This window comes from Jatropha curcas, chromosome 1 (genome assembly GCF_041381405.1).
Source record: "Jatropha curcas cultivar XTBG-Jc1 chromosome 1, XTBG_Jcur_1.0, whole genome shotgun sequence".
NCBI lineage: Eukaryota > Viridiplantae > Streptophyta > Magnoliopsida > Malpighiales > Euphorbiaceae > Jatropha > Jatropha curcas.
In genome coordinates this window covers 26,171,573-26,290,083 of record NC_143151.1, presented here as the reverse complement: position 1 = coordinate 26,290,083, position 118,511 = coordinate 26,171,573, and the positions used below count along the sequence as shown (strand labels likewise).

The 118,511-nt window shown below is 32.0% G+C and overlaps 9 protein-coding genes and 1 non-coding gene across 27 annotated transcripts in view; 5 read left to right on the top strand and 5 right to left on the bottom strand.

Moving 5' to 3' along the window:
* Positions 1-2,194: 2,194 nt before the first annotated feature.
* LOC119369927 (small nucleolar RNA R71) lies at positions 2,195-2,301 on the bottom strand. The gene has a single exon (XR_005177480.2). It is a non-coding gene; the product is annotated as a small nucleolar RNA R71 (small nucleolar RNA).
* An 11,726-nt stretch (positions 2,302-14,027) lies between these two features.
* On the top strand, positions 14,028-18,484 carry LOC105641787 (protein kinase STUNTED). 2 transcript variants are annotated; one of them, XM_037636709.2, is made up of 11 exons: positions 14,028-14,424; positions 14,752-15,053; positions 15,162-15,235; positions 15,489-15,607; positions 15,680-15,795; positions 15,894-16,421; positions 16,512-16,760; positions 16,847-17,013; positions 17,126-17,353; positions 17,668-17,817; positions 17,938-18,484. In XM_037636709.2, the coding sequence occupies exons 2-11, from the start codon at positions 14,897-14,899 to the stop codon at positions 18,181-18,183; spliced, it is 2,034 nt and encodes a 677-aa protein (XP_037492637.1). In that variant the 5' UTR covers positions 14,028-14,424; positions 14,752-14,896; the 3' UTR covers positions 18,184-18,484. The 2 variants fall into 2 exon arrangements, with proteins under 2 accessions (XP_037492637.1, XP_020538000.1); XM_020682341.3 differs by having other exon boundaries at positions 14,028-14,502.
* Positions 18,485-20,245: 1,761 nt separating this feature from the next.
* LOC105641786 (zinc finger protein ZAT3) lies at positions 20,246-21,774 on the top strand. Its single transcript, XM_012226384.4, has one exon. The coding sequence runs from the start codon at positions 20,552-20,554 to the stop codon at positions 21,539-21,541; it is 990 nt and encodes a 329-aa protein (XP_012081774.2). The 5' UTR covers positions 20,246-20,551; the 3' UTR covers positions 21,542-21,774.
* Positions 21,775-31,279: 9,505 nt separating this feature from the next.
* LOC105641788 (basic leucine zipper 23) lies at positions 31,280-35,076 on the top strand. Of its 5 annotated transcripts, none has more exons than XR_016322507.1 (4): positions 31,280-31,414; positions 31,906-32,820; positions 34,133-34,260; positions 34,715-35,076. XR_016322507.1 is itself a non-coding variant. In XM_012226387.4 (3 exons), the coding sequence occupies exons 2-3, from the start codon at positions 32,022-32,024 to the stop codon at positions 34,768-34,770; spliced, it is 855 nt and encodes a 284-aa protein (XP_012081777.1). In that variant the 5' UTR covers positions 31,280-31,414; positions 31,906-32,021; the 3' UTR covers positions 34,771-35,076. The 5 variants fall into 5 exon arrangements, 3 of the variants coding, with proteins under 3 accessions (XP_012081777.1, XP_020538023.1, XP_020538022.1); XR_016322506.1 differs by having other exon boundaries at positions 34,133-34,265; XM_012226387.4 differs by lacking the exon at positions 34,133-34,260.
* Positions 35,077-36,200: 1,124 nt separating this feature from the next.
* Positions 36,201-41,202, bottom strand: LOC105641789 (WD-40 repeat-containing protein MSI3). Its single transcript, XM_012226389.4, has 6 exons — positions 40,672-41,202; positions 39,211-39,534; positions 38,963-39,106; positions 38,214-38,338; positions 37,276-37,371; positions 36,201-36,597 (listed from the first exon to the last, which is right to left on the bottom strand). The coding sequence occupies exons 1-6, from the start codon at positions 40,990-40,992 to the stop codon at positions 36,381-36,383; spliced, it is 1,227 nt and encodes a 408-aa protein (XP_012081779.1). The 5' UTR covers positions 40,993-41,202; the 3' UTR covers positions 36,201-36,380.
* A 4,306-nt stretch (positions 41,203-45,508) lies between these two features.
* Positions 45,509-47,292, bottom strand: LOC105641790 (heavy metal-associated isoprenylated plant protein 26). The gene is made up of 2 exons (XM_012226391.4): positions 47,031-47,292; positions 45,509-46,082 (listed from the first exon to the last, which is right to left on the bottom strand). The coding sequence occupies exons 1-2, from the start codon at positions 47,109-47,111 to the stop codon at positions 45,699-45,701; spliced, it is 465 nt and encodes a 154-aa protein (XP_012081781.1). The 5' UTR covers positions 47,112-47,292; the 3' UTR covers positions 45,509-45,698.
* A 19,648-nt stretch (positions 47,293-66,940) lies between these two features.
* Positions 66,941-68,760, top strand: LOC105641791 (SBP (S-ribonuclease binding protein) family protein). Its single transcript, XM_012226392.4, has 2 exons — positions 66,941-67,592; positions 67,770-68,760. Exons 1-2 carry the CDS (start codon positions 67,242-67,244, stop codon positions 68,343-68,345), a joined length of 927 nt encoding a protein of 308 aa, XP_012081782.1. The 5' UTR covers positions 66,941-67,241; the 3' UTR covers positions 68,346-68,760.
* A 6,742-nt stretch (positions 68,761-75,502) lies between these two features.
* Positions 75,503-83,845, bottom strand: LOC105641814 (beta-amyrin 16-alpha-hydroxylase CYP87D16). Its single transcript, XM_089726579.1, is given in 9 exon segments — positions 75,503-75,701; positions 75,805-75,932; positions 77,650-77,756; positions 77,854-77,932; positions 82,330-82,578; positions 82,779-82,833; positions 82,835-82,926; positions 83,017-83,350; positions 83,426-83,845. Coding segments are annotated over 9 exon segments (1,335 nt in total). The 5' UTR covers positions 83,626-83,845; the 3' UTR covers positions 75,503-75,610.
* A 15,421-nt stretch (positions 83,846-99,266) lies between these two features.
* LOC105641792 (cucurbitadienol 11-hydroxylase) lies at positions 99,267-101,782 on the bottom strand. The gene is made up of 9 exons (XM_012226393.2): positions 101,516-101,782; positions 101,106-101,439; positions 100,874-101,023; positions 100,446-100,694; positions 100,264-100,359; positions 100,098-100,176; positions 99,878-99,984; positions 99,574-99,701; positions 99,267-99,446 (listed from the first exon to the last, which is right to left on the bottom strand). Exons 1-9 carry the CDS (start codon positions 101,776-101,778, stop codon positions 99,356-99,358), a joined length of 1,497 nt encoding a protein of 498 aa, XP_012081783.2. The 5' UTR covers positions 101,779-101,782; the 3' UTR covers positions 99,267-99,355.
* A 14,020-nt stretch (positions 101,783-115,802) lies between these two features.
* LOC105641794 (putative CDP-diacylglycerol--inositol 3-phosphatidyltransferase 2) overlaps positions 115,803-118,511 on the top strand; it is a 3,988-nt gene continuing 1,279 nt past the window's right edge. The window contains exons 1-10 of one of the 13 annotated variants that reach the window (XM_037637593.2): positions 115,803-115,983; positions 116,152-116,192; positions 116,535-116,619; positions 116,731-116,820; positions 117,011-117,095; positions 117,200-117,249; positions 117,987-118,026; positions 118,129-118,173; positions 118,266-118,331; positions 118,473-118,511. The exon at positions 118,473-118,511 is cut by the window's right edge and continues 76 nt beyond it. In XM_037637593.2, coding sequence (XP_037493521.1) covers positions 116,754-116,820; positions 117,011-117,095; positions 117,200-117,249; positions 117,987-118,026; positions 118,129-118,173; positions 118,266-118,331; positions 118,473-118,511 — 392 coding nt within the window. In that variant the 5' untranslated portion in view covers positions 115,803-115,983; positions 116,152-116,192; positions 116,535-116,619; positions 116,731-116,753. Of the gene's footprint in view, positions 115,984-116,078; positions 116,193-116,446; positions 116,633-116,730; positions 116,821-117,010; positions 117,096-117,199; positions 117,250-117,986; positions 118,027-118,128; positions 118,174-118,265; positions 118,332-118,472 lie in introns of all 13 variants that reach the window. The other 12 variants (XM_037637590.2, XM_020682370.3, XM_012226395.4 and 9 more) reach the window with 12 other exon arrangements.

Here is a 118,511-nt window from a genome sequence, read left to right as displayed (position 1 = left end):
CATTATAAAGCAAAACACTTAGGCTCTAGCACGCTCAGCCCATGCACCTTAGCACGCCCGTGCTAAACTTAAGGGAAATCAAGTTGAGACTCAGACTCTAGCACGGCTAGCCCGTGCTATCTGGCACACCCATGCCTAAAAGGACCTTAGGGCGTGCTTGCCTAGCACGCCCGTGATGCAATTTATCTTGGAAAGTCAGAGCCTAGCACGCCCGGCCCGTGCTATGGCTCATGCTCGTGCCACAAGTACTCCTCTGAGCGTGTTGCAGAGCACTGCTCGTGCTGAATCATTCATAGACTCAGACTCTAGCATGCCCAAGCCGTGCTATCTGGCACGCCCGTGCTACGAAGGCAAAGCTGTCTTGAATAAAAACGCAAGCTAGTCTTTTTAACTCACATGGGCCCACCTTAGATATTTTCCTAAACGTGCAAAACAAGATCTAAGCCTATTTAGGAAGAGAGAAGAGTCCTAACTAAGAAGAAATCCAAAGGCTAAACAGTTTATGATCTCCAAAGAAGATTTCATACTGAATAAGGATTTTATTTCCTAAACGGAGTCAGATTTTCTCCCAGGAGGTCTATATAAAGAGAGGAACCATTCATTGTAGAGGCATCTCGAGTTCTACTATTTTTCTACATAGTTCTCTCTCTCTCAAAGATTTCAAGAATCTAAGATTTGTGCCAAGATTCAAGAAAGCCATCCACGTATTTATTGTCTAGTTTTTATTTCTAAACTCTTAATCTCATTTTTTTCTTTTCATTATTCACTATTGATTATGAAGTTTTATTCAGATATTATTGAGTTTCATTTAATTACTATGTCGAACTAAAACTCTCATACTAGGGATTTGATGTAGCTTAATTTGATTCCAATTTATAATATTAGATTTGCTTTTCCTTGTTCATGATATAATTTATTATTGAACTTAATGCTTCCAGGCAGAGTTTCTCCCCTGAATTGATTTATTTCATTAATCACTATCAGGAGAAGGGTTTTTCATATGAAAAAGGTAATAAATTATATGAGAATAATAACTTGATGCGGAAGCTATATGGTTTGACTTATGGGGGGTTTTCATAAGTTAATGACCTTAGGGTATGAATTCACAAAACAAACCATAAAACTTAATCATTTAATTCATATTTGATTGCGCTATTGGAAGATATATGATTAGACCAGATTAGAATAGCTAACAATACATCGGGAGATCTTGTTAGTAATTTTAGGGTTGTTTCCCCTACTTGAACAATTAAAATTGATTAACAAATTAACAAAATAAATTGGATAGAATTAAGTGAAATCAAAATCCCTAGTAGCTTAAATCCTTGATTTCTTTTCTTCAAATACTGTTGCTTGATCTCTTTTTGTTCTCTTTTATTTGTTTAATTTAATTTCTTAAAATAATTCCCCTTATTGTCGTTTAAATAATAATAGGTTAACATAATTTTGGTACTTGATATACAATCCCTGTGGATACGATACTTTTTCACTGTATATTACTTGTTGCGATTTCGTACACTTATGAAAATCACTGTCAAGTTTTTGGCGCCGTTGCCGGGGATTGGCATTATCAATATCAATACTAATTACCCTATTATTAATTTAGACATTCCTTTTGTTTTATTTAATTCTTCTTTTAAGAATTATTTCAGGTGTTTATGCAAAGAAGATCAGGTAGGACTGAACCCCTAATCTTTGATCCAGAAATTGAAAGAACTTGTCGCAGGAACAACGCCGTAACAAGAACACGTGAAAGCAAACCTGAACAGCAAGCAGACATGGTCAACGAAGACAAAATAGAAAACGGACCTCCACCTCAACATCCGGTCCACACCTTGCGAGACTACACAACACCTAATCTTAATGGGACAACCTCAAGTATTACAAGACCTCGAGTGGAAGCTAATAATTATGAAATTAAACCTGCAATTATCCAAATACTTTCCACCTCAATTCAATATGGAGGTTTACCTAGTGAAGATCCTAACGCTCATATCACAAATTTCCTGGAATTTGCGATACTTTCAAACAGAATGATGTTTCCGAAGATGCCATAAAATTGAGATTATTCCCTTTCACTCTTAGGGACAAAGCATGATCTTGGCTACAATCGTGCCCTGCTGGAAGTTTCACAACATGGGAAGAATTAGCCCAAAAGTTTTTAGCAAAATTCTTTCCATCTTCAAAAATCACAAAACTGCACAATGAGATAATGACATTTGCCCACGATGATCAAGCAAGTTTGTACGAAGCTTAGGAAAGATTCAAGGATTTATTAAGAAAGTGCCCACATCACAGTTTGCCTAAATGATTACAGGTACAAACTTTCTATAATGCATTATCTCCTAACATTAAAATTACTCTAGATGTAGCTGTAGGTAGATCTTTCGAGAGGAAAGGGATTGATGAGGCATATGAATTGATAGAGGAGATGGCAAGCAATAGCCATTATCAAAACAACTCTGAAAGGAAGAAGACTGCAGGAGTCTATGAAATAGATGCCATTACAGCACTCAATGCCAAAGTAGATAATATGGTAAGAAAATTGGACTTATTGACTACTAATTATGTAAATTCTATTATGCAAGTTTGTGATAAGTGTAATGAGCAACATGGAATTGGAGAATGCATGATAGACTCCTTGAATCCACAAACCTTGGAACAAGTAAACTATGTGATGAATCAAGGAAGAAAGAATTACCCATACTCCAACTCATATGATAACAGATTGAGGAATCATCCTAATCTGTCATATGGGAATCCTAATAATGCTTTGAACGCACCACTAGGCTTTATTCCTCAAGAGAAGAAATCTAATGATGATCTCCTTACTGCCCTTTCTAAATCGCACATGGATTTCATGAACGAAACCAGAGAAAACCACAAAATCCAGCAAGCTGCAATAAGAAATTTGGAGATTCAGCTAGGATAATTCGCAAACATGATGGAATCCCAACCTCAAGGTACGTTACCTAGCAATACTAAAAAAAATCCTAAAGAACAGGTACAAGCTATCACCTTGAGAAGTGGCAAACAATTAGAAGAACCACCAAAGAAAGAAAAGAAAACGGAGGAGCAGAAAAAAGTTCCCATCATTGACCTAGAAGAGCAAGAAGAAGTGAAACCTTATCTTCCACCTGTTCCCTTCCCACAAAGGTTAAAAAAGGCACGAGATGACAAAAGCTTCCTCAAATTTCTTGATGTATTCAAAAAGCTTCAAATTAACATTCCTTTTGCTGAAGCTCTTACTCAAATGCCTAGTTATGCGAAATTTCTAAAAGATATCCTGAGCAAGAAACGACAAATTGATGATCAAGGAACAGTAATGTTAACTGAGGAGTGTAGTGCAATTATTCAAAATAAATTGCCTCCAAAGTTGAAAGATCCATGAAGTTTTTCTATCCCTTGCAATATTGGTAATCTTGATTTTGAAAAAGCTTTAGCAGATTTAGGTGCTACCATTAACCTTATGTCTTATGAAGTCTTTAAGATGCTAGGTATGGGAGAGCTAAAGCCAACAAGGATGTCTCTACAATTAGCGGATCGATCAATCAAATATCCAAGAGGAATTATAGAAGACGTGCTTGTAAAGGTAGGAACATTCATCTTCCCTTTTGTTATTCTTGATATTGATGAAGATAGGGAAGGATCCTTAATCCTTGGAAGACCTTTTCTTGCAACTGCAAGAGCATTAATTGATGTATATGAAAGCAAATTAACTTTAAGAGTTGGACAGGAAGAAATTATTTTTGATGTTCTTAAATCTTGTAAACTTCCTATGGACTATAGTGATCGCGTTCGAATTGATGTTGTTGATGAATGTGTGGAAAAACACTTTGCATATTAAAGATGACATTAATGAATCAAGCATCATGAATGAGAAAGAAAGTGAACCACCAAAGCAAGAACTGAAACAACTTCCATCTCATTTAAAACATGCATTCTTAGGTGAGAATCATTCTTTTCCTGTTATTATTTCTTCTCACTTAACACTTGATCAAGAGGAAAGGTTGTTGCAGGTTCTTCGAAAACATAAGAAAGCACTAGGGTGGTCGATTTCAGACTTACAGGGGATATGCTCGAGTGTATGCATGCATAAGATCCTGATGGAAGAAGACTATAAACCTTCAATCGAGCATCAAAGGCGATTGAACCCGAATATAAAGGAGGTAGTCAAGGTTGAAATCATAAAACTTTTGGATGCTGGCATTATTTATCCAATTTTCGATAGTAGTTGAGTAAGTCCCGTTCAAATCGTTCCAAAGAAGGGAGGTATGACTGTTATCTCTAACAAAAATAATGAATTAATCCCACTCGAACAGTCACAAGTTGGCGTGTGTGCATTGATTATAGGAAGTTGAACAAGGCAACATGCAAAGACCACTTTCCCCTACCCTTTATTGATCAAATGCTTGAAAGACTTGCAGGTTATCCCTATTATTGTTTTTTGGATGGTTATTCAGGATATTTTCAAATACCTATTGCTCCAGAAGATCAAGAGAAAACCACTTTCACTTGCCCTTGTGGCACTTTTGCCTATAGGAGAATGCCTTTTGGACTATGCAATGCTCCTGCAACCTTTTAAAGATGCATGATGTCCATATTTTCTGACATGGTAGAGAAATTTATTGAAATATTCATGGATGATTTTTCTGTATTTGGTTCCTCTTTTGATGCATGTGTTTATTACTTATCCTTAGTAATGCAACGATGCGAGGACACTAACCTTGTTTTGAATTGGGAAAAGTGTCACTTTATGGTTAGTGAAGGTATTGTCCTAGGACATAAAATCTCACAAAAAGGAATTGAAGTAGACAAAGCCAAAATCGAGGTAATTGAAAAGCTACCTCCTCCTAATTCAGTAAAAGGAATAAGGAGCTTCCTTGGCCATGCAGGATTCTACAGGGGATTTATTAAGGATTTCTCTAAAATCACAAAACCTCTTTGTAATTTATTGGTTAAAGATATTCCTTTTAATTTTGACAAAGAGTGTTTAAATGCTTTTAACAGGTTGAAGAAGGAGCTGATCTCTGCCCCTATCATTGCTACACCAGATTAGACTCTTCCCTTTAAGCTTATATATGACGCTAGTGATCATGCTGTTGGAGCTGTTCTTAGGCAAAGAAAGGAAAAGAAGTTACACATCATTTATTATGCTAGTCGCACATGAAATGATGTGCAATTAAATTATGCCACTACTGAAAAAGAACTGCTAGCTATTTTTTTTGCTTTTGACAAGTTTAAGGCTTATTTAATTGGAGCCAAAACAATAGTTTACACTGATCACTCTGCTATTAAGTATTTGTTAGAAAAGAAAGATGCAAAGCCAAGATTAATCCGTTGGGTTCTTTTGTTGCAGGAATTTGATCTAAAAATTCGCGATAAGAAAGGAACTGAAAACCTCGTGGCCGATCACCTTTCCAGGCTAGAATTGGGGGAAGAAGATGCAACAAAATTACAAATCAATGAAAACTTTCCCCATGAACATCTTCTCCTATTGGTAAACACACAAGCTCCATGGTATGCCAATATAGTTAACTACCTTGTTTGCAAAATCACTCCTCCCAATCTTTCTTATCAACAAAAGAAAAAGTTTTTCCATAATATCAAATATTACTATTGGGAGGAGTCCTTTTTGTTCAAATATTGTAGTGATCAGCTATTTCGGCGATGTATACGGGAAGGAGAAATGGAAAGTATCCTTAGATTCTGCCATTCAATGGAATGTGGGGGACACTTTGGAGCAAGCAAGACAGCAATGCAAATCTTGGAAAGCGGTTTGTATTGGCCAAATTTATTCAAAAGATGCTTTTAACTTTGTTCGTCTTTGTGATCGCTATCAAAGGTTAGGTAATATCTCGAAGCGACATAAGATGCCCTTAAATAACATCCTTGAAGTCGAGATCTTTGATGTTTGGGGTTTGGATTTCATGAGACCTTTTCCATCATCTTACTCTAACCAATACATTTTAGTGGCAGTGGACTATGTCTCAAAATGGGCAGAAGTTATTGCCCTTCTAAATAATGATGCCAAAAGTGTAATAAATTTTATCAAGAAGTATATTTTCACACATCATGGCACCCCTAGGGCAATAATCACAGACGGAGGTAAGCATTTTTGCAACAAATATTTAGATTCCCTTCTTGTAAAATATGGTGTTACTCATTGTGTAGGTACTCCATATCATCCTCAAACAAGTGGACAAGTAGAAGTCACCAATAGGGAGATCAAGAAGATTCTGGAGACCACTGTTGCACAATCTAGGAAGGACTGGTCCAAGAAACTCGATGATGCTCTATGGGCTTACAGAACCGCATTCAAAACACCAATCGGTATGTCTCCATATCGCATGGTCTACGGTAAGGCTTGTCACCTTCCTGTTGAGTTGGAACACAAAGCATATTGGGCAATTCAATTTCTTAACTTTAATACTTAGGAAGTTGGTCAAAAATGGTTGCTTCAATTGAATATGATGATGAAATGCGCCTCTATGCTTATGAGAATGCCAAAATATATAAGGACCGCACTAAACAATGGCATGATAAGCATATTATCCTGAGGAATCTAAAGGTAGGACAACATGTTTTGCTCTATAATTCTAGACTCCGTCTCTTCCCTGGTAAGTTGCGCTCCAGATGGTCCGGTCCATTCACGATCAAAGAAATTTTTCCATATGGGGCCATCGAAATAGTGGATGGTAATCGAAGTTTCAAAGTTAATGCTTAACGTTTGAAAGTTTATCAAAATGACAACTTTGATCCAGTCAAAAATACCATCAGTCTTGTTTGACCTGAACTTGGTTAAGTGCTTCGAGCTTAAACGACGTTAAACAAAAGCGCTTGTGGGGGACAACCCATGTTATTTTTTCTCCAATTTTTTTTTGTTTCCATTTATTTTTATTATTTCTGTTACAAATTTTCCCAAATTTTCTCCATAATTGTTCCTTTGTTTTAATCAAAAATTCTTTCAGGATCAAGTTAAAATCCACAGGATGGCACGCCCAGGCCGTGCTCAGCAACACGGCCGTGTTTCATAAGATAAATCAACTCTTGAAGGCCAAAGGCTAGCACGCCCTGACCGTGCTATGAAGCACGCCCGTGCCAAGACATGACAAAGGATTACAAATAGCACGCCCAGACCGTGCCCCAGGACACGCCCATGTGACCATAAAGGAGAAAGTCACTTTGAGAGTCAGAGGCTAGCACGCCCTGACCGTGCTATGAAGCACGCCCGTGCCAGGTACGATTAGTTTTTTCTTTACAGGTCCCAGCCGTGCCGTCCAGCACGCCCGTGCTCGCAAACCGCCTCAAAGCATAACTAGCGCGCATGGTCAGGCCGTGCCAGGAAGCATGCCCATGCCACGACCAGACCTGCGCATTAAAACGCGCCCTTTTTAAAGAGCACACCGTAACCCTCCCTCATTCTCCTAAGCACGCCCTAGCCGCCACACCCCTTCCTCTCCTTTTTTCTCTCTTTTTCTCCGTTTTCTCTCAAACCAAACACACTACACACCAAATTTCTTCACCATTCTCCTTCACCATGCCTCCCTGATACAAGTGCAGTAGACTCGCCTCCTCGGTTGCTGCTAGACAACGACCAATTGCGCGGTCCTCAACTGCTCCTCCTCCACCAGTTCCACCTCCTTCCACGCCTGCTCCTCCTCCATTTGAGATTGCTTCCCCAGAACAGCAAAAGAGGTATAATAAACTATCCCTTCGACCTATTTTACCAAATAGATTTATTGATGAGAATGCTTTAGCACAAGTAGGGCTTAGGGATGTTGTTCTAGAACCCCTTAGGCGTATTGGGTGGGAACAATTTATCAATATGAAAGACCTTGTTTATGCACCTCTCATATTAGAGTTTTTGAGTTCTTATTCCTCCCTTATTCGCTTATTTGATTTTCCTAGCAAAATTGGATTTCGGTTATTTGGTAGAAACTATGAACTTTTTGTAAATAAGGTCAGTCATATATTTGGTTTCCCCACTGAAAATGCTCATAATCGGATACCGACTGATTTTATGGATCACACTATATGGACCAAACTCACTGGCGGTGATAACTATACTCCTATGTTTTCAAAAGCCTCAAAATTAAGGAACCCCGCCCTGAGATATATTCACAAATTTTTAGCTAGCACTATTTTTGGGCGAAGCGAGAGTGATGGGGGTACTGAGCCGAAATGAATTATACTTCTTATGGGCTATTGATCAGGGAATCTTGTTGCATGTCGGTTATTAGTTGTGTTTGAGATGGGCAAGGGTTGCACGAGCAGATAAGGGGGCTATTATGATGGGGTGTTTTGTAACCCGGATTGCAGCGTACATGAGAGTATGGAACCCGGCTAGGCCAGTTTATGATAGTGTAGGAGGAGGGCGCGACACTAGACTAGACTTAGATGTCATGATCCACATGAGGCTGATTGAGAAGGTAGGAGATTCATATCGGGTAGTGGGTACTCGAGATGACAGTTCTAAGGATGAGGAAGCTGAGGACGCAGGTGATGCTAACATGGAGGAGGGTACTCTAACTCCTTTTATTCCTTCTTCTGGTACAGGTACCTCTGGCGCTGGTCCATCCTTTGAAGGAACGTTAAGCATGTCCAACGACAAAGTCTTTGCACGGATGATGTCCCGAATGGACATGTTTCACATGCCTTAACGGGATGGAATCCATGGTTGCAGACAGATTCCAATCCATCGAGATTATGCACGGGAGCCTTGACTCTCGCATGGATACCTTGCAAGGCCAACTCCACACTGTAATTCAGTTATTGCAGCCACACCCGCCTCCACCACCGGAATCTTGATAGATTTTGACTTCTTTTTGTTTGTTTTTCTATTTCGATTTTTGTTCTCATACACTAAATGTTATGTTTTGAATTTTTGTTTCTTTTTGTTGATGTTTCCCTTTCTTTGAATATTATATATTCTCGTAGTTTTTCTTTTTAATGTTTTTTCATGATCTTCTAGCTATGCTACATTCCAACACCTAGCTCTATTGTATTTTTCAATACAATTATGGTAATGCTTGCTACACTCTTTCATTATTTTCTTTTGCTAATGTGATAAGTTTGGGGAAGTAGGCTTATTTTGAACACATTGAGGACAATGTGCTCGATTAAATTAGAGGAAGGAAAAATTTTAGTTAAAATTTTATTTTTATTATTTTAGCTTAACATGGTTGGAATAATTATGGGCAAACTTGAAAGTTATCATAATTTAGTAACTTGTGATAAATTTAGTTGATTTTCTAATCTAGTATGTTTGAGCCTTAATTTTAATTTTTGACTCAACATGATTCTTTGGTTTAACTATTTGTTTCTAAGATTATAAACACTAATTTCTGTGAATTTTATGATATATAGATATGTTTTAATCAAAATTTATTTAACCTTGGCATTCCTAGAACAAATTAGAATCCCCTTTGAGACAAAATTTTTAAATGCTTACAGTTAGAAATAGATGATTTAGGCATTCTTTGTTGAACCCCTTATTTAGCCTAGGCCAACCAAATTAAAATATGACTTTTGCAACCAATTTGAAGCCTATATCCAAATTTTATTGTTCACCCTTATTAAGCCTAGCCATTAAACCAATTTAAATTCTTACCTTAAGTGCAATAATGTATAATTAAAGGATTTGATTTTTATTAAAACATAGCAATAAAAAGGGAGAAAATTTCATTAAAACTAGCAAGTGAACCAAAATAGAAAACTCAAAGAGAAACACCCCATAAAAGAGGCAATCAATCACAAGAATTCAAGTTTGGGGAATTTTAAGCAAGGAAGAAGTTATCAAAGTATTATGAAAAGACCTTGCCAAAATATCTCTAATCGTAAGCTAGTGAAGAACTTCAAGAATCTCCCTTTACAAATTGTTTTGGTATAATGAAAATCTTGATATTATACATTCTTTTGTGCTCTTTGTCTATCTTTTTATCCTTTTCTTTGATTAGCTAAATTTATACCTCGAAAATCTCATTACAACCTAAATAAAGACATTTTGATCTTTTAAATTGTATGTATTTAAGTTATGGAGAAGGGATGACTAATTTTGCATATGGGAATGTTAAACTTAAAAAGGATTAAATAATTTTTGAAATTTCATATTCTACTTATCATAGGTTGAATAAATTTTGGTGTTGAAAAATCTTTTTAATTTATGTTTAAATCAAGGAATGTGCTTTATCAAAAATTGAATTCTCGCTTAAATATAAATTAGTATGGAAAACACTTGATTTATTCGCATATTAATAATTTTGATATCTTTTGGAACTTGTGAATAATTATCTCCAACAATAGTAAGTTAGTTTTGGCAGTTTATTTTGTTCTTTTGATTTTAGTTTTGTTGCTTGAGGACAAGCAATGGTTTAAGTTTGAAGAATTTTGATAGGTGTCATTTTTACAGTATTTCTAATATAGTTTTTATTTAGAATTTTAGTAAATTTTATCACTTTAATTAATTTTTACTTCGTTTTAATTATAGTTTTGTTCAAAACTTCCTTGAATCATAATCCACTTGATCTTAAAGAAATTTGCAGGATTTTGGCATAAAAAAGAGCCTTATAAAGCAAAACACTCAGGCTCTAGCACGCCCAACCCGTACACCTTAGCACGCCCGTGCTAAACTTAAGGGAAATCAAGTAGAGACTCAGACTCTATCATGGCTAGCCCGTACTATCTGGCACGCCCGTGCCTAAAAGGACCTCAAGGCGTGCTTGCCTAGCACGCCCGTGATGCAATTTATCTTAGAAAGTCAGAGCCTAGCACGCCCGGCCCGTGCTATGGCGCACACCCGTGCCACAAGTACTCCTCTGAGCGTGTTGCAGAGCACGGCCTGTGCTGAATCATTCACAGAGGGAGGTTTGGGCTTTCAAGATTTAGAATGTCTTAATTTGGCTCTCTTTGGGAAGCAATGTTGGAGAATCCTTAAATTTCCAGAATCGTTGCTCTCTCGAGTTTTAAAAGGAAAATATTTTCCTTTTTCATCTTTTCTTGAAGCAGGCCATAGGCGTAATCAATCTTGGGGATGGCAGAGTATTTTAAAAGGAAAAGAATTGCTTAAGCAAGGTCTTTGATGGGAAATCAGAAATGGAAAATCTATTATTATGATGATCCTTGGGTACCAACAAAATTTCCCTTCAAGCCACGCCTTCCTAATGATGATCACAGCAGAATATATTGGGTTTCGCAACTTATTGATTCCATCACTGGTACTTGGAACTCTAATCTTGTGCGAACTAATTTTGTTGATGCAGATGCCAAAGTAATCTTATCTCTTCCTATTAGCATCACTACAGCTCAAGACACCTTAGTGTGGCACTATACCAAAAATGGAGAGTACTCAATTCATTCAGGCTATCATACAGCTTGCAAGCAAAAAGAGTTATGTTCTTCTCAGCATCAAACGAATTCAAGCAATGGAGCAGGTCAGCAACAATTATGGAACAATGTATGGTCTTTGAATGTTCCAAATAAAATTCGCATCTTTTTATGGAGAGTTTACACAATAGCATTCCTGTGGGGGATCTCTTAGCCAAAAGGTTCCCTACAAAAACGAATCTTTGTAAGTTGTGCTCTGATGTAGCAACCTCATTGCATCTGTTTTTTTTTTGTGCCACAAGGCTGCTGCTATTTGGATCCATTCCTCCCTGTAATTACGATCCGCGAATTTCAATGGAATGGATTTCAAGGAATGCTGGCAAATTATTTATCAAAACCTTTCCAATTCTGAAAATCATGATATGGTAGCTCTTGCTGTTTTTATTTTATGGCAGATTTGGAAGGTAAGGAATGCCCTCATTTTCACGATCAAGATTGGAACTGGAAAAAATTCTTAGAGAAAGCTTTTTTTCACAGTCAAGAGTTCAAAGATGCTTGCAGGCTTTTGAATTATCCAAATGATCAACCATCTTCATCCCTTGAAGAATCTATAGGTCCCTGGACTCCTCCACCTCCAAATATTGTGAAGGTCAATTTTGATGCAGCTATGAATAACAAGATGAATTATGGTTGCATTGCCATTATAGCACATTCTCATTTGAACAGGGTTATAACATAGTCAGTGAAGCAAATCCCTTTTCAAAATAATCCCATTATTTTGTAAGCAATGACTCTTAAATAAGTTGTGGAAATGGCTTTACAACATCATTTTCACAATGCTAGTTTTGAGGGAGACTCAAAAATAGTCATGGATGCAGCTTCAAAGGCGTCTTCTCCTTTGGTTTATATTCAAGGCTTAATACATGATGTTTCCTATCTAGCTACTCAGTTTTCTTTAGTTTCTTTTTAGTTTATTAGAAGGCATTCTAATAGTGATGCCAATAATCTAGCTAGGAAAGGTTTGGATCTATCCTTTTGTACTAATATCTCATGCCAAGTTTTATGGATCAGGAAGAGATACTGGTTGTAGAAATTTATTTCCACTTTTTCAATGAATTTCTATTTGGTTAAAAAAAAAAAAAAATCATTCATAATAAGTCTCATCAATTATCCAAAATTTTGCTCATATGGCCTAACTTTATCGCTTTCGGCTGCAAAAAGATGCATATGCAGTCACTCTAAATAGTATATTGATATGATAAGAAAAAGGAGGAAAACATTCACATTCAATTTAATTATGAAAAATGTGTATGCTCTATTGCCCCTAATTTTAATATTATTATCTTTTTCTTCATCTAAAAACATAACCTTGATATGCCACGTCTCCAATATATACACACTCAAAAGTAAGATAGAATACTTTTCCATCATCATATTTGCAGAAAGTGTCTTTGTTAAAATATGATATGAGTACATAAATTCGATCCCGTACTTAGATAAAATCATAATTGAAAAGGAGATACCAGTCTTAATTTCTATTTTTAGAATCAGAGATAATCGAAAATGGTTGAAACCAATTATAATTAGTTCATTTCAATAAGAAAAAAAAAATCTATACTATAAAAGTAATGATGGGAATGAGAAGATGGTTTTCTGTTCAACCACTAATCAAATGATTTGGTAAAATTAGCAGCCGTCTCATTATCTAGATTAGGATATGTTTGAAATCTTTAATCTCCTTTCAATCAAAATTTAGATAAGAAATGGCCAATGGTCCACGTAAGTTATACCAGCACTTCCAAAAGTTGATTATCACAATTAAGCACTTTTTTATTGAAGATCTTTTTTATTCACGGATAAGGTAAATCTTCCTTTTACTCTTATAATCCAAAAATTTTCAACTCGAGAAATTTTACTTGTCATTTAGATAAAAATATTAATTAAACAATACTTGATTGATCTTAAATGCGTCCATTTAATATCAAGATTATAGATTTTTATATTTTTAAGTACAGAAGATAATCAGTACGGTTGATTTCTTTTATAGATCAACTGATATGTATTGACTCACATTTGTTGAAGTTAATTACTTTTTATATTTTGAGTTTATTTTAAATTAATTACTAGTAAAATAAATTTTAAAATAAAAGCATGTACAATAATATACTTTCTTCATTATTAATCAAAAGTTTTTACATAATAACTTTTGTTCTTATAGCTTTTTTTAAGGAATTGATATTAAGGTTAATTACACAAACAAACAAAAAAAATTCCTTTTCAAATGAATTCTCTATTTAAGGCCTAAATAATTTACTTTTATTAAACTTTATAAAAAATAGTATAAAAAAGGATTAAATGAGAATTTCCATACACTAATCATAATTAATTAAACACACCTCATTTAAATGTATTTAGTTCACCAATTAAATTTTTTTTTTTTTTCTCATTTCTTATAAAGTGGAAGATCTCACATCGCTGTAAAAATGTTATTCAAATCGGGTATTTCGATCCATCGGCCCTACTTTAAATATCTCTATAGAAATAAACAACATTACTTCCTATAATTTCCAAAAAGTTAATTAATTAATTAAGTTTTTTTTTAAAAAAAATAACTTCCTTCTACGTCTGTTTACTCAAATATAAGAACAATCCAGTTGCTCTTCCTGCGGAAATATCCGGTGGATTAGACTTTATTAGCGCTTGATAGCAGGGATTTCCCGCGAAATTTTCTGCTCCTCTGAACAAACTTAACGGAAACTATTTTGTTTAAAAAAAAGAAAATTAATTTGTTAAGAAACAAAAAAACCCCTCCTTCTCCGCTCTTGGCTTTGTGAAAAAAAAAGGGAAAAAGAAAAATTTGACCACCTTTTCAAGGAATTATCTTTCTCGCCGACACTTTCTTCTTCAAAGAACATCTGTTTGAATTCTTTATTCCCTTTTAGTTTCCAATTTTATTCCTTTTCAAATAAACCGATTAGTTTAAGCAATCGTCATCATCACCAAAACCACTAATGCCTTTAATTTATTCATAATTAATAATTCCTTCATCTCTTTTAGCTTTTAATATTTTTTTTATGGTCTAGAAATCAGTTGCATTAGGTGAGGTGATGATACTTGGCGGCAATTTCATTTTAAATTTTTTTCTGGGTTTGAATGGCAAATGGTTACAAAATTTAGGTACTATCTTTATTGTTTGTCTTGTTCTATCTCCTGCATCATTCACTATCATTTTTTAATATATTTCCTCAAACTCTTCTGGGTATTTATTTTTAATCGTTTTTCTCATTTGGGTGAGAATTCCTTTGACATATTGTTTGAATTTATTGAGTTTTGGACTGTTCAATGGGAATCTGTTAATGGGTAGCATTTATAATCTTAATTAGTGATAGCTTAATCAGTGTAATCATGTTAACCCTTTCATTGCAGGGATTCAAATGATTATGACAAGCAGTGGAGGGGAGGGGAATAAATTTGCAGAATTTATGCAAATTCAAGGAAAAATAGAATACATAGATGCTTTGGATTGAATTTATCAATCAAGGCATAAAATAATAATTTAAGGGAAAAGAAAATGCCAGCCGAGGAGGATAATCAAGTTTTTGAAAGAAGGAATGTGTTAGTTGGGATAAAAATTAATAGCCGAAGTAGAGAACTACTAAATTGGGCTCTTGTTAAGGTTGCAGAACCTGGAGATTGTGTTATTGCTGTTCATGTTTGTCGAAGTTCGAGTAATGATTCCTTGTCTTTCCTTTTCTTTTCTTTTCATTTTTTGATATGGATTCTTAATTATATTCTCTTATATTTTTGAATTGTAATTTTTTATCGCTGATATGCAGGAGGAGCCTCAAAAGACAAGCCCCGGTTGGATAGTTATTTAGAAGTATATAAAGGTTTATGTTCCCTAACGAAGGTTAGTGATTATTTATTTTTTGCAATTCCAATACCTCCTGTTTGCTCTAATTAATTTGAAAGTATAGAATTCAGATGACAGAAATGAGTTTAATTCTATTGAATTTTACTATTTAATTTTTATAAGTTAAATGAATGTTTTCATTTATACCAGAAATATTGAGATTTGAAATACAATCCATAAAATTTTATAGATTTATTAATTTTTACCCATCAGGGCCTTCAACACCCAATTTCTTGTGCTTGGTTTTCAGGTTGATCTTATAGGTGAGGTCTGCTCGGGAATTTCAATCCAGAGGACTTTGGTTAAAGAGGCAAAGAACCATAATGCTGTAGCCGTGGTTCTGGGGATCAGCACCCAAACTACATTAGGGTATGTGTAAGATTTTTGCACTTGCCTTTCTCTGTTTGTTTTCTGATTAGTCTAAGCAGATATAATTTGCAGGGCAAGGACTTCTACTGCTACATATTGTGCTAAACGACTACCTCCAACCACCAACGTTTTTGCTATCCATAATGGGAAAATTATGTTTGGAAGGTGCAACAATAATCAACTACCAGGTTTGGTACTTGTTATTTTAGTATTTGAGTACTCAGAGCAAAGTCCATTTAGTTGAGTTCATATAAAGCATAATAGTAATAACAAAGTATTATGTCAGGCCCTTTTGGAGATCCAAAACCAAGTCTAAATCTACTTGAAAGTCCTTTACCTGATGAAGTTCGATCCGAGTATGGAGATTCTGATGTAGATACAGAAATATCTAGTATTGAAGTACTAACAAGTTGTGATAGTGGAGAATCAAGAGATGAAGTTCCAAATCTTGTGCCTGAACTAAGAAAAAGATCAAGTTCTGCTTTTACAGGAGATATTTTGGATCAAAGGCCCGGTTGGCCACTTCTTCGACGAGCTACTTCAGTTACTCAAGAGACTTTGCAGGCAAGGGAATTGTCTGTAGTGCAATGGGCAATGAACTTACCAAATCGTTGGCCGCATAAAAATCCTTTAGAAAGTGCATCAGGAAAGGAGAGAAATGATGAAGTTCTAATAGACGAAAGCAATAGGATTAGTTTTCATGGATCAGGAGATCTGCAAAATGCCTTGGACATTTTGCTAAAAACAAACTCTTCCAGTTTCAAGTGGTTCAATTATGAGGTTCTTAAATCTGCAACTTCAAAATTTAGCTCAGGTTTTTCACTATGCATCTATTAACAATATAAGTGCTAATTGCCCAATTGTTCATTTTAAAATTATGTTTTTGAATATCGAGTATTTGCAGAAAACTTAATTGGAAATGGAGGATGTAACCGGGTTTACAAGGCAATTCTTCCTGATGGCAAGCCAGTTGCAGTAAAGATTCGAAACTCATCTCCAGAAGCAAGAAAGGACTTTGCTCAAGAATTTGATATTATCTCCTCATTGAATCACAAGTATATTACACGTCTTGTAGGGGTTTGCATCAAAGATACTAATCTCATTTCTATTTATGATTTCTTCTCAAAAGGAAGCTTGGAGGAAAATTTACACGGTAAAGCTGGCTTCAATATATTTTTTCTCCATATAGTGAAAATTGACACAAAAAGTGCTGATGTGAAATTCATATAAAATTTTTAGGTGAAGACAAAGAAAAAAAATCTGCATTGACATGGGAAGTGAGGTTCAATATTGCCATTAAAATCGCAGAAGCCTTAACTTACCTACACAATGAACGTTCTCCACCTGTTATACATAGAGATGTCAAATCTTCAAACATTCTGCTCTCTGATGGGTTTGAACCACTGGTACTTCCACCAGACTAAATATATTCTTCACATTCTCTCTTATGATTTGTTACAAATTTATGACATTTTTTTTTTTTGTGTGTGTGTGTGTGTGTGTGTGTGTGTAATATAGTTATCTGATTTTGGACTGGCTATACCGGGACCAACAGCATCATCTTTTATGACTCAAAGCGACGTGGTTGGAACATTTGGATATCTCGCCCCTGAATATTTCATGTATGGGAAAGTTAGTGACAAGTTGGATGTTTATGCTTTTGGTGTAGTTTTACTTGAACTGTTATCAGGAAGAAAACCAATTGGCTATGAGACTCCTAAGGACCAAGAGAGCTTGGTCATGTGGGTAAGAATCTTCTTCACAACTAAAATTCAAATGACTAGGATTTTACGCAGCATGTTCTACTTGCTACTAAAAGATAAAAATTTTTATGCAGAAAGGAATTAGCAGAAAGTACCATCTGATACATGAAAATTGTAAAACTAAAAATTTTAGTAGCATTTAACAACACTATCAAATAAATACTTGTTTTTAATCTTTATTTTTAAGTAATGAAATTAAAAGTAAACGTTTTACACTGGATATTTGTTATAATATGATTAGAATGTCTACAAATATGCTAATTGTGACATTACTAACACTAAGTTTTGCTAATTCAGGCAAAACCAATGATAGAGCATGGAAATACAAGAGGCATACTGGATCCAAATTTAGATGCAAATTTTGATGAGGCTCAAATGCAAAGAATGGTTCTTGCAGCAAAGCTCTGCATTACACGATCAGCTAGGCTTCGTCCTAAAATGATTGAGGTACTACATTTCAGACTTTCAAGTAATTTCTGATACTCTTAAGTATGGTTTTCCTTGCCTGGATTATTTAATCCGTCAAAGGTTAAAGTTCATTAAAGTTTTCCTTTTCTTTTTCCTTAGGTATTGAAGCTCCTAAGAGGGGATAAAAGGGCAGTGAAGTGGGCGAACCTTCAAAACAAAGATATAGAGGATGATGAAAATGATGATGAAGTGTATCCTAATTCAAGTGCAGAATTACATTTGAATCTTGCATTGCTTGATGTTGATGATGATTTGACATCATTTAGTAGTTTTGAGCAAGGGAATAAGTTCTCTATGGAGGAATATGTTAAATCAAGGTGGAGTAGATCATCAAGCTTCAACTAAGTTTGTTCTATACCCCTTTACAGAATTAAAAGCATTTAGTTTTTACTTGTACATTTAAGAGGGGACAAAATGCATGTACCCCCAAGTTGAGATGTTTTGTAGGTGTAGAACTTGTAGTGAAATCCTTTTCGGTGTGAAAATGAAAAGGATGAATGTGCAGAAATTACCATCTTTTTTACCCTTTTTTTTTTTTTTACACATGCTAATGAAGAAATAAATCCGAATGGAAAAACAGCCTTTTTGTAATGAAATAGACATATTTTTATGTAGGAAAAACAAGATGTTCCATTTCCAATTTAAATGCTGCAGTAGAATTATATGTATTACAGTAACCTAATATATTAAAGAATTTTGGTTTATGGTCTATTAGAATATGCAGCCGCTATTTACCATGTTTACTTATAATAACCTCAAAATGCAGAACAAATTTCTTAGATATAGAATTTAGTTACAGAGCTTGCTTTGTGGTGACAGTTTTAGAATATAATATTAGAATAAATGGCAAGGCATATAGGTTAACTTGGGCTAGAAACTGGGCCGCTATCATTCCTAGCATTGTATATAGTTCATCACCATTATATATGGTTCATGATCAACCCCATTTACAGTCGAGTCTTCCTTAAAAATTTTCTTTAATCATATTCATTTCTCTTATCGTTCCACTCTTTAGCTAATATTTTGCATCATTTTCTTATACAAAAATTTCATGAAAACAAGTTTTTTAATGAAAATTGTAAATTTTGTATTATAGCTAATCAATACATCATGTTATATTCACCTGACTTGATTATAAATTAGAGTAATGAAAATTTGTATGTCATATTTTGAAATATTGGGTGAAATTAATTATCATAATATAATTTCATTACTGAAATTATAGAAACTATTTCCTTTTCCGTTCTTTCATTCAGTTGATGTGAATAGAGTGTTGCGCAGTGGCTCTTGGACATTCAACAACCACTTGCTCATTCTGCAGAAGGTGGATAAAGGCGTTGATCCTATTTAGCTTCTAGAATTTCAGTTGAATTCCAGGTCCAGATGCATGACATGCCGACAGAGTCTATAGTGAAGACAATGGCGAAGCAGCTGGGACATTCCATTGGCACCTATATTAAATATGATCTTAATAATAATAATCTCATTATGGTTGAATCGATTTCCAGAAAGTATTTTGCTCAACCTAGTAGCATCAATCTCGGACCATCCACCCATATTTCTTTGAACGGTTAGCTTCCCTACCATAAATACGTAGCTCATTTTCGGTTTGAGAATACTTAAAATTTGGATTTGGATCTTCCTAAAGTTGTCCGTTAGGATGGGAATCTTGCAACTCAGTAATATCATTAATAAAATACAAGCACCTGTTTGACAGACTTTCAAATGGGGTGTGGATATCAGGAATTATTTTCACACAAAAATCCGAAAACATTAGTAGGAAATATCGGGTTTGTGAGGGATCAGACTGGGATGGCTCTGATTATCGCAGGGATATATACAGTCAAGAAGGAACTAAACCATGTTCTTGAACATGAAAAGGCATTCTGGAAAGAAAGGTTCAACTCTTTTTATTTGCGAAGGCCTCTCTGCTCTTTTTCGAAGGGTTGAGTCTCAAAGTGCTATCATGGGTGTCAGCTTAATAGCCATGCCCCTTGGATTTCTCATTTATTGTTTGCAGATTACATCTATTTTTACTTCTGATCCTCTAAGAATGAAGCACAGGTTGGTAAAAATATCTTTTATTCCTATGAACTAGCTTCGAGGCAGGTTCGAGAATTTTCTTAGTAATAATATTGATCCGTTATTGCAAAAGAACATTTCTGATATTCTACAGGTCTCTACTACTCTTAATCATGGCTGTTACTTGGGAGTACCTCTTTTATCGAAAGGATTAAACAAGCAATTTTCTCCTATTTGGAGGATAAGCTTCGCAATTAATTCAAATTTGGAAATTTTGGTTTCTCCTATTTATTTATTTTTCTCTTTTTCTTATATTATTTTGAATTTGAAGGGAAATTAAAAAGAAATTTTCAGGACTTTTTTTATAAAAGAGGTGTAAGACAAATTCTATGCAAAAGGGGGAGAGTGTCAGGGAGACGAAGGATGAGAGAAAGCGTCGTGCAGGGTGGTGGTGTAGTCGGTGTTTAGAAGTGGTTGGTGGTGGCTACGGAACATGTGCATTTACAATTCAGTGCCTACAAATACGAACTAGAAACTTACCTATGCAAGGACATTTAAGTAAATTCAACTCCATACAGATAACCACAAACCCTATTCCCAAAAAACCGTTTCAGTTCAAATCGAAACACTCTCCTATTCTTTCTCACACTGTCTCGCATTGCCTCAAAAACCGTCCAAACTGCACCTACAAATGCAAACCTCTCCTCCAATTTACCACTTTTTTTTCTATTTTCTTTACTTAGACGAAAAAATGACTATCAAGAACACAGAATCCGACCCAGATTTCTATTTTCCATCTTCTTCTTCAATTCCTATCACAACCCATTACAAGAAACTGCGTAAAAAACGCACCAAATCATTACACATAGAGTCCCATTTGATTCCTTCTACTGTTATTAAGCCAAAAAGTTACAGCAAGAAACCTGACCCATCTGCTCCTAAAATCACAGAGCCATGTACGGAGTGTGGAAAGAGGTTTTGGTCATGGAAAGCACTATTTGGCCACATGAGGTGTCATCCTGAACGACAATGGCGTGGTATTAATCCACCACCTAAGTATCAAAGGCCCAATTTGCAAATTGAACAATTGGGGAACGCTAATGAAGCTATAATGACTGCAGAGGATCATGAAGTGGCTGCTTGTTTGTTATTATTGGCTAATAGTGAAAGTGGAACAATACTAGAAACTGCTTCTGCAGGTTGTAGTCATTCTCAAGTTCAAAATGACATGGTTAATTGTCGTTTTGAGTGTTCTAGTTGCAAGAAAGTATTTGGTTCCCACCAAGCATTAGGAGGCCATAGGGCTAGTCACAAGAATGTGAAGGGCTGTTTTGCAATTACTAGAAGTAGTGATGGTTGTGAGATGGTTGATGAGGAAAATAGTGGCGATGTGAAGGAGATAAGTGACAATAATTTGGAGGATAACAGTATAAACAATAAAGCATTAATGGTTTTAGGTCACAAATGCAGTATCTGTTTAAGGGTTTTTTCTAGCGGGCAAGCATTAGGCGGACACAAGAGATGCCATTGGGAGAAATTAGAAGACACAGCTTCTTTATCAATGAATAATCAAGGCAAAGAAGGTTTTGGGTTAGACCTAAATTTGCCTGCCCCAGTTGAAGAAGAATCATCCTCTTCTTATTCTTCAAGCTTTACCCTAGATTTGAGATTGGGTCTTTGAAGGAGAAGATACATAATGGGGTCTTTCTTTTTTCTTTATTTTGATTTGGTTGCAAAAAGTTGTATGTGATTACTTGTAGGATTACTTGTATTCTATTGTTAGTGTTAGTGTATGAACTCTTGTATGAAATATTGTTATTGATGCTCCAAAATTGGGAAGCATAAATTGCATATATAAACATATGTGTGGGTGTTTTCGTGTTACATATATAGTGAAAAGTTTGTTAAAAACACTCAGCTTTTGATTGTTCATAAATTACAGTTGTTTATGTATTAAGACTGGTGAATCATTTTATATTACTTCATTATTGTTGATTTTTTCACTTGCCCATTAATTAATTTATTTAAAATATCTTGCATTTGATTACAGTAAATGAGAATGTATGTGCTTTCATACATAATGTTCTTAGAGAAAGGCTAGTTGCATAACTCTTGCTTCAAGTCAAAAAGCTATGTCAGTAAGTTTTATTGTCAAAAAAATAATAAATAAATAAACAAAGCAAACCAACTATGCATCCAACATTGGAGGTGGAGGTGGATGTGGTAGTGGTGGTGATGGTGGGCGTTACTATACATGTATGCTTGAGGGAGGGTTCAAAAGATTTATGTTTTTCATATGTATTTCTTTAAAAAAATATGCATATCAGCCCCAACATTAAGCTTTTCAAAATCTAATTATTTTTATACTTTCATTAAGTACTCTTTAGAAATATGTATATGATCATAAAAAAAATTTTCATTAATGTCTTTCTCTAATACTAATCCACCAATAGTTCTAGTATATTTTGTCAAAGAAGATTTAAACTCGAGACTCTTTAATCTTTCACATACTATATGGTTGGTTTACATAAGTTAAAAATTTTAGTACTCAATACAAGAAATAGCTTCCATTATTGATGAATATGGACAGAAGATAGAGACAGATAATGCTATCAAAGCGTTCAATCGTCATAATCATGTGTACCCAAAATGAATCTATTTATCACTCTTATTTGTTGATGAACATATAAACAATTTGAACTCAAAACAAGGAAATTATATACATTATTCACAGAGGTGCTGAATGATGTTTGAGTTCGTATTTCATTGAAAAACATTTCTTTTTATCTAGACACCTGATATTATAGAATTTTATAAATTTATGTAAATTTTCTATATTTTAATGCTTAGTGTAATTGAAAATATTTGTTTCACTAAATTTTATAAAATTCAACATGACGAAATGAAATCTGATCATTTGTAAAATAAATTATATATTTTGAATAAACAATAGGTAAAATAAATCTCAAAATCAGTATTCAATGACAAAAAATATTCTAATTCACCCTCTAAAGCGGTTTGTAGCAAGTTTATGGTTTTTCATTTTTTTTTTTTTTGCCGCAAATATCTCTATACTCTTTTGGGTGATAAGCATGAGATTATTCTCGTTTTGAGATTTATACAGTACTCACATTCTGACGAGTGATTTTTCACCGCCCCAACCTCATGACTTATAGAAATCATTCATTAAACTCAACTGTGTCTTATCTCTTGAGCCACATCTCATGGATAAGTTCATACTTACTCATGTGCTACAAAAAAAGAATTTTGCGAGCTCAGTTATTTCCACATCTTGTAATATCTACCAAATGCTCATGAACACCAAATTGAAGTGCAGCCAAAATGAAAGATCAATCATTGAGCCCCAACTCAAGGAGAATGGACATAGAGCATGCCTTGTTCTTTGCAGTCCCATTTCGAATAATGTCAACAAGAGTCCTTAAGAAAGATAACCTTTCCAATTTCATTTCTACTGTCAGGATGTGAGGTAAAGAGTAATATGATTAAGAGGGATTCATCGTTCATGCCTATGTTTTTTACCGGTTTTAATAGCCTTGAACATTTGGTTTGGTTCAAAGGTAAGCTAAGTGTATTTATAGCAACATTTTTACATCTGGATTCCATGCATTCAAAAACCTGACAAGTACTTTGTTCTCATCAAGCATTGACAAAGTTAAACAAAGCAGCTTCAAAACTTTCTCTTCTTCTATTCCATTTAATAAGATTTCTATTAAATCACTTCTTCTCTTTGCTGTAAGTCTTCTGTTTGCTTCATCAATGGACAAGTTCAATGGCGTTGCTATAAGTTGTTCTTTAACTTTTGAAATAAAAATGTGAGTATTATTTTTAGCGTAAAAAAGTGTGCAATATCACACATTGTTAAAATTGTAAAATTAAGAGATAAATTTATGTATTAAATATACCTTTAGAAGACATTGAGTCATCATGTCCATATGACACCAATAATTCATGGTAAAATGCATAAAAAAACTTCATGCATAAAAGAACTTCGTACCCAGGACTCGAACTTAAAACATCTGATTAAAGAATAAGGGATCAATATCATTTCATCTTACCCTTTAAGGGTTCTTGAGTTCATATCTTAAGTATTAATCCCATTTACATTGACCTTTTTTTTTTTTGGAAAAATATAATCTATTAATAATAATATCAAATATTATAAATATTTATATAAATTAGTCATGGAACTTTTTTTTAAGGGACAGAAGGGGAGGAATAGCTAAAAAAGAACTAATTAAAATAAACTCTAGGGTAGGCTACCCCACTTGCATAATGTAACAACCAAGGAACAAGAGAAGGAGGAGGTTCGTTAAGCTCGCGAATTCCCAAAGGAAACTGGGTTGCCAACTGAGTAAGGTGATCTGCCGAATGATTTGCTTTTCTGTATACATAGCCAATATGACAATTCCATTGCAGCACTAGCAACTGTCTAAGTGAAGCAATAAGAGCTCTCAGGCTCCTCTGTGGAGTAATCATAAACCATCTAATAGAGCTCATCGGCGTTTTAACAAATCGAAAGAATTTAATAAATTATTTTATATAATAAAATAAAATTAAAAAAATATATAATACTAGATTTTTTCGCTTAAAGATGATCTTAATAAAAGATATAAATTTTTATAATATCAACTAGTCTATTAATTTATTTGAACGTTAAAATAATAATTTCTCTTAATCTTTCATATATGAATTGTTTCTCCACAAACTTGTAATGTCTCACGACAAACAAAGATAAGTTTCTGTGACCATGGATGGATATCATAAACCTCTAAATTATCATATATTTGACATATAAACCTGATGGGAAGTAACACAAAATCTGACCTCACAACAAAAACTTCTCCACTTGAATGAATCTATTAGGAGTAACAATGAGCAACAAATTCAAGCAACACAAGCTGTCCCAAATCATACACAATCAAAAATAACATTCACCACATGAACACAAATCTTTTTACGTGGAAAACTCCTCCGGTGTGAAGGATAAAAACCACGGGACCTCTCCTCCGGTCCAAGGAAATAAAGTTCACTATCACAAATATTGTCTTACAACTTACAGCAAGCTACAACCATCAAAATATGTAGCTATACCACAAACAACCACAAATAAATGTGTGGGAACACAATAGAGTGATCACAAAACACAGCTGCTGTTCTCAATACATTTAAAAATGTTCTACTCATCCAAAAATTAAACTGATCAGCCAAAATCAAGAGTTGGATGTTAGGAACAAGCTCACCAAAAATCAGCTCAATCCGACAAAGGATGACTGCCGAAAACGCTGAAGAAGATGAAGCTATGCAGAGCTAGAAGCAGAACAGGACAGCTTCGGATTTAGACCCAGAACTCAATCTCTGAAACTCCAAATGAAAATCCCTACGGTGAGAATCAAGAACAGAGAGCAAAGAACAACATATCCAAAAATCACAACGATCCAACGGTTGAAACTCCAGGAATCTCCAGAACACGGTGGCTGGTGCTGGATGGGGCTGTGCAGAAAAACCCTCTCCTCTCCTCTGTTTTTCTCACACGATTTCTGGTTGTGTGTCGATCAAATGAGAGCCAAAAAATATTAGGAATATGGCTGTTAGTTGAGGGGCATAATTGTAAAACAATAATTAGTTAGTGGACTTCAAAATATGGGCTTTTACCACATAGGAAGGGAACCCAAACCCAACAATTCTTCCCCTTCCCGACTATGTGGAAGAGGTGCCCAAACCGGCACTCAAACGGCATATTTCAAACTTCATTCTTGGTAGAGACTTTGTGCACATATCAGCACCATTATCATCCGTATGAATCTTCTCAAGCTCAATTGACTTAGAATCCAAAACATCACGGATCCAATGATATCTCACATCAATATGTTTAGATCTACCATGAAAAGTTGGATTCTTACCAAGATGAATAGCACTCTGGCTATCGCAAAATAAAACATACCTTTCCTGAGTAAAGCCAAGCTCATTCACAAATTTTTTCATCCATAGCAACTCCTTGCATGCTTCAGTAGCTGCAATGAACTCAGCCTCTGTAGTAGATAAAGCAATACATTTTTGCAACCTGGATTGCCATGCCACAGCTCCCCCTGCAAATGTAATCAAGTACCCAGAAGTAGACTTTCTAGAATCAATATCCCCAGCCATATCAGAATCAGTGTAACCACAAAGCATAAGCTTTTCAGACCCAAAACACAACTTCAAACCTGAAGTACCACGGAGATATCTCAATATCCATTTAACTGCATTCCAATGCTCCTTACCTGGATTAGAAAGAAATCTACTAACTGTACCAACTGCATGAGCTATATCTGGTCTAGTACAAACCATAGCATACATCAAACTTCCTACTGCAGATGCATAAGGAACCTTTTGCATGAATTCTTTCTCTTGCTCATTGGAAGGAGACTGCTTCACACTCAATCTAACAGATGTAGGGAGAGGTGTACTTACAGCCTTAGCCTTAGCCATATTGAACCGTTGTAGTACCTTCTCAATATACTTCTCTTGTGAAAGCCATAATTTCTTGCATCTTCTGTCACGAATGACCTTTATGCCAAGAATCTGCTTTGTCGGGCCTAAATCCTTCATAGAAAAAGACTTGCTCAAGTCTTTCTTCAAATTCATAATTCTGGAGGAGTTAGGACCTACAATAAGCATATCATCAACATACAACAGCAAAATGATAAAGTCATTGTCAGAAAAACTTTGCACAAAAACACAATGATCAGAAGTAGTCTTTTTGTAGCCTTGCTGAACCATAACAGACTCAAACTTCTTATACCACTGCCTTGGTGCTTGTTTTAAACCATACAAGCTCTTTTTCAACTTGCAAACATAATTTTCTTTGCCCTTCACCACAAAACCTTCAGGCTGCTCCATATAAATTTCCTCTTCTAAGTCACCATGAAGAAATGCAATTTTCACATCCATCTGCTCAATCTCTAAATCAAGTGTAGCAGCTAAACCCAAGATAACCCTGATGGAAGACATCTTAACCACTGGTGAGAAAATTTCTTCAAAATCAATCCCCTTTCTCTGACTAAAGCCCTTGACAACTAATCTCGCTTTATACCGAGGGGATGATGAATTCTCTTCATGCTTCACCTTATAGATCCACCTATTCTTCGAGGCTTTTCTATCTTTAGGAAGCTTCACCAGTTCAAAAGTATCATTGTCATATAAGGATTGCATTTCATCTTTTATAGCAATAATCCATTTTGTCTTTTCCTCACTCTCAACAGCTTCTTGGTAGCATTCTGGCTCATCTGCATCTGTCAACAATACATACTCATTAGGAGAATACCTTGTAGATGGAATATGATTTCTGGTAGACCTTCTGACTGGAGCCTCTTGTTGTCCCTCAAGTGTCTCATACTGATCATCAGTTGCATCATCTATAGGAATATCAACCTCATCTGCCTCTTCAGTATTATCCTGAAGATCAACCTGATTTCTAACATCAACTGCAGCAGGTGTTGAAGCTGACGGAACTGGATCTACATCAACCAAGCTGTTATTTTGAGGTTTTGGTTTCTCCACTTTGCCAATATCTTCAATAGTTTGATTTTCAATAAAGACCACATCACGGCTTCTATAAACTTTCTTCTCAATAGGATCATAACACCTATAGCCAAACTCATCTTGACCGTAGCCAATGAAGATACACTGTCTTGTCTTGGCATCTAGCTTGGACCTTTCATCTTTAGGAACATGAACAAAACATTTGCACCCAAATACCCGTAGATGATCATATGAAGGCTTCTTACCATACCAAAAACCATCAGGAACATCATTATTCAAAGGAACGGTAGGAGTAAGATTGATGACATGTGCAACTGCATACAATGCCTCACCCCAAAAAGAATTAGGTAGTTTTGCATCTGAAAGCGTACATCTAACTCTCTCCATCAAGGTTCTGTTCATCCTTTCTGCCAAGCCATTCAACTGTGGAGTCTTAGGAGGTGTCTTCTGATGTCTGATACCATGCTCTCGACAATAAGAATCAAATGGCCCACAATATTCACCTCCATTATCAGTACGAACACATTTCAACTTTTTACCTGTTTCTCTCTCAGCATAAGTGTGAAATTCTCTAAATGCACCGAGTACCTGATCCTTTGACTTTAACACACGAACCCAAAGCTTTCTTGAGTGATCATCAATAAAAGTCACAAAGTACTGTGCACCACCAAATGACTTATCCTTCAAAGGACCACATACATCTGAGTGTACTAGCTCTAACAACTCTTCTTTTCTAGAAGGAGGATGATGTTTAAAGGAGACTCGTTTCTGTTTTCCAGCCAAACAATGCTCACAAGTGTCTAACTCTCCACCTTGCAAACCAGAAAGCAAATTCTTCTTAGCTAGAATATTCAGACCCTTTTCACTGATGTGACTCAATCTCTTGTGCCATAATTCTGTTGAACTATCATTTTCAACTGCATTCACAAGATCTGTAGGGATAGTAGTCAGTAGCCAATACAAACCTGAACCTCTAAACCCTTTAGCCACAACCAAAGAGCCTTTATAAACAATGCCATGATTAAACAAATTGGTGCCATATCCATCATTATATAAAGCGTCACAGGATATCAAATTCAACCTCACATCTGGCGCATGTTTAACATTCTTAAGTATCAACTTCATACCAAGGTTGGTCACCACAGTTACATTGCCAATGCCCACTACTTTGGATACAGATCCATTTCCCATCCGTAAAGTTTCAAAATCACCAGGAGTGTAAGATGTGAAGAATTCTTTCTTTGTAGCAACATGGTGTGCAGCTCCACTATCAAGTACCCAAAGAACCTATTGCTGGCAACATTAATCATACTTCCATCATGAACAACAGCCAAATCAACTGAAGTAGCAACACTGACACGATCACCATTTTCATCATTGCCATTCTTTTCTTGCTTGCCTTTATTGGTTTTGTTATCCTTTTTCCACTTGTAACAGTACCGTTTGATATGCCCAGATTTACCACAATAATGACATTCAAGGCTCTTATACCTTGACTTTGATTTACTCCTACTCTTGCTTCTACTGTTGTGATCATGACTTCTACTATTGCTTCTCCCCCTGTTTTCAGTAACCAAAATATCTGACTGTGATGTGGAAGCGCCGTGAGTTCTCCTTCTTACTTCTTCATTCAGAACACCACTCTTCACATACTGCATAGTTACAACACCATCAGGAGCAGAATTTGCCAAAGATACCCTAAAGTTTTCCCAAGAGTCAGGAAGTGTATTCAACAACCAAAGTCCCATAATGTCCTCATCAAACTTGACACCCATATTGGATAACTGATCAAAGATACCCTGAAATTCATTTACATGGTCAAGTACTGAGCTCCCTTCTTTGTACTGCAGGCGTATGGCTTGCTTAAGTAAGAACAACTTGTTGTTACCAGTTTTAGAAGCATACAAAGATTCTAGCTTTTCCCACAAAGTTTTGGCATTTGTATCATTAACAATATGATTATATACATTATCCTCAACCCATTGCCTAAGAAAACCACATACTTTCTGATGCTCAAACTCCCATTCTTCATCAGACTTAGACTCAGGCTTACTAGTCGCAAATACAGGCAAATGTAGTTTCTTTAAAAACAAAAGGTCTTTCATCTTTCCTTTCCAAGTGTGATAGTTTGTGCCATCCAAACAAATCATTTTACTCATATTTACCTCCATAATTCAAACAAGCAAAAAATGCTCAATCAACAAAATAACTGCAGCTCTGATACCACTGTGATGGGAAGTAACACAAAATCTGACCTCACAACAAAAACTTCCCCACTTGAATGAATCTATTAGGAGTAACAATGAGCAACAAATTCAAGCAACACAAGCTGTCCCAAATCATACACAATCAAAAATAACATTCACCACATGAACACAAATCTTTTTACGTGGAAAACTCCTCCGGTGTGAAGGATAAAAACCACGGGACCTCTCCTCCGGTCCAAGGAAATAAAGTTCACTATCACAAATATTGTCTTACAACTTACAGCAAGCTACAACCATCAAAATATGTAGCTATACCACAAACAACCACAAATAAATGTGTGGGAACACAATAGAGTGATCACAAAACACAGCTGCTGTTCTCAATACATTTAAAAATGTTCTACTCATCCAAAAATTAAACTGATCAGCCAGAATCAAGAGTTGGATGTTAGGAACAAGCTCACCAAAAATCAGCTCAATCCGACAAAGGATGACTGTCGAAAACGCTGAAGAAGATGAAGCTATGCAGAGCTAGAAGCAGAACAGGACAGCTTCGGATTCAGACCCAGAACTCAATCTCTGAACCTCCAAATGAAAGTCCCTACGGTGAGAATCAAGAACAGAGAGCAAAGAACAACATATCCAAAAATCACAACGATCCAACGGTTGAAACTCCAGGAATCTCCAGAACACGGTGGCTGGTGCTGGATGGGGCTGTGCAGAAAAACCCTCTCCTCTCCTCTGTTTTTCTCACACGATTTCTGGTTGTGTGTCGATCAAATGAGAGCCAAAAAATATTAGAAATATGGCTGTTAGTTGAGGGGCATAATTGTAAAACAATAATTAGTTAGTGGACTTCAAAATATGGGCTTTTACCACATAGGAAGGGAACCCAAACCCAACAAAACCAAATATTCATTTTTAAATATTTAAATCATCTAGAGGTAGTCCTATCTTTTGACTTTAGGTATGATATAATTGCGACAGTCTTACCATTATCCAAACTAAAAATATAAAAAAAATGAATTTAAAAACTTTCACTAGCTACTTAGAATCATATGTATTCTACATTATTGTTTGTATTAATGTATTTTTCATATTTAATATAGTATTAGTCTTTTTTTTCTTCTTGTTAATTATATGAACGAGGAAATTTATTATGTTTGGAACCATCAAACCAAATGAAACTGCTACTAAAAATCAATTTGATTTGGTTTAAATTTCCTATCATGTGAAAATTATTGATTAAAAGAAATGTATTCTCTATCTTAATAGTTTGTCTAAGATTACAACAGCTGTATATATAGTGACAAGGAGAGATAAATAAATAAATAAATTTCTTAGGAATATTAAGATAAAATTATTTTTAAAAATGAAAAATATAAATTCAGTTTAGTGACACGTACTTAGAATTAAATTTATTTCATGTCTTTATAATACCGAGATAGGATAAAAAATGTAAAAACACCAAAAATAAAATTTGTGTAGTGTATGAAGAAAAGAAATCGAAGTTGAATTGATAGACCACGACATGGCCAAAGTCAAGGTAAACACAACAGTATGATCTTAATAGATCACGGCCATGATATGGCCCCACCAGAGTGGTTCAACTGTAGTGGACCTGTAGTACATAAATTCTCTCATATATTTTTATTAATTTACAAATGAGTGCCTCAAGTACGTATAAATTGAAAACACAGACACGTCCTGTTTCTTGACTAAATAATGAGAAAGGGGAGAGAGTTTCTTTCTCTCTTTTTCGTGGAATCTGTCTCTTAAGAAGAATCAAAAATCGCTCTTTTCTGGTACGCTTATTTTCACTTGCCTTTTGTTTTCATCTCGAATATTTGATGTGTCTTCTCTTTTTCTTGGTTCTTTTTAAAATTCTATCTCTTTATTTCGTTGTTTTTAACTTTTTTTTTTTTTTTTTGTATTTGAATAGTTTCTCGTTTTCTGTCTAGGGTTCGAATTTTGAGTCTTTAGTGCTGATCTTTCGTGGATTCTAACATTCTGTCTTGATTTTGTTTCTCATTTTATGCTATAACCTCAATTTGATAGAATTATTCTCTTAATTAACAGATTTTTGTATTTTCTTTTCAAGGTAAGGTTGGTTCTTGTACTTGATGATTGATCCTATTATCCTGGAATTGGTTGTTTAATCAGTTGTTTTATGTTCTTTTCTTTGAATTAACATCTGGGTTGTGATTGAATTGCTGAAATTTGTGTTCTTTAGCACTTAGCTTTTAGGGTTTAGATTAAGTTACTGATAGGCTTAATCAAAATTTTCTATTTGCAGCTTATAAGTGGTGAAACCACTGTTTCCCATCTGGCTAGGGTCGCAAATTGGGTAAAAAAACCCAGTTTTCCTCTGCTTCTCTAGCTTTTGCATGTTCCTCTTTGTTTTTGGCTAAAATGGACGATGGTGAGGTAGATTTTTCACAGCAAGAAGTGTTTTCTAACACGAACATTGGTGACATTCAGCCCAATTGCTCTATGGATAATTTCTTTGAGGAACTATTCAAGGATAGTCATGCCTGTACTCACACACATACTTGCAACCCTCCTGGTCCTGATTTTTCTCATACGCATACTTGCTTTCATGTGCACACCAAAATTGTTTCTGCACCTTCGGATGATAAGACTGCAACTGATGATACTGCGGAGTCTACTGAAAAGAAGTCAAAGAAACGCCCATTAGGCAATAGAGAGGCCGTCAGGAAGTATAGGGAGAAGAAGAAGGCAAGGGCTGCATCTTTGGAGGATGAAGTTGTGAAATTAAGGGCTTTGAATCAGCAGTTACTTAAGAGGCTGCAGGGACAAGCTGCATTGGAAGCTGAGGTTGCTAGGCTCAAGTGTTTGCTTGTGGACATAAGGGGCAGGATTGAAGGGGAGATTGGATCTTTTCCATATCAGAAATCCACTAATGATGTGAGCTTGGCCAATCCAAATTTGCCTGGTGCTTATGTGATGAATCCATGTAATATGCAATGTAATGGTCAGGTTTATTGCCTGCATCCATCAATGGATGGAAAGAGTGGGGAAAGCAGTGAAGGTATTGCCTTAAATGGGCAAGGATATAGTGGTTGTGAGTTTGATAATCTTCAATGCCTAGCAAGTCAAAACACAGGCGTGAAGGATCTCTCTGGTTGTGGACTTGGGACTGTGTTAACAAATGGCAATGGCAATTCTTCTGGCACAAATAAGAGGAAAGGTGAACATTAGAGTACTTATCTGTGTTTATCTGTATGGTGTTTTCTATTTATGTTACTATTTTTAGCCATTTGTCATGGTTGCTGTATAAAAATGCTAGTTGGGGGAAGATTGTTATTTTGTTTAAATAAGGCATTACCTGATCCTTTTCAATCACACATGTATAGCTCTTGTATTGATGGTTTATAGTAATTTTTAGAGTTTTGTTGCCCTTCTTTATAGCAAACTTTTGTTTTAAGATAAAAGAAACCAGTGTTAGCAACAGGTGGTAAATAATCTAAACGGGAAAACCTGATGCTTCAGTATAGCATTGACGCTGACAAGGTAGAGGCACTTTGTTGGCATATTGAAGATATAAGTCGCAAAAGAGATATCTGAGATCTCTCCGTAGAATCTTCCTATAGGGGAGTTTGTTATGCATATTTCTTCTCAATTCATCGCATTCTTAATTTGGAATGCTGTTAAGAATATCACATTAATTCGTTTCATATTTTACATTTTTTCCTGCTAACCATTTTTGCCTCTTAGTTTGTCTGATATATTCTCTTTCAAATTGTCCTTTATCTGCTTGACAATTTTCTCCATTAGGCATTCCCATAGTCCAACAAGACTTTGGCATAAATATTATTGTGTATGCAATATATTTTAATTGCTTTCTCATAGGATAATCAGCCTGAGAATATTTGTCCTTTATCTGCTTGACAATTTTCTCCATTAGGTATTCCCATATTCCAACAAGACTTTGGCATAAATATTATAGTGTATGCAATATATTTTAATTGCTTTCTCATAGGATAATCAGCCTGAGAATATGAGCCTGAGTCCTTGTAGAATCTCATGAGCGCTAGGCATTAAGTGTTCATGTTCTCAAGCATATTGAAATTGTGTTGATGTGCTTTCCCTTTCTGTTTAGAACCTGAACTTTTACATCTGTGGTCTGATAACCTATTAGCTATAGGGCAGTAATGTTATCTGATGAACATCTGTGCTATGATTAGATCTATGTAGCAAAAAAGGTTTGCACTAGACTTAGGAAATTGGTTATCCTTTATGTGAGATACATTATGATGCTTCTTCCATGAGAAAGACGAGAGTAACAGGAGGGTCCTTCTTTTAGAGAGAACAAAAGAAGAGAAGGAGAGAGAGAGAGAGAGAAGATAAGGGACTGGTGGGAAACAGGGTGAGATAGGAGTTATGATTCTTTGAACAGCATTAACTAGTATGTCCTTTTTGAGACAACCATCTTCCTTTTAGAATTTTGAGCAACTTGCTGCTATTGTTTCCTTGACTGATCTTTTATTTTTATCCGTTAGGTGGGGCTCGTGCAGCAACAGGAGGTTGAATAGCTGTTTGTGAGGGTATTCTTCTTTTTCATGAGGGTGCATATTGCCTTCTAGCCATGTTGAGCTGCTGAATCTACTTCCTCGTGTTGCTTTCTTAGGTTTGGTTAGTTTATTTTTTTCCTCCTCATTTCTTCTTTTTTTTTCTAAGTTTCTCGCTTGTCAGTACTATCCATGCTGAACTAAGCTTTAGCTAGCGGGTTCATTAGTTTGAGGTCCTTAGTCTGAAAAATGCTTTGTAAAGGAGACACTTGATGGATCTGTAGCTAGTGTAAGTGATGAGCAGAGACCAGCAATATGGTTTTCTGAGAAGTTAAACATGACAAAGTTTTACTTATTCCTTCCTTTTATCCTTTAAAGGTATTTGGTTAATAATTGCCATCGCTGGTTGCTCATGTTCTTTGTAGTTGGCTATTAGTTTTTTTTCTTTTTTCTTTTTCATGTGATTTTATTTTTTAATTTTATTTTGCCATTGTCCTTTTAATGTTTGAGTGGGTTCTTATGAAGATCTTCTTTCCTTCTAAGCAAAATGAATTCTTCATTGCTCAATTACAGAATTTAGGGAAGGGCCCCAGGTTTTATCTATGAACCGGACAGATAGTTGTTCGTAAGTGAGGCAATGTGAAATTTGTGCTGGGTCTGGGACCTCACCAACAACCATGTTTGAGCCAGAAACAGCAAGGCATGGAGGATATTGTTTATGGTGTATTTGTTTCTGCTCTGTGGTTATTTTTTTCTCAAAATTTTGTTCAGATGGCTAACTTGTTGATCTGTTCTAAATGTTAGACAGAAAAAAAATACTAACCTCAGCTGCATATCATTTTTGTATTGTCGTTTTGGCCAAATAGAAAAGAGGATAGGATATTGTTTAGTTAACAATTTTTCAAGTAGATTGAGCATATTTTTGTTATGACAAATTTATTTTTGAAAGTGATCCACAACCATGCTGAGAAATCGAGCCCTGTATTACGGTTGAATATCTTGGGGTACATTTTGCTCCATTGAAACCTTTGAAGCTGCAGATTGCAGATCATAGGGAAAGGGTCTTTCTGCTTGTTGGAGAACATGGGCTGTTCGTTACCTTCCTGGAGGTGAAAATATAAGTTCTCTTAGGCACACTGAAGTAGACGTCAATTTGCAGACTAGGCCTGAGTTTTTGTGCGTAATGACTCCGTTTTTGAGTTCATGCTCTTGTAGGAAATACTTAAAAGAAGGTCCTTGAGAGTTCTCTCTCTGTAGCACCTGTCAATACTTTTCAATGGCTCTTTTAATGATTCTTTTGTAGGATGAGGGAAATAATTTCCTTGTGCATGCTGCTGATATTTATAAGCAGATACGTCAATAAACCATAATTGTCAGAAGACGCTGATAAAGACTGAGGAGGATAGTATTTTCCTGTAGGTCCAACCAATTAGGAGTAGTAATGACTTTGAATTTCAGTTGTTGGGGTATCACATCATGTTTGGGACCAGCTGATTTAAGGCAAGGGCGGATTCTGTTGAGAAATCAAATTTCCTACGCTCAGAATTTTATTTACCCCAAATTGGAGATATTGATCCACTTGCCTCCTCTGTCTTTTATTTCAAATTGTACCGGAACATTTTACAGACTGTTTTGGTGGAGATTTTTTAGGTAAGAAAAGGTAATTTTAAGTTTTTAGATTGTTTGGGAACAAGGTTTGGAAGAAAGCAAGCCCTCTTTGGAGACCTTTAAAATTTCATATTTTGAGAAAACATAAAATAATATCATATTTGGCTAGTCCATATGGTTTCATTTTGGCAGCAAAAACCATTTCGTCACAAATCATTTTGGCAGCAAAATAATATCATATATATATATATATATATAATGAGTTTTGAAATATTGTTTAGCTGTTTCGAAATTTATATAACCGTAATGTGAAATTCATCGAAGTAAATTTTCACAACTGTTAACCAACATGTCAATAGAAAAGTTTTCCTAACAGCAATTCGAATGGGAATTTGAGAACACATCTTTAGTCACAAATTGCAATTCCAAAAAGCATGTCAAGAGGCCGATATAACACGTAAATGATTTTCTACTTACATTTTTACTAATATAGTTGTTTATGCATCACTCAGATAGATTGCATTAAGTACAAAATCTCATCACGTTTGTCACAAACATAATCATGATGGTGACCAATACAGCTACAAAGGAAACATTAGCTTTTAACTCATCTTAGAATTACAGAAGGTCATCACTCTTCAGCAGCCAGCATATCATAATCATCGTGATAAATGCCTTCGTCCATTTGCCATACCTGAAGGCTGTTGTCATCTGCTACACTTGAAATGACCCAGGGCTCATTCTTGTTCCATGAAAAATCTGAGATCTTAGCCTTGTGACCTCCATGGGAGAAAAGAAGCTCAGGGGGGCCGTCGTCTGCATCTAACTCTAATTGCTCATCTCCAATCCTGAAGTCATCATAATATCAGTCAAATTAAATGAAACTTCGCTCCTAGGAGTCAAGTCATCATGTGAGAACTTGTTTCAAAAGTTTCACGTTATTTGAAATATCAAAAGAACCAAATTAACAAAAATAGAGTTTAAGCACATCACATCCTCATCAAGAACATAATGCCGTGCACAAAATTTGTAATTTATGTTTGTTTAAATACATAATAGATATTTGTGACATATATGATGGTCCAAAGCTATATATCACTAGTATAATTTGCTTGCTGAACTATAATATATTCATGGGCATTATCAACAGCTAGTTCCAACAAGATACTACAGTAAACTCAGTAGTTGTTTGGAGGATAGAACCTTCTCTCTCTCCTCTATGGACAAAGGGAAGAGAAAAACTTTGGTGTTACAGCAAGTTGCTTTAAGCAGTCAGATTCAGAACTCAAACTTGCTCAAACCCCAGCCTTTGCAACCAAAGCAGTTGCCCATTTGATTAAAGGACTGGAATTGCTATAAATAGTAGCTTAATTGGCAAACAATTCTAAAATATCTACTATTTTCCTTTATTGGTAATCAGTGGGAAATAAATAAAAGACAAAGCAATTCGATATGGTAAGAACAAAGAAACAGCAGAAATACTTTATGGACATATTTATCAATGTCTAAAGTCTAAACTGAAATACCTGTTCAGATCCCAAACATTCAACCTTCTGTCATCAGCTGTAGATGCTAGCACTGTTTCATGATTAGGATCCCACTCCACTTGAAAGACCTCTTCGCTGTAAAAGTAATTAAAAAAAAAAAAATCCACAATGAAGATGTGGTTTACTCATTAGCATGTGCATTACACATCAACATTTTGTTCTTCTTTTGGTTTGTTGATAAAAACACAAGTAACTTCAATATATTTCAAAAATAAAATGATCTAGTGCCAAATTGGGACGATAAATGCAAGCATCAACTGTTCCATAGTGGTTATTTAGCAGATAGTCGCATTATGGGCCATCTGAAGATAATTACTTGGGAATCTTAAGTGGAAATAATGTTATTCTGTTCCACCTCATTATGGACTGTTACTCTTGCCACTGTTATTATTTAGCTGCGAAACCTGATACTGTGATTATCACAACCATGATCCCAACTGCGCTTATAATTTTAAACCCTAGATGCAAGCTGTATATGTAATGACGAAGACCAAATCACAAAATTTCAGTACACGTGAGAAACAATAGTTATAATACTTGTCTTATTGTCTTAACTAGTAACGTAAGTAATAAAAGGCTTCATTTTATGGCATAAAAAAACTTGTGAAATAGACATCTTGCATTGCAAGCAAGCAAAATCCATCATGAGAGCAGGAGAAAATAAAATAGGAGATTCAAAAATCAGTGACATGCTTGAATAATCTACTTCTAATTCCATGTTGTAGAGTAGTCATCATGCTTTTCTAACATAGACAGGCAGAAGCTCATCAAAAAGAAAGTAATTGTGCATAAAGCCACTAGTGAAAGCAGTTTTAGTCGAGGATCTGAAAAAGGCAAATCCCCTATCGGAATGCAGAATAGCAGACACAAAACATGGTAGTAAAACCTAATATCCATATGAGAGGCAAATAACATACGTGTGACCACTTAAAACATGCAGCGGCACAGTCAGCTTCCTCATATCAAACAGACCGACAGTAGCATCTGAAGATGCCGTAGCAAGAATCCATTCATTAAAGGCATTGAATGAAAGATAATTAACCTGAGACCAAGAAAGCAAAATGTTATCAGAAAAGCAAGATTTGAAGGTTACAGAGAATATGCAATGAATACAGATATAGTTTGCATAGCATCACCATATGCAGTACTGCAGTTAAAGAAACACTTCTTAACAAAACTATTTAGAATGCAAATCTGGGCATTTGGCAAACAGCTCCAGATAATTGAGCATAAGGCATGCATATGTAAAAGCAGAAACATAAATTATGTCTAATTGTACACACACTTTACTTGATTATTCCTACCCTCTTCAAACAATGAGTTAGTACTAACCTGACATTGTTAGCCAATGCTTCTGACATTCTTACTTAGACAACATCTAAACATGCAGATATCTTGTAATATGTCTTGCTTATTTAATAAAATATAAAATAAATATCCCTGAAAAAAATGATAAGGAATTGTGGAGTTAATTAATGCACAAGGCAGTAAACATTCTTCAATTAGATGATTGATAAATTGAATAGTTAGTTGAGGTAGACTGCTGACTATGTAAAGCAAATGCAATGTGACGTCCCAGATCAGCAGTAACAATCAATACTTTTTGAAACAAAAAATATTAGGCAGAAATTAATTGACAAGTTAAACTACTTCAAGATTGACCAACCTCTTTTTCATGAGCTTTAACAGAATGTTGGGGTCGATTGGTGCGCAAGTCCCATATCATTAACCGACAATCATCACTGACGGAACCAAATAAATTCTCATTCTTCAAGTGCCATGACACGTCTTCAACCACATTTTCATGAACCTAAAGAAAAATTCCCAACAACAACCAATCAAACATCTAATGTACTGCAATTAAAAAGTTTAACATAATGTACCAAGAAAGAAAGTGTAAAGTCGTATGATCACCTCATATACATGCATTGCCTCAAGTACTTTATCTTGTGCAATGGCAGACAAATCCCACAAGCATATTCTATTATCATGTGAACCACTCACAAGAAATCCCTGCTTAAAGGGACTCCAGCATAGCCCATACCCTTCTTTATCATGACCCCTCAACCTTAAATCCGGATCACAACCATCCTGTTGTTGTTTCTCAGCCTGTTTGGTAGAATCAAACACATAAACCTCACAACCACTTGTCTTCGCAGCAACAATAGCTGAATTCTGAGGCATACATCGTGCCCGATTCACCTCTCCGTCAACAAGTATCTTCTGAGTTATTTCCACCTACCAGTATGCAAAAACACTTTCAGCTAGAAATTTCTCTGAAAGATAAGAATTTATAGAATACTTCTTGAAAATGGTACTTAAGTAAAAAATAGGGAGACAGTAACTTAATAAATTGAACATCATCATAATCATTTAAAGAATAAGTAATACCAACAATTAGGAATTAATAATATCAGCATAATCATTGGCAAACACATTTTATTTAATAATCACATGTAAAAAAAAAAAAATCTTTTGAAGGTACAAGCCCCATATAGCACATTACAAACTATTAATCCAGATCAAGAATAACAACCTCACTCCTTAAAGTTTTTAAAGAACTTGCAACAACAACTAAGCCTTAATCCCAAGCTAGTTGGGGTCAGCTACATCTATCTTTTTCTTATATTTTGTTTGGTTTGCATCAGTTCTTTTGGAAGACCAAGCATATCTAGACCTTTCTTAATCAAAATTCACATATAACTTAACAATCATATAATATTTATCATGAATGTGAGGTCAGAGCCTAAAACTAAAATTAACTTCTTGTTGCAAATATCCACTTGTAGTATAAGATTGATATAGTTTTTCTACTATGTGTACATTTCCATAGCACATTTGTCAAGTATAGCGACAAAAGCATTTAAGACGAATTGGGACAGTAGCCCTAACAGTCCAATGCTTGCCTTATAGTTCAAGAGGTTAGAGGTTCAAATCCCTGAAGCCCCCTTTAACCTTTGAAGATTTCCTCTTTGCAAGAGCATTCAAGCCAGAAGTCCCTTGTGAAATAACTATAAAAGGAACCATTTTTTGCTAGTAATTTTTTCATTAAAAGTTGACATGAACAAACTATTATTGGATAATAAGTATAAGAAATTACATCGTATTTAGTAATTCACCAGAAAAATATTTCTGCTTGTAATTTCAACAAATACTAAATCCCCAAAACACAATTCGAAAACAACACCAGAAAATCACCAAATACTCTGTTTAGGAATATAATTTCCACATTATTGGCCATCACCTTGAACTTAACAAAACAATTAATCAGCCGCAGAATATTCGTTTTCAGCTAGTACTATTATCAAATACCTAATAGCCACAAAACAAAATACAAAAATTTAAAACACAGATCCAAGCCAAATAATATATCACCTTTGGAATCACAGAATTTTCAGGTCTGCCATCGAACTTAGCCTCAGCATTACGGGCGGGCAAAACGGCGTCGGCAATCATGAGAAAATTGGGGAAATCATCGGATGTATGGGTTCCAAGAACAAGCCGATGAACGGCGAAAGATGGATCGGTCGGGTGAGGCACCGGAGCCGATAGTGGGACCCATTGGACGGTGAGAGACGGCCACTCAAGAGGATGAGAAATCACGAGGTCATAGAGAAACGGCGTGTTCTTTTTCCATACTGAGAATTCTTCTTCTACCTGTTCTGGTGTTTGCTCTTGTTCTTCTTCTGCTGCCATTCTATGTTATTGGAAAATAATAAAGAGGGAAATTAGAAAGAAGTGAGGCTTTGTGATTTATGTTGATTACTCTGTTGCGTAGAGGAGTTTCCAGTTCCCGGTTTTAGCGTTTGGCGGGGTTCGCTTTCCCGCCAAAATGGTGATGACTAAAGAAAGTGGGCCGGAGAAGCAAATCGCTTAGGTTAGGGCTCACTTCAGCGGCTGCAGACTTAGAGGCCGTTAGATTTAGCTATTTGTATATACTCCCACCGTTTCACTGATTGATAACATTTCAAATTAAACAGAAAATATTAAATCACGATGAAAAAATTTATAATTGATTAAATTACCTTTTTATTAATTTTAAAATTTTAAAATATTTTATTATTCAAAAATAGGAAAAACTTTACATTAAAGATCCTTACTGATCTAGATCAATAGCCTCACCCAATTTAGCATCTCAATATTAAGTGAACAAATTTATGTTAGAACCATAAAAATAAAAAAAAAATAAAAAAAACAGTATTACCTCTGTTTTATAATACTTGTCATATTTAAAATTTCATATTCTTTAAAAAAATCATTAAATTTGTCTAAATTACAATAAATTATTGAGAAAATTGACTATAATACCCTTAATTTAAAACTATTTTTTTATGAAAATCATTAAATTGAAATAATAATTATTGATCATATATAAAGGGTAAAGATGAAAAAAAGACATTAATTTTTCCTGAAATCATAAATATGACAATTATTTTGGAACAAACCATTTTTTCAAATGTAACAAGTATTATAGAACAAAAGTAGTACATAATAAATAAATGAGAATGACTTGTCTAGACTAAATTTATGACTCTACCTATAAACGAAACCAATGAAAAAATTGCTTTTTATCTATGAAATGGAGTACCTATCATCATATTTGGAGAAAAATGGGTAAAGTAGGAAAAACTTTTTAAAAATCTTTATTTTCATTAATGTAATCCATTCATAAATCCGATCCAGAGTCTTTAGAAAACTTTTATCCTAAAGAAAATTAAGAAGATCTTTCAAATAGAGGAATTGATTTGCCTAGATTCGGTCTATAGGTTTATTCATGGACAAAATTAATGAAAAATAATATTTTATCAAAGTAAATGTATTCTTATCATATATTAGGAAAAAAATATAGAATAAAAATGGAAATAATATTTTAAAAAATTATATTTTTATTGATTTGGTTAATAGATAGCACATACACCAGTTCAAGGTAAATCTAGCCCTCAAATATAAAGATAAGCAAACGAAATAGCACTTGCCAAAGAATGGCTATCATGTTTGCTTGTCGATAAATCCACATTTGTCGATAAAATTATAAAGCAAAATTTTAGAGTTTAGGGGGAGGGGGGTTGGCTTCCCCTAGTCCCCCTCCCTCCGTCTGGTTTCGATCAATTCCGAACTTCTGTAAGAACTAGAACTTATGCACTTTAGGAGACCTAGGTAAATATCAAAGAACCAACTTTAAGTACATATCAAAGAATTGCCAAGCTCTTTCTTAAAAATCACACCATATCAAGGTTTGGTCATTACATTTCACTCGGCCTTATAAAGGTTTGGTCAAATGAACAAGATTGCTAGATGGGACAACTGCATTTTAGTTGAATATATTGAGCATCCTCTATTTCTTTCAACAAATGCAAAAAAGAATTATTAACATTTAAATTGAGTAAAGACCAATAAGGTCTCCACTACATCTTCTGTATCACCACATACAGGATAATTTCCATTAATATCTACACTTTTTTTTTTTTTTTTTTGTTATTTCTAATATCCCTCCAAATAAAATTATTGATTTTAGGTGGGATCTAACACTTTCATAAAGAAGAATAATCACCATCAAAATGATAACTATGGACTAGATTAAGAAGTTTTTGTCACAGTGTAATATAATTTTTTATAGTGTTCGGTAACATAGCGTTTGACCTATCTTTTAGAAATTAAGGTAACGTTTTATAAAAAGTTAACCGATGTAACGTTTAGCTTTTAGCGTTTTAAGTTAACAATTAAACGCTATTAAAACAGCTATAACAACCAAAACAGTTAATTTTACCGAATAGACCATAGGCAATTGAGCATTATTTAAGCACATAATGTTTGAAGCAAAAGAGTTGATGTACTAAGTGGAAAACGTGGTTAACTATCGACTAACAAGGAAATTATAAAAAGAGCAAGATGAGCTTGATCAATCCCCGACAAGTTCTCTGATAAATGAAACCAAACAAATCAAGTATGTGACAAGTCAATTAAGCAATCAATCAATTTATTTTCTAAAATCCTTGTCTTTACTTTTTCGAAAAGCCCCAGCAATTTACATTTCTTGTAATCACAGTTGTACATTTCAACATAAGCAACCAACTTTTTTTACATTTCATGAAATCAAGCTCCTTTTTCTACATATGCTTGCTTAAATTTATGTTTTATCATATATTCATAGATCCAAACCTAATATAAAAAGTCAGATTAATACGCATTTACTTTTACCGTTCTTATATTACACACACTTGATACACCCATAAATTCCGCATTCAAGTTGTTAGCCAGCTAAAATTGTTATTGTCAAAAAAAAAAAAAAAAAAAAAAAAAGACCAACAATCTTCGGAAACCCGAAGAAATTAAAGTATTTGAAGAAATTAGAAGTTTTCTACTTAATGGAAGGATATGTAAGTGTTTGAAGAAAATTAGAAGACTTGTGCTCAAAGGAAGCAATTCAATGTTGAAGAGTTTAAAATCTTAAGTTAGAATGTCCTCAAAAGAAAGGTATCTGTACTTATGCAAAAACTTTTTTTATGTCTACAACAAAGTTTCAAAATTGTTTTAAGATTCTAGCAGCAAAATTAGATGATATGATAAGTTGAGTTATTGTGTAATTTTGTATAGATTTGGTGCAACTCATAGGTCGGAGGTTATTGACTTAAAATACTCAATCTATATCAATGGGTCAATGTTTTTTTAACCTAACCTAACACAATAACTAAATGGTGAACGCTCAAGGTATAAATGGGTTGAGTACGGGTTAGATATGAACCTACGGATAAAAAAAAATTGTAAATAATATAAACTCGGCAAACTTTTCATCTAACCTGAGGTTGTAGGAAAAAAAAGTTCTTGATATCTCTACCATAGAATAGGAATCTAAAATGACAATACTTTTTTAAGGCAAGGACCTTAAAAGTGAACTTTTTTTTCTTGGCAATAATGAGCCGAAGTAGTATCTGCGGTGAATCCATATATAATACCTACCACTAGTTAAAAGGTTGCTCCAAAAAAAACAAGAGGAAGAAAATTTAGAAGAAGACATAAGCCTATGACATCTAAATATGATCATTTGAAGAAGGAACAATCAGATGCGATTTGTTCTAAATATAATGAATAAGGTAATATTATTTACTATTAATGAATATTGAGATGAATAGTTTGATACTCTTTTCTCTTAAATGAAATCAAGGGTTTGATCGTCATATATGAAGTAAATACTTACTGAAGTACTTTACTCAGTTGGTAGACTCGGTAAAGTCATATTATTTATATGTCCAAAATTGAAAAAGAAACATAAGGGCTACATGAAGCAATGGTGAAACTTCGTCATCTAACGGTGAGAAGGTATTTTTACCTGTAATAAGAGTTCAAGGTAAATTCTGAATCTGTAATGAGAGCTAACTTTTAAAGATCAAACCTTATCTATTGTTCCACAATCAGCTGAGCCAAGTGGTCAGTCTAAACCCGCTACAAGACATTATTGAACTACTATACTGAATCCTGAATGCCCCACACTACACTTCGAGCATGCTTTAGCATTAAACGACATAGTGAAAGTAGCTATTTATATATGGACCACCTAAAATACAAGAACCAAATCTTGCCACTTTTTCAATTCGAGATATTCAATTGCTCAATGAAGCCATCTATCATCAATCAAATGTGAAAAGAAAAAGACTCTTTAGCATTTCCTGTCATCATTTTCTAACTATTATTCTTTTGTCTCCTTGTCTTTTTTTCTTCTAAGTGTGCATTTGATCATTGCATTGCCAAATAATTCCATAATCACTATCGTTTAAATAATTTGAAACTTGAAGCTTACTTTATTTTGGATATGGAATTATTTTTGTTTTAAATTAATAATGTTATATCTGCTAATCAAAATTGATCTAATAGCTTTCTTATACTTTTATAAAAATGTAAAAAGTAAAAAATTTCAAGCCCGAATCCCTTAATTACAATAATTTTTATCAATTTACTGAGTTAGGATTGATTTTGTTAGCGTAGCTCACATTCTTATTTCTACATGCGGAAACCTGTTGATCAATTTTTCATGATAGTCTTATGAAAAAACAAACAAAGAAAGATTTTTTTTTTATAATTACATATTAATTAATTTAAAGGTCCAAAAATAACATCACTAATAAGTAGTAATAACCCTTAGAGGTCCTTTAATACCAGTATACAAAAAAAAAAAAAAAATTCAAATTTAATGTTTTGTCTATACAATTAACAACTATTAAACCAAACTTAATAATTTGATTCCTTTTTCCCCTTTACCAAAGAGAGTTAATGATTATACAGAAAGCTTATAAAACAAACTAAAATAATTGCACAATACCCCCACATAAAAGCAAAAATTACCAAACTTACAAACCCCTAATTAAAAACCAAAAATAATAACACCCAATAATACAATCTAAAATTAATTACATAATAGCACATGCTTGTGGGTTCTCATCACTAAAAGCAGTAGTGTACCGAACTTCAGTGGAGCTAGCACGTGCGAGATTCGACACTTGTGGGTCCTCTGCCCTTCGCACGTACCCAGATGGTGCCTTCTTGTCATACACACCAGGGGCATATGGGTGGGCCACTACATCATACGGCACGTATGGCCATAGCTCTGCCTTTTTACCCGTCCGATGAGCCACGCGTGCCACTACCTTGGAGGGGTCCACATATCCAACGACTGTGACTTTATTTGCTTTACGCTCCACATCCACTTGTTTTACACCTTTCATTCCTTCCAATGCTCTTTTAACCTTACGCTCGCATCCTTCGCAGTCTATTCGAACCTTGATCTCCACCGTCTAATCATTTGAAAAATGTCAAAACACATACAATCAGAATCCAGTGAATGCAAATGCATGAGAAGACAATAATGGCCAGACCAAAATTCATTATATTGACACTTTATGGACATTCTAGTGGATCAAAATGTCCTTTAGTAGTGCTATAAGCACAGAATCTATATGCTCATCATAACCACTTTTGACTACTTCTTTTCTTTAATTTCTTGTATTTGTTCAATTAAGTTGTCGATCTTTAATCATAAGCAGCTTTCTTGGATTATCCTTTTTATATTTGCTTAAAATATATATATATATATATATATATATATATTTTTTTTTTTTTTTTTTTTTTTTTGAATTCTAATTCAGTTCTAACAATATTTTTAAATTTCTCAAATTTCACATATTAATTGTTATTTTTGATTTGCATATAAAATAACTATTTCACATGATAAAATATTTATTATTTACTTATTAGAAAAAAATAATTTTTGCACATTTAAATTTAAAATTAAAATAATCAACTGCTTATTTCTCTAAGTTTCATAGTATTACATGAAGCAGTCAAGTTAATGATATCCATACAAATGCATCAAAATAAAATTTAAATATAAGTTTTGGTTAGCAAAGATTTTACACATAAAAATTCATTAATTTTAATCCCATAAAAAAAAAAAAGGAAAAAAGAAACTACTACTTCCAAAACTACATCCAAAAACTTTAAAAACTTAATTTGATAATAGTAACAAACTGCAAATAGGTTAGATCTGAGATGAACTTGAATATTTAAAAAGCATTTTTGAGAAAAAAAAAAAAGAGAGAGAGATAACATAAATTTCTTTCTTTCTTTTTGGTAAGAACGAACAAAGCCAAGAGCAGAAAATTAATCTGAGCTCCAAAAAGAGGAATATATATTTTATAAAAGAAGAGGAAAATGAAAGAAGCTAATCAAAAGCACATATATACCTGCAATTGCTTGCGTTTCTTGAGCTTGGATCTGCCATGAGAGCAGTCGAAGATATGAGAGAAATGATCGAGAGCACCCATTGATTACCTCTACTTCAATACAAGCTTTGATTTTGATTTTGATGTAAATGACTACAATACAAATCAAAGGCACAAGAACCAAGAGTTGTGTATAAAAAGCAGATAAGAAGAAGAGCTTTCCGCTTTTAGGTTTTGAGTTTAGAACTTAAGAAGTGAAAAATATACCGCCAGCTACGAAGTGTGTGACAGGCATGAGTCTCCAAGACAAATCCGCCCCTTATATAATAAGGAAGGAGCTCCAGCTAAGGACTTTTTGGTCTTCTGCTTTCGAATCTGGGTCGTCCGATTCATAAGTTATTGTCTCCAGATCTAGGTTGACGCCACGTGTTCCTGTTAGATTTGGCATTTTTATAATCGAGTTTAGAGAATCCATAATTGACGAGGCTATCCATGCACCGACTGGTCGGTCCCGCAGGGAAATATTTTGGCGCGAGATGGGAGGTGAGACCCACTCTTTACGACCCTGATATTCAGTTATGGAGTTATGATATTTTTGATTTTTTCTGGCGCCGGTGGGACCTGTGCTCTATGTTGGGGTCCACACTTTGGATGGAAGCAGTTCTGTGAGTAAGTACGCGTATGGCTTGGTTGGTTTGTGGACCCTTTCTTTCGGAATTTGACTAAAGGCGATCGAGTGTCCGCCATCTCTTATCATCCTGTGCTAGAACTTAGAGCTCGTTTGGATTAATTTGTCAATTCTATTAATTCTCATTAATAATAAAACTTAAACTAATTTATTTAGAAAATAAATAAAATTAAACTAAACTTTATTATTTTAACTTTGTAACGTCTTTAACTTTTATTTTAATTTTTTAAACACTTTAACGAAAAAAATTATATATATTAAATACTATAATTTGCAAAAATCATTTTATTGAATACTTAAGTTATAAAATTAGATTCATTAATTATCTATTAGATATTTTGAAAAAAAATTTAAAATTATTATTTCAAAAAGTTATGCTAACTACACTTTAAATTAATATTTTTACATGTAAAATTCAAAAACCCGAAAATTTATTGTTATTTTATTAGTAAGAAAATGTATGTATTATTATTAATATTTAAAAATTCAAGTGTAAAATAAATCATTCATAAAATTTAGGACGCGACAAAATTAAAATTATAAAATTTACAGGTGAATTTACGTGTTTGACCAATTTATTTTCAAAAAACCCTTTACATCTATGGAATTCATAAAACATAAAATTTATATTTTGCAACGTTTTCCAGGGTAGAGGAGCATAACCAAAAAACTTTGTCTGGAAGGAGAAGAATAGAACAGCAAAGTTACAAAAATGTTACATTATATAGTATATAATATAAAGTTTAAATATCACAAATAAAAAGTATTAAACATAGTTCAAAAAAATATATGTAGTTGATTTTCGAAATATCATTTCATTTTCTACATTGAATCAAAATCATTTATTATTTTTCTCTCAAAATAAAACATTTATTAATTTGTTTTTGTAAATTTTTTGATAAGTTTTTATTATAAATTTCAATTTTGTTAATTGTGTTTCTTTCAAAAATTAATAATCAATTATATTTCTTAGCAAAGTAAAATTTAATTAGTTTAAATTTTTATCGATATTTTACTCTTATATATTTGAATAAAGTAATTTAATTAATATTTAATTAGTTTAAATTTGAGGGTATTAATGAAAATTTTGAAAGGATTGATATTTAAGGGATCAATAACAGTAATAAAAAATGGTGCCACTCGTATGCATATAGAAATTTTCTAACAGGCTTATACATGTATTGGTCGAAAACCGCGTTTTTTACGTGGATATTTAAATATTATTTTATAAATTATTTGGAATTGATTTTAAAAAATAGCATAGCATCAGAATAGAATTTTATTGAGAAAATTATTAAATATGAGAGCTACCTAATTTGTTAATCATGCACACATTAATTATTTTTTATTAGTGTTAAATAAATATTGAAAAATTTTTCTATGTTTTTTTATCTTTGTATCATTTCATTATTTTTAAAAATGTAAATCAATAAATTTAACTTTATGAATAAATAGTTAATAATTTTTTATTCACATAATAAACGATGAATGCTCTTACTATAAGGATCTGACCATCTTGAAGTCCAGTTTTAATAATATAAGTAGTATATATCAAAAGATATTTTATATATTAATTTTATATATCAAAATCATTTTAATTTTGAAGTCTTTTCACATATGATTTTTATATATTAATCTTAGTTAATTATAAGAAGTTTACCATATTACATAAGAATTCACCATTCAAAATATATATCAGTTGATTTCTAGTAATGTAGGCAGTTTTCGTACCGTTGAGATACATTAAAAAAAATTACAATGATAAGATGTGTTTTCTTAAGTATTATAGGCAAAAGCCATGCATGATATGACCTAGAGGTGTCAAAATAGATTGGCGTGTCAAGTTCGACAACCTAACACGTGACACGATTAGCGTCAACATTATCATGATCAATTTAATAATTGTATTAAATTTATCGATATGAACACAACACGAAAATTAGACAGGTGATACAAACACGATATGTTTAACCCGCCTAATATCATAAATAGGTTATATAAGTGGGTTGTGTTGATCATATACAATCCGTGTAATCACTTAATATCATAAACAGGTTAAAAGGGTCGTGTTGACCTGTATACGACTTACTCAACATGCTTATAATATTTTTAAAATTTAACCTATTTAACTCCAATCATATTTAAAAATAAATTTTTAACATAACATGCGTAAATTCTTTAAGATTCATAAGTAAAATAAAAAGTAATACAACAATAAAATTTAAATAGGTTTTAATTGGAATATTTATATATAACACTAAAATTACTTCTTTACTCTTAAATAACACTCGTCTAACCCACGTGTCAATCCGTGACACGACACGTTTATATTCATATTATAAATGGGTAACTCATTTATGAAATGAACCCGTTTAACCTCAACCTTAACCCATTTATTTCGCGTGTTATACGAATCGTGTTCGCGTGTCATAACCCATTTTGACACCACTAATATGACCTGTATAAAAAAATATACACACACTATTAATGCATTCATTTTGACATCCTAGTATGACTTGTATGAAAAATGCACACACGCTATTAATATATTTTGAGAATTTAACTAACTATATTGAAATAATAAATTAAGTATTTTTTTTAATTTTATGCTTATGATTTATTATAAATAATTATTTATTTAATTGAATAGTAATGTTTATACTTATTTAGTGTAGTGTGTCCTAAGCATGTGGATGTCCTATTTTTTTAGAAATTGTGCATAGCGTACGTTCTCGTATCTTATATCTCGTGTCCCGTGTTTGTGCAACTTAGTTCTTGGCATATGAATTCCATTCACCAAGCTAATCAACCAATATTTTTTTTATTACCAAGAAAAAATGGAGTGTTTTTTTGCAAATTTATTTTTCTATCTTGTTTTATTAATGAGTGATCAGAAAAAATAAGAAGGAACTAAGTTTTTTTTAAAAAAAACTTATGTTATATAAAAGGAAAATAAAATTAATTTTTCTCTATAAATTAATTTTTATAATTTTTTATTTTTCTTTTAATTTAAAGAGAAAATTATCAAAATTAATTTCCCTTATATTCCTTTCTTATTTCCAAATAAAATAATTTTTGTTTATTAATATTAGTTTTCTTTTCTTTTCTTTTGTCCTCCTATATGATATAAAATAACTTATCTTCTTACGATTGTTGTTATTACAATTTATCCTTCTTACAATTACTCTAAATAATTGCTCTTCTTATATTTGATTATTTGAAAGATTAAATGATAGACTTCTCTATTTTTATATATTATTATCTTTAGATATATTAAGAAATTAATCATTAGAAAAAAAATGATAAGATAAGTTTAATTTTAATTATTATTAATTAAGAAATTAATTAAAAAGTGGTATACTAAATTAATTACTGCAATTAACTAAGTTTAATTTTAATGTAATATTCAAGATAAGATAGCAACAATAATGACTTTATTTTTCTAAACCAAAAATGATTTTAATAGAAATATTAAAATGTTAAACAAGCAACATTAAAAATTATCATCCTTTTTAAATAAGATAAGAATTCAAAATAAATTAAAAATTATTTTATCTGTTTCATTTTATTTGCTTGTGATTTTTTTTTATATCCTAAAATATTTTTAAAATTTTTAAAATTATATATTTAAATAATTATTTTTCTTATAATAATTTTTATAATTGTGCATTAAATAAATTATTTTTATTAATATTTTAATATATTAAGGATAAAAAAATAAAAAAGATTTTTATTAATCAATTTTTTAATATGCGTCTGTCAAATCAAAACAATAAAATAGACGGGTGATAACGTCAAATTATAGGACAGAGTGATGTCATTAAATTAAAATTAATTGGTTGCGGTGCATTGACTTTGATGCAGTTTACACATGTATATAGAGGCTGCGAAGCCACCTGTACACATAGATGCTGTACTCAGGTCATGTGTTTCATGCACAAGTGCCATCTGGACCACGACAATTTACATCTTAATTTTTTATCAGTCTCTCATTAATTATCGCCATCTACCATCGATTCCAAAAATTCCTTAATTTTTGACATTTACCTACTCTAATTTTAATTATAGTGCTTGTTTCAAATGGTGCAGATCTAATTCTACAAAATATTTCGGATTTTTGGTTGATTATTAAAGAATGGAAAACAAAAATCTGAATTTTGACTTTTTTTATTGATTCTAACCGGTTCTTTTAATTTTAATAATTAATACCGCGTACATAATTTTCTATATTAATTCTAGCGTTCGTTTATTTTTCGTCAATTTCATGCTAACGTGACAATTATCTACATCATAAGCGGGTAAATTTTTATAGTCTTATGAGTTAAAATTTTTATGTTAATGTATTATTAATATTTTTATAGTCTTATGAGTTAAAATTTTTAATGTTTTTTAAATAATTTTTCAATATTGTAACCAAATAACAGAAAATAAGTCATTTGAAAAATATTTTTCAAAGATAAGTTATTTTCCAGAAACAAACGGAGTCTAACCTCCTTTCTTTTTTCCATCCTAATTTCTTATATTTCTCTCTTATTTCTCTTATATTTACTTTTCTCCCTCTTGAATTCTTATTATTCTAATAGGCCCCTACCAATTAATCTGATATATTCTAAAACATTCTTAATAAATGCAAACCCAGACGACCCTAATCGAATTTTGAACCCAATAGCTTTTAAGGTGTCCATCTAACTTAGATAAAGATATTCAAAGGACCTCTTATAAACAAATTTTATGGGGCGATTCCTGGAGATCAATATGGCCATTTCGTTTTTCAGGGAGTGTGCATGATTTACGGGACTCCCCAACCCAGGGCCCAGAGTTATTTAACTGAGGCTGTTCCACTTCGAGAGACTATTCTGTGGCTGCAAGCACAGGAATGAAGTCAGGTTGTGCGAATTGGATGGCCCAAAAGCCCCAGTCCAGTGGGCCTACTTCAATTATTTACTGGACATAGCCCATTTTATGGTTCATATTTTATTATTTTTGTGTTTGGTTTCTCCCAGGTTGAATCATGTGTAGTAATATTCAAACTGGAATTAGAGAATTCACCCATGAAAAAATTACCTCATTTCTAAATTAATAATTATAAATTAAACTTGTACCTAAAAAAACGAACCAAACCTCCTCATAATAATTTAAGGAAACATATAATTACCTGTTCTGTCAAAAAATAAACTAATTTATGATCCATTTTTACATTTTAATTTTACAAAAGTAATTATAAAATAAAATTTAGAAAAATTGATACTTGTAAAGATACTCTAAACTACTAATGCTATAAATAAACATTAATTGCTAAAATTTAGCGCATAAGTTTAACATTTAATACATAATCATTCTTGAATAAAATATTTTACAAATAAATTGAATTTTATGTTTATTCATTTCAAAAAATAATATTACGTGAATTTTATTTTTATTTTTCCAGTGAAATAACTTTATGAGCCCTAAACTAAAATTTTAAGATCAATTTGATGTTCAACCTTGTGCAATCTTGGAATCAGGATAAAAAATGAACTTCAGTTGGTGTTTAACAAATAAATATTACTGTTATAGTCAATCAGATGGTGGTCTGGTTGATTTTTTTATTTATGTGAAGAGTAATAGACCTCGAGATCAAATTCTGTCGACCACAGTTATTATAACCGTTCAGATACCAAAGTCTTTGGTGAGTCAAAGAGCATGGGGTCACAATTCAGATACCAATGTCTTTCAAGCAGAGGATGCGAAATGCCGCTTTGGCGAGTTGAAATAATTTGACATTCCTTTGAAAACCACATTTCTAGAAAAGTAATTCTACAAATACTGAATTTTTTATATTCGATTATAAATAATTTTTTTCATAATGCCCTTAATTTACATATATTCTAGATTACAAAAGTATAAGCATTAATTCAATAAAAAAAAATTTCTAATAACAAATTAATATAAAGTATAAATCTTATTCAAAAAATAATTAATAAACATAACACAAAAACAATTTAGATAAACTATAGAAAATGAAAATATAAATTAGTCAAATTTAATCAATGTATAGTTATATAATTAAGGGTAATAGCATCTTTAATTTTTATCACCCGAGACAATGGCCTGGTAATAAACACATAGATTATTTGCCCATTTGTTCCACGTTCGATCCTCCAGGAACCTCATAGGAATATAATTTTCCTACTGCTTTAAATGGGAAAGCATGAAAAAAATGGAGTTTATATCTATAATCTAAGAATTTTTCTTCGATGAAATAATATTTTATATATGAAACAAATATTATATTTAGTCACTTTCCTGTATGATTTAAGATAACCAAACACTGAAAGTCTTAATTACTAAATGAGAAACGACAAAAGTATTATATATATGTTTTGTAATTTTAATGTTAAAGAAAGCAAAAGTCCATATGGCCTACGTAGGTAGAGCCTCCACCCCACCGCCTGTTTGCTCCTAAGATTAGAAATATTAAAATCTTTGATTCAAAGTTGAAAATGAAATAACAAAAACTTGTAACGTTGCTTGACCGGATACACATGTGGAGAAATGTATGCATCGATCCCACTTCTGTCACACGTAACCTAAACTTAATACTAGTATATATCTAAAGTTCTGATCATCCTCAGTAAGACTCTGCACGTTACATGTAAGCTTCTTGGAAACAAGAAACCAAGTCAAATTTTGGAAATATGCGTTTCATATACTGTTATTTAACAATTTGTCCACAACATGAAAAAGATAAGAGATGGTAATTATGGGACAGAGAGAAAGAGAGTCAAAGTTGCTCAAGCAGAAGCACTGGTTCTCTTTCTTTCTTTATTTTCTTTCAAAAGACAATTCTTGACAAGAGATAGAGAGATGCGTGTCGTGTGTCGGTCTCCAATCTTGAAATCTGAATAACCTAATCAAAGTTATGACCGTTTGTCTTTACTTATGCATGGAAAGGTAATGAGTAATGAGTTAATTTTCTTGGTGGGAGCCATTCTCTTTTATTGCATTTGTTTTTTTTTTTTTATTATTATTACTACGTTGTTGTTATATGGTCCAAAAAAAGCCTGTGAATGAGTGCTTCCCAATTTGAAAAGATGACTTTCAAAAGAGATTCCAATTTCAAGAACTATCTTCTAGCTTCTTATCTCATTCATCAAAACTACTTTTGTCTTGACATTAAAGATAGCATTTAGACCAAGAAAAATAGAACAATTTCAAAAATTAGCTCCTTCAATCTTTAATTATCTCATTATACTAATAATTCATACTAAATTATAAATAACTTAATAACAATTATAACCTTTATATACCCACTATACAAGAAAAATAATTTTCAATTATTTGATTAAAGAATATTTATCATACCTCAACTAAATTAGGAAAAACGAATTCTGTAAGTTACATTAGAATTTTGAGTCAATTTGTCAGTATACCATTAAAATGACTATTAAAATAAAATAAGGGATATGAGAATTGTACATATGGCTGCTACACAAAAAGAGGCAAATAATAGAATGAACATAGAAAAGTCTTGTGATAAGTATATTAAATAAAGACCACACCATCTTTTTGTTAAAAGAAAAGGCAACACTCTCAATGTAAGTCTTTGCATTGCCAAATTGGCCCATTCTGCTCGGTCTCGGCATTTTATTTTATTTTTATATATAAAATTTTATTTACGTTAATGTGGTAACACTCATTATATAACTAAATAATGAAAATAGTATTTCAAAAATATTTATTATTGATCAGATAAAGATGTGATCATCTACCGGGTGATAAATGGCATTAATTCAATAATTCCAAGTTTTTAGCATATAATTAAGGGTTCCTCCAAGCTGAATATAGGTTGTGGAAAAATGTGGGTGTCGTCCCCATTTGAGTCATAAATTGTGGCCAAAAGGTTTAACCCATTGTAAGGGGTCAAACTGTTTCTTTTTTCAATGGGTGGGTCTCACTTTATAATAATTCACGACCAAAGCCTTCTTCGTGGACAATTCACTTGTTCATTTTTATATTTTTTTAGTTGATTGGAACTTGGTCGGCAGGTGAAGTACAGTATTCTCTTTTATTAGGGTTTATATATATTACGTTTTTGAAAGAAACTTCCGAGAAAATACACGTATGCTTCTCTAAAGTTACATCCGTAGGGTCGAGCATAATTCAGTGATCCAACCGGATATCCTCTATGGGAAAAAACATGTTCATTCGATGATTTTATTTATGGATCAAACCTATTCTATATATTAATTTATTCTATTTAACTTTTATTAATTTATTTAATTTACATTGTTTGGTTCAAATTAAATTGATTGAACGTTGACCGTTCGGTTAAAAAAAATAAATACTAATATGACACAAACAGATAGAAAAATTGATGAATGAATCTTCATGTTAGTTAGAATTTAAATAAGGACGTTAATTTGTCAATCCGTGTTCTAGAATTTGCATGGAAAATGAGTAAGGCCTTTCTTTTTCTTTTTCTTTTTTAAAAAAAATTAAAAGAAAAAATCGAAGCATAATTGTAGATTTTTGTTGAATATTGGTACAATAGAGTCCAAGTACAATAATGTTTTTCACCAAATGCTTTTCTTTTTGGGGACCTCAATTGTGCTTGTTCCATTTTGCTTGCCATGACAAATGATTGAAGAAAAGAAGAAGAAAGATCCCAAATCTTATCTCAAATATTTTATTTCTCACCCTTTATGTAATGAACTAGTAAAAAGGTCTTTCACACTATTTTTAATATTATATAAGCATAGAGATAAATATATTTAAAGAAAATATTTATTGTTGAATGGAATTAATGGAACGCAAGAGTTGCACTTTTTGCCTTTCAACTTTAATCCTTTGTTCCCTTGAATTTGCTTCAGCAAAAAACAGAAAATTATATAAAGTCGGAACACTTCTTTAAAATAAACTTTAGTTTTATTTGTTTGGTTCATAAGTGAATCATGAATTTCGTCTAAGCAAGTTTTTTCTATAAACGAATATATAAGTACAAGTAGGGATGGCCACAGTTTCGGAATCGAACCGAAAATTAATGGTTCCGATTTCGACTGATTTTTCGATGGTTCCGGCCGGTTTCAGACGGAACTAGAATCATCAGTTCCTACTGAAACTGGAATCGCTTGTTCACTGTTCCAAAACTAGTGGAACCAGAATCGAACTGATTTGGACCGCTCCGATTTTGATTCGGACCAGTTCTGGTTCCCACCGGTTCCGGTTTCAGTTCCCATTGGTTCGAAACCGACGATTCTGGTTTCGAAAACTGGATTTTGGCCACCCTTAGGTACAAGTGGATTATAATTTTTTTTATCTCTCCAGCACTTATTTCTTTGAAATTTCAAAATTTATATTTATATTTATTTGATAGTTATTTTTTAAAATAGGTCATATAATTGCTTATCAGCTATTGGTTTATCATTCACGTAGAATTACAGTAAAGAACTCCTATATTATTATTATTATTATTTTATATATATAATAAAGGAGAATCATGGATGTTAATATGACACTCTCTTTGAAAGTGAAACTCTTTAAAAATTGAGAATTTGGTTTTAACCTCACTAGAAAAAATTGAAGATTTTGGAGAGGAATCATGCATCCCTTGCCTCTCTCTAATTTAATGACTTCTATGGATTTTACTTTAAAAATTATTCTTTAATTTATAACTTTTATGACTTTTAAATACGATGTCTTCTCTAAGTTATCAATTAGTTAGGATTTAAATTATTGATTAGTTAGAGATTAATTGTACTCTTTTTTAAAATAATAATTATCTCTAAATAACTATAATTATCTAAATAAATAATGAAAAAGCTATTAAAAATAAGAAAACTTATAAAAAAAGATCAAAGGTTCGTAAAAAAAGAGTGTTATGTCAGCTCTGTGATTTTTTTTTTTTTTTTGTTTCAAGATTATATATATAAATAGATCCTTGATTTTAGTGATTTAAAATCCTCTAATAAAATTATAGTTGCCTTAATAATACAAACGTTAAATGACAAACGTTATAAGCATTAGCCTTTTATTTCCTTTTCTAATATCAAAAGAAAATGACTTTCTAAATTATACAGTTCCTCTTATACATTGTCACTCTATAATAGACTATAGAAACTCACAAGAATTTATTCCAAAGAGATGGTAAGATTTTCATCTCTCAACCCATATCTTTTCAAGATTGGTCTCACATAATTTAGAAACAAGAAGATAAGATGTTGAGTAGTTGTCTTTTATTCTCCTTTATTATGTTTGATCATGATTTTTTTATTTTAAAGTAAATTATTTAGGTATAAGTTTTATTTCCTTCTCATGGTAAGTAAAATATTTCAATGTCAATAATATTTGTGATCATTAAATTCACTTTATAGTTTATATGACTGCAGTTGCATGATTCAAATTAAACTGAATTTATCGTGAGAAAGACTATTTATGTGTGTTTTTTATGATTTTGATTTAAAATGTAAAAAATTGGGTTGATGTGAAATTAATGATTTTAGCTTTAAAGAAGAACATTGTGGCCTTTTTTTTATTTACTTTGTCTGTGTTGTTTGCTTAGTTTTATTTTTCAATTTCATTATCATTTTGCATTTTACTAATTTTAGTTTAGTTTTATTTATTTTTAGAGAAATTCAAGTGTGTACAATTCAAGATCTAATTGCAATTTTATTTTATTTATTTTTATAGAATTTGAAGTGTGTGTGCAATTTAATATGATCTCAATATGTTTTATGTAATAATAAATTAGCTATTATGTTTTAATGTATTTTTTTAATTAATACTCTGAATAAGTTAAATCTTTAAAAAAAAAAAAAAACAGAAATCAAGTGTTTATATCATATTAATTAGTTTATAAGTCCACTTTATTTTAGATAATAATTTCAATCATTTCTTTCTAAAAGTTTAATTTTTTTATAATTTACTCAACACAGTATTAATATTTTTAAATAAAAAATATAAATATTATTATGCCGCGGGATGCGCAAGTTACTGCGTAGCAAACATATAAAACTTGAAACATATCATTAACATGACGTAATTTTAAAGTTGCTTAGTTGGAGTTTTTCTTTCATTTAAAAGATTAACAATATTGTTGATGGAATGAAATTAATACAATTAATAATATTAATAAATTTTTAAATTTTAATAATTAATAAAAGTAATAATGTCCTCAATACTATAAAAATATTTTTAATAAATAATAAAATATTTTTTTTAATTTTCTTTTAATAATTAATGAAATTAATATCACTAATAGTATTCAAAGTAACAACCAAAACTATAATATAATTAATATCTTTATGACTTAGAAATAAATTAATATAATTTATGATATAATGATTTTTTTAAAAAGAGAAATACTAGTGCATTAATCAAGGAAATAAATCCAATAAACAAGAGGGAATAGCATCCCATAACTAAAAGCTAGCAGGAAGGTAGAACGCTCTAGCTAGCGCGAGTTCCACATTAGCTTGCCTCCTAATTCAAAATTTCAAATGACATTAACATCCTCACCTATGATATAATGATGCTTTTCAGTTTTTAATAAAATAAAATTAATAATATTGTTAATATTCTTTTAAAGTAATAAAATGCTAAAGGTTTTTATAATTATTAATTTAATTAATAATATTAATAATATTTTCAATTTTTCAATAAATATTGTCATTAGTATTTTTCAAACAACAAAAATTAAATATTTGTGAATCACACTGATTTACAATTAATTTAAAAAGAATCTCGAAAAATGCTTAATTTATGAGAATATAATTAACGTGCATTCCCTCCGGCTAAATGTATAAATTCACCTCTGAATTTTATGCAAAAAATTTTGTGACACCTGTGCTTTTAAAGTTATGAATTTTGGTAAAATTACACACCTTCTACACTAGCAACAATAAATTTTGGTACTTTTGCTATATATATAAATTATTAATTTAATATGTGATTACTTTAATTTTTAAACAGTAATTTTTACATCTTTAACTATTTTCTATAAGCGTTTATAAATCAATTTAATTTTACAAGTTCAAATGTTTAATAGAAAAATCATGCTAGTTGAAGTGTCCAATAATTGTAATTTTATAAATGAAAATATTTAATGGCTCAAAATGCAAATTTTAGGGTGATATAAGATTTTATATATATATATAAAATAGAATAATAGTGGAATGTATTTATGTATTTAGATGGTTCCTCAATTTTCAACTTAATCAAAAGCTGCCTTAATTTAATTAGCCCTTAGGTCATTGCCCACTAATTAAAGTAATTAAGACCTAGAAACTTACTCCCCACGTTAATCAAATGGTGAAATCACTTTTTTTTTTTATTGTTATGGCGATTAAGTTTCCCACTTCCTTTACTTACCCCACTAATTTAGCAATTAATCTACCACGTTTTCCATACAAGACTAATAATTAGCTTGAAGAAAATTTTCTGCAATCAACCGCACATATTCATACCTCTACTTCTATCATTTTTTTTTTCTTTTTTATGTATTTAAAGTAGGCAAAACACATTATTTAAGTCTTTAAGCTTATTAAGGGTCTGTTTGGCAAAATTAGCTGTTAATTATTTTATACTGTATTTGGCAACAGCTTTTTAAGTAACTTTTAATGTTTTATCAAAACGCTAAACGTTGTTTTTTACAATGTTTCGTAACACAGTGTTTGAACTAGCTTTTCGAATTTAATGTAGCGTTTTATAAAAATTAATTCATGTAACATTTAGTTTTTAATATTTCACGAAAAGCTATTCAAACAGCTTATAGTTAAATGCTGCTAAAAAAACTAATTTTGCCAAACAAACCCTCAGTAGTGCTTAGCTGTTAGCTGTTTGAATAACTTTTTATAAAATGTTAAAAACTAAATGTTACACGAAGTAATTTATAAAAAGCTACCTTAATTTCTAAAAACTAATTCAAATATTATGTTACCGAACACTATAAAAAATAGGGTTTACGGATAGTTCATAATTGTTTTGCCTCCAACCACAATTGTTTAGTAAGTAATAAAAAAAGTAGTTAATTGCTGAATGTAGTTCAATTAGCTGATTCCGCTTATATATATGATCTTGATCAGACACAATAGAAATACATTTAATCTATTGTTAACAATCATTGAAAAAATATGATCTATTGCAATTTCACTTAAAGAAAAATATAGCAAAGCACTGACAAAATTAACATTTTACAAACAATGTCTAGCTATGTACAAGTCTAACTATTACTTATTATGTATTACTAATAATTAATTACTAATTGTCACTTATGAAAGTATAAATTAACTTATACGAAATCAATGTGTTATAAAAATTAGATTGAGACACATGGGTTAATTTAAGTGTTGAGATGGAGATACGTGTAAGCTCTCCAATATCTAAATTAGAGAAAAATTATAAGAGAACTTGTAAAATAATCAACGTCAGTCTTTGTATACCTAATTTGGGATCTGTTATATATAGAGAGTTTGAAAGACTCTTTATCAGAGAATGATTAAAAGGTTTTCTTTTAGAAATTTATATTTGACTAGAATTTATTGAAGTACATAGAGTCATTATTTGACTAGAATTTATATTTTTGACGTGATACATATGAATTGAAGATTTGCAGTTTCCAATTAATTCTGGCATAGATCAATTTAAAGATAGATATCGAACAATAGTTTAATTTGATTTATTACATGATTGGAAACACTAATTACTCCAACAAATTCAAATATGAATTGCTAGAAATATTGACTTTAAATATTTTGATCATAATATTGAACTGCTAATCACTAATTATCAAGGAATTAAAAATTAGAGATGCATAGAGTAGTAAACAGTGGGGACTAACGTGTGGGTCCTTTCTCCCCTATCATGAGAAGCAAGACCCAGCCATTTTCACTGTGAAAAGCTAAACATTAGTTGAGAAGTTGCACCAAATGCGAGAATGGAAGAAAGAAGACTAGCAAGTCAATGATGTGAAAGAGAAAAGAAAAGAAAAGAAAAACAATTAATAGAGAAGTGCAGTATTGAATTGAATTGAATTGAATTGATGCTTTTCGTAGTTTCACATGGGTTGCAGCGTTGGTGGTGCCATGAGGAGCCATTCTTGGTCATGACTCATGGGAGCCCTAATGGTTGGTGGCCAGCACATGGGTCCACCCTCCCCCCATTACCTTTATATTCTTTATATTATATTTAAGGGACAACAAAATAACTGTGAACACTGATTTTTTTTTTTTTTTTTTTTTTTCTATTTCCCTTTGGTCATAGTCTCATAGATCTTCAATTAATATCGTTGGCTAGCATTGACAAAATTTCCGTGATTTAAGATCCATTGTAACCGTGCAAAGAAATGGTGTGTTGTACAAGTTCATAGGAACAGGATGACTCCATATATAATTCAAATATAACAGATGGCTAGTTACCGTACGCTGGCTGGTTGGTTTACTGAATCGGTAATTCTGGTTTAACGAATCGTTGGTTCGAATCCAAATCAAAATCGATTCAGAACTTGTTATTTATTATTCCTTGTTTGTTAATGGTTAATCAGAGATTCTTTTCTGACAAATTTTGTAGAGTGGATCAATGGAAGGAACCCTATTTCTGAAGTTCACAGTTTCATAGGGTAGATGTGGATAGGGTTGTTATCCATTTTACAATGCATAAAAAACATTAATTATTGAAGATATATATAGTTTTAGTTCAATAAATAAATAAATAAATAATTATAATGGTGGTAATAGACTGTGTCACTATGAGGATGTAGGACACTATTTTAACTCTATCAATATTAAAAACCTTAGGCTATTCTACCAATAGCATTAGCCCATGCATCCACTACTTTTTTAATTTAAATACTCTTTTTTTTTTTTAATTCTGTTATAAAATACAACAACGACATCAATGCTTGTTTAATTTGCTATTTTACTAGCCAGATATATAAATCCAATCTTAAATTTTATTATTTTGATTTTATAGTAATTTTCAACTTTAACTTTGATATATTTATTAAATATTTTAATTTATAAAATTACACATATTAAACACTTGAATTTGCGAAATAATTTTATTGAATACTTTAACTTGTAAAATTAGATCAATCAAACACATATTAGATAGTTAAAACTATTTCTGTTAATTTAAAATTTTGCTTTATGTAACAAAAAAAAAAAAAAAAAAACTATTGTTGTTAATTTAAAAATATGTATAATATTCTAAAAATTGATAATTTTAGGAGCACAACAGCTCTCTCTCAAAGTTAAAAGTGTCACAAATTAATGTAATAAAGTTCAATGGTGAATTTAAATATTTCGTCTTATTCTAATTAATTATCTATATTTTAAGTAAAAATAAACATTTAAAAAAAAAGAAAAAAAGAAATTATTAAAAAACAACCAATAAAGAGTTGAATTAATAGAAGGAGATTCCATTTTAGGAAAATTTAACCTCTACAATATGAGTTCAAAACCTCATTAAATGATTATCATTAAGAAGGCTTACCAAAATACTACACCCAAACAAAACTTAAAGTGGAAATGCGTTTGGACAACAAAAATTAAAAGTTAGTGAGAACAAAAGATAAAAATAAACATCGTTTCAAAGTTGATGGTTTGGTATATTTTGGAATTTGAAAATGAAGTTATTAAGGAGAGGTTGGTCTACAAACGCGCTATCAATCTTTGATAGAAATTCCTATTCTTAGGTAAACGGTAGGACATTACTGCATACATACATTTCTAGCTAATAACTAAATCCTCTTATAATAGTTATTAGGGAGGAATATGGAAGATTAGTTGGAAAATAGGGTTTGTCAATGCATTAATTATGAATTAATATATCAAAGTCAAGATTGTGATCGGTAGTCCCAATTCTTGTAATTCATATTCTAAATTTCAAACCATGCCCACTCTTCTTGAAAACATATATATATGGACTTGCCCTCTCTTACCCTTTTTAGACTAGCCTTTTAACATTTTCTTTACGTGTATTTTCTTGACATTTTTCCAGAGCATATAAAAAGTAGAAAAAAAAAAAATACAGTACGATTGCTGTAGTTTGCTAAATACAATTAGTTCATTCTTGTTTTTTTAAAAATATATCAATTTCTCTATATTTTATTTCCGTTACACTACTAGGTCTATTGCACAAAAAAATACAGAGGTCAAATGAAAGATACTAAAATATTATACCAAAAAAAATTATAGTACGGTCTTTATAGTTTGAAAAATATAACTAGTCCGTTTTTGTATTTTTGAAAATAAAAGAGGTATTTTCATCATTTCATATGGTATTTAATGAAAAAATGTAAAAATTGAAAAGAAGACCTTATGTTCTAACAATAATAAAGACGGACTAGTTGTATTTCGCAAATCACAGAGATCATACTGTACTTGTTTCTAAAAAGTATGCTTCATCAAATCAATGCAAATAAAAAGAATAAACGATGTGGTAATTTTTTTAAAAAAAAAAGAATGAAATATTTTGTTAAGAAAACATATTGAGAGATAACAAAATTTGAAATCTGAAAACTTGTATAAAAGTAGGGAGTTCTTGCTAAAGAGTGAGCTCCTACGTATATTAACTTGCCTCCAAACTCAATAAATTATCATTTCTATGATCTAAAATTAACTTATAAACACCAATAGTTAAATCATAAACTGAATTGTATAAAATAGATGAATACAAGACATAGACCAATTATTGTGAATCTGTAAAAATTATCTCAGCACCTACACATTCGTCCCTGCCCAAATAAGAGTTGATCTCAGAGTCATAACTTCAATATATAACAGCCACATCATTGTGCAATAAGAAATGACCTGATAATGCAGCACCAAAATCAAAAAATGACAAATTGATAAATACTGCTCCTTCCACAAAACATAGCCAAGAGCTATCCACCGCATTACTACCGCGTCAACATGAAGAGGCAGTGACAACATCTCCATGCAATTAATAAATCGAACCAAATACTAAATCATAAAAATTGAAGATCAATCAGTTTGACGCCAAATATTTAATAATAAAGATATATTTCAAATAATTATAATGGAATAATATACATTTAGTTAAATGTATATATGCAAGCAAATATTTATAATTAAGTTTTATTTATTCACTTTTTTAATTGAATGAAACAGTTATTCCTCATGGATTGTGATTTAATGGGCCGGATTCCGAAACGGTGGAGGTGGATGGGAACCAATAGTTGGAATAGGTAGCTGATGACAGTGGCTATTAATAAATTTATAAAATATAGTTAATGAGTACCGTGAGTTTGAGTTCGAGTTTGTTAGATGTTCAAAAAAAATATATTTTCCTCTTTAATAATTTGGAATATATTTTATAAATAAGTTATTTCTGGAGATAAATAAAGTTTCAATCTAATAAAATCTCGTTGGCGTAAAACAAGAACAATTTAGAAGGATAAATTTTGCTATTTTCATAATTTCAATTTGTCGTTTAACCATTGAATGTACAGTAACAAGAAATTGCATCCATCCTGATCTTCAAGTTTCATTTAGTAATTTTCATGCTTTGCGTATTATAATTAATCAACAATAATCTCCAAATTAAACAAGAATGATACGAGATATATAGTCATATAGAGTCTGCTTATCCAATTTGATAAAATTTACCTATTCAAACTGAATATTGCATGTGCAAATCAATGTAATTTTATTTATCTAAAAAAATAATTATTATTTTTATGTAATTTTTATAAGAAAAGGGTTGATATGTAACCTCCATTGCGTAGAACCAGAAGAATCAAGAAGCTCAATGTAATGGAAAATGACGACATGAATATGACAAATTGAGAAGTAATCTAGTGGTTGTAGTTTTATATCCAAACTCCTATGTTTGGATTATTTTATTATAAATAAATAAAATAAAGAAAAAGAATTCGTAGTGGTTAATCAATTTATCTTTTTTTTTTTCCCATTAAAATCATTATTAAGAGCTAAGTATTCTTGGATATGCTCATTAATTTAATCAATTTATAATAAACTAATAATAACCTAATTGTGTAAAAGTGAAAGATGAAGGTAGTGATATGGGAGTGCCAAGTTCTGTGTATTAAAATAATAATAATAATAATAAAAAAGATAATGATTAGTTGACTTGCACTAAATTGGTATTCTCCATTCCACAAAATGGGTATATTTTATTTGAAATTTCTAAATAAATAACCTTAATTTAGGTCGCATAATCATATAATATTAGAAAAAAAAATATTAATCCATGATCTTATTGAGTCAAAGTGAAATAATAATAGACTAATTAAAATAATTTTTAGGGTACTGTTTATAGTTAAGATGCATTTTATTATAATTATTATATTACAGTATGATTGTGACTCATCAAATGGAGTCTGAAATTTCACTATTGAATTAATATTTTATTAGCACTATTTATATAAAAAAAATTGAAATTATTTTATGTTAAGAAGGAAGGGTTTCCACATGGGATTCTTAAATAATGATTTTGTTCTTATCCTGTCATTGTTAATTGAAATTTCCCAAATAAAAAATTAGTTTGATTTAAAATAAAAAATTAATTTGATTTAAAATAAAAAATTTAGGAATACAAATCTGTCTTTTGTATATTTTTGGTACATAACAACTCTTAATTTGCTGGATTTTATATAATTTGTTAACAATAAGCTTTTTCCTTATTTGTTAATTATTTGCTTTTATCATATAGGGTAGGTAGTTTCATGGAAATTGGAAAGTACAATTATATTCCCAAAAAAAAAGGAAAAATATATTTATTTATTTTGTATTTTTAGGTTCCCAAAAGAAGATGTGATTGAAATTCATATTCCCAAAAGCAAAAGAAGAAATAAAATAAAAAGAAAAAAAAATCCTATTCTTCAGGCTTTCCAAATGACTAAACTGACAAATCTTTGATATTCTCTCTCTAAAAAAAAAAAAAAACACTGACTATTTTTCTCTCTCTCTCTCGCATCACTCAAATAAATTTAATTTTCTAATAATATTTTTTTTCTTTTAAATTAATATAATTAATAAATAATACGTCATTCAAAACCAAACAAACGCCCTCTGAAATCTCTGACCCGATAGTTTAGTCACAAAATCTGCATGTGTACGTCGTTGTTTACCGCGTCCTATACATATCTCCTTCTTTTGTTTATTTTATTTTATTTATTAATAATAATAATAATCGAAGAGCAATAAATAAATAAATAAATAAATGAATAGAGAGAGAAAATTAGTATCCTAAGCCTTCTCTTTCTCCTTTATCTCTCTTGTTTGGTCTCTTTTCACTTTTTCCTTTTCAAGTCTTGCGTTTCAGTTACTTTAATCCCATCCCCTATTATTAATCCACATCACTCCTCCATTTTCTCTGTCTCTCCCTCTCACTATATATAACCCATCTCACCTTCTCTTGTTTTTATATCTTTCTGTCTTCTAAAACCGAAGATTAGAGATTTCTGTCTTTGATGATCAAGAAAGGAAGAAGAAGAGGAAATTAAAGAGGAAGGTTTCAAGAAAAGAAAAGGGTTTTCGCTTGTTTTGCTTTCAGATTTAGGGTTTGGTGTTGGTTAGGAAAATATGGCAGTAGAAGCGCAGCAGTTTCCGTTATGCGGTTCTCAAGATTTGGTTATGGACAATAATGGTTGTGGTGGTTTTGGGTTAAATAATTATTCGTATATCCAACAACATCAACAACAGCAAAAGCAGCAGCAGCAGCAGCAACAACAACTACTACTCCAACAGCAACAATTGTTACAAAATCATCAGCAGCACCAGCAAAAGAATCAAAATCTTTGCTTTCAAAGTAGTGTTCTTGTTCCTTCTGCTTTAGAAAACAATCATAGCCCATCTATGGCTTTTTCTCAATCCCCCATTGCTGCTTTTGATGAAAAGCAAAGACAAGAAATTGATCAGTATATCAGATTACAGGTTAGAACTCAATCTGGGTTTTTTTTCTTTCTTTGTATTGATTTTGTTAATTGCTTTTTTAAATTGTGGATTTTAATTTGTTTTTTAGTTTTCATTCAAGTCCACGATGGATTTGGAAATTGGATTTCATTTTCTTCTATAATTAAGATTTTGTTTTTTTAATTTCTGGCAAAGCAGAACGAGAGATTGAGATTGTTACTCCAAGAGCAAAGAAAACAACATTTTGCATCATTGTTAAAGAGAATAGAATCAAAGGCGCTTCCTTTGATAAGACAAAAAGATGAACAAATTGCACAAGCAACTAAAAGAACAATGGAGCTTGAAAATTTCTTGAAAAGATTAGAGATGGAAAATCAAGCGTGGCAAAGGGTAGCACAAGAAAATGAAGCAATGGTTCTATCTCTTAATAATACAATTGAACAGTTAAGAGAAAAAGCCTCTTGTTGTTTTGATAACGGAGCAGAGGATGCAGAGTCTTGTTGTGAAGTAAACAGAGCAGAAGAAGAAGGAGAAGAAGAAACCGAACAAAGAGGAAAAAACAGAGCATTTTTCAATGACAATTATAAAATAACAGAGGAAGAAATAGTAAGAAAGAAGATGATGGTATGCAGAGGCTGCAATTCTAGAGATTCGTGTATTTTATTCCTTCCTTGTAGGCACCTTTGTTCATGCAAAGCTTGTGAAGCTTTTCTTGATTCTTGCCCTGTTTGTCTAACGGGAAAGAAGGCCTGCATTGAGGCTTTAATAGTTTAGGTTTCCTAGGCTCAAAATTTTCCGGGAAAAGTGAAAGGAAAAGAAAACTAGAAATGGAAATTGGCATTTGGTATTAGATATTAGTTGTCTTTCTTGGTTGGCCCTTTTAAGAGACCCTTTTGTATTTAATTAGAGATATCAGATATAAAAACTGTAATTTTTCCAAAAAAAAAAAAAAAAAAAATGAAAACATTGAACAGAATTATAGGACAAAGTTAGATAGCATCTTTTCTTTCCCCTTTAATTGGATTTATTGCTTTTTTCCCTATTCTGGATTTGATTTTGATTATTCACATGAGATTTATTGCCAATTGTTTGGCTGTGGCTGTGGACACCATGATAATAATTTAACAGTGACTGAACAGAGAGAGAGAGAGAGAGAGATTGAAAGCTATGTCAGATTCACATTCACTCCCCTGTCTTTGTTCACACACACCTTTATATTAAATTTTGGTTTATCATTTTTGGTTTGAAATCTTACTGTGACTATTATATTCTGTCCTAGACAAGAGTGTGTCTAAAACTGATTCTTTTGATTTTATGACAGTATGTATAACACAATTTTAGTAACTGATAAAAGCCTGAAAAGGAAATGAAAAGCTAAGTTTGAACAGAACAACTCTATTATATGAATATGACAGAGACACACCACTCTTTCAGTTTTTAATTGTTTGCTGTAGAAAGCCATCATCTTTCCCTCGTTTAGGTCCAACTTATCCGTTGCAATGACAAAAATTTAAGCATTTATTGGTGACTTTTTGGATAAAAACAAACAATTTGGGCTTAATTTCCCTTAATTGTGTTTTTAATCAATCTTTTTAAACCTAATCTCTGACACCTATTAGGTTAAAGCTGATTCATCAATATATGAAACTTTCATTCAAAAATGGGAATCTCTTTTGTATGCTCAAATATGTAAAGATCATATATTTGGAAAAGAGAAAGAGAAACATCATTCATTGGCATTGTAATTATAACTGTAATATTGTTTTTTTCTTTTAATATTGTTGTTATTATTACTTTTTATAACTGATGCATGCAAGGTTTACATTTATTAAGGTAATTTCATAGAATAAAAAAATTACTAATAAATTACATTCGGGTAATATTAGATAATTAACAGATTAAATATATCTTAAACAACAAATTCTATATTTTAGGATGGATAAATTTTTTTGATACATAATGCCTATTAAATTGTCTTTTCACAAAAAAAAAAAAAAAAAAAAAAAGTGATTAGTAGTTAAGGGAAGGGTAGTTTAGTAATTTAAAAAGTGACCTCGTATTGTGGGGCCCCTCCTAATTCCCGCCTGATTCATATGGCAGTACGTGTGAATAGTGAGTTGGAGAGATCATCTTATTCTGCCACTTTTATCGTATCTTTTACCGTTCTCTTCTTACCTTTTTTGTTTTTGTTTTTTTAATTAATTAATTTTAATTTTATTTACTTTTGTTTGTTATGAAGTGAAGACCACGGGAATCTTGGGAAAGTTGGTGTTGACGTGGTCGTTGACTGTGCATTAAAGAGGTGCCACGTCACTGTACCAACAAATTCCCGGGCTTTTAGTGGCGGTGGTTATACGGTAAAAAATGAAATAAAATAACTCCGTTAATGGTGCCCTTTGGCTCCAACGGCTAGTGCGTTCAGTTACCTGCTTCAAAGATAATGCTTAATAATTTCTAACGGCGGTTTGGTGTGCCTATAAATTTGTGGATAAAGATCACTGGTCGCTTTAATTTTTATTCGATTTTGCAATTTTTTAGTTTAGAATAAATGGAAATTTGTTAAAAGAAATTCGTGGTCCTTTAATGACGATTGACAAGTAATTACTAAATATATAAAATTTTCATTTATCGACTAAATTATCCTTTTATAAAATTATAGAAATAATTATTTTTAATATAAATGAGATAACTTAAAAAAATCATTACTAATTACACTTTGAGTAGACAAAAGAACTACTCAAAATGACTTACATCGAATGACTATCTGTAAAAAAATTAATTGCTTATGTAGGGTATATTTGACAACAGTTTTTAAGTAATTTTTAACATTTTGACTTTTATACTATTTAGTAACATAATATTTGAATAAATTTTTAGAGATTAAGATATTATTTTATAAAAGTTATCTCATGTAATGTTTAGTTTTTACATTTTATTAAAACTACTAAAATAATTAAAATGTTTCGAAATAAGCTAACAGCTACCAAAACCAGCTAATTTTATGGAATAAAATTAAAACAGTTTTACAATTACTTATAGATTTAGGATTTCTAAGAGCAGGAGGCTGCTCTATCTTAGGACACCATCTTCTGTTATGATACCACTCTTAAGTTATGTTGACACCTCATAACCACTCTGTTTTTTTCTCTCATCATGGGAAAATTGGAATTCCCAAGTCCTTTCTCAGCAGATTTTATCCTTCTTGTTTTTAGTCTCTTTGGTTTCTTCATGTAATCTGGTGGCAATATTGGTGGCTCATCGACATTATGCCACATGCCTTGTACATTTAAAGGTGCGAGGCCATTGATGTATATCATATCATAACACTTTTTCTTAAGGTACTCATCAATACAATCTAAAAAAATCATGTCTCATATAGTGAATGCAAGTTTGCATGATTGCATGGCACACTAGACAATTGCCATGACCTACCAGAGGATTTCCTCTCTCCAAGTGACATAACAAAAGCTTTTCCCTAATCTTGGCACAGAAATTTTTTCCATTAGATGATCTTGGGACATATAATGAAGTTCCAAGCTTTCTTAATTCTATCTTCTCCGGTTCAACTCTATCATTCTATTTATGGACTGCTTTTCTACTAAAAAAAAATTCATCTGCATAATTTTTGTCCTAATATCTTTTAAGTTCATTACAGAGGCATTGTCATTGCCTCTGCTATGTAGAAATTAAAAACCTCTAATGTTACTTGTCGTATCATCAACTTTCGGATATGTTGATAAAAAAAGCTCTACAAAACTTATTCTTGTTCCTCTTTAAAAAATTAGATGCAATATATGCACTTAATTAGCTCCTCCAATTCTTCAAGATTTTTATTGAACTCTGCGTCATAAGTGGAGTATACTATATGGCCCACAGTGCCGGAGTCAAAAATTTTTCTTGAGGGGTCAAAATATATTTTATCATATAAATTTTTTTATGTATGCAGTTTATTATACAAAACCATTGCTTTCCAATCATATAAATACAAAACGAGCATAATTACATAAGCAAAATATATTACATATGGTCAAAATTTCTTAATTAAAACAGTATAAAAACAATAAATTAGTAAAGATATTTGATATAATAATTGACCAAATTATCAATAATAAACAATTAAATTTAAATTTATAATACTATTTTATATTTTAATATTTATTGTTGCATTTACAAAATGAAACCAAATCTAAAATTAAAATTAAAATTAAAATTAAAATCAAACCCAAAACTAAAATTAAAAAAAAAACTAAAATCAAAATTAATGGTAAAACCTACAAAATATTATTCTCTTTAATTTATGCCCACTCTTTCTTATTGCAGTTGGATCCTTATTATAGTTCAATAAAGATTTAAAGTGGATTGTGGGGTTCTAAACTGTTAAATATTTGAAAAAAAAAAAAAAAAAACACATTATAAGAGTACAAATTAAACTTAGGCCTTTTGACTTGAATGTTCGAATATAACACCATTAGGCTATCAAGTAGTCATATAAAATAAGTGAACTAAATAATTTTCTTGCACTTAATATGAATATGAATAGCACAATTTATGTGCTCTGCAAATGAGCAAGTTCTATGATTACATTCTCCAAACCTTGCAAACAACATAATTCTAGAATTTAGCAAACATAGAAGAGTATCAAATAAATATGGCATTTTCATACCTTTTCTTGATTATTGACTATTGTGAGTCCAAATCCATCTTCAATTGCTAGGTCCTCAAAGAGTAATTATAGAAACCATATCCAACTCTCCTCGTTCTCCCTCTTAACAACAAGTTATGTAACTAGGAACCTTTGATTGTTCTCATCTTTAGCCACTGCGCTCCAGAGTTGCCCACCTAACAAGGTTTTAATAAAGCATCCATTCATAAACAAACATGCATTGCATCCTGAGTTGTGCCCCTTTCCTAAAGCAAAAAAACTAGATAAACTCTCTCTCTATATTTTTTTTTTCTCTCGTTTTTGGTGTGTTGGGTAGAGGTGCATCTGCCTCTATTTATAGGCGAGGATACGAGAGAGGTAATATGAGAGTCGTGTTCGAGTTACACACGGCTCTCCATTTATATCATGGTTGGTTGCTAACCTTTGAATAACTTTCGCTGCCAACTTTGATTCCTTAAAAAAAAGTGTGTTTTATTTTTTCAAATGTATATAGATCCCACATGTCGGAGGGACCCCACAACAAAACCTATGTACAACCTCTTAAACACATTCCTTCCCCCCCCCCCCCCCCCCCCCCCCCCCCAACTCTCTTGTTTCCAATATATTTCCGTTGACTGTAACTGCATATTTTTCATTCATGTCCTTCACCATTTTGTCTACTCTATAATTAGGATTAAGTCGAATTTGGTTCAAGAATTCCATAACTATAAATTATTTAGTGGCTTGCCTATTTGTCGATGACCTGAAACAATTTTGTTCCTCTTGGTTTAACCTAATCACCTTTGATCTCTTCCTCACGTGCTCCCACACAATCTCCACCTACAACCATCCTGACATCTACAATCAACTCTCTTAGCTTCGCTTTTCTTCCACCTCATATCGAAACTCTTGAGTAATGCAAACTTCTTTATAATCATCTGTAGTTGTTTTTTACTAGGAAAGACCATACCAATACTGAATTGCAATAACTTATGATCAGATGCAGGATCATATATATTTCTCTTTCTTTTTCCTCTTTTTTACATGCATATTTCCTTCTTCACTATTGATTGCGCTGCATCTGATTCCATATCCTTTCAAGTATGATCCTAGTTCATTGACTGTAGGTCTTAGTTGTGTACTAGTTGGTCCTCCATCTAGCCTTAAACCTACCCTATTATCAATTATTACACTTTTTAGCTTCTTCTCGTTCTCCCTGGTAATCACACATTCCTCATCATCTTTATCACTTAAAGCTACTGAACTGAAATCAGTTTCTTCATTTGCATTTAGCTACTCAAGTTCATTAGCTTCTCTGTTAACATTAAAAAAATCATCAAGTGGTGCATGCTGTGAATATATATTTTTTCTACATCATTATACTATGAATGAAGATCATCTTGATGATTTCATGAGCTTTATGTTGTGCATGAGGCTCTTCATCTTTTTTTTGTTCATCTTCATCTAGTGTATGCACTTGTCCAACTTCAACGTCAAGAAACATCTAAGCCATCATCTATTAGGATGCCATCTCTCTCCATAGCCTGCATAAGCCAATCAATCTCTTCCTCAGCCCCTGAAATCATTGAATTGACTCCATTTGTACTTACAGATCAACATTCTTATACAAATTAGATTTCTCATCACAACATAAACTTTATGTTCCATATACTTATTTTCTTCATCATTCTTGCAAATATCAAGAGATCTCTGATCTCCCCTTGGTTTAAAATAACCAATTTTCTGCATTTCTCCGTATCTAAACTCCCTTATACTATTAGCAATGGTAAGACAGCTCTTGAGAGTAACTTTGAGTTGTCCACTCTTGTAGAACCTTTCTACCAATGTAGTTTACATTCTTATGCTTACTCATTTTACCTCCGACTCATATCTCAAGTAGAAACATGTTCAATAAATGCAAACCACTATATAAATAAAGACTCATTAACATTCAACAACCCATGCCCATTTTACATAAGATAATACCTCTGTAATAAATCAAGATGAGATAAACTTAACACAAGGACTTGTATTTAATACCCACGACAACCTACTGCAACTGCCATATTGTAACTACAAAATTTATGGCCACAGTTTAGATGCAGTTTGTTTCATAGCTACACGTATTTAATTGTTCAACTATTTATTATTCCAACAAAGCAAAGTTCCTTTTCCCTATTCAAATATTTTGGTATTAAAATACTACCCAGTATCCATTGTGCACCATTATTAAATCAAAAAACATTAACTACTTTCTTTTTTTTTTTTTTTATCAAAAATTTTCAGACTCAATAATAGTTTATTATTAAAAATAAAAAAGTTCATTCATTTTTTTCGAGGCTCAATACATAAATTCATTATTGTACTTTTTACGAAAAATTTTGTAACACATTCAACTTTTACTTTAACCTATTGGACACTTCAACTTATAAAATTGGATCTCTTAGCCCATTGAACACCTCAATTTATAAAATTAAATCAATTAAACACTTATTGGATAGTTAAAATATGAAAATTATTATTTCAAAGTTATATTAACCACATACCAAACCAACGGTTTACATATAAAATTTTCAAAAATATTTAAAATTATAGTTTTTGGTGTAAGGTGTAGGAGTATTATGAAAAGTGAAGTTAAAGGTGTGACAAGGTCGATTTTAAAATTGAGGTTATTGAAAGGTTTTTGTCAAAATTCATGAGTTGATTATGTATTCGACCATATGTCTTCTTCACTCTTGCTATTTTGACTTCTATAACCTAGCTGAAGTGCGACTATAACCGAAGCCTTCACAATAGAGCAAACGAGGAAGACAAGCAATGAGGATAAGAGCGATAAAAGATGAAGGATTAAACATCATTGGGTGAGAGAGCAGAGGGAGATAGAGTTTGGGTCTGCAAAACAATGTAGGAACAGAGATGATAGTTGGGATTGGGTTGTTAGACAGTGAAAATGCACCGTTTAGTTACCTAGGCTGGGTTAATTTTAACTCTACATGCACTAATAAGTCTCGGGAGTCAAGTTATAAACGGGGTATGATTGTAATAATACGCAAAGTTCAGGGCAGTTTTTTGAGCATCGGAGAAGATGGATTTGAAATTGAATCTATTCCCAAGTCACCGTCATGCTGTACCTTGGAGTGCAAAATCTAGAGTAGTTTTAATGATTTATTTCTAATAAAAATAGATTGTATTTATAAATGAACTTTATCTCAGAGTTCAAAATTTAAAGTTAGTAATATTAGAAAAGTTTGATCCGAATATCACCTTCGACTGAGCATGAAAACTCATGTTTATGAAAAAAAAAGATATTTTATTTGAAATTCATATTTTATTTTCATTAAGTACATGAAACCAACGCTTATTAGAAAAAAACATGAAATTTTGCAGATTTATATAGTTAATGCTTCTCATATAACTTAATATGGATGCCATCTTCAAATCGCAAATGAGGATCTCTACGAATCTTCCCGCCCTTGATATTTCTCCACCTATAAATATTAGCTCATAAGGTTAAGAATGTATATTGGTAGTTAAGTAGTGGTTAATTTGAATTAATGAAAGATTAGGTATAGACAAAGAAGAGCAATATACCTGTACTTTGTAACCAGGACATGGATGAACATGGAGAGAAATACCCTGCTGTAGTCTGCCCCAGCACATTGTCTTGTTCCTCCACCAAAAGGTGTGAAATTCTTGGATATTGTTTGTGAATCCAAATCCTATAATTATTAATTAATTAATCATTTACCCAAAATCAAATTTCAAATGCCAATTTATTCTGTTTAATATCATCCTTCAAGAAACAACAATTATTCTAATTACTTATTACAATAATGCATTTTGAATTGTTTTTAAATTAAATAAACAAGGAATTAATTTCAATGACAAATTCATTCATTTATAATGAATTCTCACATTTTGTGTCCTAATTATTAAGTATTCAATTCATTTATAAAATTCATTATTTTTAATTAAGTTAAATTTATAATTTGCAGTATACAAAAGTATAACCTAATGGCTAAGGATGTAGCTGCATTAACTACATCAAGGCCCAAAGGGGCAATGGGCCTGCCTGAAATTTGGAAAAAAAAAAAAAAAAAAAAAAATCTAAGTTAACATTTAAGTCTCTCTTTTTGGAAATACTTATGTTTATCCCATGATTAAGTTCTTCTATCTAAAAGGTAAGCTCTTTCCATCCAAAAAGTGAGTATATTCTGTCTAAATAGTGTATCTGAACTCACTTTTTAGACATAATGACTCCATTGTGAGAGAGAAATATAAGTTAGAGACATTAATTATTTCTCAAATGCATAAGCATTTAAGTGTTAATTTGAACATAAGTTAAAAGACCAGTTATATTTTACATTTTAAGTAATTATTCCTAAAAGGAAAAGCTAAAATCTTGATTAATTTTTGTAACTTTGCCCCTTCTCTAATTACTGTTTTTCATAGTCGACTAACACTTGATCTAATAATTATTGGTTTCTCTTAAATCATTTTAATTTAGAGAGTTTAGTAAATTAAGTTTAGACTATATTATTTAACTTAATTGCATTTGTATTCTATCTAATTATAGAATTTACTAAATTAATTAATTTTGTAATAGAAAACATGAATTTTTAATTGTATCTAATTAGAATATTTGCATTATGGAATGAAACTTCAAAAGAAAATTAACCATTGTATAATGATCATCAACAGCAGTCAATCAAACTATTTAGCTTGTTCAATTAACATCATCTTAATAAATCATTGGAAAACTTGAGTTGATATAGAAAATATTCTTTTAGATCTATGACAAACGACCTAACATAACAAGATATTGTTCGCCTAATATTAGATATCAAATATGTAGAGTTTAACCAAAAGATCTATGACTATTTGATAACTTATATTAAAACATATATATTTGTAAATATTTAAATGAAATTAATATGAATAGAATTTAGTGAATGAAAAATAGATGAGGATTATTATAACTCAATTTTCAAATAATTTATTTTCTTTTTATAAGGAATTATCGTCACTTATATTTATGTATATTAGTTTTATAAATTATATAGTTTAATCGGAGCCATCAATGAATTTCTAGTTACGTTATTGTTAGTGGCAAATGCATAAATAATCTGATAATAATCTATATCCAAATCTATTAATGCTAAAAAAAAGTTTATTTATAACGAATCTCATTAAAGAATATAAGTGGTTTCTATAATTGATGAATAATATAAAATATGAAAATTTTTAAGCTCTTAAAATATGGATTTATATTTATTTTTTATTCAGTAAAAGTCAAGATTGGCTAGTGGGATGACAACAATAATTAAGTTTTGTGGTAAAAACCGGAAATCACACAATTAGAGTATGAGTAATTAATATTGAATTTGAATATTAAAAAAATATTACGATCAAATAACTTGATTCATCATTGATTACCTTCCAACGCCATGGATTAAACTCAAGTGGATCTTTGTAGATCTCTGGGCTCATATGGAGAACAGAAGTGAGAACCATGATTGTCCAACCAGCAGGAATTATATATCCTTTTCATAAAAAGAATAAAAAAAATATTAAAAGTTTGAACAAGATTTTAATTAATTTCAATAAGAAAATAAAAGATTTAGAACAAGAAGAACATGCCTTTGTAATGAATGTCTCTTAGTGCTCTTCTCAACAATCCAGGAGCAACATTTGCTATCCTAAGTGTTTCATTGATGACCTATCAATTACTCCACATTCCAACACAATAAGATATTTTTGTATCTATTTATATATTTAGATATTGTATGCTTTAATTAAGCAAATAAAACAAAAATCACCTGAAATGTCACGACCCGTTTCCATGGGCCGGACCGGCACTAGGGCCCAGGCAAGCTTAAAGCCCCCGAGACCCGTAGTAAGCCTAACTAAAAACAAATTCAATTATATCAATGTAAATTCTAAGTGTTAAGCCCATATTGCCATGCGAAAATAAACCTCATATTCATATTATAATTCAGCCCCAAATTATAACATTTTAAACATTTACATATTAGCCCAACTTACAATACACCATATTTTATAATATGGACTCACACAATTATTTCATCTATAATAATAATACACGACTAAAGGTATACAAATCCTACAACTGCGGAGTTCACTAACAGATGTATACAGATAAGCCTTCGGACATTTATCTATTTAATAGATCAAAACTAAAATTTGAGAATTTTTTTTTTTTTTTTTTTTTTTTTTTTAACAGTGAAGGAGCAGAGCTATAGCTGGAATTTAAAAAAAATGCTACTTCCTGAAAGATTTAAACAAAAGAGATGTGAGTTTTCTAAGGAATAATAATTATTGCACAACACACGCATTCACACAAGTGTATAAATATATCAATCTAGTCATCCGACTAGTTATATGCTCACACAGCCAGTCACACAAGTGGCATATCACCAGCACTCACAATTATTAACATCTTCATATAATCACATCACGTGGAAATTGGTTTGTGGCGTCACCGAAACCCCCGATGAGCCGTCCTCCCACATGGCCCATCCTCTCATAACGTGTGCACCAGGGAGCCGATCCCCCATACTGGCCGACCGGTCTAATCCTCACTTGACCAGCCCTCTCATTATTTTTCCATTCTCTCTTTTCTTTTCCCATACCAACAGGAGGCAACCCGGTCGTCTCCATCAAATCTAGATCATCAGGCGCTCACAACAGGAGGCCACCCTGCGGGCTGCGATCAAACCTAGATTATCAGGTGCGCCCAATAAAGAAACCAACCTGTGGTTTTCCATATCATACAAATCACAACAGTAGGTACACACGGGGGCGCCGATCTCCCATTTATCCGGCCGACGGTCCAACCGTCCTCACAAACCCATGGTGACCCACTTCATCCCAATTCCACACAACAAAGCACAACAATATCACAACGCAATTAATCAAGTATTGCAATTAAATGCAAGCATATTAATCAATTAAACATCGTAATGCAATGCACAATTAGACATCCAAAATCAAATGCAAATAAATAAGTAATAGTGTTAACAACAAACAATAAGAAATAAACAAATAATAATAATGATAAACAATAACAATGAAAATAAATAAATAAATAAATATTCGAATACTTAAATGAATAATAATGATAATAAATAATTAATCAGAGTACTTTATTTATTATGTATCAAATTATAGAATTTATTTAAATAAACTTATTAATTATATTGTTAATTAAAACTAATCTAAGTTCCATCGAAATTTTGGCAGCATCTCCCCTAAAAGTGGGATTATCTACCTGCTTAAATATCAGCAATATTATATCCATCAACCATTACACACACAGCCCATCCATCGGGCAATCAAATAAATTAATTTCCCTTTCTCCATATCAAGTAATAGTATAAATATTTAATCACAATACTAAACTTTAGCTATTAACAATCCAAGCTTTGCTATCTAAGGTTAAGCCCATACATAAAATAACAAATAAATGAAAATAAACATTTACTTAACCACCACATTCTACTGGTTTAAAGTATCCATATATATATATATATATATATATGCTTGTAGTAACCCTATGCCAACTATAATTCACTCTTTCTTTTCTTTTCTTTATCATTATATAACTAAGATCCCGAATACGACTTAATAATATGTGAGTCAGCATTCTCGCCAAGCAAAATTTCAGGTAACGAACCCATTTTATTTGTCTCTCAAATCATAAATAAGCATTTATACATCAATCATCATGAAATCTTGAAAGTACGCTCATTTACATATATTTATCCTTCTAAAGCAACACACAAAAAAATATCAAGGTAATTGCTGTCAATTCGCAAAAAGATTTAAGTTTTTCTATCTTAAAATCATGGATCACACCAACTAACTAATTCCACGCAAGAATTAGATTTACAACCTTAATTGTACCATGTCAAACCAAAAATCAATAGAAATAATTGAAGATAGCTGCTGCCAACCTAAGCAAATCAAGGTTTCTTGATCAAAATCCATATTATAAACACTAGTTAACTCATTTACCAACAAAAACTTAACTTATCATGTCAAATGCCTCATATCAAAGCAGAAATTTTAAGCAAATAGCTAGGTTGGCTGCTACCATATCACAATCATTCTAATTTCTTTCATAGGACCTACAATAAACACCCTAACTTACACATTTCCTTGAAGAATGCAGTTATAGTGTCAATTAATAGTCAAAAATCAGATTTTTCCCAACTTCCAGTCGTGTGAATAGTGTTTCAGGAACCTAGCATTTCTCATTCATGATTCTAACAACCCTTTCCTCAAATGAGCTATTGAATAAGCTAAATAATTGAAGGGAAAGGGATCATATAGAGCTCACCAAGGTTTTGAATGCGACTTTACCTACTACGCGCTGTGATCGCAGTTTCTTGGTTCGCTGCGCCAACCGGAACGGGAAGGAGAGAGTGAAGAAGAGAGATCGAATCTTCTTCCTCGACAATAATGAATCGACGCCGCCGGAAAATCATGCAGGAGGGGCCCGACGCGATCTTCCGATCGAAGGATGTCGCGGCTCTCCTGCACCTCCTGCGTACGCCAGAGACGAAAGAGAGAAGGGAAGGGAAGCCGGGATCCGCTGCGACGTGGAGGCGATGGCGAGGAGGCGCGGCGTTGGTCTTCGGTTGTCGGAAGAAGAGGAGGAGGAGGAGGAGGTCGCACGCTGGTGCTGGCGCAAGGAAGAAGAAGGGAAAGAAAAAAAGAAAAAGAAAAAGAAAAGAAAAAAAAGAAAAAGAAAGAAAAATCTTTGGCTTCTAGACCATTCCGGTTCGATTCGAACCGGTTTGGTCTAATTTAATGATTCGGCTCGATTTTTACTCGGTTTGCAGGGTTTTTCACTTGGTTTTCGAATAATCAATTTCCGTTTCGGGTCCGGTTCAATTTATTTTAATTATTTTAATTAGGTTTCATAACATTTCCTCCATTAGCTAAATAAAAATAAAAACATAGTTAGTAATTATATTTGATTTTTAGGAAAAATAATTTATATATATATACATAATAGATTAATTGCTGGACTTTCATTTTATTATTCGAAAATTTAACTGTTCTCGATTTCAAAATTTTCGACATTATATTTGGACTTGGGCCCAATTTGCAAAACTTGAACTCAAATTAAGATTGTTCACTATTTACTGCCCATACCGTCGAAAATTCAAATTTTGATTTAATAAAAATTCAAATGTTTCGAAAATAAAAATTCAGAGTGTTTCATGAAGTGTAAAAGTCATTGATTTATAATCTTCCCATGTAATTGAAGAATCTAACCCTTTTTCTTTTTTATTTTTCAGAATTTTCTGATGTTCAGCCTGTGCAAAATTTAATAACTGTCATTAGAATTTGAATATCTTTTCATGCGAGCCGGATGGCCATGATTTCAGAAGCCACTGTTCCAGTTTCAAAAACTTTGGAACTGAAACCAAACCTAAAATTGACGATTCCGGTTATAGTTTGGAACAAATGGTTATGATTTCAGTTCCGATTCTTTAATGGTTCCAAAACCTATGATTTCGGTCCATTCTCCGACTGATTTTCTAGCGAATTACATAATTATAAAATAAAAAATTAGGGAAAGTTTTTTTTGAAATTTTTTAAAATTTAAAAATTAAATATTTATGAAATAATTTTTAGAAAAAACTTCAAGAAAAAAAATAAAAAAAAAGGCTTGAACTTAATTTATTTTTATAGAAAAAGAGTATTTATAGTAATCCAAAAAATCAACTTTTTATAAATACCATTAAAACCAGCCATTATATAGTTATTAGGAGGCTTAATTTGGAAATTTCACAAAAATATTTTTAAAAAAAGGTTTTGGAACCAGTGAAAAAACCGTTGGTTCTAACCGGTTGGAAAACCTGTCGGTTCTAGCGGACTTTTGGAACCGCCGGTTCATGGTTCTTAAAAAATTGAAACTAAAACCAGACTGCAGCCCTCTGATTCCAATTCTAGTTCAGACCGATTTTAATTCCTCACAATTTCAGCTCCAGTTCCCACCTATTCAAAACAAGTGATTTCGATTCCAAAAACCGTAAAATAGCCACCCTACATGTAGGTAGCTCACACACATAAATATCTTACCGTTAGCTCTTCGATTACTGATGGTTGGTCTGAAAGGAGCTTGAAAATTATTTTTATGCTCGTTGGAATTGACTCAGAAATGGCAAATAAAGCCCCAAACATAATTTGAATTATGAAATCTTCTGTTATGAAATCCTCTTTTTCCATGTCACTTAATGTTTGACTCATCACATCTTCTTCACTCTTCTTAGTAGAGCTACGTTTTTCTCTTAGCACATCGTCTAATATCTTCATCACCTTCTTCCGGTTCTAGTCATAATAATACAAAGTAAATTAATTTGTAATCAAATTGAACTCAATCAATTAGAATTCGAGTTCATTTAAGTATTGTAAAATCGACGTTACCCCTTCATATTTTGTAAGGAAAATTGATATTGAGTAAGATAATAATAAACTATGATTTAGATTAACATATCATAATTAGAAGAAACTTTAAAATTTTGGATTACCTTTAGACTTTTATGGTAGACAGTGCCAGGAATATTAAGTGGAAATGAAAAAAAACTCTGAAAATTTTGCAAATTTTTCACTCAACTTTTATGGTGATTTTTCAGCCTCATAGCCAAACAGAAACTTGGCGCTAAAATCACAAACTACCTGCAACAACCCAGAAAAAGAAAATTAGAACAAACCCTAATTTATTTTATGTAATTAATTAATTAATAGCCTGCAGAGCTTGGAATTTACAGCTGAAGCAGCTTGTCTAACTTCAATGGCTGGTTGATTACACCATGACTGTAAAGTTGTATGAACTAAATCTTGTATCTGATGAAACAGTTTTTCTCTTAGCCTCTCAGCACCAATATGAGTCAAGAAAAGACCTCTTATATACTTGTGAATGTAACCGGTTGCTCCAGATGTTCTTGACTCACCGTCTAATACAAAGAGTTCAGAAAATGCATCCATATACCATAATTCCACTGATCTTCTTTCTTGACTGAGGATGTAATGGTTGAGTTCAGGATCTGCTGTGAATATAATTGGTCTACCAGCGACATTACTTCGAAATATAGGACCATATCTGAAGAATTTGCTAATTTTTTAAACATTTTTGTAATTGAAGTGTATTAAAATTCAAGAAAAGAGCTGGTTTTACCTTTGGATTCTCTTTTTGACGAAAGGATGAAGATCAAGAGAATAGCTGGGAGTTAACAGTTGAAGAGACTCTCCAATAATAGGCAATCCCATGGAACCAGGAGGAAGAACGCCATTGCATTTTGGATTCCTCCATTTGTTAATCCAATAAGTTAAGCATATAATAGAGAAAGCTACAAAGAGCAACTCAATCATCCACATTTCTGTAATCCTTGATTTGTAATTGTGAATAAATGTGCATTAATAAATTATCACACTAAGAGTTATTCTCAGGATATCTATGTGTCGGGCATTTATGCTTTGTGAGGTAGCTGGCACTTAGCAAGTTGTTAGATAGCGAAATGTCAAGTAGCACATTAAAGGGCTTACCTATTAACCCAGAGGATGTGGCTCAATTGACAACGCAATCTGAACATATGAGAAAAACTCTCGGATTCGATCAATACTAAACGCATCTACTGGGAGAGACAAGTGACCTTAACTGTGACTAAGTCTTAAGCCGGATTAGGAGACAGTTTCTGGTTATGGGATTTGGATACCGGTGATTTACACAAAAAAAAAAAAAAGATTCACCTGTTAGGTAAGATAGGATGGTAGAGAGTCATTTTTTTCTCTTAATCAAAGTTTCGGTTTTGAACCTTTGATATAAAGTCCTTTTAATATTCGGAAGAAGCTTTTGCCTCCTTTCTGGATCTACCCGACATAAGTGCCAATTAATCAGACAAGTGGATTTAGATACTAGATGATTAGAATTCACAGAGAGAGAGAGAGAGAGAGAGAAAAAAAAAAAAAAAAAAAGATACATGAGCTTACCTAATAAGTAAAGATGTATATGGCGCTAATCTGGATTAGTGGACTCCGATACTGATAATTAAAAACCAAACAAAAATTTTATATGGGCTTAGTTAATAATAAAGATGCATATGAAGGAAATGATTTTATACTAACTCCGGCTGTATATGTCCACTCTTGCATCAACCTAATTCAATCAAATTTTTTACTAAATCAATTCAATAAATTTCTTTTTGAAAAACGCGGATATTTCTAACCATTTACTTGAAAAACAGAAGATAAAATAATATTGAATTTAATAATTATTTTAAATGATAATTATTTATTGATTTGGTGAGTGGTGAACCTAAAAATTCTCACTTAATCCCTTATTAGGTATCTGAAATGGATCAGATAAAATTTTGATCTGCTTGTAAATAGAGTGGATACAAATATATACCAATTTGATTTGAATCCACTCGGTTAGTTTTTTTCTTTAAAAAATAAGTTTTTTTAATGTACATAATCAATCCGATTCAAATCCAACCAAACCTAAATCTAACCCAATTTAATGCGTAACGTTATATCTGACAGATATTAATTATTTGGCAGATCAGATATAAATATGCTCCCTAATCATAAGAATGGTACGGGAAAAAAGAGATGTAAGAGGTAGGCCATTCAGAAGTCAAAGCAAATTACAGGTCATAAATAGTTGATCGGGCCCAATTACCAGCTCAATAATCAATGGTTAAACATATAAAAATATCCTCAACTATATAATTTGTTATAAAATCACTATAAATTAATCTTTGTACACCTGTTACTCCTATTTTAAAATATAAATATATTAGCATCCTATTTTTGAAATGGAATCAGAATTTAGACTAAAATGATATTATATGGGATCGACAACTTGACCTTGGGTTAAGCTAACCCAAAGGATCAAACACAATCTTCTATAATTTTTCGGCTTATGCATAAATTTGACCGTGTACTTTTATTGATTATCCTTGTGTCCATGAATTTTGCCGGGAACTCGTCATGATTCTTCACTTTCACATTTCAATGATAACTATATCTTTTGTAAAAATGAAGTGTGAAAATATAGGGTTATGATTGAACCCAGCAAAGATAGAATTATGATTGAACCTTTGCAAAGATATTTTCTTTTGACGAGGAACATAATTATTACTTAAATGTAAAAGCGGAATATTATAATTTAAATTCTCGCAATGTTCAAAAGACTATAAGAATAATCGATCAAAATTTAAGGTCAAATTTATGTATTAAATCATAACTTTTCTCTCCCAAAAGTCTAGGCCTTAAAACATTTGCGTCATGCTCAAGTGAAGTAGTTGCATCACAATTATTGACAATAATAAATTATCGCAGACAGTTCTTGCAATGCAGGAATGTATGCGCTTGAGCATTTAGAACTCTTGCAATTTATAGAATTCATGTAATTGGCACAAAATTTGCTTTTTCTAAAGTAGACCACCAATGATGTGTGCTAGCCTTGCTTTCTCTGTCCCTGATAGTCTTCATACCAATCATCGATTTCCTGATTTTCTTGCACAGTTGGCATCTCTTGCCCTTGATTTTCAAAATGAGCAAATCAAGAAGCATTTTTCTTATCTATATCCCAATATTGTTCCATTCTTGATTCATTCACCCATGTGTTGCCTTCTTAGTCTGCTTTCTATTTTCCAAAGTAGACATGGCCACGGTTTCAGAATCGTCTGTTCCAATTCCAAAAAATTTAGAATCGAAATTGAATCAAAAATTGACGGTTTTGGTTTCGGTTTGAAACCGAACGGTTCTTGTTTCGGTTCCGACTTTGATTTCTTAACGGTTCCAAAATTGATGGTTCCGATCGGCTCTCCGACTGGTTCTTGGAACTGTCTGTTCACGGTTCCAAAAATGGTGGAACCGAAATCGAACAGTAGGTCACCGGTTCCGATTTTGGTTCGGACCGATTTCGATTTCGATTCCCACCGATTCGTAACCGTAATTTGGCCACCCCTATTCCAAAGCCACAATATCCCCTGAACTATCAACTAAATCCTTAACCATAGAAATAGATAACCGGTGTTTTGTTAAATAGACAATGGAGGAGGTAGACCAGTGGTAGGCTTGTGCTGCGCTTTGGGCGAAAATTTAGGGTAGAGAGCAAAAAGAATGAATTTCGAGAGAGTTTTTTTTTTTTTTTTTTTAAAGGGTGTTTTTGGGTTAAGTTAACCCAAGGATAGTCTGTGGATTCCATGATAATTTTATTTTAATCTAAATTCTGGTCCCATTTTAAAATTAGGTTGCCAATAACTCTCTCTCTCTATATATATATATTTCAAAATAAGGGTCCCAAGATACAAAGATCAATTCTGAGAGATTTTACAAAAAATCGTAAGTTGAAAGTGTTTTGTAGGTTTAGCCATAATCAATAGCAGTTTTATCTTTGGTTCGTCAATGAAATTTGATTCAATTTGATTTTGTATTTAGATTGACATTTTGTTTGGAAATTAGAGAAAGGGAAATAATGGAGAAAAGTAGCTGAGGAATTATGGAGAAATCATTAGAAAAATTTTGAATCTTAGAGGTAGTTTTAATTGTACCCTAAATTCAACTTTATTCTTTTACTACCCTGAATTTAAATTTTAGTTACAATAACAACCTAATTTCAAATTATACCTGATTTAATAAATAAAATATTATTTTCATTAGATCTACATGATCAGGTTAATTTAAAACTCACAATTTGACAACACCCTAACTAATGTTGGCTAGAAATGTTTTTTCAAATTCATAAAAGCCAAGTAAAATATTAAATTTTAGTTAGTTATAAGCATAAAATATTAGTTTGAATTTTTGTTTTACCATTCTTAAGCATGAAATTTTAATTAGGTTTATTGAAATTATTTTTAAGTTAGATTTCTCATAAAAATAGGTTTTATTCATTACGATATAATTTTATTTTTAGGGAATGGTTACTTGTTGTCAATATTATATAAACAAATAAAAAGTATTTTGTTTTAAAATGAATATATTGTTTTTTTATTTTAATATTGGTACAATTTGAAAATAATATTTGTTTATTAAATTGGGTACAATTGAATAAATAAATATTATTTTGTATTTTAATATTGGGTACAATTTGAAATTAGGGTGTTATTGTAACTAAAATTAAAGTTTAGGGTAGTAGGAGAAGAAAGTTAGATTTAGGGTTCAATTAAAACTACCTGCAAAGTTTGAAATTTTTTTAATGGTAGCCAGGAATTATCAATTTTTTTTCTGTAATTATTTTTCCCCCTTGCATTTGGATGAAGTAAAAAAAAAAAAAAAATTACTTTCTTTTGTTTAAAAATGGTAAAATTTTAGAGAAAATAAAATATTATTATTAGAAATCGACAATTATGACTTTATTTGTTTTTAAACAATGAAAAGTGATTCTAATTGTTTTTTAATATAATAAAAATAAGTGAAATTTTTATTTTTCAAATATTTTCACTCCAAATTAGAGAGATTCAAAACAAATGGATTTGGATGGAAAATAAGTGAAATATTACCTCGTTCGATATTTTCCTTTCCTTTTCCAAATAAGATAAAATACATTTCTCTGAATATTATTTGCAGTTATTTTCCTTCCTTCAAAAAAAATAAAAAATTCCATCCGAACCGATAGAAATATACCATTGACTATGTAAATGTAATAGTACATTTTTTTGTGTTATTTCTTTAAACAATTATTTTTATGTATTTAATTGGAGATTTGCTTAAATGAATATATTTTTTCAGCATATTTTATAATAACGGTGTTAGTACATTTTGTATGTATCTAACTGGACCAAATAGAGAACGGTTATTTTATACTGACTATGAAAACATACTCTCTCGAACATTAGAAATAAGATTTATGTTATTAATCTTGATTTAATTAATACGAGCAAATATGTGCTTTAATTCATTAAAGAGTGAGTTTCATTTATCGGGACAATAATTCTCGGTGAAAAAAACAACTTGTATTTGTGAAATACTAATTAATAATAGAATTAAATTTTTTGGTTTAGAGAATGATGAAGCATTTTAAGTTAGCTTAAAAGGTTTCATTGTGCAAATCCTGCAGGTGGATTTTTAATCCGACACATAAAATAAGTTAAGCGATAATCCAAAAAATTAAAATTGTTATGTAAATAAATTATCAGTGATTTATTTTATTTGATAAGCATATATAATCTTTACATGGGAAACATAAATTATTATGTTATAGAAAGTTAAATTAATAAAGAGTTGAATTGTGAATTTTTGGTGGAATGATTTATGATTAATTATAATAAGAATATATTGGTCCTGTATGAATTCTTATTATAATTTATAGCCTTATTAATTTATTGATGTGGTCCTTTTTATGCCTTAATTATTTGAATCTTATGTGGCCTATGTATTTTAAATAATCAATAGATTAATTTGTTGATTAATATTTTATTTATTAATTTTAATTAAAAAAATGGATAATCTATTTTATTTAAAATATTAATCGCGTGGGTAACAGAATGATGAATCTTATCGTTTGCTTCCCACGCGGATAAGAGAGATTATTGATTTTTGAATACGCGTTGTTATTTTGAGATAATAGAGTATTTAGAAAAAAAAAAACATAGTTCACTCTCGAGAAACAGACATACTGTTTTTTTCTGCACACTCAAAAAAATAGAATTCATAAAATCAATTAAAGTTACACAGGATAAGAATGTAGAGTGACTTGAAGAATTCTTGAAAGAACTCTGGTAAGCGATTTTGCACTACAACATATTAATTCTTATGTGATTTATGTTTTAATTTGTTTTCGTGATCCTGGGTTGTTTCCTTTACTTAATTCTCAACTCCCACCACAAATAATGGATGAAAGTTTAAAATAGATGAGCACTGAGGGTTTAATTAGGAATCATTTGGGAGGATGGGTGATTGGTTTTGCTTTTCATATTGGCAAAACTATTAATGTTAAGAGTTGTACTATGAGATATTTTTGTTGGAATAAGATTGAAAATATCACACGGTTATTCGGATGCTCTTATTGAAAATGATAATTTAATGACTGAGACTATGATTAATGGTTTGATGGCTCTTTTCTGGTTCAGTTAAAGCGTTATAGGTATTTTAAACTTACTCATATCTTTTGAAAAGTGAATTTTAGTTCTGATTGAATTTACGTATTTTGAATGATCCTCCTTTGGATTTGTTATCTTTACTTTCTTCTAATTCTAGAGATGTTCTTTTTCCTCGGTCTAATAATGGCTAGTTGAGCCATAATTCTATTCTACCAAAAAAATATTTAAAGGGGGTTTGGCATATATATATATATATATACACCGTTAATGAAAAGAGAGAATAGGATAAAAGTAATTAGGGAGTCGAACAGACCTTTTTTGGGGAAGAGGGACTTGAATCCTCACGAGATATATATATATATATATAAGTGAGTTTGTTTCAGTCACATTAAAAATTGCATCTGGACAAATCAATATATTAACAATAAATGGCTAACGAAATCGTTGTTATATAAGGTTAAGGTTAGGAAATTCCTTTTTTTTTTTTTTTTCCTTTTTAAATATGTTTCAGACAAGGAGGAGAAATAATACCTTTGCTTTGTCACAAGGACACGAAGGAACATGGAGAGAAAAGCTCTAATGTAGTCTGCTCCTGCACATTGTCTTGTTCCTCCACCAAAAGGAGTGAAATTCTTGGATATTGTTTGTGAATCCAAGTCCTATGATTAATAAATCAATCCCAAAATCAAATTTCAAATATCAATTTCGTCCTTTTAATGTCCTTGAGCAAAATGATTAAGGATTATGGTAAACAAGAGAAATGGCATAATCTGATTAAAAGTTCAGTAGTAAAATAAAGAAAGAAAGAAAGAACTATCAAATAGCTTAATTAATTACCTTCCAACGCCATGGATTAAACTCAAGTGGATCTTTGTAGATCTCAGGGTTCATATGGCGAGCAGAAGTGAGAACCATTATTGTCCAACCAGCAGGAATTGTATATCCTTTTCGTAAAAAAAAAAAAAAAGAAAATTATTACAACCTTGAACAAGATTTTAATTAATTTCAATAAGAAAATAAAAGATTTAGAACAAGAAGAACATGCCTTTGTAATGAATATCTCTTAGTGTTATTCTCAACAATCCAGGAGCAACGTTTGCTATCCTAAGTGTTTCATTGATGACCTATCAAAATAAGATATTTTTTATCTATCTATTGTATGCTTTGATCAACTAAATCAGACAAAAATCACCTGAAGGGTAAAAGTCATTCATTTATAATCATCCCATGTAATTGAGGAATCTGAGCCTTTTCCTTTCTTGTTTTTGAGAATTTCCTCATGCTCAGCCTATGCTAAATTTAATAATTATTGTTAGTACTTGGTTATTACAATTCATCATAAATTTATAATTAAGATTATTGTTAGTATATTTCTTACTGTCAGCTCTTCTATTACTGATGGTTGTGCTGAAAGGAACTTGAAAAGTTATGTTATGGTTATTGGAATTGACTCAGAAATAGCAAATAAAGCCACAAACTGAATTTGAATTATGAAATCTTCTGTTATGAAATTCTCTTTCTCCATATCCCAACATTTGTTTCATCACATCTTCTTCGCTCTTCTTAGTAGAGTGTCTTCTTTCTCTTAGCACATTCTTTAACAATTTTATCACCTTCTTCCTTTCCTAGTCATACACCATACAAACTATGTCAATTTGCAATCAAATTAAACATTCACATTAATAACAACTCAAGTCTCTCCTAATTATTTATTTCAGAAGTAGGGGAAGGCTACATACATTAACCCTCCGTAGAACCAACGAACTTGAGATTTTGTGCACTCGTTCACTATTTTTCTTTTTAATTTTATTTCAAAAATTTGAATTACCTCTAGATTTTGATGGTATGCAGTACCGGGAATATTAAGTGATGCGGAGCAACTTGCACTTCAATATATGGATAATTTAGATCACTACAGACCAAAGAAACAAAGGCACGGCCGTGCCATATCCAGCAGGCCAGTGCCAGCCTTTGGAAGTCCAGGATGCAAGGCATGCCCGTGTCACAACCAGCACGCCCGTGCTAGCTCCTGGAAGTCCAAGCACACCCGTGTCATACCAAGCACGCCCGTGCCGTTGCCGAGGAGTCCAGTTACATTTCGAGTGCCAGCATGCCCGTGTCACAATCAGCACGCCCGTGTTAGCTCCTGGAAGTCCAAGCATGCCCGTGTCATACCAAGCACACCCGTGCCACCGACCTTACTAGGGTTTATGACCCGTACGACTTTTGTGTTATTTTAGGTTTTTTATAAGACTAGCCTAAACCTATAAATAGACCCCTTTGTATCTTTAGAAGGCATTCAATCTTTGATTATTATTCATATCAATAAACTTCTTTGAGAGTTTAATTCGTTATTTTATTCATCATATCAAACATCATTGATCGAAACTCCTGACGGAGTATAATCGTTGTTTCCATTCACGTAACCGTTCTGCGTCATTAAGTGGAAATCACACAAAACTTTCTGCAAATTTTGCAAATCTTCCACTCATATTGTATGGTGATTTTCCAGCCTCATTGTGGGTCCTGAATGTGTATGGTACAACCCAAGAGGGGGGGTGAATTGGGTTTTCTAAAAATTGAAATAAATTTTAGAAATTCTAAACAAGAATTAGATTTCTAAGTGCAGCGGAAAACACACAGAACTTTGTAAGAGTAGAATATGGATTAGAATCTCTTCACAATGTTCTAATTTCAGATATAGAAAGTCTGTGCAAAGTGCAGCTATTGATTAGAACAGCTTCACACTAACTTGTACAATGTCAGAGCTTCTTTATGAAGGAAAGTTATCGAACTTAGAACTTCCTCATAAAGTTTACAAAACCATATAACACTATGTGAAAGATAGTTATTAAAATTCAGAACTTCTTCACAGAGCCTTAATCAAATGTTAAACTAACTTTATGATGGAGAGTTATCAGGATTAGAACATCCTCATAAAATTTAGAAAACAAAATAGAAACCTAAACAGTGAATTATACTGGAAATAGAACAACAGTTAGATCATTGTATATTCACTATATTAGAATACCAGAGTTCTGACGTTTAGAATAGATGAGACTTATTGCCGTTTTAGAACATCTGAATTATTAACAATTTCAGCGTTTCTAAAAAATTAAACAAGAGTGTAAAAGAGACAGTATCAACCAAACTACAGAAATAAAGAGATCAACACCGAGAGTTATAGTGGTTCGGCACTAACTCGCCTACATCCACTCCCCAAGACTCATCTTGACATCCTCCACTAAGCTATCTCTTTTAAAGGGTAAGAGACATACCAAGAGTACAAAGTAATAGATCAAAAACCTAAATCTACTCTTTTGTCCCACTAGATTTTCCAAAGGTTCTAGTTAACCTCAACCCTTTCTGTTTTTGGTAGAGTATAGAAAACTCGATTCAAGACATTACTATCTCACACATGGAGAAGGTCGCTTGATAACCTCTATCTCAATAGCTTCTAACCTAAGCTATTACACTCAAAAGTTTAACAAATAAAGAGCCTGTCTACTATAGAATATAGATTCTAAATAGACAGAAAGAAACGCCTATATAAGCACAGGAAAAACAATTTTATCAGATTAGAAGATCGATTAGAACACATAATTGTTTTTCAAAAAGAAATTGTAAAAAAAATTCTTTTCACTTTAAATATTGAAAACGTTAAGTGTAGAGATGAAAAGAAAATGGGGGTAGAGTAAGTTTTGAGAGAAAATGATTCGTTCAATGAGAGAGAGTGCTCTTAAAACAAATACTCTTACTTCACCAAATGTTTAAGGCGTGATCGTTCCTTTATATAGGAAACAAAGGAGCTGTCGCTTTTTGGAAAGAGATCAGAATATCTTCTTTCCTTGTTTAGAAGATCTGAAAATCTTTGTTACCAAAAATTATTTTATCCTTTTTGGTAAGAGAATAAAACCGGATTTTCACTTTCCTTTAGAAAAGATTTTCGACAACATTTATTTTTGGAGAAAAATTATTTGCGGAAAGATGCACTTACCAAAACCAAAAGAGATTTTCCTTCATTTTTAAGGTAAGAGAATAACTTTAAAACACTCTAGATCTTGCAAAAATATATTTCCGAAAAGGTGAATGATTTTATTAGCAAAAACATTAGAGAAGAAATCTCTTTAGTTTTAGGAAAATAAATCTTTTCGATTTGAAGGAATATTTTCGAAAATAGATTATTTTGAAGAAAACTAATTTTCCGAAAAATATTTTTGAGAGACAAAAGGATTTTTGTGCTCATATTTGGAATTTCTCTCTATCCTACAAAGTATTCCTAAATACCTAGCTACTAGGTCTTCGAACTCTTCACACTCAAAGTAGGATTTGCCTTGTATGATTTTCTTTCCAAAGAAATTCTGCATAAAAATAAAATTAGCACAAATAACATAATTTTAAATTTATTTATTTTGTATTAATCATCAAAATCCGAGATTAAAAATTGACCTTTGAGCCAACACTCATAACCAAAGAGAAACTTGGCAGTAAAATCACAAACTACCTGCAATAACCCAGAAAAAGAAAAGTTAGAAGAAACGACCTAATTTTATTTTATGCAACTAATTAATAGCCTGTAGAGCTTGGAATTTACAGCTGAAGCGGCTTGTCTGACTTCAATAGTTGGTTGTTTACACCATGACTGTAAACTTATATGAACTAAATCTGGCATTTGATGAAGCAGTTTTTCTTTTAGCCTCTCAGCACCAAAATGAGTCAAGAGAAGACCTCTTAAATACTTATGAATAAAACCAGTCGCCCCACCAGTTCTTGATTCACCATCTAGCACAAACAAGTTAGAAAATGTGTCCATATACCATAATTCTATCGATCTTGACTAAAGATGTAATGGTTGAGTTCAGGATCTGCTGTAAATACAATCGGTCTACCCGCCACATTACTTCGAAATATAGGACCGTACCTGAAAGAATTTTTAATTCTTTTAAATATTGTTATAATTGTAATGTACTGAAATCCAAGAAAGTAGATTGTTTTACCTCTGGATTCTCTTTCTGATAAAAGGATGCAGATCAAGAGAATAGCGAGGAAGTAGCAGCTGAAGAGTCTCCCCAAGAAGAGGCAATCCCATGGAACCGAGAGGAAGAATACCATTGCATTTCGGGTTCCTCCATTTGTTAATCCAATAAGTTAAGCATATAGTAAAGAAAGCTACAAAGAGCAACTCAGTCATCAACATTTCCGTAAGTATAAACCTTGTTTTGTGATTGTGGTAAATATATATAAATAATCATGCCAAGAGTTCTTTTCATGAATTTTGAACTGAACCTCTCCACGCTTCCTTATCTTCATGTATAAAGTTGTCCTAACAAACGGCATAATCATGGATCAGGCATTTATAAGGGAGAATTACTATTTAGTCCCTTAGTTTTTGTCAAATATACTACTTCGACCTTAATTTTTCTGGAATACATTTTTACACCCTTACTCTTAATTCCGTTCAACGTGTCCTTTAGCGCACGTGTAACTGGAAAAAATTAAAATAAAAAAAGAAAAAACAACTATCGAACTTAAAGAAAGCCCAACAAAAGAACCAAAGACAAGATCCAGACTTTTTTTCTGAGCTTAAACAACTATAAATATTCTGAAGTCAAACTGCATTTAGCATTTGATAACAAGAAAATAAATTGGTATTTAACTACTGGGAGAGTATTATTCTCTTAAGGAAAAATTATAATTATGCCTTTATGTTTTGTTGAAATTAATTACTTTATCCTTGTATTTTTTAAAGTACACTACCATATTTTTATGTTCTAAATCCATTATACCAAGTAATCCTTCCGTCCATTTTTCCATCCTTTTTGCACGTTCAAAGAACAAGTCAATATGGATTATGATGGTTAAAAGAGCAAAATTAAATATGTGTCAAAACTACCACTGAGACTTCAGCTTTCACGAATGGTTTGGATTTAACCTTTATGAACGATTAGGATCTGATTTGGAAAATAAAACATGGAGTAATTTCAAAGCAATTGTGTTGCTGCTTTCTGGATTGATAGTATTTTCAAACTTCTTCAAACCAAAGGACTTTCTAATAGGAGGTGCAGGAGATTTCTTTTGCGTTTATGATTTGATGGTGTTTTGAGGACACGCAACAGTTTGTAGGAATAGTTGTCCCATTCGTCATCAGAGATTTCATCGAAACCTCACGTCATCTTTTTATATTTATATACATAGGCATACTGTGACTCAATTGTAGTTGCAGAAGTGAGCAAGCGAGAGTGTAAGAAAGGAAAAGTTAAGAAGAGTGAGCGATGGAGGAAGAAAACTCTAAATAAGGTTACGACAACAACGAAATCAAAAGAGGAACAAGTAGCAACCATAAAATAAATAAAATAAAACTACAAAGAAAAGAACAAAAGAGCAAAATCTAGAATAATGAATAGCAAGAAGAAGAAGAAAAAATTATAAAGGAATTGAACTGACTTTGGCCAAGTCAGCCATGCATGGTTTTGTTTTTAGAGATAGTGAGTTACAACAATAGACTGTAGATCCAAGAAAATCGTTTTTGTCATTATAGCTTTATAGAAGATTTGTGATGATGGATTTTGAAGGTTTTGAGATTTGAAAATTTCTTGATGTCAGCTGTAATTGATGATCAAAAAGGAAAATGAATGTAAAAATTGAGTTTCTAATAAGATTATGGTTATTTTGATGGTTAGGTTGCAAGATTTTGAGATAACTCAATTTTCAGGCCACCACCAATGATGGTGACTGTCAGGCAAGCACAAGAGGTAGAATAAGGGTTTGAAAATTAACTGATTTTGTCTTTTACTTGGGGTCTTAAATGTCATTTTATAGTCATTTAACATTTAAAAGTGTATTTAATTTCGACAAAATATAGGAGTATGATTATATTTTTTCCTTCTTTTAATAGTATAATTATAATCATAGAGTATTCAAGAGCAAATAGATTATAATGTCTCGTGTATTTCTATCGTGCGTAAAGATTGTCAAATTTCCATCTATGGTTCCTCAATCTTAGCCATCTTATTCACGAAATCATTAGATTTTACTAAAAAACAAATAGAGGTTGGTAAAATATATCTGAAACTTAAAATCAGGCAGAGAAAGACCCTTGTGAGGTTTGTAAAGGAGCTTTCGTTGAAAAGACCCATTCTTTATTTTTGGTTTTTAGTTGTGTCTTCTCTACCTCTATCCAACGAGCTCTATAACTGATGAATTAAAGTCGATTTCCTGAACAAAACATCAAATCTGGAAGTTTAATTTCTTCACCTTTTCTCATCTATCATAACAACAAAATATGCATGTAATTTACTATTTATTTTAATTAAATTCAGTTGCATTTTAGGTACGAAAATTGGAATAAAATCTCATTTTTATGATATTTCTCTCTTCTATTGACTTATTCTTTGAGCAACATCAATACTTTTGTTCTCAAGCAAAAATGGATCTATTAATGGTCAAATGGAGAATCTCATCAATGAAAATAAGAAGGCTCTTGAAGTTAACCCATTTGAAGCCCAAAGAATGCCTAAGCTCAGAAGAAGTAGCCAGCTGAAAGCCCAAGAAACATTCAGCCCTAATCTGGACACCTGCAACAATATGCGAAATGATCATTTGACAGATCATTTAGACTTATACTACACCGTTTTAGAGGAGCAATGTATCTGGTTTTGGAGGCAACTCACTTTGCATGATTTTATCAATTCTTTTCTAGGGATTTGGCGATGCAAATCAGAAAATAAGTGCAAGTAGATACAAGTGGCCCAACCCTAAAGCAAGAACTAGAGAACTATATAAAGAATCAGATGTGAAACTTGACGAGTTGGACTCTTTTGGCAATTCTTTGTGCCGCACGTGCGAAAACAGAGAGAAAGTGAGAGCCAATCAAAAGGAGAGGAGAGTAACACAAAAAGAGACAGTAGCCACTAGTGTTATTACAACACAAAAGAGAGAGCAAAGAGATAGGAGCTATTTTACAAGTTTTGGACGTAGGATTCAGAAGCCAACAAAACAAAGCATACCCAAAGTTTGTTTTTATTATGCCTCTTATTTCTTTTATGTCATTTATTTTGGTTGAAATATTTGCAATAATGAACGGCTAAAAAATCCAAACCTAGTTATGGGAATTTTCTATTAGTTTAAAATGTAAACTTTAATAGTTTGATTTATATTTAAATGCCTAAAATTTTTTGATTTAATATGTTTCAACTTAACGCTTATGAACGTGTTAGGTCTCATATTTGCACGATCTTAGATTTACTTGTTAGATTGATAAATTAATAAGTAGATTGGATCCCACATATTAAACCTAGAATTTTAGAGCTAGAGATAGACTAAGTTCTTTGAGGGTAAAAAGAATTAACACCGGCTTAATAAATTTTAATCACATTATGCTATGAGAGCAAATATCATATGATTTTTAACATTCCATTAAAACTTGAGATATGAATTTGTATACCTTAGGTTAGTTCTCCTTCAAGAATGGGTATAATCACGTTTTAATCATGTTATGCTATGAGAGTAGTTGTCATGTGGTTTTGACGGTCTGTTTAAACTAGAGAGGGGAACTTGGACAATTCAAACCAATTGTACATGATTTACACTGGAGCTAATAGATATCTCATAACTAGATTGTCTCAACCCTTTGATTGCTTAAATTTAACTTTTGATCGTCTCCACTTGCTATTTTTAATTTGTTTTTATTTAATTCAATTTGCAACTTAGTTTAATCATTCCTACTATATCCAGCCTTCTTAATAATTGTTAAATTTTAAAATTAATAGTCTATTTCTCAATTTTTTTGGGACAATAATTTTTTTTACTAATTGTACGACCTGTGAGCTTGAGGAGCACAATTCAAGTCGCATCAATCTAATCGCTCTTTTTATCTTCACGATGAAAATTAGAGGCCATCAACAAAAGACCCACACGAGAGAAAGATAAAGGAAATGGAGAGGATGATTTCAATTCAAAGGTCCTAAATCAACATTTTTTTTTACTTTGATTTTAATTTTTTTAATTTTGATTTTGCTGACTAAACACCATCTCAGTTTATGATTTTCTTTATATTAGGGTATTTTTGTCTTTTGATAGTAATTTAACAGCAAAACCCATTAAAATTGAATGGAAGGATAAGCAATTACAAAGAGACAAAAATTAAAGACGTTGTAATATATTTGAAAAAAATAAGGACCAAGTAGTGTATTTGACCTAAATTAAGGGATTAAATAGTAATTCTCTCAGTTTATAATTTGGGACTCAATTCACTGCTCTATAATAATAATAATAATAATATTTGTTGGTTGTTAGTAAAATGTGAAACGGCATGTTAAAGATGATTCATTTTTTGAACTTGCTTTTCACGTTATTTGCACTACATACTTGTGACCTAATTTTCCATATAATGTTTTACGTATGATACATTATACGTATTCTATATTACTACAAATTTTAGAAACCAATATTAATTTTATCATGCAACTCTTCAAACTTGAGTTCAAATGTAGTTCCTTACTGTTGTAATAATATATTACTAATGATATTTTATCCTAATAATGCAAATAGTTTAACCTTATTACAAATCCTAATCTTTTTTTATAAAATAAAAAATAGAAAAAAATAGTTTCAACATAGGATTCCTAATATTTCTAAAGATATTCTTATTTAATTTTTTAAGAAATATTAGAATTTCCAATAAAATTAAAATTTTCATAATATTAAATTTCTAAAGATATTATTACATCATTTTGTAAAAATATTAAGATTCTCCGATTGAATTAAAATATTTCTCTTCCCTAATTGAGTTGAGATATTACTAATTGAGTTGGATAAATCAGTAAATTAACAATAAATGAGTAAACGAAATCGTTGTTATATAAGGTCAAGGTTAAGTAATACCTTCTTAATTTTTTCTTTTTAAATATGTTTCAGAAAAGCATTAAACATTCAACTTGCTGAGTATAAAATATTTTCGTCTTGGATTCATTAAATTTTAATTTCCTCATATTTTATTTTAAATATATCTATATATATGTATAAAATACATGAAATTTTGCAGATTTGTATAATTATAATTAATGCTTCTCATACAACTTAATATGGATGCCATCTTCAATTCTCAATATAGGACCCCTACAAATCTTCCCTTCCTTGACATTTTTCCACCTATCATTATTCAAATACAGAATTAATTAATTAGCGATATCTCATAATATTAAGAATATATATATGTAGTTAATTAGTTAATCTGAATTAATGAAAGATTAGGCATAGACAAGGAGGAGAAATATACCTGTACTTTGTGACGAGGACATGAAGGAACATAGAGATAAAAGCTCTACTGTATTCTGCTCCTGCACATTGTCTTGTTCCTCCACCAAAAGGAGTAAAATTCTTTGATATTGTTTGAGAATCCAAGTCCTATAATTAATCAATCATTATCCCAAAATCAAATTTCAAATATCAATTTCTTCCTTTTATTCTCCTTCAAGAAAATAATTAAGGATTATGGTAAACAATGGAAATGGCATAATCTGCAAAGTTCAGTAGTAAAATAAAGAAGAAAGAAATAACTGTCAAATAGCTTAATTAATTACCTTCCAACGCCATGGATTAAACTCGACTGGATCTTTGTAGATCTCAGGGTTCATATGGCGAGAAGAAGTGAGAACCATTATTGTCCAACCAGCAGGAATTGTATATCCTTTTCATAAAAAAATATATATATATTAAAAAAATATTAAAATAAGCTTGAACAAGGTTTTCATTAATTTCAATTAATAAGAAAATAAAAGATTTAGAATAAGAAAAACATACCTTTGTAATGAATATCTCTTAGTGTTCTTCTCAACAATCCAGGAGCAACATTTGCTATCCTAAGTGTTTCATTGATGACCTATCAATTATTCCACATGCCGATAAGATATTTTTGTATCTATCTATATATTGTATGCTTTAATTAACTAACTTAAACAAAAATCACCTGAAGGGTAAAAGTCATTGATTTATAATCTTCCCATGTAATTGAAGAATCTAACCCTTTTTCTTTTTTATTTTTGAGAATTTCCTCATGCTCAGCCTGTGCAAAATTTAATAATTATTGTTAATATTTGGTTATTAGAATTCATCATATATAATTAAGATTATTGTTAGTGTACGTCTTACTGTCAGCTCTTCTACTACAGATGGTTGGGCTGAAAGGAACTTGACAAGTAATGCTATTGTCATTGGAATTGACTCAGAAATAGCAAACAAAGCCCCAAAGAGAATTTGAATTATGAAATCATCTGTTATGAAATTCTCTTTTTCCATATCATCCAATATTTGTTTCAGCACATCTTCTTCACTCTTCTTAGTAGAGTTTCGTCTTTCTCTTAGCACATTCTTTAACAATTTCATCACCTTCTCCCGGTCCTAGTCATAACCAAACAAACTATGTTAATTTGCAATCAAATTAAACTTTCACATCATTATAACTCGAGTCTATCCTAATTATTTATTTCAAAAGTAATTAGATGAGATACTTTATGCACTATGCACTAGTTCACTATCTTTTTTTAAAAAATATATTATTTCAAAAAAATCTGAATTACCTCTAGACTTTGGTGGTATGCAGTACCGGGAATATTAAGTGGAAATGACACAAGACTTTCTGCAAATTTTGCAAATCTTTCGCTCATATTGAATGGTGATTTTTCAGCCTCATAACCAAAGAGAAACTTGGCGCTAAAATCACAAATTACCTGCAATAACCCAGAAAAAGAAAATTAGCACAAACCCTTATTTATTTTATGTAACTAATAGCCTGCAGAGCTTGGAATTTACAGCTGAAGCAGCATGTTTGACTTCAATGGTTGGTTGTTTACACCATGACTGTAAAGTTGTATGAATTAATTCTTGTATTTGATGAAGCAGTTTATCTTTTAGCCTCTCAGCACCAAAATGAGTCAAGAAAAGACCTCTCATATACTTATGAATATAACCAGTTGCCCCAGTAGGTCTTGATTCACCATCTAGCACAAACAAGTTAGAAAATGTGTCCATATACCATAATTCTACTAATCTTCTTTCTTGAATAAAGATGTAATGATTGAGTTCAGGATCTGCAGTAAATACAATTGGTCTACCCGCCACATTACTTCGAAATATAGGACCATACCTGAAAGAATTTTCAATTGCTTAAAATATTTTTATAATGAAGGTCTACTGAAATTCAAGAAAGGAGATTGTTTTACCTCTGGATTCTCTTTCTGATGAAAGGATGCAGATCAAGAGAATAGCGAGGAATTAGCAGCTGAAGAGTCTCTCCAAGAAGAGGCAATCCCATGGAACCAGGAGGAAGAACACCATTGCATTTTGGGTTCCTCCATCTGTTAATCCAATAAGTTAAGAATATAATAAAGAAAGCTCCAAAGAGCAACTCAGTCATCAACATTTCTATAAGTGATAAACCTTGTTTTGTGATTCTAGCTAAACAAATATAAATAGCTCTTTTCATGAATTTGAACTGAACCTCTCCACTTATATAGGCTTCCTTAATTTCATGAATATAGTTATCGTAACAAATGGCATAATCATGCGTCCGGCATTTATAAGGGAAATCTACTATTTAGTCCCTCAATTTAGGTCAAATCTACTACTTCATCCTTACTTTTTCTAAAATACATTTTTACATTCTTAACTTATAATTTTATCCCTCTGTCCAATTTTAATGTATTTTGCCATGAGTCAAAGTGAAAAAACAGGCCAGTGGAGAGAGGAAGATTTTTAATGACCAAAATGTCCCTTAGCACATGTGTAACTGAAAACTAAGAAGATAAAAAAGAAAAAACAACAACTAAATTGAACTTAAATAAAACCAAATAACAGAACCGAAAACGAAGATGCAAACTTTTTTGAAGTCGATTTTCTAAACGAAACATCAAATTTGAAAGTTTAATTTCTTCACCTTTTCTCATCTAATCGCTTTTTTTTATCTTCGTTATGGAAATTAGAAGCTATCAACAAAAGACCCACAAGAGAGAGATAAAGGAAACGAAGAGGATGATTTCGATTCAAAGATCCTAACAACATTTTTTTTTTTTTTTTTACTTTGATTTTAACATTTTGATTTTGATTTTGCTAACTCTGGTAATAGTTTCTATCTATTGCCTTCAATTTTGACAAACACGATCTTCAATTTGGAGAAGATCAGTTTATGGTTTTCTTCATATTAGGGTATTTTTGTCTTTTGATAGTAATTTAATAGTAAAAATCCATAAAAATTGAATAGAAATTAGAAATATAATAAAAATTAGAAATATAATAAAGTATTTTGAAAAAGCGAGGATGAAGTAGTATATTAACCTAAATTAAGGGATTAAATAATAATTCTCCCCCATTTATAATTTGGGCTTCAACCGACTGTTTTATAATAATAATATTTGTTGGTTGTTAGAAAAATGTGAAGCAGCATGTTAAAGATGATTAGTTTTTTGAACTTGCTTTTCACGTTATTTGCACTACATACTTGTGACCTAATTTTTCATATAATGTTTTATTTATGATACATTATAAGTATTCTATATTACTACAAATTTTAGACACTAATATTAATTTTATCATGCAACTCTTCAAACTTGAGTTTAAATTTTATCTCTTGCTGTTATAATAACAAATTATACTAATGATATTTTATACTAATAATGCAAATAGTTAACCCTATTACCAATCCTAATCTTTTTTTATAAAACAAAAAATAGAAAAAAAATAGTTTCAACATAGGATTCATAATTATCCTACTATTTCTAAAGATATTGTTATTTAATTTTTTAAGAAATATTAGAATTTCCAATTAAATTAAAATTGTCATAATAATAAATTTCTAAAGATATTATTACATTATTTTGTAAAAATATTAAGATTCCCTAATTGAATCAAAATATTTATCTTCCCTAATTGAGTTAAAATTATTTTATTTATCTTTTTTATGAAATATATTAAGATTCTTAATTTGATTTTAAATATTATGTTTTCAAGCTGAGTTTAAATTTAATATTATTAATTAAGAATATAAATCTGTCTTTTTTTTAGATACCTGTTCTTTTTTTTTTTGTGGGTAAACAACTGGTACTTAAGACCCTATTATCAAGAACCACCTAATTCAGCTCAGAGTTTAGTTACAGTTAAGACTTTTCGCCCCTCCCTGCAAGTGTGTTTAGTGGGATCGAATCCGAAAGTTCTTTCAACCTGCGTTGCAAACTGAGTCAGAACCCGTAAATTAGATATTTGTTCGTTAGTGTTATAATAACTAATTACGAAGGATAAAAAAAATCTAAAGGATCCACATACCAATTCTCCACTTAATAAATGTAAAAAGAATAATAAATATCTCATTATAAGAATTGATATTTAACTTGCAATCCTTAAAAGAAGTAGTATGGATAAACTAGTCGTTAGTTCGCGCGCTGGTATTCATATATTACTTGATAATTATTATGATTGAAATACTTTGAAATGTTTTTAATTTGTAAGTTATATTGAAAATTTTTTATCAATAATAATAATTAACTTTATAAATCTATGATTATTTTGAATTAAAATAATTATTGATTTAATATTTTATATACATATTCAATATAGTAGGAATAATTTCAAAAGTCAATTTGATATATTTTTTTTTTTTCATAACAATGCAAACAGATCACGGTTGTAAATTTGAAATAAATTTGAATTTTAGTTTTAAACGAAAAACTATACAAATCAAGCAAGGTATCAATTAGCAGCGCAAGTGATTGAACAACAGCTTGGAACTCAGCATAATATTTACCAAAATCCCTCACAAAGCTGTCCCATTATCCAATGATAATTGATCTAAGGTAGTCAATACTTGTAATGGGTGATACCATATTATCTTCTTAGTAATTGAAATCCATCGAATAATTACCGTTGATAAAAGCACAATAAAGAAAAAATTAAAAAAAAAAAATGGGAAAAGTAGAAGAAAGAAGAAAGGAAAAACATATGTAAGGTTTCACAAAAATTAGCATTTTTTTTTAGGAAAAACATACCAAATTTCATCAAAGGAAGTTATTGCCTAATACAAATGGAGAAATAGAGATAGCAACCTCCTCAATCCAGACTTGATCAATTAAAGTAAGAAAAAAAAAAAAAAACTGACTGAGCAATGAAAATCAGCTACCTTATTCCTTTCTCGATAAATATGGAGAACACAAAAAATAATTAAATTAAGATGAAATCAGTAAGGTATTAATAATGCGGGTGCCCAAATCAGTTCGAGTCACCTTCTTGTTCTTCAAACTGTTAACTAGGGGAAGATAATCCGATTCAAGAATAATGTTACCATGAACAGTAGCTCTATTTGATCATGTTCAAAATGAGTAGAAACTGTCAAAATCAGGAACAAACAGAATCAGCAGTAGTAACTGTAAGGTTTAGATAGAGTAGTATTATATGAATTGTAATCTGTACATTTTTAATAAAAGATGTTTTGCATTTATACAAGTTACAAGAGTATTTTTGAATAAGATATAAGGATTAAAAACCATACTAACAGATATACTAAGAATATAGTTATACAAAATGATAAACCTAAACACTCCCCCCTCAAGTTGAGTGGGAGCACAAATACGACGCTTGCTGTAGTGAAATGAGAACGAAGCTTGAGCCAACAGCTTAGTCATGATGTCAGCTATTTGATCTGAACTTTTGCCAAAACGAACCTAAACCAATCCGAGCTTGAGTTGATCCGAATAAAATGGTAATCAATTTCCACACGCTTGGTTCGAGCATGAAAAACAAGATTGGAACAAGGATAACTGCACTTATATTATCACACCATAAAGTCTTCGAAAGAGAAGTGGTACAACCGAGTTAACGAAGAAGAATTGTTAGCCACATTATTTCCGTAGTTGTATTGGCCAATGCTTTGTACTCACTTTTGGTTGAAGATCTAGCAACTGTGGGCAGGGGCGAAGCCACGTTGATGAGAGGATGGACAATTGCCGCCCCCCCCAAATCAAAAAAATTTTTCAAAAAATAGCTTACCTTAGCGTTGATGAAACTCTAGCCTTTTAGCAAATTACAACAAACCTTCACCACTTTGTCCCCCATAACTTATACATTTAAGTATTTGCCCCCTAAATTTAAACCCTATCTTTGCCCCCGACTGTGGGTTGCTTGTTGGAAGACCAAGACATAAGATTACTACCCCAATAAATAACATAACCATTTGTAGACCGCCTGTCATCAGGGCATCCTGCCTAATCACCATCGGAGTAGAGCTAAAAATTGGATTTTTGGGACAATACAGATCCATGAGAAGAGGTTGCATGAAGATAGTGCAATAGATGTTTGCAAGCCTGCTGATGAACATCTGTTGTGCAGTGCATGAAATACTTGTGACCTAAACTATATTGAACGAGAGTTGGCCCCAAACATCAGAAAAAATAAATTTCAAAAGGACTTGAACCAGTGTGCTCTTTAGATGCTAAAGATACACGATATGTTTTCCTAATCAACAACTAGAACATGGACTCAAAGCAGAAGAAGAAATTGAAATTTGTTTATTTTTAACCAATGAAGATAATTTTTTAACATTAGGGTGTCCAAGTCCACAATGTCACTCATCAATAGAAGGAGAGGTGGTATAGCAGTGCCAGTCATCAATAGAAGGAGAGGTGATAGCAGTGAAAGCCTTAGGCAAGGCTAGTCGTAAAGTGTAGACACCATCTAGATCCTCACTTAGGTCTTGCAGCAACATTCTCTTGGTTGTTTGGTTCTTTATAACAAAATGATTTGGCTAGAATTCAAAAAAGCAGGAATTGTCAATAGCTAATTTTTGGACAAATAATAAATTTTCTTAATATCAGGAACACATAAAATTTTATTCAATCAAAAAGAACCAGTAGAGTTAGGAAGTATGTAGTTGCCTGTATGAAAAATGTGCAAACCCTTGTCCATTGCCAACATACAGTTGTTTAAACATGTGTATTCATTTATGGTAGTCATAGCGTGAGGGGTCAGAGTCATACGATAATTTGCAGTCGTGTCAAGAAACCAATTTGGCATAGCAGCAGTGGAGACATTTGCAACAACATGAGAAAATTGAGCATTGGAGCGCTAAAAATTATTGGAATTGTTCCCTTGCTCATGATTGTACCGGCAACAACAACTCAATGTCGTGTGATAATATTGTTATTGAATTATGTATTCTATATTTATTTGTTTTGAATTATGTGCTATGTTTTGGAAGTATTCTCATTAAGAATTTCATCATAATTTATTATTTCAGTTTGATAAACCTGCAATCCCCAAATTCAAACCAAATTTGATAAACGAATAGTAAGTAATAATTGCAGTATTCACCAACTATATTCAAAGAAATCCAATTAGATTACATACCTGTGATATGATTCAAAGAGGTTGCTATGTATGAATGTTGAAGAGGAATAGTAAAGAGTATCCTTTTGGCCCAAAGCCATAGTCAATGTTACTTCTTTTTTTTTTCTTCTTTTCATTCTGGCACTGTTGCACTTGTGTTTTCTTTTTTTTTCTTTTTTTTTTTTCCCTTGCGACTTGAGTTTTCTTTCCTTCTTTTTTTTAATGTTTTGGCGTTGCTGCACTTGTGTGTTCTCTTTTTTACTTTCCTATGTTTTTGTGCTACTATGAGTTTTCTTTTTTTTTTTTTTTTTCCCTTTTATAATGTTTTAAATTAGTGGCTTAAAAAAATCCTCTTTAGTTAGACTATATTTGTTATGGGTCCCTCCAACATGTGGGATCCATACACATTTGAAAAGAAAAAAAAGAAAGAAGAGATTCAAACGTGTGGGACCCACACACGTTTGAATAAAGAAAAAAATAAAAGACGTTTTTGTTATTGTTTTGGTGGCAGTCAAATAGGACGGTGCCAAACAAAGAAAAAAAAAGGAAAAAAAGGGAAAAGTGGACGCGTGATTAACGCGTCCACTGCGTCCTCAAAGCGTACAAAAACAAAACATAAAACAAAGATTATAATTTTAGGAAAGAGTTCCTAAAATTGGGAAAGAGAGAAAATAGTGAGGATTGTAATTTTTAGGGTGTTTTTGTTTAAACACTTAGAGTGTCACTATTTTTGTAATCTCTTTTGTACCTACTATTTTTAGTAGAAGAATTATTCGGAGTTTTTGTCCCGTGGATGTAACCCATAACAGTTGAAGGGTGAACCACGTAAATTTTGGTGTTCTTATTTTTCATCTGGGATTTACGGTGATTATTTAATTTTTACCGTGATTATTATTTCTGGTGGATTCAATCGTCAATATTCAATATTTAATTATTGGAGGTATATGTGGTAATAGTAATTTTATTTTACTTTTACCACCGGTATTTTTCCGCGGGCCCCACTCAGGATCAGTTAGAATCCCAACAACTGGTATCAGAGCCTTTGGTTGGTAAATTCTGTCAAAGTTACTATTCACATGAATAGTGAATTTCGTGAATAGTGAAATTTTGTCAGATTCAGAATTTAACATGGCTAACGACAGGGCAATGATCAAATTGACGGATTTGAATTATTCAATGTGGAAATCCAGAATGGAGGACTACCTGAATTGTAAAGATCTGTACGATCCAATTGAAGGTGACAGTGCAAAGCCGGAAGAAATGAAAGAAAGGCAGTGGGAGAAATTAAAAAAGCAGACATTGGGTACAATACGCCAATGGATAGATGCTAGCCTGTACAACCATGTGAGAAATGAAAAAGATCCCCAAGTTCTCTAGAAGAAATTAGAGAATATGTATGAGGCTACAAATGCTCAAGGAAAAGTTTTCATGATGCGTAAAGTCATGAACTTGAAGCTGTCAGAGGGACGATCAATTACACAACACCTGAACGATTTTGAAGGACTCGTAACTGAGTTAGCAGTTAGCGGTATGTCCTTAGAAGATGAGATGCAAGCATGCCTACTGTTGGGATCTCTACCGGATAGCTGGGATACTCTTGTGGTATCATTGAGTAACTCAGCTCCAAATAGTGTGGTAACGATGTCTATGGTAAAGAATAGACTACTTAATGAAGAACTACGAAGAAGAGATGTTGCAAGTACCAGTTCACAAGCCCTTGTCACAGAGAATAGGGCCCGGAGCAAGAGTAGAGGTCCAAAGCATGTAAACTCAGGTGGTAGATCCAAGTCCAGAGAAATGAGAAAGTGTTACCGTTGCGGTAAGGAGGGTCATCTCAAAAGAAATTGCCGTTTACTCAAACAGGATAATACAGACCGAAGACAAGAGAATGACATAAATACATCTGCTACAGTCTCAGGAGAAGATGGTGAGGTGACTTTAGTCACTCATGATGCAGATTGTTGTCATGCTGGAGATACAGATACCGAATGGATAGTAGACTCCAGTGCTTCATACCACTGTGTTCCAAAAAAGGAATACTTTTCCACTTATAAAGCAGGAGACTTTGGCACTATTAAAATGGGACATAATAGTGTCTCGCAAGTGGTGGGAATCGGTGATATCTGCATAAAGACAAGTGTCGGGTGCACATTAACACTTAAAAATGTGCGACATATTTCTGATCTTCGGTTGAACCTGTTGTCTGTGAGTGTACTGGACAAGGAAGGCTATCACCATCATACAGGTGGCAGTAATTGGAAACTCACCAAAGGGTCTTTGGTGGTGGCGAGAGGAAAATTATGTTGCTCGCTGTATAAGACGCACGCAACAATATGTGCGAGTCAACTGAATACAGTTGAAGATGATGTTTCACCAAATTTGTGGCATAGGCGGCTGGCGCATGTTAGTGAGAAAGGGTTGAATATGTTGGCTAAGAAGTCCCTCATACCATTAGCCAAAGGTAAAATAAACCCTTGTGATCATTGTTTATTTGGGAAGCAACATCGGGTCTCTTTTTTGAAAAGCTCTAGAAGGAGAGACAACAAGTTGGAGTTGGTACACTCTGACGTATGTGGTCCCATGGAGGTAGAATCACTTGGAGGAAGTAGGTATTTTCTTGCCTTCATTGATGATTTCTCACGAAAACATGGATATATTTGTTGCGCACAAAAGACCAAGTATTCAAGCACTTTCAGCAATTCCATGCTATGGTGGAAAGGGAGACTGGAGTGGTCTTTGAAGTGTTTGCGCACGGATAATGGTGGTGAGTATATCTCTAAGGAGTTTAGAGATTATTGTAGTCAGCACGGTATCAGGCATGAAAAGACAGTTCCTGGTACGCCTCAACACAACAGCGTTGTTGAACGGATGAATCGCACCATTATTGAGAAAGTCAGATCCATGCTCAAAATGGCCAACTTACCTAAGCCATTTTGGGGAGAAGCTGTCAATACTGCTGTTTACCTAATCAACCGACTACCTTCAGCACCATTGGATTTTGATATCCCGGAGAAGGTCTGGACATGTAGAAATATTTCATACTCTCATCTGAGGGTATTTGGCTGCAAGGTATTCATGCATGTTCCGAAGGAGCAGAGATCAAAGCTTGATGACAAGTCAGTTCCCTGCACTTTTGTTGGTTATGGAGACGAAGAGTTTGGCTACAGGTTATGGGACCCAGTGAAAAGAAAGTTGTTTGGAGCCGAGGAGTAGTATTCCACGAGAATGAGATCGTGGTAGATACAACTTGTGAAGACTCCACAAGTAATGGTGTTGTTGATATTACACTATGAAGCATTCCTACAGATGATGCCACAGGAGGAGTAATGTCAGAATCAGAACAAGAAGAAGAAGAAGAGCCAGTCATAGGGGATCAAGAAACAATTGTAGATGATAACAGTGGTGCAGAGGGTGTTGAGCAGGGGGAGCCGGAGAACCCCATTCCACCAGAAGGAGTTGAACCTCAGTTAAGAAGGTCAACCAGAGAACGCCAACCATCTACAAGGTACCCTAGTTCTGATTACATTTTGATTACTAATGAGGGGGAGCCAGAGAGCTTCCAAGATGTGCAATCTTGCAAAGACAGAGATTGCTGGACAAAGGCCATGCAAGAAGAGATGAATTCTTTGAAAAAGAATGACACGTATGAGCTGGTGAAACTTCCAAAAGGGAAGAGAACACTCAAGAATAAATGGGTGTACAAACTGAAGAAAGATGATGGTAACCTAGTGAGATACAAAGCTCGATTGGTCGTCAAAGGCTTTACTCAAAATTAAAGGTATTGACTTTGATGAGATTTTTTCACCAGTTGTGAAAATGAGTTCTATTCAAGTTGTGCTAGGTTTAGTAGCCAGTTTGAATCTTGAGTTGGAGCAGCTTGATGTAAAGACCGCATTCTTGCATGGGGATCTAGAGGAAGAAATCTATATGGAACAACCAGAAGGTTTCAAGGTCAAGGGAAAAGAGGACATGGTTTGTCGCTTGAAGAAGAGCTTGTACGGGTTGAAACAAGCACCGCGACAGTGGTATAAAAAGTTTGATTCTTTCATGGTGAATCAAGGATACAAAAGGACAGATGCAGATCCTTGTGTATATGTTTAGAAATTTCCTGATGGTAAATTTATCATCCTTCTCTTATATGTTGATGATATGCTAATCGTTGGACCAGATGTACACATGATTAGCAAGTTAAAGATTGATTTGTCAAAAGCATTTGACATGAAGGATTTGGGATCGGCAAGACGAATTCTCGGAATAGAGATTAATCGAGACAAAAAGTCCTGCAGGTTATGGTTATCACAGGAAAAATATATTGAACGAGTTCTAGAGAGGTTCAATATGAAGAATGCTAAACCAGTTAGCACTCCGCTTGCCGCTCACTTCAAGTTGAGTAAGAAATCCTACCCATCAACAAAGAAAGAAAAAGGAGATATGTCAAATGTTTTATATTCTTCAGCGGTCGGAAGTTTAATGTACGCAATGGTGTGTACAAGACCAGATATCGCTCATGCAGTTGGCATTGTGAGTCGATTTCTGTCAAATCCCCAGAAGACACATTGGAAAGCAGTGAAGTGCATCTTCAAATACCTGAGAGGAACTTCAAAGTTATGTTTAACTTTTGGAGGTGAAAAGCTGCACTTGTTGGTTACACAGATGCAGATATGGCCGGTGATCTTAATGAAAGAAAATCTACATTAGGATACCTATTTACATTCTCAGGGGGAGCTATTTCATGGCAGTCAAGATTACAAAAATGTGTTTCGTTATCAACGACTGAAGCAGAGTACGTTGCAGCAACGGAAGCAGGAAAGGAAATGCTTTGGTTAAAGCGATTCTTTCAAGAATTGGGTGTGCAACATGAAGAATATATAGTTTATTGTGATAGTCAAAGTGTGTTAGACTTGAGCAAAAATACTATGTATCATGCACGGACGAAGCACATTGATGTAAGATATCATTGGCTCAGACTTGCCATTGAAGAGAAGCAGTTTCAGTTGCAAAAGATCCACACGGACAGAAATGCTGCAGATATATTAACAAAGGTCGTTTCGAATGAGAAGTTCGAGTTATGTGTCAAAGCAGTAGGGATGGAGAGTCCCACCATGTAGTCGGGAGGGGGAGAATTGTTGTGAGGTCCCTCCAACATGTGGGACCCACACACATTTGAAAAGAAAAAAAAAAGAAAGAAGAGATTCAAACGTGTGGGACCCACACACGTTTGAATGAAGAAAAAAATAAAACACGTTTTTGTTTTGGTGGCAGTCAAAGAGGACGGTGCCAAACAAAGAAAAAAAAAAGGAAAAAAAGGGAAAAGTGGACGCGTGATTAACGCGTCCACTGCGTCCCCTTCTCCTTTTTATAGGAGAAGGATTTTCACTTCAAAACGTACAAAAACAAAACATAAAACAAAGATTATAATTTTAGGAAAGGGTTTCTAAAATTGGGAAAGAGAGAAAATAGTGAGGATTGTAATTTTTAGGGTGTTTTTATTTAAACACTTAGAGTGCCACTATTTTTGTAATCTCTTTTGTACCTACTATTTTTAGTAGAAGAATTATTCGGAGTTTTTGTCCCGTGGACGTAGCCCATAACAGTTGAAGGGTGAACCACGTAAATCTTAGTGTTCTTATTTTTCATCTGGGATTTACGATAATTATTTAATTTTTATCGTGATTATTATTTCTGGTGGATTCGATCATCAATATTCAATATTTAATTATTGGAGGTATATGTGGTAATAGTAATTTTATTTTACTTTTACCACTGGTATTTTTCCGCGAGCCCCACTCGGGATCAGTTAGAACCCAACAATATTTATTGCAAAACCCTATTGTTTAAAAGAAATAAATTATTAAAATTCCTTCTTAAATTAAAATTGTCCCCTAAGTTTAATTGAAATATGAGCAAGACATCATAATAAACTCAAATTGTCCCTTTGTGTCTTGTTATCATAAAAAAAGGACAATTTTTAAAATTGTCTCCTAATCACAATGGATTATGACTTTTGGAGACAAATAATATTCATTGTTCCCAATTATCGTCCCCTTTTATCACTTTTTTTTGTAGTGTTAGTAGATATTGAGATACAAAAATACCATATTTTTTTAACTCTTGCAACTCGATATGAAGCTGCAATTTTGAGAGATAGAACCAAAAGCATTTGGCAAGCTAATCCATACAGTAAAGAAAGAATCAATACCAATAATAAGGGGAAAGACTTGTTCAGATAGTGAAGAAAGAAGCCAAGATTGAAGCATTTGATCCTTTTTGAACCATGCTTCATAATTAGGATTAGGAACCTGAATATTGAGATCTGTAGGAGAAGCAATGTTTTTAGAAGGAGGAAGTTATGTGCCATCTATATAGCCATGAAGATTCTGATAATTCAAAACGGGAGTGAACTGAGTTTTTGATGAGAGATAATTTTTTGCAATTGAGTTTGATAAAAAAAAAAAAAAAAGAATGGGATGCAGTCATGGTGGGCGTGGAGAGGGAAGAAGAAGAAGGAATGAGTGCCATTAGAAGAAATATGGGTTAGATGAGAGGCTCTGATACCATGTAAAGTTTAAATACAATAGAATGATTTGAATTGTAATCTGTATATTTTTTGTAATGGAGGTTTTGCCTTTATACAAATTATAGGAGTATTTTGAATAAGGGATAAGGATAAGAATACAACTATAAAAAATGATAAATTTTACTAGTAGCAAGCTGGAGACAAAGTAAACTGAGTATCTGGACCTGTTGAGCCACTGGACATTTAACAAGCGAATGTAACAGTGTCTCCTCCTCTTCTCCATACAGTTCATAGATTGGATCAACGCCCATTTTCCTCTTAATCAACTTGGTTTTTAATATTTATTCTTTTTCACTGTCATAATAATGATAGATAATTGTAATACTAGAATGAAAAAATAATAATAATCAAGTTCCTCTATCTATTTCAAAAATATGTAAGAATTCAAAAAAATAAGCATTAAAGAGTTAAAAAAAAAAAAAGTTATAATCATGAACCAAATTAAGATCCTAAGCAACTGTTATATTTGTACTAATTCAAAATTAATCAATAAGGATAATCATAATGTAAGGAGTACGTGAATTAATGCCTAACCATTTATAGCTAATAAAACTAACAAAGAAAATAACACTTGTGTGGTATTGTTTTTTTTTTTTTTTTTTTCTAGATGTTAGTTAGTCAAAATTTGTCACGCACAACTCTAATCACCAGAAGAATTGTTTGTTTTGGTAAAATGAAAAACTTCCCAGGAGGTCACCCATCCTGAAATTTCTATTAAGCGAGCACGCTTAAACCCTGGAGTTCTTCCAAATCTCCAGCCATTCCACCAAAAAGCGCCTCTAATGATTAGTTTTCCCCTTTTCGATATATGATTCCGATGACTTATATATAATATCCGCATTGAAATTGAAATGCTTTGATATATTTTCAGGGTCTCGCCATAATTTTTTTGTTTCTTCTTTCTCTGTTTGTTTATCGATTGATTTTTCTCCGGGATCTTTAAATGCTAAGGAGCTATTTAATTGTGTTCTTTGCTTAAAATTTACTTTTAAAGCACTTAAAGTTTCATGTTCCTTAATTTTGTTTTCCACAGCAGCAGCTATTATTTTGTTTTGCTTTTGGGAAGGCATGAATTACTGCTTTTGCATTTATTTTCTACAGTTCAGATAACATAACAGGTTTCATATTTTACTTTTGATGGTTCAATCTTTTATTTTTCAAAGTGCTGCTGTGCTGGTCGTGTAAAATGCTGAAACATAGATTACGACAAACAAACTCTTCTTTCTACATCAACGGCCAACTGCTATTCAATTTAGAAACAGCAAAAATCATTTTTCATCTGGCCTTTATTTTTATGTGTATATATAACTAGATGTAAGTATATGCAGAAAGAGAGAAAAGAAGAAAGAAAAGCACTTTAACAGAGTAACCCGCGCATTGCGCTGTCTCTAGTTATTATAAAAACTATAATCAAAACATCTAGGAAACTTTGGAGGTGTTCTCCCACTATTGCTTGACCAAAAATTAAAGAGAAGAAAGTCAATAAAAATAATTATATTTAATTATGTATTACTTTAATTTCCTTATATGTTAATACTTGTCATTAGCAATAATAATAAATTAATTTGGGATACTTAATTAGCTTCAATTATATTTAGTACTAGGTAGTACCTCGCACTTCGCACTGATCTACAATATTTATATTTTTATTTAAGTTATAAGATTGGTGTACAAGTAAAATTCAAATACGGATAATATAACTAATAATAACCATCATTTTTTAAAAACAAAAATAATAATAATAATAACTATTTTAATAACTAATAATCTAACATTGCACTTCTTTTAATAAAGGTAAATTGGGACCGGTCGGTCACAATTGTTTTAAAATGAGTCACTGACTCTGAAAATAAAATTAATAATATAACAGCTGATACACATCGTAGGCAAAAAATAAAATTCCATTATAAACTCGTCGCAAAATCAATCACATAACAGCTCGGCAAAGAATATCGCAAAAAACAATGACTCATTACAAATCGGTCACATAAATGGTTGCAATTTAGTCACAATTCTGTCCCAATATAATTCTTATCTTTCTAATTATAAACATGATGCACTGGGTAAGCAAAATAGTTGCAAATTTGTGACGGATTATATCGTCGCGAAAATTAATTTTTTTTGTAGTATTAGAATATATGAATTTCATAAAATTTTAAGCATTCATTTATAAATATAAATTTTTGTGTTTAATATAAAAAAATTAAACAATTCAATTCTATGGATTTGAAACATAATTAAATTAAATTCTACTAAAAAATATGAAATTTTTAAATGAATTCCATAAACTTAAATAACTCAAAACTTTATAACAAAATTTCTCATCCTCCTATACTCTTATAAATTTATTATACTAAAGCATTTTAGGAATAAAAACAAATAAATTTTCAAATTTTAAATTTTTTCTAAACATCGAAATTCATTTATATGAATTTCACATTTTTGAATTCATTTATCACATAGTGTTAGTTAAAATATTAATAATAAATATTTCTAAAGTTGAGGGCCTGGGGATGTATTTAACCCAGCCTAACCCACTTGAACACCTTTCTGTACTTATAAACGACATTACCTGCCTGAAACGACATTATTCTCCGCGACCGTTCAGGCGCTCATCCCTTCTACTCTTCTCTAATAATTCTCCTGTCGTGTTCTTTCTTTCTCTAGTACCCAAAACCCCAACCATACTCGATAACGCTACCATAGCCTCGGCAACCGTCTCCGACCTCTCGCAGCAACCATTCAGTAAGTTTTCCTATAGGTTTCTTTTTTTGATTTTGAAAGCTCTTTTTTTTTTTGTTCGGATTATTTTGTATAGTGAAATTGAGTTGAATTGATAGCTTCAGAAATTATTGAATCGCAGAGGCGATGCATCATTATAACTGGATAATTATGAAGGTTTTGATTGCTTAGGGCTATAAAGGAGCTTAACAGTCCACATTAATACAACGCCGGTAAGAGTGGGCTTCGATCATAGCTTTATATTGATTGTTTTTGGTGGTGAACTGTTAATGGGAGAGGCCAGTGTTCATTTACTGTATAAATATTCAAATTTTAAATAAATATTAAAAAATAACAAGTGGGTTGAGATTGTTTTGTACAAAAAATAAAAATTTGAATATATAAAACTTAAAGTTAGCAGCATATATTCTGAAGTATCAATGAAATAAAGTAAATAATTCTATTTTTGTGGATTGATCCATCTTAGCGTGTTATGAGAAGCGGCGCTGAAAGAAAATAACCAAACTGAGAATACAAATTCTTTGGGTTTTTTTGATTCTTCTTTGCTTTTTCAGGTTATTTTCTCTCTATCTATTGCACTGAATCGATCGTTTCTTTTTTCTTCAACTGGGTTTCTTTTCAAGCCCCAGATCTTGCCTCGTCAGTTACCTTCGTGGGTTCTCTCTGATTTAGCGAGATCTTGGGTTAATTTAATTTTCTGAGAATTTTATGTGTTGATTTATGTTTATGTCTTTGTGTTTTCTCTTGCAGTTTTAATCTGCATAGAAGCTTGAATGGCCAACAAGTCAAGAACAAAACCCAGCAAATTAGCTGTGTACCTTTACATACCTAATATTGTTGGTTGGTTTTCTCGTTTTCTCCCATTTTTTAATCTCTTGTTTTTTTTTTTAAATTTATTTATTATTTTATCAATATTTCATTGTTTTGTGAACTAAGAGCAGCAATTCACATTAATAGGAATATTTGATGTGTGTATATGAATAATTTATTTATATTTTATTTTCTCATTAAGGATGCTATGCAAATGCAGGGTACACAAGGATTCTCATGAATTGCTTTGCCTTTGCTATATGTTTTTCCAACAAAAGGCTTTTCTGCCTTCTTTATTTTATTAGGTGAGACGTACCATTCAATGAAGTTTCTTTCAGATTGTGATCCTCGTCATTTTCTAGGTGTGCAGAAATGGGAATCTAATATGATTGATTTATTTCAATTTCAGCTTTGTTTGTGATGGCATTGATGGTTGGTGTGCCCGTAAATTCAATCAAGGTACGGGTTCTTTCCTAATCTTTTTATTGCCTCTCATATGAAATTTAGGTGAGCTGACTACTGAAACACCAAAACCTTCTGGTTCTGGCATGAAAAACTCTTTACTCCTACTGTTATGAACATTTTAGACCATGAAGTTTCAATTTTAATGTTACGGGGGATGTAAGTCTCTCAAATCGATGTTCTTGTACAAAACCTCCATGTAGTGGAGTTTAATAACTATATTATGAAATTCCTAAAGTATGGTCTGTGTGATTAAAAAATTGGTGTCGATTGAATTAGTATACTGGTGTCTTTTATTTGTGACACTATAGTGGTTGAGCTTGTTGAAGTTTTCAAATTAACTATCAAATTGATTGTTTAGAAAGCTCTTTGGTTAGCTAGATATGCTAATTATTGTGAGTGGGCCATTGTGTTTTATTTTTCAACAAAAAAACTTGAGACTTTGTGTTGGTGAATATTATTTGAATTAATATTGCATTGTCATAGATACATTCAGCTAAATTTGCAGCCAGTTTGAGGATATTAGAATACTCATCTTTAGTAATTAGAGGTCTTTTACCTAAAAGATTACTGGATTTTACTAGAGGAGGCCTCGTGTTAGGGCACTAATAAATGATATATCCACAAACTGCTACTCCCTGTTTCCAGATGGTTCATCTATTTTCAGCAGAAACTGATATTTGCTTAGGAATTAATTACTATGGTCAAGTCTCATTCATCTTTCCCCTTGTCAGTATCAACTTTTGGAGCTGTTTTGGACATGGTAACTGATAGGTGAAATTCTCTCTCTTAATAGTCACATTTTCCTATTGGAATTTATCTTTTTCAATACTCATTTGATTTATAGCTGATTTGATTAACATGTTGTTTATTTAGGATTAGCACTGCTTGTTTACTAGTAATACTTTCCCAAGTATACAGGTAAGAAATTTCTCATTTATTTCATTCACACAACTGCAAGAAAGCATATACATGTCTATATGATCTCTTTTGGTTGACTTTGTTTTATGTAGACCTGGCTTGGTTTTTGTGTCATTGCTTGCTCTAGATATCGCTAGTCATTGGCTGCAGATGTACAGGTAACTTTTCTTCATTAACATGTATAATCTATTATTTTAGACATGGTCCCACATGGATCTGCTTGCTGGTTAAATATTGATGTTTACTCCTTAAGTTGAATTTGTTGTCTATTTGCTGGATCGTTGATACTTTAATTGCAGTACATTCTTGTTAGGCAAAGCTAGCCATAAAGATGTCAA

Coding starts and splice junctions, on each gene's coding strand:
- LOC105641792 (XM_012226393.2), bottom strand. CDS start 101,778: ATGAAAAGAGCTATTTATATTTGTTTAGCTAGAATCACAAAACAAGGT. Junction 100,177..100,263: donor CAATGACTTTTACCCTTCAG/GTGATTTTTGTT, acceptor AATAATTGATAG/GTCATCAATGAAACACTTAG. Junction 99,447..99,573: donor GTCCTCGTCACAAAGTACAG/GTATATTTCTCC, acceptor GAATAATGATAG/GTGGAAAAATGTCAAGGAAG.
- LOC105641789 (XM_012226389.4), bottom strand. CDS start 40,992: ATGGCAGCAGAAGAAGAACAAGAGCAAACACCAGAACAGGTAGAAGAA. Junction 39,535..40,671: donor AAAATTCTGTGATTCCAAAG/GTGATATATTAT, acceptor GCATACTGGTAG/GTGGAAATAACTCAGAAGAT. Junction 38,339..38,962: donor TTAAAGCTCATGAAAAAGAG/GTTGGTCAATCT, acceptor TCTTGGTCTCAG/GTTAATTATCTTTCATTCAA.
- LOC105641788 (XM_012226387.4), top strand. CDS start 32,022: ATGGACGATGGTGAGGTAGATTTTTCACAGCAAGAAGTGTTTTCTAAC. Junction 32,821..34,714: donor TGGCACAAATAAGAGGAAAG/GTGAACATTAGA, acceptor GCTCAATTACAG/AATTTAGGGAAGGGCCCCAG.
- LOC105641786 (XM_012226384.4), top strand. CDS start 20,552: ATGCAAACCTCTCCTCCAATTTACCACTTTTTTTTCTATTTTCTTTAC.
- LOC105641787 (XM_037636709.2), top strand. CDS start 14,897: ATGCCAGCCGAGGAGGATAATCAAGTTTTTGAAAGAAGGAATGTGTTA. Junction 15,608..15,679: donor AGCACCCAAACTACATTAGG/GTATGTGTAAGA, acceptor TATAATTTGCAG/GGCAAGGACTTCTACTGCTA. Junction 17,354..17,667: donor AAGAGAGCTTGGTCATGTGG/GTAAGAATCTTC, acceptor TTGCTAATTCAG/GCAAAACCAATGATAGAGCA.
- LOC105641791 (XM_012226392.4), top strand. CDS start 67,242: ATGGCAGTAGAAGCGCAGCAGTTTCCGTTATGCGGTTCTCAAGATTTG. Junction 67,593..67,769: donor ATCAGTATATCAGATTACAG/GTTAGAACTCAA, acceptor CTGGCAAAGCAG/AACGAGAGATTGAGATTGTT.
- LOC105641790 (XM_012226391.4), bottom strand. CDS start 47,111: ATGGGTGCTCTCGATCATTTCTCTCATATCTTCGACTGCTCTCATGGC. Junction 46,083..47,030: donor AGAAACGCAAGCAATTGCAG/GTATATATGTGC, acceptor TCAAATGATTAG/ACGGTGGAGATCAAGGTTCG.